General features: G+C 46.7%; 2 protein-coding genes and 1 non-coding gene across 3 annotated transcripts; 1 reads left to right on the top strand and 2 right to left on the bottom strand.

Annotated features, from left to right (window-relative positions):
* Window positions 1-66,731: 66,731 nt before the first annotated feature.
* Window positions 66,732-100,089, bottom strand: Plekhb2 (pleckstrin homology domain containing B2). The gene is made up of 8 exons (XM_032900913.1): window positions 99,965-100,089; window positions 85,434-85,478; window positions 83,983-84,135; window positions 83,330-83,432; window positions 80,030-80,069; window positions 78,651-78,740; window positions 75,245-75,350; window positions 66,732-69,352 (listed from the first exon to the last, which is right to left on the bottom strand). The coding sequence occupies exons 2-8, from the start codon at window positions 85,468-85,470 to the stop codon at window positions 69,216-69,218; spliced, it is 666 nt and encodes a 221-aa protein (XP_032756804.1). The 5' UTR covers window positions 85,471-85,478; window positions 99,965-100,089; the 3' UTR covers window positions 66,732-69,215.
* Window positions 73,652-73,813, bottom strand: LOC116899894. Its single transcript, XR_004387872.1, has one exon. It is a non-coding gene; the product is annotated as a U1 spliceosomal RNA (small nuclear RNA).
* Window positions 100,090-111,213: 11,124 nt separating the features above from the next.
* On the top strand, window positions 111,214-143,870 carry Fam168b (family with sequence similarity 168 member B). The gene is made up of 8 exons (XM_032900912.1): window positions 111,214-111,412; window positions 117,127-117,207; window positions 127,041-127,121; window positions 132,779-132,814; window positions 137,137-137,269; window positions 137,367-137,554; window positions 138,873-139,002; window positions 139,654-143,870. The coding sequence occupies exons 2-7, from the start codon at window positions 117,138-117,140 to the stop codon at window positions 138,983-138,985; spliced, it is 621 nt and encodes a 206-aa protein (XP_032756803.1). The 5' UTR covers window positions 111,214-111,412; window positions 117,127-117,137; the 3' UTR covers window positions 138,986-139,002; window positions 139,654-143,870.
* Window positions 143,871-144,179: the final 309 nt, after the last annotated feature.

The raw sequence follows: 144,179 nt of genomic DNA, 5'->3' as shown, positions 1-144,179 counted from the left end.
GACCTACTTACTACAGTATGCCTCTACCCCTTAAAGGGGCCACAGCCTTCCAAATCAGTGCCACCAGCTGGGGATCAGGTGTTGAAAGCATGAGTCTATAAAGAACATTTTATACTTAGAGCGAAATACCATCGTTTTCCATGCTCTGTGGAATGCCATGCCATAGGAACCCTTGTCTGGCCTCTGCTGTGGGTGATCAGATGTGCAACAAAGGCAGAGCCATTTCAGAGTGATGGGTCCCTAACAGAAATGACTGGGGCAGCTTATCTTCCTGTATATGGTGTGATGTGGAGTGTGTCCCTGATGAACAAGATCTGCCTCGGGAGTATGGAAACTCCTCAAAGATGGTTGATGACTGAAGAATATACTGCAGTCCCTGGAAGGAGCATGTATGGGGGAGGATGGTAATCAGGCTGTGACCTCTGCAGTGTGGCCTTTACCACAGGTGAGAAGACATGCGGTCCCCCACCCCCAGAATGAACTGCCTTATGTAAGGGAGGAATTATAGCAAGAAAAAGACACGGTGGAGGCTATCCTCCACATTAGTCTGTTCTGATGCACACTGCAGGTGCACACAGAGATATATCCCCCAGAGAAACGCACACATAGAGAGATGTGCCGACACATAGACATAACCATATTTAGAAATATGCATACAGAGATATGAACACCAACACAGAGAGACGCACACAGACATACATGAACATGGAGTCATACACAGAGATGTACACACAAATTCGCCCCCACACACACACATGCTCCCACACAGCTGTATAGGTAGAGTACATTCAAGTTACTTAAAGAGCCATTCACACTAAACAGAATATGGTATAAAATTAAAACCAACGCTCTTACTCCATTCTTCCTCTTAAAAATAACACATTAAGAATGAAACTATGGTATTGCATATATTTACAGGGGAAAATGACAGTTTCTCAGACATTATCAAAAATGAATTAACCCAGGTATGGTGGTGAACAACTTTAACTCCAGCACTCAGAAGACAGAGACTGGAGGATCTCTGTGAGTTTGAGGTATTCTGGTGTACATAGTGAGTACCAAGCTAGCTGAGGCTACAAGGTAAAACTCTGTCTCAAAATTAATAATAAAAATAATAAATGATTCTTAATTTAAAACTTAACAAAACATGAGTGGGATTAGACAAAAAGTTACAAAATGCTTTTGGAAGAAATTAGGCTTAAATATTTGAAAAATGTAGCACATTCATGGATTAAAGAGATTAATTTAAAGGATTAATTAATTAAGATGTCAATATTTAATGGATTTTTCTAGACATTAATGTATCCCTATTGAAATTCTAGTAAGATGTTTTTCTCGTCAAAGCACATCATCAGAGTTGAAATGCATTCAGGGAAGGAAGGAAGGAAGAACAGAAAGGAAGCTCCCTTCCAGATGTCTAAGCTTCATACACCACCACAGAACTCAAGACACTGTGGGGCTAGCAGGAGGAAGTGTACTTTAATCAGTAAAGAAAAAGAGGGATAAGGGAGCTGGGAGATAGCTCATTGACTAAAGTGGTTTTCTCAAATATACGAGGGCATGAGTTTGATTCCCAGAAGGCACAGAAAAATTCCAGGAATGGTGGAACCCACTCTTAATCCCACACTAGGGAAACAGAGGCAGGTAGATCCCTACGGCCCACTGACTGTCCTGAGGATGATGCCCAAGCTTGTCTTCTGGCCTCAAATCCAGTAAGAACATGATTGGTTACCCGGTAACAGTCCTGGCAGGTGGGCATTGCAGCCCGGGGCTGGGCAAGTCCATCAGTAGCTCCCCCCACCCACCCAGTAGCCTGCACAGCACCTTCCAGCACTCTGAAAGCCCCTGAGCAGAGGAGACATTTCTGGTCAGCTGGAGATTCACTTCTCCATGTCTTGCGGCTGTGTAGGGTCTTAAGCAATAGGGTCTTTGTGCACTTAAGCTATGCTGGGTAACCAAAGCAACTGTTTGCATTGTATTGGAGACCTTTGCAGCCTCCCTGAATGAAAATCAATCTTTAAAAATAACTGTTTTCTAAAAGCTCCCTTAGCTGGATCCCAGTGTTCCTGATAGATGTGAATCACTGCTGACTGGGTGAAAAAAAGTGCACTGTGGCCTCACATGGGATGGAGGGTTCTGGGGGAGAAGTCTCACGTCTGAGTACCTGGAAGCCTGCTTTCTGGGGTCACGATTCCCCTGACCTTTGTGAATGAATGCATGCCTCCCCTCAGTGGGCAAACCGGCCATGAGACCATGAAGCGTGCACCCAGACGCTGTAAGCTTAAAGTTACTTTCTCTTCCTTTTCCCCTTAGAAAATGTCCCAGGACCTTAGCAAGGCTCTCAGCTTGTATATTTGGTTTCCTGATTTTATTGTATTTCAGTGTGTGTGTGTGTGTGTGTGTGTGTGTGTGTGTGTGTGTGTGTACATGTGTGCAAAGGTCAGAGGATAACCTATGGACGTCAGCATTTTCCTTCCACTATCTGGAAGTGGGTCCCAAAGATTGAACTCAGGTCGTTTGTCTCGCCAGCCTTTAGCTTGTTTTAAAACGTGGCCTCAAGTTTTAACAACTAAGACTGAAGAGGATGACTGTTCTTCCAGCAGCCATCTCCCGAAGTCTGATCCTAGTTGATAGCTTCAGTAGTGACATTATTGAGGTATTAGTGTGTGATCAGGCTCTAGCCAAAAAAAGCTGCCCCAGAATTCATAAAGTTTCTTCCAAGGATAGAAATGTTTTATCCCCTAGAGTTAGCTAATTCCACTATAATTAAACTAAGATAAAACCCTCCACACCTCCAAAAATAGAATCCAAAGAGAACTCTGCCAGCTCCACAATGCTCTACCTGCCTCCTGTGAGGTCAGGGTTCCCCACATACATGCACACTTGTTTGAGAGGCATCCATTAGTCCAAGCACATCAGAGTCATGTCCCTGTGGCTGAGTCCACATCTTCTTGTAAACATGGATTTCAGTTCCTTCTCGACTTTTTTTTCTCATTTATTTATTTAATGTATGCAGGTGCTCTGCCATTGACACACCAGAAGAGGGCATCCCATTACAGATGGTTGTGAGCCACCATGCGGTTGCTGGGAATTGAACTCAGGACCTCTGGAATTGCAGCCAATGCTCTTAACTGCTGAGCCATCTCTCCAGCCTTCCTTCTCTAAAAATAATGATTCTCTGAATCTACTGAGGTCACCTCTGCAGGGACTCATCTTTAGTTTCCCACTGTACGCCTAGACTTAAAAGATGGTGCAATTTCCCCAAAATCACACAGAATCTAACCCAATTAACTCAGGTCTAAAGTGTGTGCTTCCTTGGTCACTCCACTGCCTCATACATGCCTGTCACTGAGTTGGATGTTATGCAAAAGAGAGAAAGGGTTTCTCCTTCAGGATGCAGCCACTTAGATTCATGACAATGGCAGAAGAGCCTTGAGCTACACACTTGTCCATCGGGTCATAAGGTCTAGAGGAGGAGAGGAGAAGGATGTGGGGGGAACAGGTACCACCATACCCTGGGAGAATGTGGTCAGTCGGTAAGGTGGTTGTATACTGTGGTACCAAAATTTGTGATTATTCATTCCATTTTATTTCTGTGTTACATCACTTCCTAGGACCAGGTATGCCTGAAGAACAGGTTGGCAAGTTGTTCGTGGTAGAAAAGCTACCATTTTTATTACATTATTTAGTATATTTTAGGAGCTGAGGAGATGGCTTGGTTTGTAAAATACTTGCTATGAAAGCATGGGGAGCTGAGTTTGATCTCTGGCACTCACATTAAAAGCCAGGCATAGGCACATTGTTGTAATCTCAGCACTGAGGAGGCAAATGGTGGGCTCTTGAAGCTGGCAAGACAGCCAAGCTCAAGGAGCCCCATGCTTCAGTGAGAGAGCCTATTTCAAAATGCGAGGTAACAGCCCCTGAGGAACAAGGTCTAAAGATGACCTCTGGCCGCTACATGACTGCACGTGTGTGTGTGTGTGTGTGTGTGTGTGTGCGCGCACACATGCACACACACACACAAATATGCATACGTGCAAACATGAACACACACAAAATAAATTATTTAGTATATGTCACATACTTAGTGTTTGTTCGAAAAACATATACATTGGAGAAAATTCAAGGTAGAATTCCAAATCCTGCTCTGAACTTAGCTGACCAGCCCTGTGCATGGTCAAGCTAGAATTCATTTGATCTCCTGCTCTTTGTTTTTTATGATAATGTTTTGGCTTTTGAAATTGTAATTACATCATTTCCCCATCCCTTCCCCCAGCTACCATTTAGTCCTCCTTTGCAGCCTACACAGTCCATACAATGTTATATGACCTCGGGGACAACCACTGGTAATTACTGGATAACCATTGGTTTGCTCTTCCCTGGGGAAGGCTGTGATTCTTTCCATTTTCAACATTCCTTAGCTGACCGTAGTCGTTGTCGAGGGTCGAGGCCTATGAGTTTTACCCCTTCCCTGTTAGCGTGTCTACTGTGTCCTTCTTGACCAAGTCCTATTTAGGCAGCCATGTTAGTGAGACTTCACCAGGGTAGCTTCTCTGACATTCTCAGAAGACAGTCTCACAACAATTTCCCTCTTCATTTGGCTCTCACAGTCTCTCCATTCCCTCCTTCTCAACATTCCTGAGCCTTGTGTGCACAAGTTGTGTTAGAGTCATATCTGTCTGGACTGGGCTCCATATAATCTCTTGTTCCTACACTTTGATTCCTTGATACAAGTTTTTCGGTAACGTGACCAGACATTCATACCTTGTGGCCATTTGTTTCCAAACAGGACTTTGTGGTGTCAGTACTCGCAGTGTGTGTTCTATGTCTTGTCCCTGTGTCCCTAACCTCCTTGTGAGACATGTCTTCTCAAAGTAGAGTTAAGCAAGCAGATCCCGGTGACTACAATAAAAACAAAACCATTCCTACACCTTAGTTAGAATCATTACTGCCACAGCTTGAACATGTCGTCCCCCTCCCCCCAAGGCCCAAGTGTTGGAAGCTTAATCCCCAAATGCAAGTGAGAATGTGGTTAGGGGCAGACCTTCAAAAGGTGATTTGGGTAAAATGAGCTCATGAGGTAAACTCCCTTTAATGGCACCTTTGTCTTTGTAAGAAGGGAAGGAGGTGCCCAAGACACATGGCTCTGTCTTGCTGGGTGACCACACAGCACAAGGCCCTCCTCTGCTGGCAAGCTGATGTTCGTCCCCAGCACTTGTACGTCAGCCTCAGAGCTACAAACCCTGTCAACTCCTACTCTTTTCAATTTGTTTTTTCGATTGCATTGTAATTGCATTTCTACCTTTCCTCCCCCCCTCCAAACCCTGCTATATATCCAACCCTGCTCTCCTTCGGATTCATGGCCTTTTTTTCCATCAGTTTTTGTTATTGCATAGGGGTGTGTGTGTGTGTGTGTGTGTGTGTGTGTGTGTGTGTGTGCGCGCGCGCACACACGCACGCGCGCATGTGCATGCATGTGCATGTATGTGTGTGTGTGTGTTCCTAAATATAACCTGTTCAGTCCATATGATATTACCTGCATGTATGCGCTCAGGGACTGACCATCAGACACTGGAAGTCAATGGTGTGCTCTTCCCTGGAAGGCCACCTGTCCTGCTCCCGGCTTTACTCAGTTGCCTGTAGCTCTTTGTGTAGGGTTGAGCTCTCATGGGCTTTCCCCACAGCAATCTGCCATGTTCTTTGGCATTCTCCTTGTTCAGCTCATGTTTGGCAGCCATATTGGTGAGGCCTTACAGACCTAGCTTCTGGGGTTCCTGGGTGACACAATCTCACTGCAAATTCGTGGATCCTTTGGCTCCTGCACTCTTCCTGCATCCTCTTCGGCAATGTTCCCTGGGCCTTCAGTATGTGAGTGTTTTATAGGTATCTCCATTGGGACTGGAGTCCACACCTCTATGTTTTGATTGGTTGTGGTTTAATGTAGCGGTTTCCATCTGTTGAAAAGGAAAGTTTCCTCGATGAGGACCACACTTACATCTGAAGATTTGGAGTTGGTAGCTGCCAATAAGAAAAAGCAGGTGACATTTGTCTTTCTCAGTCGAGAAGACTCAATAAGACCTCTTCTAGTTCCATTCATTATAGCTACACAGTTCTACCATTTATAAATCACCCAGTCGGTGGTACTCAGTTACGGTAACTGAAATGGACAAAGATAAGTCATGTCACAATCAAGTGGGCCATCAAAGTGGGCCATTGAGACATCAAAGGCTTCTCTGGAGGTCAGAGTTGTCCCCTCAAGATGACAGTATATGACAAAAAAAAAAATAGGTATCCTAAAGGTCCATTCTATCATCCTATGTCCTATCAGTATGAACTAGCTTTGAAGCTCACCAGAAAACTCATCTTAACACACATTCACATTTTTTTTTTTTGGTTCTTTTTTTCGGAGCTGGGGACCGAACCCAGGGCCTTGCGCTTCCTAGGCAAGCGCTCTACCACTGAGCTAAATCCCCAACCCCACATTCACATTTTATCATAAGATGTCTTCTTGGTTTTGATCTTTTGCTGATTCTCCCTTTAGCTAATGAATACTTATCAATAAGATAAGTCCTCTGGGGGTTGGGGATTTAGCTCAGTGGTAGAGCGCTTGCCTAGAAGCGCAAGGTCCTGGGTTCGGTCCCCAGCTCTGAAAAAAAAGAAAAAAAAAAGATAAGTCCTCTGAAATATGTCTGTATTCAACTTTAGAAAGATCTTGACTTAACAAACCAAACATGAAAAAGCAGAGTATTTCCATGGCCTAATAAGGTCTTGTTGGCAAGTTCTATGCTAAAATGGCAGTAGGCAAAAGGCATCAACTCCCAGCTCTGAACCTCTACCTGCAAAATGTGGATAGAGCAGTGTGCCTGCTACACTGTTGTAAGAATTAAATGATGTGACACACAAAGACATTTGAGTTAGTGAGTGAGCCTAACACAGGGCACCTATTGCCATTCTAAGCATTGATAATATTATTAACAACACTTGGAGTAGTAGGGCTGCCCTTCCCTTGCCAGTAGAGACACCAGTCTCAATAGAAGTAAATTAGGAGCCGAGTGTACATCTGTGGATACAGAAAACTAATTGGTAAGGAGATTAAAGTTGATGTGCAGAAAAAAAAAAAAGTAGAAGTAAAGAGCCCTGAGCTGAAAGACAGAAAGGAAGCTTCACCAATGCCCTTAAATTGTAAGATTTAACCTACCATATAAAAAAGTGGAGGGGCCAGGGCTTTGTTGAGGTCATTAAGAGAATGCTATACCCTTCTGGTAAGAAGAATGTAATCTAAGTTCAGCCTCCGGCCCTATGTGGAGATAGGACAACTTATCCAAGACATTACACACTATTGTGTCCTCCCTTCAGAGTTAAGTCATCTGTGCCTGTCAATCACCTGGCCAGGAGACCACCCCTCAGGAAATCTAGTTTACCTGAAAACAACTAAGGAGATGGAAGAAAAAAATGATCCACAAAATGGTCCGTGCTGGTCTCTATCCTGGGAAATCCATTTTGCCTGTTAATCACCTTCCTAGAAAGGGTAACACCAGAGTCTTTTGCCCTGGAGCATGATTTGGCTGCATCAGCACATCACTCTGATTCATCCTTGGTCTGGTACCAGTTGTTCGTTCTTGCCTCTGCTGACCGGTCTTCCTGAATGTGAAGGGCAGCCATCTGCTCACGTTCTATCTGGGGTGGATATTGTAGCTGTTTCCTGCTTTGAACCATTCTGACGAAGCTTCTATGAGTGGACTTTTATTTTTATTTGTCTTGAGTAAGTACTTAGGGCTGGAATGGCTCTAGATGAATTGCCGAGAGCCTATGGGGTCCAGGCTGTCCCCATTGGCACTCAAGTGCCAGACTCCAGCGGCAGTTACAATCCTTGCCCAGGAGAGGACCATCTCTCCCCAGGGTCTGTTGCTCCTGTTTCAGTTGGAAACTTTCTTAAGAAGAAACTCACTAATGAAATCAGTTTATCCACTGAAGCAGCAAAGCTACACAGTATGGCTCAGGACAGTTTCCCTGAAGCTGAGCAATTAGAGCCAACACACACAAGGAGCTAAACAAACAAGTATTTCCCTATTGGTGCCAAAATAGGCTATGAACACATTTTAATGTATTTTGATAGCATCAATTAGGAGCTTGTTAGGAGCTCTGAGAAAGGATAAGACCACATCAACCCACCGATTGGTACCCATTCTGGAATAAATAGTCCTCCACAGAAGTGGAGCCCTCTCCCAGCATCAGCTCCAACCCATGGTTTTGAGTCCTAGGACGCCACCTACTGGCAGGTTCATACTATCACAGGCAATCACATAACTATTACAAGGAACAGAACCTTTGGGAGAGGATCTAGTACCAGACTTTTCCCTGTTCCAAGTGTCCTGCACCCAAGGTTAGGGGAGCATCAGGAATCTGTCACCAGCCACCCATAGGACACTTCCAAGAGAGCACAATATTGAAGCTGAGCTTAAGGAAAGAGAGAGAGCAGAGAGCACCCTTCCTGGGTGGAAGTACCTCCCTCCCAGACCGGTGTCCTCACAATGGTCCACAAACTTCCTGAGGAAGCTTGACAAAAGCCAGCTGAGAAGAACACAGGAGGGAGTCCCGAGTGGAGCATGTGGGTCTCAGGAGGAAAAGGCACCCATGTTGGGGAGCAGAGCAATATGAGAGGTGAGAGAATGGAGAGTGGGAGGGGGAGAGACTGAGAGACAGAGAGGAGAGACAGAGACAGAGAGAAAGAGGTGTCTCATGTGGGAATGGCTATTGAAATGTACTTAGCGTAGAGTCAATTAAGTGTGTGTATAAATGAAGGACTAGAGGGGTACGTGAGGCTGTGTTTCATGTCTGGAGAGTACTGTGTGAGTATAAATGTCCATACCTGTGTGCGCATGCACCAGTCAGCTGGCTCCCTGATAGAAACCATGGATAGGCAAACGGGTCTTCTCCAAGTGCCGGTCTTTAGCATCTATTAGTTTCCTTCAGTATTGCCATAAGCAGATAGAAGCAACTATAAGTGGTGTCCTCTAGTGTCACAGCCCCTGTGAAGGCTTGGGGTACCAGGACCTTTGGCAGTGGTTAATGTTACAGCTCTCCGCAGGGTGCAGGGGGAGCCACGGGGTTTGTCTCAGAATAATGACTGTGAAGTTGACAGCTCTCTGTACTCCTCTGGCCACCAGAACCTGCAGATTCTCCTCTCTGGCTTCTCACAGTCTCTCATCAGCCCTCTGCTCTCTGCTCTCTCATCTACTTTGGCTTCTGAACTTCTTCCCACCACACCTCCACCCCCGCAACCCCCCTCGCACCCCCCCCCGCCTCTGCCCACGCCCCCCCCGCTCCTTTAGCTCTTCAGTTGCCATGAACGAACGAAGTCTTGCTGCTGACACCCAACAGGGTGCCTGCCCCTGACCGCTGTGTTAAGGAACCAGCATTGCTCTACACTCTCCTGACAAGGCCCACAGGAAATGGACTCTGCAATCATCCCCTGCTGCAAGTATTGTTGGCCATGGGATGGAATCCAAGCAAAGAGAGAGATCGCGAGATATCTCCAGTCAATGGGCAACCAGCGGCCGGATCTTCGGCTGTCCATCAGCAATTGCAGAAGCTAAAAACCTAGAGCTCAGGAACCAGGCATGAGACAGAAGTCCAGGGCCCAGGATAAGAAACCAGGCACAAGCCAGAGGAAACCTGTCTGCTGCCTCAGCTGCTACCTTCAGCATGAAGCTCAGTCACCACTCCCAAAGAAGGCAAGAAGAACTGCGCAGGGGGAGCCATCGTTGGACCAGATGCTGAAACACCAGGAGAGACAGCACAGGAAAGCACCTCCCAGACTACTCGTAGTCGATCTGAACTCCACGTTTACATGATGCTAATCCTGATTATTGACTCAAGACCATCCAAGGAAGAGGGAGCCTCAGGTGAGGAGTTGCTTCTATCACACTGGTCTGTATCCATCTCTGTGAGGCATTTCTTCATGACTTATTGTTGTAGGAGGGCTTAACGCATTCCTGGGTAGGTAGGTCTAGGCTTTATAAGAAGAGAAACTGAGCAAGCTAATCAGTAACCTTCTCTTGTGGTCTCCTCTTCAGTTCCTGCCTTGAACTCCTGCCCTGGCTTCCCTTGGCCATGAAGTTGAGTTGTAATATAAATTCTTTCCTTCCCACCTTGGCTTTTGTCAGTGTTTTATTACAGCAACAGAGAAGCAAACTAAAGCATAAGCCAATTGGGGTTCTTAGACTAATACCAGCTATTTGTTTGAGCCAATCACAGCCTTACCTTTTAACAGCAATCACAGCCATTAAACCTTGATGTGCTTTGCACTGATGAGCGCCTTGCCTCTTAGTACTGCTCATACTAGTCTATCAGGGGAAATTCTGCCTCTCTGATTTAGGTCAAAATGGTTGCTAGGTCATCTAGAGTTCACCAAGACCTTTCATAGTAAAAACTCTGGTAGGAGCTATTCAAACATCCCTGATCGGGGCTGTCTTCAGGAACCAGAGCAAACGCTTAAGTCTTTGCATCATAGTCTCCGGGCAACAGAGAAGTCCCAGTCAAGATGGCTGAACTAAGGCTGAAGACGTGGCTTAGTGGCTAAAAGCACTTGCTACTCTTGTAGTAAATCCTGGTTTTCTAGCACTCACACTGGGCAGCTCATGACCACCAGTAACTCCAGCTGCAGGAATCCGACGCCCTATTCTCGCCTCTGTGGATATCTTTGAGTATGGAAGCACGCACGCACGCATGCGCAGTGGTTTAGATGAGAAATGTCCCCCACAGGCTCCTGTAGTTGAATACTTGAATCCCGGGTGGTGGCACTGTTTGAGGAGGATATGGATCGTTTAGCAAGTGCAGCCTTGCTAGAAGTCCGAGGAATGGGCTTTAAAGGTTTAAACCTGTCTCGCTTCCTGTTCTCTTTTTATTTCTTGGGTGATCGACCAACTTCCTGTTTCTATCTCTGGGCCATACCTTCCCTACCTTTCTGAACTCTTTCCCTCCGGCACCACAGGCTAAAATAAACTTTTCCCCATTGCCTTACCTTGTATTTTCTCACAGCAACATAAAAGTAACTAATTCACACACAAACGATAAAAATAAATCTTTTTCGTTTTGTTTTCAGATGGCAGTCTGCCGGCTGTTAGACTGTTCATTCTTTGGCTCAAGGCATCCAAAACACAAAAGAAAAGTCTGACATCTGCCAATGAAGGAGTAAAATTGCCCCCATCCCCACGTCTTCACTTATGTACAGGAAAATGAGCATTAGACGTGATCATAATTTTAATAGATTCCATCAATATATAACAATTGCCCATTGTCTTAGGAGAGGCGGCTTCCCCCAGTCTGTCTCATGGGTGTGCATGTGTGTTTCTGACTATGTGCCTGTGGTCTGAGTGTGTGTGAGCGCACTGGGTCTATCTCCAGCTAATAGAGGATTGCTTGGTTCTTTCCCATCCTCAGGATAGCACTGGGACATTTTGTACACAGCTCCCAGAGGTCATTTACACTTATCTCATCCCCTTATAGCAATGTAAGAGTTTTCATTTTCACCTTTCGGAGAAGGAAACAGGCTCGGGGATAGTAAAGAAAGGAGGGACAGAGGAGCTGTTCTCCGTTTACGGCTCTCCAATCTCTGATCTGGGCTCAGTGTTTCAGGTCCAAGATGCTCTTGGATGGGGACCTCAGCCCTTTCTCAAAACTCCATGTGAAAAGATGCCATGACCCCTCAGATTATATTCCCTCATGTGAGCCCAGCGTACACACCCTCTGACTGAAGGAAGTCAGGAGACCATAGGTGCCTCACCCCCAAACTCCCTGTAAGAGACACAGCAGCCTCTCGCTAGATGAAAGCCCTCATACCCCCACCCCCACCCCCCCCACCCCACCCCCCCCACCCCCCCCACCCCCCCACCCCCACCCCCACCCCCCCCCCCCCCCACCCCCCACCCCCCACCCCAGACTGAGAAACCGTGGCCCAAGGGATGATTTTCTTGGCTTCAACCCATGGGCACTGTCTGCCACTTGGGCTGCTTCTGCTTTGGAACACATCTCACCACACTCTGTGCATGTCTGATGCATTTTTGAAGGGCTTCTCGCTGCCCTGTCATGAATATGAAGGAGGCTTTCAGCCTTCATCAACAGTGACAACTCCAGCTGCTGTCACTACTATGTGAAAGACACTCCACAGGAGGGGGACACACAGCATCGGGCCAGCCTGGAGCCTATAGGTACAACAAGACAAGACACAGCAACGCCTAGCCACAGGTTAGGACTGGGAGTGGTGGTAAAAAAAAAAAAAAATTAAAAAATCAATAAATAAAAATAAAAGCAAACAAACAAAATCCCCTTAACCACCGGGAGAAAAGCAGCAAACAGATGCAAATGGCCGCTCTCCAAAAAACAAGCTTCAATTAGTATCTTGCCTCAGGGCAGACCTTTCAGCGCAGTCTGGAGCTCAGAGCTCAGAAGTCCAGCCTCAGACTTCTGGCAGGGCTGGCGGGATGCCCGTCTGCATCATCTTCTGTCAGATTCCGTTCCAGACACGCGGCTGGCTAGATCGCAGGCTCCATTGGGGGAGCGACAAAGCCAAAGGCCTGTCTCTTGTACCACTCGGCCCAGTGGGGACACAGATGGGGTGACTTGTTTGTGCTCTCTGTCAATGGATGAATCTTTTCAACAGATATTCGAGTGCCTGTCGCATATCTGATTCTCCCAACAGACAAACAGGCATCGCTCATGCAATTCACATCGTAGTGAGAAGATCCACAATAGACAAGATGATGAATAGTAGTGAGAGATTAAGGTGGGGGGCGGGGTAGGTATTACATGGTGTGTCTGTCAAAAAGAACAAAATCTCATTTGCAACAGTGTAAACGAGCTTACAAGACTTTTCATATCAAGTGAAATGGGCCAGTGCTGTGTTTTGAATGTGAAATGCTTCCACCCACCCCCACATAGGCTCGCATGTTTAAACCATTGGTCACCAGCAGGTGGTGCTGTTTGGGGAAGTTGCAGAACCTTTAGGAGGTGGAGCCTGCTTAAGGAAGTGAGTCACTGGGGGTGGGCCTTGAGACTTTGTAGCCTGGCTCCACTTCCTTTTGTTCACAGCTTGCTGAGCAGTGATGGCTGTGAATAACAACCTGTTCCAACCACATGCTTCCCCTGCCTGCTACCAAGATGAACTGCATCCCTCTGGACATGTGACCAGAATAAGCCCTTCTTCCCTTGAGTTTCTCACAACAAGGAGAAAGCGTGTGAGACAGCCAGACACAGAATAGCAAACACCGTAGGGAGGCAGGACCAGAATGGAGATAATGTAGAAACTTCAAAATCAACATATGAAAAAAAAAGGAGTGGCAGAGGAAGACTGGAGATGTCCCTCCAACCCACCATAAACTACGTGTGCTAAAGCGGAACTTTCCTAAGAAAAGATGTGATCCCTGTTAGCAGTTGCTCTAGGCTCCCCCCAAGTGGCTTAGCCACTGCCAGTGAAGAAATAACGTTTCATAGTTTCATAGATATGAGAAACAAAGTTGTGAAAACAAGGTTTTGAGAAATACATCTGGGGGTTGGGGATTTAGCTCAGTGGTAGAGCGCTTGCCTAGCAAGCGCAAGGCCCTAGGTTCGGTCCCCAGCTCCAAAAAAAAAAAAAAAACGAAAGAAAGAAAGAAAAAGAAAAAGAAAAAGAGAAATACATCTGACATCAGGTTGCCTAATGATATGACAAAGTTTTAGTAGTCAAGAATGACCAGACTATTCTGACAAAACAAAGATAACTGTTCTCAGAAAGACTTCCCCTACCTCTCCCTGTGGTAAGTCCCGAGAACAACCACAAGATGTCATCCTTACCCTGCCTGACCACCCAGTTCCTCCCCCACACCCCGTCTAAGGGACGTGCAAACTTGGCCCTTTCCAAGGATTTTCCAAGGCCAGGTGCAGGGCTGGACAAGGAAAGTATCTAACTGAGCCAAGAACAGCCCCTTGAGCAGGCCAGCCAATACCTGACCAGATCCTTTGTCCTGTGTACCACCAATGAGAATAGGCCAGCTAACCCTGTTGCTGAAGTCTGCCCTCTGTAAGGAAGAAAAGTTGTGTGCTTTTTGGGTTCGGGGTTGCCTCTCCGTGCGTGGATGAGCAACCCCACGTACGTGGATCACTAAGCCTCTTGCAATTGCGGCGATCTCTCGAGTTGTTTTCTGTGGGTTGCGCTCCTGAGGTAAGGCCGCTTCCGGGTCTTACAACACCAGGTGCTATCCAACCAAAACTGTAAGAAGTATTGCTCGCTCCACCCCCACCCCCTCTCTCATTTCCACATGTTCCAGGCTGGCCTCTTCCTCTCTCTTAATTTCTGTCCTTCTCTGCCCCCTCCACCCCCTTTCTCTGCCTCTACCTCTTTTTCAGGCTCCCTTTCCTTCCCACCAATAAACCGTCTTCATACTAGGTCTATCACATGGCTTGGTTGTTCAGGGGACACCTTGACCAGCCTACTAAGATATTCCCTCCTGCTGCATTACAGACTATGACCCACCGCACTTGTGCCTGAGACCCATCCAACCTCAGACCTGTACCGGTTTTCTAGCCAACATCTGTTCTCAGGTGTGCCCCGCTCTTTCCTAATTTACGGGCTCTATTTCCATCACTGCCCATGTGTCTCTAAGTCCAATTCTCTCTTCCGGGCCGCAAGAACCTGGAAATTTCAGCAGGTGCCCCATGGACACTGACCCATGCCTGCACCATGACGGCATTCATATTGGGGTCATGTAGGAATAGAAAGTAGAGTGACTGTACCAGACACTGAGGTGGGAGTGGGGAGAGATGACTGGTGGGAACAGAGGAACTGTTACTGAGGAGGAATTGCGGAGGGATGCCCTTCTGCACAGCAGGATGTCTGTCCTCAACAAGAATGTCTGTTTCAAAATGGGTCAGAGGTAACATTCAGAATGCTTTGCCACAAATGAGTAACAAATGCAATACTAGATATAACCCCTTGCACCAAACAGCACATTGTAACCTATGCATAGAAATAGTAGTGTGTCCATTAGAGTCTGCCTAAACTGTGTGAGTGCATGCATTTCATATGTATGACTTTTAAGAGTGCATGAAGTATGTCCTTCCAAAGTTGCCTAGGGGCTGGGGTTGGAGATGTCACTCCATGGGTAGGGTGTTTGCCGAGCACACACTGAGCCCAGGGTTTGTGTGTGTGTGTGTGTGTGTGTGTGTGTGTGTGTGTGTGTGTGTGTGTGTGTGGTGACACACACCTGGAATCCCTGCACTCAGAAGGTAAAGGCAGGAGGACCGAAAGTTCAAGGTCATCCTCTCACTACATCTCAGGGTCAAGCCAGACAGAGCTACCCAAAAGCTGCCTTTTTATAGGGAGGGGGATAAATGATGTCACTTGACTCTAGAAGGCCCCACAAACTGAAAAGAGCCTTGAGTTCCATTATTAGCACAAAGTGCATAGGTTTTCATGATACAGTGGACCCCTGAGAGAGGGTGTGTGTGTGTCCTTTCCACACTTATGAAATGAGACGGGCCTCCAGGCTGCTCTATCCAGTTTCCAACCACACGCAGTGGAGAACAATGGCTTTTGAGCAACACTGAACGATAGTGTAACAAGTCCAACGGGAGAGGGGATGTTCAGTGGCCACATGATAGCTCAGCCTCAGGACCCTGTTCACAGCCCCTGAAAGAGAAAGGGTGTCTCAGTCAGAACACATCACCCAGCTGAAACCCCAACATTGATTGGTGGGTCTTGGGGTAAACTATGAGGTGTTCCGGTGGCAGAAGTGACACCAGGCCACACCCTGTAACAAGTTCACACCCAGATGTTCCAGCCAAGAAGCAGATGTGGCCAAACCACCCATACCCTTTCCCTCTGCTTTCCTTCTCTTTGAGTGTTTTCTTTTATATGACAAAATGCCATCAACAAAGAGGTGGAGAGATGGCTCAGCAGTTAAGAGCACTTGTGACTCTTGCAAAGGACATGGGATTTGATTCCCAACACCCATGTAGTTGGTCACAACCATCCAATGACTCTAGTTTCAGGATATCTGATGCCCTCTTCTGACCTCTGTGGGTGCCATGCATATACATGGTGTGCACACATATGTGCAGATCAAACACTTGTACACACATACACATAAAATAAATAAATAATCTACATGATAGCCTTTAAATGCCATCCCCAAGTCTGGTGGCTGCAAGCGACAAGTCACCTCCACAGCCAGGTAGTTATCGGGGACGCAGCAAAAGTGAGTTTGGAGCTGAGAACACAGACCACAGGCCCCATGCACTAGTGCAAAGGAAGTATAAATACATACTGATAATTTCATGTCATCTAAATGTAGTGTGTGGGGCCATGATGGTGCCTGTGGTCTCCTCCACCAAGCTGCATTTCAAAGTGCCTCCAGCCTAAGGGAAGCCATCTCCTTGCGAATGCCATGACTACAGATTGAAGTCCCCTCCATCAGTCAACTGTAGGAAGAGCTGCTCTTCACACAGTCCCGTAGGAAGCGAGAGGGGACCCCAGCACTCTGCTGACCCACAAAGCACTTTGTCCTGCTCTCCCCAGTGGTCCTTGGGGAGTGGTAGCATTTTCTACTCATTTTTATTTAAAAAAAAAAAAAAAGAGTTTCATGGGCCAAGGAGATGACTCAGTCAGGAAAGGGCTTGTCATGAAAGCATGAGACCCAAGTTTGGGCTCCCAGCACCCACATCAAAAGCTGTATGTGATGGTATGTGCCTTTAATCCAAGATGCTGGGATGCAGACACAGGGGGATCCCTGAGGCTCACCCGCTGGCCAGCCTTGCTGAATCAACAATGTCTCAACAGGAAGGTAGAGGATCATAGGGAAAAGACACCGAAAATTAACCTCTGACCTCTACCCGCGTAGGAACACACAGAAACACACGCATAGCACCCGCGTACGAACACACGGAAACATATGCACATGTCCTACACACACTTTATTTTAAGTAGTCTGCAAGGAATATTGAGGTGCTAACTTATGACGTAAAAGCCCATTACATCTGATAAAAGGCAGCCACCAACCTGTGTCTGTCTCCTGACAAGGCTGATCGAGGATGCTCTAAGAAGCTTAACAGGAGGAGGTCTCTACAACCAGGGCACATGCACACTCTGTGACACAAAGGAATGACCACAGAAGTCCACACCCAAGTTTTGTCTCCCCAAGACCTTCCTTATCAATATGTGGTCTTATCCTCTGTCTGGGGGCGGAGGGGGGAAGGGGAGAATATTCAATTGAACACAAGGTAGTATCCAATTTTAATTTTTTGCTTGAGTTTATAACATGTCTTCAGGAATTCCTTAGTCATTTGGACTTCCACTCCTGTGAGTTATCATTTCCTTTTGGAGTCTCCCATTTCCTTTTTGTTTTGAAGAAGCTTGTATTAGCTTTGCTTAGTCCCGTTGGCCTTTTACATGTTGCACAGTGGTTTCCTCCAGAACAAAACATTCCCTCCTCCAAGACACAGGCAGGCTCTTGGAGTTCATGAAACTCATAAGCAGCTGAAAGGTCTCCCAACTACCGACCCCACCCCACCCCACCCCACCCCACCCCACCCCACCCCACCCCACCCCACCCCACCCCACCCCACAGGGTTCTAGTGAAAGACCACCCGGGGTGGGGAAGACCCCGAGTCAATTCTCGAGACAACACAACCCCTCAAGAACTTACGAGAAACTGGTCTTGATGTAATAAACAAGAGGTGTATTTGAGGAACCAGAGCTCTGGGGACGACACGTATCTCACACAGGAGACAGAGGAGTCGACCCCAAGCCCAATTAGGGGAAGGTATTTATAGGAAAAATTACATAGGCAGTTGGCAACAGTCACACAAAGCAATGTCATTGGTTTGTTCACATTGGCACACATGATCTAACTTGGGCTCAGTTCAACTCTAGGCCACCCTGCTTCTGGGGCAAGCTGACCCTAGTTCTCATTTTTCTCAGGACTATTGAGTCAGGCCTTATCGAGGCCAGATGGTTTGTGGTGGCTATAGCCAGGCTACATCCCCAAAACATGTTATGTTATTCTTTGTTGTGAGGTGCTCTTGTCCTCACAGCAGGGTCAGTGGGGGATAGTGTAAAATCTTTATTCTTTCACTATTAACAATGATTTGCAGGTTATGCAGGGAGCTTCCCTGAGCATCAGTCGGGCTTGGGTAGGACCTGGGGGACACCAGCAGCCTTTGTCACCCAAATGAACTCATTGGTTCACCAACCAAGACCGGAATGGAATTACTGCTTCACTCCATTGTTAGCCTTCCTATACAATAGGAAGAAATCAATGGTGCAGGAAAAGCAACCACAGCACACCACCATTAACCCTCACTGAGGAGAGAACCCTCAATATAGAGGGGACCGGGACATCGAACTCTGTGTTTTAGGGTTATGATTCCAACCACAACGTTCAAGTGATTCGATCAGCCTCTGTTGCTCCCTCTGGACTCCAGAGCAGAAACCACATTGGTCTTATACCCCAAGTGTCAATAACTTGTTATACTTTTTCATGAGTAAATATTTGCAGAAATAACATGACCAGACTCTGCACGCTGTCAGAAGTCAATAGACGGAGGCCGATAGTTTTAATGAGTGAGTTTGTTTCCCCAAAGGGAGAGCTCAAGGGAAATCTAATGAAGCTGTCTCCTGCAAAGAGACAAAGCCAAAGACAGAGACGTCAATGCTGATGGAAAAGGAAGATGCCCCGGCTTTCTTGTGTAGGGCAGTAGGCTGATTCCTGGTCGAGATATATCAAATCCCGGGGGACCTTAAGGGACAGCAGGAGCATTCCCAGTCTCCCAGGAGATCAGTCTCCTCTCTCGTAGCTGCAGTCCCCACAGCCCCCTGTAGAGAGGTTTGAGGCAGACCAGTCACATAGGGCAATGCCCCAAGCCCCTCCTCCACAGGTGTAGATGTGACCACAGGTCATGTAGGCTCAAGACTGATCAGTCATAGAAGCAGGACCACACCCCCAAATATGTAGATGAGGTCTTCCCAAGCTCTCAGGCCAAAGTACCTACTGTCAGACCCTGACGCATCCCGAAATTGTGTTTAAGAATCCTATCCAGAAGGATTAAAGGTGTGCAGGAATTACTCCATCGTCTGAGAGCTTCTGTCATAAGAGCTCTAACACCACCACTTGGGGAAGAGATCTGCTCTCCTGAAATCGAAGCCCAAAGCTCCCCTGAATCCCTGGACCACTAGTCAGTCTCCTGCTGGCTCAGCCCAGCCTGAGCAACTGAAGCCGCAGCAGTGGAAAGGGGCAGCACCAATGGGGGGGGGGGAGCAGTCCCCCCTCCCTAACTGAGTTCTCTTCCCTTCTCCTAAACCTGAGCACCTAGCTAGCTGGGCCAGAGATTTCCAAGGGGAGCCCCCAGCGCGAAGCCCCACATTCTTGCTTGTACAGCTTTAGTTTTATGTCACATGGGAAGCCTTTGGGAGAGGTGTACCCAGGGCTCGGACTCTGGAATGGCATTGGTTTCGAGTATTACAGCTATGGGTAGGTGATACGAAAACCACAGATGAGGCACCCTGCCCATGAGATTCCCCCACGTTCAACACAATGAGGGTCTCTTGCTGAAATCCACATAGAAGCTGTGGTCAGCAAAACAAAGAGCACACGAGGAGCTATGTGGAAGCCCACAACTTGCAAGTCAAGTAGAAAACAAAGAATGAATAATAGGACAGGTATGATAGGAAAAAATGGCGGTGACCAGGAACCTCCATTGGGATTAAAACTTTAAGCAGAGGTCAGGGAAAGGAGACGGGGTAAAGGGGGAAACAGGTCAACCGAAACTAGGGAAACATGAAGAAGCTTTATGAAAGCACATTCATTCGTAAAGTAATTTTAAAAATATTCTTCAACAAAACCAGGGTTTGAACAGAGGCGCCCTGCATGGGTAGACAATGCCTCCCTCAGACGTTATGTATTATTAAATGAAAACTCAATGCCAGGCATGGGTTACTCTCTACAAGGTATAGGTCAAGAAGACCCAGGAGTTCCCAAAATGACGCCAACTGTGGTCATTACCCCGGATTGCCCACATACATGATAAGATGCCATTGCTTAATACACCAAACACTTTAGCAAGAAAACAAAGAGAAATCCATCTCAAACTGACCAGGAAACTTTCTTCTTGATGGTTAGCTGGGCGATGCCGGACAGGCCACTAAGAGACAAAAGACATCAATGTCCTTCCCCTGCACTAGACCTTGTACACCATAATACTGACCTTATAGGACAGGTGTGTCCACTGGTACAATAAAGGCAGGACTGTTAGGGAGAGAACCAACTGCTTTCTGATTTGAAGATCTGCTTCATGGGAAGAAATTCATGTCTGCTGCTGTAAACCTGGTCAAAGTTCGTGGCCAGGAAAGTCACAGGCCCGGCTGGAAGACCTACTGTTGTTTTGCTATGTAGCCATCTTGTCAGATTGCCTTCTAAATGTTTAGGCCCATAGACCTGGACTACCTTCAGCTTGGTGAGAGAAGCACCTTACTGAGGCAAGTGGTGTGTGTTCCATGACTCTAAGAGACTGTGAGAGTTCAGCCTCTCCCCCAACACCAACACCAAATGGCTTAGAGGGGGTAGGTAGAAGGAACGGGAGACAGAAGACAGGAATGAGTTAGAAGCTGTCTTCTGAACATGACGTAAAGGCTGTACGCACAAACTCACAGCTGCTGTGGTTACTCTCACAAGACCAACCCAGCGAAAATTCCAGCCTGGGTCGGGGGAGGGACTTCTGAAGTCCTACCTCTAACCGAGGAGCTATTGACAGTTGATGGCTTCTGGGGAAGGAAGAGTCATTTTGATTTGGAGGCAGAGAGCCACTGGTAGGTTGCCCACACTCCAGTGGTTCCATTGTTTAGGAAGGGCATGGAATGTATAGGGATGAAATGAAGCAATAATTCAAGTCTTGGTTGGTAAACCAATGAGTTCATTTGGGTGACAAAGGCTGCTGGTGTCCCCCCAAGTCCTACCCAAGTCGGACTGGTGCTCAGGGAAGGTCACTGCATAACCTGCAGGTGATTGTGTAGTGTATATGCATATACATAATATTGATTAGACACAAAAGGTTATTGGGAAAACTAAGGATATAATGTTAGGAGGGAAATGTGTTGGGGGAAAGAAAAAGAAAGTTGAAGAGTAAAGAATGGAATGGATATTATAAAGATACATTGCATATATGTATAAAATTTCCAAAGAACAAATTAAAAGTATTAGTTAAGAAAAGGAGAGTCGGGGTTGGGGATTTAGCTCAGTGGTAGAGCGCTTGCCTAAGAAGCGCAAGGCCCTGTTCGATCCCCAGCCTCAAAAAAAAAAAGAACCAAAAAAAAAAAAAAAAAAAAAAAAAAAAAAAGGAGAGTCTCTGACTATTGCTTCTGATTCAAGCATATTATTCCGTGTGTGTGTGTGTGTGTGTGTGTGTGTGTTATATTTGACAATCTCTGGGTTCCTTGTAGTCATTTATGAGATCTTAGATATGACACTTAGACTGTCTAGATGTCTAAACTACTTTAGAAGGAAGAAGAACTTGCACTTTTAACAGTTTCAGGAGGCAGGTATCTAAATTCTTGTCACTTCCCTAGTGCTGTGAAGAGACCATGGCCAAGTCAGCCCTTAGAAAAGAAAGCATTTTATTGGGAACTTGTTTATCGTTTTAAGTCATTCAAATTTTAGTCCATTATCATCATGGTAGGGAGCATGGTGGCAGGCAGACAGACACGGTGCTGGAGGAATAACTGAGAGCTACATTCTGATCCACAGGCCGCAAGCAGAGAGAGATACTAGGCCAAGTGTGGGCTTTTGAACCCTCAAAGCCCACCTCCTCTATCAAGGCCACACCTCCTAATCCTTCTAATCCTTCTCAAAGAGCTCACCAACTGGTGACTAAGAATGTAAATATATGAGCATGTGGGGGATGCTCTCATTCAAACCACCACACACTCCACCCTGTGTTTTACCCTGCTACATGGAAATTGCCCGTTGTCGGGAAAAACCTGATGTAGGAGTCATCAAAAGACACTGTAAAAGAATGGACTCCCAACATGAGGAGGCTTCACCACTGAAGCTTATGAAAATAGAGGGAAAAAAACCCAGATTCTAAGAACACAACCATTTAAAAGTTTCTTAAACTGGTTCAAAATGCACACAGCAAGTGAAAAACACTTATGCGATAAAACCTAAATGTTTTTGGGGTTGGGGATTTAGCTCAGTGGTAGAGCGTTTGCCTAGCAAGCGCAAGGCCCTGGGTTCGGTCCCCAGCTCCGAAAAAAAAGAATAGAAAAAAAAAAAAAAAACCTAAATGTTTTGACCAGAAAGACACATGAAGAAATCCCTCTTGTCTACGGTTCTGCTTGCACTTGCTGGCTAGTTTGGTTGCCCATAGTCAATAGCAGCCAAAAAATGAGATAAAATATTCAAGAAACAGATGTGGTGGCACCCCCCTAACTGCCAGGGGCTGCCCTGGCCTTTGAAGTTGACTGGTACTGGGCAGGACACAGCATCAGACAAAGGCTAAAACCTGGTGATCCCTGGCCTTGTGTTTTAATCAGTGCTGGTTTTCTTTCTCTTTCTATTTTGTACTTTACTGTTTTGTGCTGGTTTCTTACTCTGTACCTCTCTCACTATTTCATGCTAATAATTGCTGGCTTCTTTTCTTTCTTGCTCAAGGACCTCTACTCGGCCAGGTGAAAGGATTAGAACTCATTAACTCTTTGTCAACCAGATCATAAAGAAGGGAAAATAATTAAAATCTTTTACACAGACAATATGCATAGACATGCACACACTCATACACATGCATGTGCACACACATACACACACACACACACACACACACACACACACACACACACACACACACACACTGGTCAGGACCAACCACCTATCTCATCAACTCCACAAGTGTTCACTAGAACTTACATCCACACACCTATACTTACACACAGCCATACTTACACACGCACCTATGCTTACACACACACCTATACTTACACACACACCCATACTTATACACACGCCTATACTTACATATGCGTATATCCATTCGGTGGACAGAGCCAAAGCTCCCACGAACAAATTCCAACGAACAAGAGTCAATGCAGGAAAAAGCTCACTCATTCTGGATGAAAAAGAAGCTCCAACCTTCATTGCTCAGAAAAGAAAAGACTTCTACCTTTTTATTGCTGCTAGGAAGAAAAAGCCCTGTGTTTCACAGTCGTTCTTAGTTCTTACACTTTCTCAGCATAAATGGTCTCATGGTTTCCCAAGCAACCTTACATTCCAAAAGTTCATAGCAAGTTTAAGACACTAATTCAAGTCATGAACTGATAAGGAGTCACAGCAGAAATGTTTACATGTGTTTCCACTAAGACTATTACCTAACTAAACATTTATTATCTGTTACAACTCTACAAGTTCTCTGAGAAGTGAGGGAGGGGGAGGGGGAGAAAAGGGGAAGGGGGAGAGGGAGGAAGAGAGGGAGAGAGAGAGAGAGAGGTGCCTATTTGTATGTGCATACATATAGAAACCAGGTGATAACTGTATAACTGTGGGTGTCATTCCTCCACCATTTTTGTAACAGATTCTTTAACCTGGAACTCATCAAGTAGGCTAGGCTGACTAAACAGCCAGCCCCAGTAATCCACCTGCCTCCATCTCCCCAGGACTAGAATTATAAATATGCATCATGCACAGGATTAAAAAAATTTCCATGGGGTTGGGGATTTAGTAGAGCGCTTGCCTAGCAAGCGCAAGGCCCTGGGTTTGGTCCCCAGCTCCGGAAAAAAAGAAAAAAGAAGAAAAAAAATTTCCATAACCTCTGTGTGTGTGTGTGTGTGTGTGTGTGTGTGTGTGTGTGTGTGTGTGTGTGTGTGTGTGTGTGTTCTGGGAATTGAACTCAGATCCTCATGCTTGACAAACCCAGCCATCTTCTGAGGCCTCCAGTGAATGGTTTCCAAAGGATAAGGAAACCTTGTCTTCTTCATAGGATGACAATGTTTACCCTTTAACGTACTGCCCAGTTCGTTTGGCTGAACCTGTGTTTATAAAGTTTGCTTCTTTCCTTTCAAGTGATGTTGGTGAGCAGTTTCTCTAGAGAGTCTTTTCCTAGCCAGGTGTTGGGGAAGCTCCTGCCACACTGAGGAAACTGGAGAGCACTCCTCTGCTGCTCTGCATAGCTCTAAACTCATATACTCTTCCCCAAAGCCTTTACTAACCTTTGACCCACTAAGGAATTCATCTGACCTGGAGTTTGCTCCATGCCATCAATTCAGTGTGTGAGATTACTCAGTTTTTCTGCCTCATCTTCGGTGATATTTTAGGAATTTTTGTGTTTAAGTGACCGAGGGCTGGGGACAGAGGTCAGCTGGCAGAGTGCTTGCCTAGCATGCTTGAGGCCCTGAGATTAATTTCCAGCAACGGTGATATGTGCCTGTCATCCTAGCACCTGGGAGGTGGAGGCAGGAGGATGGGGAGTTCAGAGTCACTCGTGGCCACTTAGTAAGTTCAAGGCATGCTCAGGTTACATGAGACCCTGAATCAACAGAACATTAGCTGGTGAATGCATTGAGGTGAAGTTGTGCAAAGGCCCCTATAGCTGCAATCTGGCAATGACACTCAATTATTATTTTTTTTATTCAGGACGGTTTATACTATCTTTGTCAAAAGCAGAAGCTTTAGAAACATTAAGCGTCACCCAAGAGTCATACGATAAGTGTGGATGCACCATTCCCTATCTCCCAGAGCAGAAACTGTCAGCTGACAGTAGTGTGACAGACACCTCCGTGATGGGCAAGGAATGCTTTCTCAGCTTGATGTCATCTCCTACCGAGTCAGATATGAGCTTCAGGACTCCCTGGTAACTCAACAGCAGGAAAAAAATGGTCGCATGAAATAGACTTAAGCATCTCTAAGTTTACTCCTTCGGAGCCTCAGTAATTAACCCCTGTGTGATGCCAGGCCCTCATGGAGCTCTGGGAATCCAAGTGCAGGCTTGCCCGTTGCAGGGGCTGCAGGGCTTGTGGGAGGAGACTATCAAGGGAAGAGGAGCTGTCAGAGCTCACTTTACCACTGTGCCCTTTGCAATACCCCAAAGCCATCATAAGTCCTCATGTCTCTAGCTCTGCTGGGCACTGCACACTGCACATAAAAGGAATATCCAGACAGCTGGATATCCATCCCAGAGGATCAGAACTTTTTATTTCAAGCACAATAATGAGATTGTAGCCTCTCTCTCTCTCTCTCTCTCTCTCTCTCTCTCTCTCTCTCTCTCTCTCTCTCTCTCTCTTTTTCTCCCCCATCTTCAATATTTTAACAAGAAGCATAAATAAGCAATGGAAGCCATGCATACTTACAAACAGAGGTAAAGAAATATGAGGTAAGCCCTGCCTGGGTGCACATCATAGCCACAATAGGCCATTAGCCCACAGGGGTCAGAGAGGTGCCTTCATTTCTCCTACATCTGTGAACGTGGGCTAGCCTCAATCACTGGAAGTTACCGGGAGCCCCTTCCCTGTCTTCTCTGCTCTCTGTCTGAAGGGTGACAGGAAAGTCTCTGCTGAATCGCCAAAATTCACAGAGGAGCAGATCTAAATACAGGGACATGAGGTGGCTCAGAAAGCTTTCATCTTCACAAAATGTCACACACTTGGGCCCTACCTGTCACCATCAGCAAAACCAGCCACTTACTCAGTCTTGCTGAGGTCCCCACCAGAGACCCTTGTCACCATGCTAGAAGACAGAATCCAGTAAATGGCACAGCATGCTGTCTAGAAAGACAGCCTCAGAGCTATTGAGAAAAATGTCATCTATATACCCAGAAGTATAGAGAGCTGGGTATAAGAGAATGGGAGTCCTGTTTAGCACACTCTGTTTCCAAGAGTCTGAAAGCTAAAAGAAAGCACCAGGATTCACAGTTGTGAGCCTCTAGGGAAGCCAGCAAAGCCTCCCGGAGAAAGCAGCTGCTAGCTGTGCTGGACACTGGTCCTGCACCTCACTTACTCACAAACTTCATTGATGGCTACAGCAGCCAGCCCATTGGCCTTGTCCTGGCCTTCCCAGACCCAGGCACACGGTGGTTGTTAGAATGGAAAGTGCTTAAGCTGCGTCACCACTTTCTTTTTCTTGTTTCAAAAGTTATAATTTTCCCTGACAAAGCTTCGCACTGAGCAAGTCAGTGCTAAACTTATTACAAGAAAATTGCCCCTGGTAATGATCTGGACTTTAAAAATCCATTTTCCATTTCTGAAATGAGAGCTCAATTTCTCCCACGTTTTATTTGTTTCATGACCCAGATTGGAAACAGTATCAATTTTCTGCCAGCGTATTAAAACATAATTTTATTAACTAGTAATTGCAGTGAGACTTAGAAATCAGCAGCAAAATGCTTCTGGAGAATTGAAAAATATACATTTCCTACTTACTTAATGAAAATTACAACTCTGTCGTTGCTGTAGTCTCTCGTGTCCATACATCCTAATACACAGTTGCATCTTGGGAATTTTCTCAACCTCTTTCCATAATTTCAACATTGAGAAGCCCAAGGTCATACGTAACTTGAAGATTACACATTGGCCTCATAAAGTCGTACCAACTGGGCTGAGGATGTGTGTACTTGCCTATCATGTACAAGGTCCAGGGATTAACCTCCAGTACTACAAAATAATTAGTTAATCTTGTATTGAATTATTTAAATGTTGGCTTTGTATCTGGGGAGATAGCACAGCATGAGGAGCTGAGTTTGGAATACAAGCACTCAGGTAAAAAGCCAGACTGATGGCATATGTATGTGATCTCAGCCCTGGGCACTGGCCAGCCTAAACGTATGTGGATAGGGTTCAGTGAGAGACCCTGTCCCCAATAAAAGATGAAGATTGACATCAGTAACTAAACTCTTGGGCTACTTTATTGGCTTCTTATATCTACCACCTTGCCCCACACCAATCCCTTCCAAACCCCCAACAATAGGTAGGCAAGAAAGGTTAGAGGAAGAAAGGAGCATCAACCTCGATAGACTACTTCCTGCTGATTAGCCTAGGGGCAAGGATACCCCCCAACAAATGGTAAGACTGCAAACAGCAAATGCAACAGAAGGAACCAGCAGCAGCAGCACCACCGCCAGGGGCATCAGCAGGGGGACCAGCAATTGCCACCCCCTCTTGGGGCCCTGACATTTATGTAGTCTCTCAAGAGTCCCTAAATTTCCAAATGTAAGCTATCTTCAGCTGGCAGAATCGCTCCCCTGCCAGAGCCTGAGACAAATCACAGTCAGCTGCCGTGGGCCGTCTGAAGCAGCCCCACATCCCCCACACAGCTGGGATTAAAACAGAAACATTCACATAATTTTAAAGAAACTAAAACTGTCACTACGGGCATCAACCTCTGTGCTCCACACACATGTACACATACATGAACATCGACCCACATATGCACCACACACAGAAACCCAATAAACACTGCCTAGCAGGGCTTACGAACAAAATATAGATGTCTGCTGGAGAACGGTCAGATCATCTCAGCTCAGAAACCATGGGAAGAACAAAGTACCTAGATACGCTAGATCCAAGCACCCACCTCACAAATGCTTGCAGAATCTCAATCTCCCTGGCCTTGTCTATGGTCAGAAGACTGAGATCTGACCGGTAAAGTTTTCGTTTTGCGTGTTAGAGTGAAGGGCCCAGCTCCAGGGGATGTACACACATGAGTGCAGGCACCTACGGAGGCCAGAAGAGCATGTCAGAGCTACACGAGACTGTGAGCTTCCTGAGATGGGTTCTAGGAACCAAACTCCAGTCCTCGCAAGAGCAGCAGATGCTCTCTCCAGCCACCGATGCAGACTTTTGGCTACACGAGTGACCTGTTGGAAGAATTATTGATAAATTGATTGATAAGATTGATTGAAAGCATGTGAGTCGTAGAGACATGGAAGTAACGCAGACAGCAGACATGCCATATAACCACGTTCAGATAGATCAACAGCGGATGGACCGAGTGATAGTAGAGTCAGCAAAGTGCTTTCCTCTCAGGCATAGAGCCTGAGTTTGATTTTCCAGAGCACATGTAAAAACATAAAAATAAAACAACAACAAAAACAAACAAAGCACAACAACAACCAGGTATAATGGTGCATGCTTGTAATCCCAGCACCAGAGAGGTAGAGACATGGGAGTTTGCTGGTTAGATAGTCTTTAGAAATACTCAGGCCAGCTCAGGCCAGCTGGGGATTTAGCTCAGCGGAAGAGCGCTTGCCTCTTCCTGGGTTCCGTCCCCAGCTCAAAAAAAAAGAAAAAAAAAAAGAAAAAAAAGAAAAAAAAAAAAAGAAAGAAATACTCAGGCCAAAGAGAGAAAGAGGAAGAGAGAGAGGTGGAGGGGGAGGGGACTTGCATAGGAGGAGGGGAGGGGAAGGGAGAGAGAGAGGGAGAGGAGGAGGGGGAGGGGATTGCATAGGAGGGGGAGGGAGGGAGAGAGAAGGGGAGGGAGAGAGAGAGGGCGCATACAAGCAAGCAAGAGAAAGAAAGAAAGGAAGAAAGAAAGAAAGAAAGAAAGAAGGAGAGAGAGAGAGAGAGAGAGAGAGAGAGAGAGAGAGGAAGAAAAAGCAGGGAGGGAAGAGCAGGGGAGGGGAGGGAGAAAGAGAAAGAGAGAAAGAGCAAGGAATGACAACCAAGGCTGTCTTCTGATTTCTATATTCATATTCAAGCATTCATGAACACATTTACCTCCCACAGGCACTTACACACACACACACATGAACATACGCATATGCAAAATACTTATGTCTGTAATGGTTAACATTTTGTTATTAACTTGGTAGGCTATCATCACCTAGATTGGTGAAGCATGCTTCTGGATGTGTCTATGACAACATTTTCAGAGGATTAAGATCTACTCTGGATGTGGGCAGTAGAAACCCATGAATGTCATCATGGACAGGATAAAGGGGAAAAGTATATTATCTTTGTGTGTAAGAGTGCACATGTCAGGGGTTGGGGATTTAGCTCAGTGGTTAGAGTGCTTGCCTAGGAAGCACAAGGCCCTGGGTTCGGTCCCCAGCTCGAAAAAAAAAAAAAAAAAGAACCAAAAAAAAAAAAAAAAAAAAAGAGTGCACATGTCGGTGTGTATGTTGGGATACATATGTGGTGGTGTTCATGTCAAGGTACACCAGGGGGGTGTTTACATTGGGATGCACATGTAGGGGTGCACATATGGGGGTGCTCATGTCAGGGTACACATGTGGGGATACACATGTGGGAATACGCATGGGAGTATACAGTCAGGGTACATATGTGGGAGTGCACGTCAGAGTGCACATTTGAGGTGTACATATGGCACATATGGGGTACACATATGGGGAGTACATGTGGAGGTACACATGTGGGGTACATATGTCAGGGTGCACATGTGGTGTGCACATGTTGGGGTACACATGTTGGGGTACACACATGGGAGTGCACATGTGGGAGCATATATTAGGATACACATGTGGGAGTGCACATGAGGGGGTACATGTATGCATACATGCAAATGCATATAAACACCAGAAGTCAACCTTGGGCATTATTCCTCAGATGCTGTCCACTTTGTTTCCCATTAAGACAAGATCTTCGCTGGCCTGAGCACCTGCAGTCACCTTAGGCTGGCTGGACAGCAAGCCCCAAGGATCTACCTGTGTCCATCCCCGTGGCACTGGGATCACATGTCACCATGCCTAGATCCATCTTCACATGGATTCTGGGGGTGGAGCTAGGGTCTTCCTGTTAGTGAAGCAAGCATTTTAATGAATGATCCATCCCTCCCAGCCTAAGAATATATATTTTCTTGAAGAAGGACATTTGCACATCTGTGGTTTCAAATGCTTCTGATATCTACCACATTATTAGCAACTTCTGTCATTAAGCTGGCCTACCAAGGTGAACAGAAAATATATAGGCTGAAAAACTTAAACTTCTATTGTATTTCATGCAAAAAAAGGTCCTTAAACTTTGGGTTTATTTATTGTTTGGGTGGAATTATAAACGTGTTTTTTTAGGATTTATTTACCGCTTAAATAAAGTGAGTGTTCAAACATGATTTTGACATGGAGAACCGCCACCTCGTTAGAACTTAAACAAATATCAAAAATAGACACGCAAGGGGTGGTTATTTGTATACGCTTGGCCTGGGGAGGGGCACTATTAGAAGGTGTGCCCTTGCTGGAGTAGGTGCGTCACTGTGGGGATGGTAGTGAGACCTTCCTCTTAACCACGTGCAAGTCAGTCTTCCACTAGCAGCCTTCAGATGAAGATGTAGAATTCTCAGCTCCTCCTGAATCATGCCAGCCTGGATGCTGCCATGCTCCCGCCTTGATGCTAATGGACTGAACCTGTAAGCCGGCCCCAATTAAACGTTATCCTTGTAAGAGTTGCCTTGGTCACGGTGTCTGTTCACAGCAGTAAGACCCTAACTAAGACATAAGGGAACTAATTTAATTCTAAAGATTTAAGATACCGACTGCATTGTGTGCTCCCAGGGATATTCCAGCTGAATGAAACCACTCATGAGGAAGCCCAACTTGTGTACCTAGGAACTGTGAGATGTGCAAAGGTTTCCTTCTGAAGAAGCTCTTGTGAATCACAGAAGGATCCAAAGTCTGATTTTCATCAAAAACCCTGACGGAAGACTTAGTGCTGCAGAGAGGTTAGAAAATACTCCAGCCATGAAGTTCTGCAGGAAAATACTCCAGCCATGAAGTTCTGTAGGAAAATACTCCAGCCATGAAGTTCTATAGGAAAATACTCCAGCCATGAAGTTCTATAGGAAAATACTCAGGCCATGAAGTTCTGTAGGAAAATACTCCAGCCATGAAGTTCTATAGGAAAATACTCCAGCCATGAAGTTCTATAGGAAAATACTCAGGCCATGAAGTTCTGTAGGAAAATACTCCAGCCATGAAGTTCTATAGGAAAATACTCCAGCCATGAAGTTCTGTAGGTGTCGACGCGTTAAACTCACAGCTGCACCATGGGACTACGTACTCTCTAGATACACTCTTCGCCACTCACTCCATACAGCTCAGTTCATAAAACTTGGGAACTTGAGCCTTGCTCTGCCTTGCATTAACTTTTCTAGGGAAGACAAAACTACTGCTTCATGTCCTCAGGTGGTCACCAACAACAGACCGAAGTCTTATTTCACCAAAGATCGCCTTTGTGAGAGCAATGGATTTGTTGGGCTTTCCTATAGATCGTGGCTGGGTTATTTATAGATGTGTTGGTGACGCCAGATAGTCCTGTCACTGCAAAGTCCTACCCCGTTCCGGATGGTGGCCTCATGGAAGCTACACCACAGAATCTTGGTTTTAATAAACCTTCCACTGCTTGTATAGTCTAGCATGTCTCAAGACATTTGCAGGTTGGGGAGGAAGGGAGAATTGATGACCAGAACCTCACATTGCAGTCTCCTGGGTTCCCTTTACTTCAATAACCAGAGTGTACATAACCGCATCAACCTACCATACGCCTGGCTTTCATTATCTCCATCTGTCCTAGTCAACCTGGCTTCCGGTTGGTAGCAAGATGGCACCCTGTTAGGACCAGAAGAAAAATGTACCACACACACACACACCACACCAAGAAAGGTAATCTATTTCATTCAGCAGATCGAGAGAACATAGATGCCCTCTCTGGATATGAGCACCAGCAAAACTCCAGCCTACAACAGCAAAGGCACCGTGCCTATGAGAAAGCCATGTACTCCCCTACACTTGACCCATCGCCATTCAGAGCAATGCTATGGTGGGTTCTGGCAAGCTTTTATCAAACCCCTTGCCTTCATTGTTAGGCACATGATGAAGGATGCATATCCTGGAAACCTTTGCGGTTGTGTGCTATGTGGCTGAACTCTGACACTAGACAGCTAATGAAGGCCAGGGGGCTACACTTCTAGACACCCACTTCGATTTTCGAATGAAACACACACACACACACACACACACACACACACACACACACACACACTTGTGCAGTTGCTTAATTTTGATATACCTTAACTAGCTCAATGGCTGGGCCACCGCTGAACCTCCACGTGGCTCACACGCTCCCCTCCGATATCCCAGAGCTAATACTTGCTAAGTCTATAGTTCATCCCTGCTCCCCTAGACCTGGAGGACTTTACAGTCCTCGTACAGGTCAGCAGGACCTTAAGTCTGATCTCTTTGCTTCCTGTCATGGAGAATCCCCCCTTCCCCTGTCCTGTCTTTCCTCTCAGAAATCCTCAAAGTCCTGTCTCTAACCCCCTGCCCAGCCACTGGCCGATGGCTCTTTATTGATTAGTCTAAAAACCAAAGGTGTATGAATTCCCATGTAAGCACAAATCAAACCCCCAACAATTATTAATGAGGAAGATTCCTTCCTGCTGGCTACCTTTCATAGTATTGGGAAATGCTATGCAGGCTGAGGAGAGGCAGAAGTATCCTCAACCGTCTTCCTCAGCTGTGAACCCTGTGAGCTACAATAATGAGGCCATAGGTAAACAGTGGCGCACGTATTCGAGGGTGACCAATGACTTTCTTATTGGCTTTGGGGCCCGTTACACAGGAGGAAACACATACCTGGTACTGCAAATCTGGCTAAGAACCTGTCACTGGGGAGCTCACGGGCCCTAACCTACTTCTATCATTCTGCTATCTATAAATAGTGTTAAACTGCCCTCCGAGTGTTGTACCTGGGTCCCCATAGATTAGTGCAGCTCTCAGATGACATCAGAGAAGTTTCTAAGCACCAGAGAGTGGCTAACACAGAAACTCACAACTGATGAGCTGTGGTTGATGTAACAAGTTGCCTCCAATTCCTGCTGCCTCAATTTGCCCAGCAGAGTGGATGCTACCCTTACACTTGAACTAAACCCTTTCTCTTTTAAGTTGCTTTTTTTTGTTTAAGAAAGAAAGGAAGGGTTGGTCCATGTGTACCCTTCGGATGGTGGTTTAGTCCCAGGAAGCTCTGGTTAGTTGGCATTGTTGTTCCTATGGGGCTACAACCCCTTTCAACTCTTTCAATCCTTTCTCCAACTCCTCCAAAGGGGACTCTGTTCTCAGTTCAATGGTTGGCTGCAAATGTCCGCCTCTGTATTTGTCACGCTCTGGCAGAGCCTCTCAGGAGACAGCTACATCGGGCTCCTGTCAGCCTGCACTTCTTGGCATCAGCTATATTGTCTGGGTTTGGTGGCTGTATGTATATGGGCTGGATCCCCAGACCTATGGCTCCAGCTGCATATGTAGCAGAGGATGGCCTTGTTGGGCACCAATGGGAGGAGAAGCCCTTGGTCCTGCCAAGGCTGGACCTCCACCCCACCAGTGTGGGGAAATGTCAGGGCAGGGAAGTGGGAAGGGGTAGGTGGGTGGGTGCGTGGAGGAACACCCTCATAGAAGCGGGAGGGGGATGGGATAGGGGGTTTATGGACGGCAAGCCAGGAAAGGGGATAACATTTGAAATGTATCCAATAAAGAAGAAAGAAAGAAAGAAAGGGAGGGAGGGGGAGAAGGCAGACAGAGAGGAGGGGAGAAAAAGGAAAGAAAGAAAGAAAAAGGAAAGGAAGGAAGGAAGGAAGGAAGGAAGGAAGGAAGGAAGGAAGAAAGAAAGAGAGAAAGAAAGAAAGAAAGGTGGGGGAAGACAGCAATCACATTCTTTCTACTTAATTCCCTATGTATCCAACAGTGTCTTGTATGATTCTTTGGAGGGAAAGAAGAATGGCATTATCTTATGCTAATTTGCCGGCTGTATCACTTCATCTCATGAATACCAAATTCCCAGCGACAGGCATGATTTTCAAAACCTACTGGGTTCGTATCTCTGCTGAAAGCTGGTAAAATATTTATAGTCTTGAAAGTTATAGAACCATAATCCCAAAGTCAAAACTGGAAGAAAGATTTGAAATTTGAGGACCCAATTAACTTTCAATTCATTAGAATTTAATCGGGAAAGAAAATGGAACACGCTTGTGACAGGGGAACATTTGGTTCCAACACAGATGCACTCACACACCTCTCCATCAGACGTTCACGCTGTTACAGTATCCTCAGCGTGATGGACCACAGGCTGCTGCCCATTCATCTGTCAACACGCTGGCGTCGGCATCTCTAGCGCTGTATCTAAGACTCATCTCGCCTCACTTAAAACTGCCTGTGCTAACCAGGTATGAGCGATGGCCTTACTCCCAGCAGTTAGGAGTCGGGGGAAACAGATCTCTGTGAGTTCAAGGCCAGTCTGGTCTTCCTAGCAAGCTCCAGGCCAGCCAGGGCTACACAATGAGACTGTCAAAAAAGGGGGGGGGGAGGTTGCTTGCTATTGTGTTTTTCTACCGTATCTTTTATCTACCGTATGTTTTAAGCTAGAAACAGAGAGACGAGAGAAAGACAGAGAGATGGAGGCTTCGAGGATATTGTTGGGAGTTATGTCACACTAGGGATAAGAATCATCTTAGGCTGGGTTTATTCTTGGTGGAGAGACAGCAGCTAAAAATCTCCCACTAACGAGAAACTTCCTTGTTGCTTTTCTTGGTTTTATGCTGTTAAGCTTCATTTCCTGAGGTGAGGTAAAGCAAATAAAGATAGAAATCAACACATCCCCTGGGATAATTGAGCTTGTGATCCCAGCACTTGGGAAGCCAAGGCAGGCTAGGTTTCTGGGAGTTCAAGGCCAGCCTGAGCAGGGCTTTGGCTACTGAATCATTTCGATACAGGGCCTCTCATCACACTGACTGTGTGGCGCACACCTTTAATCCCAGCACTTGGAGGCAGAGGCAGGCACAACGCTGTGAGTTTGAAGCCTGCCTGGTCTACATAATGAGACCCAGAATAGCCAGAGCTATACAGCGAGACCCCGTCTAAAACAAAAAGACCTCTCATTTTCCCCTCAAAGATCAAGAAACCATAGCGAATGCCTGATGAGATAAACGATGGCCCCCTCCAAACTTCATTTGTGTTTAATACAGGGTATCATGGAGCCCGGGCAGGTCTGCTGCTCACCACGTAGCCCGGGCAGGTCTGCTGCTCACCACGAAGCCTAGGACGGCTTTGAACGTCCATCTTCCTGTCTCCATCTCCCCGGTGGTGAGATTACGGGTGTGTGTACGGTACCAGGATCACGTGGTACTGGAGACTAAACCTAGTGCTCTGCCCAATTTCGTTCATGCTGGAAAAGCAATCCCCAGACCTTCTTCTCTTTACTTCTGAGAAACCCTGTTTTCTCTCAAGAGGTTTGGGTTTCCCCACCCCCAGCGGAGTCCCTTCCCCCACGTGACCCTCAAGCTCTATGCATTCACTTCCCTCACAGATCAATGCCAGCTCAGAAGTTCATCTATCCGGAAGGGAATCCCAACCCAGACTGTGCTCATTCGTTTCTGTGAACCTGACACAAGCTTGAATCTAGGGAGAGGTAATCTCAACTGGAGTACTTCAAACTTCACAAACAAATCCTGAAGGTTCCGATTGGACTCACGACCTCCATGTGCCCACACGGGAGCCCCCCCACCCCCCCACTTCCCCACCCCCCCACTTCCCCACCCCCACTCCCCCATCCCCCACTCCCCCACCCTCCCACCCCGGCAAACCTGACCATCTCCTCTACAGCTGCTCTGCTCACAAGCTAAGGCATTTTCCTGAATGCTCCCTCCCTCCCCTTTTGCCTTCTTGCACCAAATGCTTCCTGAGTAGTTCCTCACCTGTCCCTGTTGAAGACTAAGTGTAAAGAAAATCACAAGCGCATCCTTGTGTACTGACTGGGCGCACAATTATAAACAATTCGTCCTTTCTTGTCACACTTCTGCGTCCACGGGGTCGTCTTTCTTTAAGTATCATCATTCTGCTTTCCCGGGTCTCTAGACACAGGCTCTATTTATTTGAACAGGTAGAAGAATGGCCAGCTTCACATGTGAGCGTGCTTTTCCTCTTCTCAGAAACTACCACAAGGAAACGATGCATTTCCTGAGTCACAGTCTAAGGACCTATCCACAAATTATCAGGACTTTTTACCTGATCAAGGACAAATTCACCATCTGCCAAAGCTCACTCCATATACCCTAGCCTCAACGCCAAAATTCTGAGGACAAAAAGAAATGACAACCAAAAGGTATATAGCCATTCATAAATCACTAGACAATTGGTTCATTTAGAAAAAAATTTTGAGCTCAAATAGACACAGCTATTCCATGGTAGATGGTTGGCACTCACTACATAGTAAATGGCCTACTACAGGTCCGTCTTAGTTAGGATTTTACTGCTATGAACAGACATCATGACCAAGGCAACTCTTATAAGGACAACACTTAATTGGGACTGCCTTAGAGGTCCAGAGGTTCAGTCCATTATCATCAAGGTGGGAGCATGGCAGCATCCAGACCGGCATGGTGCTGGAGGAACTGAGAGTTCAACATCTTCATCCAAAGGCAAACAGGAGAATGGCTTCCATATGGTAAGGAGGAGGATCTCATTGTCCACCCCCACAGTGACAAACTTCCTCCAACAAGGTCACACCTCCAAATATTGCCACTCCCTGGGCCAAGCATATACAAACAAGGTCACCCCATTTGTGTAAATTGTTCACCATCAGACTGGCTATGAATTCTCTTTGTCATTTCTTTTTTTTTTTAAAGATTTATTTATTCATTTATTATATATAAGTACACTGTAGCTGTCTTCAGATACACCAGAAGAGGGCATCGGATCTCTTTACAGATGGTTGTGAGCCACCATGTGGTTGCTGGGAATTGAACTCATGACCTCTGGAAGAGCAGTCGGTGCTCTTAACCGCTGAGCCATCTCTCCAGCCCCTCTTTGTCATTTCTTACCTTCTCAATGACACAGGAAGTACCCAGCATCCTTGTAATTCCATCTCTGCCCTCTGTCCCCTAGCCCCGTCCTTACAGTTCAGTCATTCATTTTCCTAAACTACCAAACTATGAAGTAAGTCACTCTTCTCTAATAAATACAGCTTCTATTGGTTTAATTCACTGAAACACCATACTATCTTTGTTTTGACAGTGGATTGATGGTATATAGGAAATACTTAAGAAAACAATGGGGCAAGGAGATGGTTCGGTTACTGTGTGGTCTGAACAAGAATGGTCTCCACAGGTTCATGTATTTAAATGCTTGGTCAGTTTAGGAAGGATTAAGAGGTGTGGCCTTGTTGGAGGAAGTGTATGTGTCACTGGGGGTGGGTTTCGAGGTTTCAAAAGCCTACAACATTCCCAGTTAGTTTCTCTCTCTCTCTCTCTCTCTCTCTCTCTCTCTCTCTCTCTCTCTCTCTCCCCACTCTATGTTTCTCTGTCTCCCTCCATCCCTTCCCTGCTTTCTTCTCTCACTCCCCTTCTTCCTCCCCATCTTCTTCCTATTCCCTTCCCACCTCCATCTCTATCCTTTCCCCCTCTCCCTGTTGTTCTCCCTCTCCCTGTTGTTCTCCCTCTCCCTCTCCCACTCTCTCACCTCCACCTCCACCTCCCCTCCCTGTTCTTCTCCTCTCTCCTCTCCCTTCCTCTCCCCCCTCCATGCCTACCTGCCTGCCGCCATGACCCCTGTCATTTGGTCACAGACTCTAATCCTCTATAACTGTGAGCCCCAAATTAGGTGTTTTCTTTTATAAGGTGTCTTCATCTCAGTGTTTCGCCATGACGCTAGAAAAGTAACTCAAACTGTTAGTAAGTATTTGCCTTGAAAGCCCGTGGTGTGAGTTTGATACCCAGAATCCACGTGAAAAAGCCAGACCTAATAACACAGCTTGTAATCCCAGTGCTGGGGAGGCACGTAGGGCAGCTAGGATTTGCTGGCCAGCTTAGCCTAATTACTGAGATTTAGGCCTGACAGACCCTGTCTTAAGGAAAAGGGTGCTTCTGAAGAATCGCACCGCAGCTTGTCCCCTGGCCTCTACCTGCATGGGTACACACGCAGGAGCACACACAAAGAAGATGGTGGATGTGAACTGCTTGTGAGTCCCTCATGCTTGAGAAACCTTTGGGTTAGCTGTAGAAAGATGTTGCTGTGTGCTGAGAGGGCTGTGGCTTTAGACTTGTGCACTTGGCTTACTCATTGGCCACTAAGGATGTCCCGTGTGCTAAAGATCTCAGCCAGGGGGACATTTAGTCACACCCATCACCACCACAAGGACTCAGCTCCAGGCTGTGGTGTATTGGAGTCCAGGACACAAGAGGTATTCCTTATTTTTATAACTTAAAATACACACACACACACACACACACACACACACACACACACACCTATATGAGTGCATCCATACAAATGCACACATTTTAAAATCAGGCATCTAACATTCAGCAATATCAACTGTGGCCACAAGCCTTACAGCACATAAAAATACTTGCAGACATGTGACACAGGATGTTATGCACACATCCTGTGCATATTTTGTGTTATAACACATAAAAATATGATAACACACCGAAATAACATGATCACATCTAATCACCGAGGGAAACAGGGTACCGTGGAACTTTCATTCATAGGCCTTCAGCAAGAGTCTCAATAAAAGGATGTGCGTGCAGCTGGGGCGGGTTCTGTGTTCCCTCCCTGAGAGAGCATCTTACCCATAGCTGTCAGGCTAAGGGAGACACAGCAGACAGGTGGGAAGTGAGGGCTGGGACAGGGAAATGGGTGTGGCTGAGGGCACTCCTGCGGGCTGGGGAATTTTGTTATCCTTCAGACTGAATATAACTTTTAAAAAAATAATAACTCAGGGAGCAGCAACGAAAGAAGTCCCCGGTGTGCTCAGTGTGGCGTCCAGGTGGATGAAGACAGACTTACCATCTTAGAAAGGCTGAGAATTTGGTATTTACTTTGGTCTGGAAGTCAGCCAGAGGAGTTGCTGGTGGAGGCTTGTAGTTCTCCCTAGAGATCCATGCAGGCAGTTTCTGGGCCAGATACCCATATGAAAGGTAAAGCTTACTCCAGTGTTAGGCTGCCTGGGGTCAAAAGAAGTGAAAAACAGATGGAAATGGGGAGATTGGTGGCCTGGAGAGAAGGTGTAATGGTTAAGAGGACTCACTGCTTCTGAGGAAGACCTGGGTTCAATTCCCAGCACCCAGATAGTAGCTCACACCATCTGTAACTCCAGTTCCAGAGAATCCAGAGCCCTCTTCCAAACTTCCACAGGCAGCAGGCAGGTACATGGAACACATACACATATGTGTGCAGACAAAACAGTCATACACATAACATTAAAAAGGGAAATATAAAAAAACAAAGGAAGGCAGGTAAATGCAGCTCTCACCCTTCATCTAAGAATGGAAAAATATTCAACAGATAGAGACTATTTCAAGAATCCACAACTGGGGAGTTGGGGATTTAGTTCAGTGGTAGAGCGCTTGCCTAGCAAGCGCAAGGCCCTGGGTTCAGTCCCCAGCTCTGAAGAAAAAGGAAAAAAAAAAAAAAAAAAAAAAAAGAGGGAAAAGAATCCACAACTGGTCAAAATATAAAGAATTAGTGACTGTGGTCACTAGTTTCACCTATTTTCAAAAATTTCACCTATGTATCTTGTGTGTGCAAGTCTTTATAAGTACCTACTTACATACTAAGATATTCGTTTACATTCCTAAAACCTACTGAAATAGGATCTTTGGTTCTATTAAATGTTTTTTTTTTAATCTTAAAATCCTATTTGTTTACACAAAGCACAGTTCATTTGGAGTCATACAACAGTTTTTTGTTTTTTTTTTTGGATCTTTTTTTCGGAGCTGGGGACCGAACCCAGGGCCTTGCGCTTCCTAGGCAAGCGCTCTACCACTGAGCTAAATCCCCAACCCCCATACAACAGTTTTATTAGGGTTTAAAAGATAACATTGGCCAAAGGTTTTAACTAAGAACAGCTTATTTTAAAAATTGTTAATTTCTTTCGTTTGATAGTCACAGGTAACCAAGAAAATGATAAAATGTAAGATTTCTTTATATCAGTTGGGATGCTTCTGGGTGATGTAATGGGTAGATCGTTATTGGACAAATAGAGACTTCCCTTACAGAATTTTTCTTAAGATATAAATATTAAATGTAAGATTTCATTAAAGCCATTATGTAAAATTATAGATAAGATGTTCATCACATATCCACGTGCCGTTTCCTTTGAATGGTAAGGATAACAGCAGACAAAACACCAGCAAAAATTACCTTTCGTGATCTAGGCAACCTCTCCCTGTACACAACAGAGACGGCTCTGTTACTAAGGTGGTTTGAATAAGACTGGTCCCATAGACTCCTAGGTTTCAATACTTGGACCCAGTTGATGGAACTGTTTGGGAAGCATTAGAAGAAGGCGGAGCCTTGTCGGAGGAGGCGTGTCCCTGGGGGTGTGCTTTGAACCTTCAAGAGACTCTAGCCATTCCCAGCACTTCATCCAGCCTTCTGCCTGCAGGAGATGTTCCTGTCAGCTGTTCCTGTCACCGTCCCTTTGCTCCGCCATCATGGACTCTAAAGCTTGGAAACTATAAACCCACTGAGATGTTTTCCTTCATAAGTTGCCCTGTTAATGGTGTTTCATCACAGCAATAGACGATGACTACGACAGGTATTAAGTCCCATGACAGTAATAACTAGTGTCTTACCTTCCTAAGATAAATTTTGACTTACATTGAGAAGTAAGAATGAGGGCTGGAGAGAAGGCTCGGCTGGTAAAGGTTAGACTCTCAACTGAGCAGATGAAAAAGAACATTTCCTGCCTGCCTGTCCTCCTTGTTAAACACAAGCTTTCCAAAGTTCTTACCTTGTTCAATTTAAACTAAAGGAAACAACATCCTTTAGAAACCAAGCTGCTGGTGCCTGCTCAGCCTGTTCATTAGTGATCGACGTAGGCTCTGTGTCTCTAAGATCAAAGGTCTTTTACCTGATATCAAAGTCGTCTCTTTAAAAATACATGTTTTGAATTTAAAAATTGCTAATGTTATTAAAATGTAATCTGACTGTCTTAGTTAGGGTTTTACTTCTGTGAACAGACGCCATGACCAAGGCAACTCTTACAAGGACAACATTTAATTGGGACTGGCTTACAGGTTCAGAGGTTCAGTCCAGTATCATCAAGGTGGGAACATGGCAACATCTAGACAGGCATGGTGCAGGAGGAGCTGAGAGTTCTACAATCTTCATCTGAAGGCTGCTAAGAGAAGACTGACTTCCAGACAGCTAGGATGAGGGTCTTAAAGCCCACACCCACAGTGACACACCTACTCCAACAAGGTCACACCCACTCCAACAAGGCCACACCCACTCCAACAAGGCCACTCCCACTCCAACAGAGCCACACCTTCTAATAGTGCCACTCCCTGGGCTCAGCATATACAAACCATTACACTGACCAGCAGTCTAACCCAAAACGACAGGTGATACAAAACTCTAGTGTGTTTTTTTTTTAATTTTTCTTTATGACTATGTGTGTCTATTGCTTACACATGCTTGTGTTTCTACATTGTACATATTGGCAAAATAAGCACATGGTCTTATTCTTTAAGACTGTCGAGTCAAACTGAATCTCATCTAAGTCAAAATATAACAAATTTGGTTATAAATTAGTTGTGGTGGAGTTCTTGGCCGTATGTGGAACTCTACTATCCCTGGCCAAGGCTCAGGAACATCGCAGGAGCAGGACCAGCATGCAGGGATGAAGGAATAGGCAGGGCCGTGTGATGCTGACCTCCAGCCCGGAAACCATGTTATACTGTTACATGTGGCATGGCTGTTGTACTCTTGGACTCACAACATACATGATTGCCTGCACAGGATTGGGACTGTTATAGAAAGGTAAGGCTATCACAGTCACAGGACCTCACTCTTCCCTGAGGACTTATTTGCTGAGAAAAGAAAGCAGATGGATAGAGGGATGGGTGTTTTCTTCAGTAGTGTAGCCACTGGGAAGATGGTCCTGTAAGAAACTCTAATGAATCTGAGTGAGCAAGAATCCTGTTTCAAAGGATTAGGGGGTGTGGTTTTGCTAGAGGAAGTGTGTCACTTAGGGTAGGCTCTGAGGTTTCAAAGGACCAAACTAAGCCCCAGTTGTCTTTCTCTTCCCGTTGCCTGCAGATCCAGATGTAGAACTGTCAGCTACTGTTCTCTGCCATGATAAAAATGGACTAAACCTCTGAGCCTGTAAGTGAGCCCTAACCGAATACTTTCTTTTGTAAGAGTTGCTGTGGTCACAGTGGCTCTTCCCAACCGCAGAGCGCTGGCTGAGACAGGGAGATGTGGTAGAAATCCACTGTGTACATGTGTGGAAATGCCATAATAAAATCATTGTTATGTATATTAATATAGACTAATGAAACTGTTTTAAAAAAAAGGAGCCCATCTCTGGACAACCTAGCTACGGGCTGGGTTGAAATCACCCTGAGTGATGTGCACATGTCCCAGAAACATAACCGTATTAGACTGGAACACAGATTTTAATCTGTGGCCAAATATGTTTTGATAAAGTCAGGGTTAAACAGAATTCAGTATGATTCTCTCCCACAAGAGATCTCGAATTCTTCACTCATGGGGACAGGAATGTGAGTGTTTTCCCTCCAGTCATGAGACTCCTGGAAAGAGCATTCCAAGAGAGGGTTTTCCACAGAGGGTGCACGAAGCTTGGATGTCCCAGAACATTTAAGTCCCAGTGTCCAAGGAGCACCCAAGACACCGGAACAGTCAAGAACGATGAAGGCAGAGGCTGCTATGCAGATAGAACCCCTGGGGGCTCATGGAGAGATTCATAAACTGGGCAGCAGCAAACTCAATCCCATTCCCTCAATTTGGGTCAGAAGGAAGAGGAAAATGGCCTCACTCTGGCTTCCATGCACCTGATTTATCTTAAGCTAACGTTGACGAGTCAGGTATACCTGTGGGGCCTAGGCCTTATGGGAAGCTCTGCTCAGTCCCCTTGCGGGTGTAATTCAAATCTTTTGACATCATGACACAACATTGCCATCTGCTAAGCTCACACTTGAGCACCTTGCCATCAAGTTACCAGAGGAAAACAAAAGGGAAAAAAAAAAAAGTCAGGCAGTGGTGGTGCATGCCTTTAATTCCAGCACTTGGGAGGCAGAGGCAGTCAGATCACTCTAAGTTCAAGGTCAACCTGGTCTACAGAATGTGTTCCAGAACAGCCAGGGCTACACAGAGAAACTCTGTGTAGAAGAAAGAAGAAGAAGAAGAAGAAGAAGAAGAAGAAGAAGAAGAAGAAGAAGAAGAAGAGGAGGAGGAGGAGGAGGAGGGAGGAGGAGGAGGAGGAGGAGGAGGAGGAGGAGGAGGAGGAGGAGGAGGAGGAGGAGGAGGAGGAGGAGGAGGAGGAGGAGGAGGAGGAGGAGGAGGAGGAGGAGGAGGAGGAGGAGGAAAAAAAAAAAGATATAGGAAAAACTCATAATGCTTTAAGTAGGTTTACTATGTTGTATTGGGTCACTTTCCAGGGTGCAAGGACTCGTGAGCATTTAGGCTGGACAAGCCTGCAAGGGTTTTGTTAATCTGTTAGGGAACTGAGCAGCTAAGTCAGCGTTCTCTGGAGGCGCAGTTATATTCCAGGTGGCAGCAGTCTAGAGACTGAGTTCACGCAGCAGCTGGGTGGCCCCTCCCTTCTGTCTACCGGAAGCTCTGTCCTTCCCACCTTGCTACTGAGCTCCTGCCACCAGGAGGTGTTTTAGAGCAGCTCAGGCTCATTTACAACCGGTGGGATCCTTTCTTCCCCCAGTGCTGTCCCTGCAGCAGCTGAGGGCCTGTGTATCATGGGGTGGCCTGTGCAGCCCTGTCTCTGGCTCCCAAACAACCCACAGTCCATGTCAGGGATGGGCGTCAATCCCTTTAGGGATCAAGGGAAACTGGAAAGCGGGTGTTCACAATGGCTCGAAAACAGCACTAGGTTGCAGACAATCTGTCCTATTTAAAAACTAGAAGAAGGAGCCTAGAGAGATGGCTCAGTGGTTAAGGGCACCTGTTGTTCAAGCTAGGGGACCTGGGTTCAATTCCCAGTGCCACACAGGGGTTTACAGGCATCCAGAGCTCCAGTTCCAAGGGATCCTAGTGCTTGCTTCTGATGTCAGGAGGCATGGAGAATACATGAGGTGCACCTACATATCTATATACGTGCAGGCAAAATACTTGTGGCTGTAAAAAAAAAAAATTAAAAATCTAAAATAAAAAATAAAAGTTGTTAGATTTAAAAGAAAAAGTAAGAAGTAGAAAACCTTAGTGTCCACAGTAAGAATTTCACTAGAACACGGAGCCTCCCCAGGAGCAATAGCATCCCTATGGACATTTCATCTCTGACAGCAGAGGGAAAGATCTTTATCCAGTGCTGGGGAGATGTCTGTGTTGGTAAACTACTTTCCTTGCAATCACTCGAATTCCACCCTGGAATCCGTGAAAAATAAGAGAAAAACCAGCCAGGAACCATGGCGCGTGCTTGTAATCCCAGCGTTTAGGAGGGAGAAACAAGAGGACCCCTGGCTGGCCAGCCTGCCTAGCCTACTTGGCAAGTCCTAAGCTGGTGAGAATGCAGGCAGGGTAGCCCGGCATGCTCTGGAGGCAGAGGCAGCTGGATCTCTGAGTTCAAGGTCAGCCTGGTCCACAGAGTAAGTTCTAGGACAGCTGAGGCTACACCTGTCTTGGAAGAAAAAAAATGGGGGAGGGGAGCATGGGAGAAAACAACAGGAGATTGTCCTCTGGCCTTTACACACTCCACACATGGATGCATACCTGCACACATGTGTGCACACATACACACAAACATGCACAGAAACACACAAAAGCTAAGCCTTAGCCTGAAAAAGCATCAGATTCTGAACGGGAGCCTTGAGTTCATAAAAAGGATACTGTTGTTTATTTTTTTTAAGGTCTATTTGGGGAGTATGCAGAGTTTATATAGTTATAATTCACAGACACCTGTGTGTATCGTTTTAACTGATAGACAAGGGCTATATTTCCCAACGGCCTTGTTTAATGGTCCTAATTACTTTTTGTCTCCTTTACTGAGGAGACAATTTAATTTTCTCTTGGCAGTGAGACATTATCTGAAAATTAGTTCAAATAAGTTCAATGAAACCAGACTCATATTTTAACCTCTTATTAATCATATTCCGAAAGAATCAAAATTGTCTGCCTGAAGCATTTCTAAATTCCTTTCAGTACAGGTTTCTGAAGCTTGATTGAAATTACCTGACAGAGGGATTCTCGAAGAAGTAGCCTGCTATTTACTGTTTTGGTGCCTAGGGAGGCTGCAAGCGTCCCACGATTAAACTACTCGAAAAGTCCTAACTACTCAGCACAGACACTTAAGAGAAATTGAATTAGGCCCTGGCTGGTCATCAATTTTAAAAAGTGCTAACAGCTAAAAAAGTAAAACCACATTTGCCCATGTTTCTACCTTCCGAAGATCTAACTTCATGTTTTTTCTGCCTCTTAAAGATACCGGGGCTATAGGAGGGAACTAGAAAGATGGCTCAGCAGGTCAAAGTGCTTGCTGCAAGTGTGGGGACCTGAGTTCGAATCCCAAGCACCCACATGAGAACAGTATCTGTAAGCCCAGTGCTGTGGGCAGCAGAGACAGGAGGATTGCTGGGACTTTTTGGATACCAGACTAATTTCAGGTTCACGAGAAACTGCCTTAGGGGAAGTAAGGTGGAGAATGATAGGAGGGGTCAATGTTTCCTCTGACCTCAACATGTGCACTGGGGCGCACACACACACCCTATATATACATACATAACATGCACACACACACACACACACACACACATACACACAAAGAGGAGGAGGAAGAAGAGGAAGAGGAGAAAAAGGAAGAGGAGGATGAGGAGGAAGATGAGGGAGAAGATGAAGGGGAAGAATAAAAGGAGGGGGAGAAGGAGGAGGAGGAGGGGGAGGGGGAGGAGGAGGAGGAGGAGACCTACAATGAATTCAACTGGGCTCCATCACTGTTGATGCCATGGGTTGGTAAACATTCTCATGAGATATGAATTGGGAGCACTCCAATGAGAGGGTGTCTTAGTTACGGTTTTACTGCTGTGAACAGACATCATGACCAAGGCAACTCTTAAAAAAAAGACAACATTTAATTGGGGCTGGCTTACAGGTTCAAAGATTCAGTCCATTATCATCAAGGCAGGAGCATGGAAGCATCCAGGCAGGCATGGTGCAGGAGAAGCTGAGAGTTCAACGTCTTTATCTGAAGGCTGCTAGTGGAAGACGGACTTTCAGGCAGCTAGGATGAGGATCTTAAAGCTCACAACCGCATGACACACCCACTCCAACAAGGCCACACCCACTCCAAGGCCACACCTCCAAATAGTGCCCCTCCCTAGGCCAAGCATATATAAACTATCACAGAGGGTCTATCTCCAAAAGAGAAAGCATCACAACCAGCCACTGAGCGGCTTGCCAAGCCAAGTGCCCTTCCAAGGATAGGCTTCAAAGGTGGAACACAGACCAGCGTTTCCCCACCTCTGTCTGTGATGACTACCTTCTTCCCAGTTTGGAGATGAGCCACAAATACCACTAGCAACACAGGGGACACACCTAAGGCACCCTTACAGAACCATGCAGGGACAAGGCTCTGCTTCCTGACATCCAGGACAGCAGGAGAGCCACAGGGAAGTGATAATCTCCCCACTACCTGTCAGAAGTGACTGTAAAAGTTCTGTCTCCAAGACAAGGGGTGTGGTTGACACGCAATGCAGTCAACTCAGTCCGCTGCCTTGGGAAAGATCCAAGGGAGCCTCAGTTCCAATCCAATCAATTAGGACTCACCTCTCAGTTCTGGAGGCAACACCCAACTCTACCCCAATCCTCGGCGGTTAAAGACCTGGCTTTCTCCTCCACACGCATACCCAAGTCCACCAGCAACCATAGGAAGAAACATGTAATCCAGGGACACACCACTGGGGGGGGGGCTCAGAACAGGGAACGGAGGCCTTAGTCACACTGAAAGATGCCAGAGGGTGGTCCACAAAAGAGGAACCAATCCAACTCCCCAGGGGCTGGCTCTTCGGCTGGGTCACTGCCCTAGTGATCCCCTTCACAATGCCCTGACACCGATTCTAGAAACAGACAATCCAAGAGGCAGTCTCTGGAGCTTCCACTCCACTACCTGAGGTGGGGCTGAACTGGCCCTCCACATGTTTACCAGGTGCATTCCTGAGGGCAAGCACGGCGCCCCAGCTGACATAGGGCTTTGCCTACCCCAATGCTTAGGAGATGGATTCGTTTCCAAAAGCATTTTCCTCTCACTTCCTTTTTCCATCTGTCCCTTGCCTCCTGGAGAAGGCCGCCTCACTTATGCCTTGGAGAGAAATGAGACCAGAGCCTGCCCAAGAAAAGGGGTTTCCCAGAGCACTCAGGGTTTCCACCTGGATGACAGCTTAAATCCCGGATGTGGGGACAAAGGAAGGATGAGGGGCACGAGGGAGGAAAGAAAGCTACTGGGGTGGGTGGGGAAGGAAATGGGGGCATGGAGAAGAGAGCGACTGCTCTCACCGACAGAGGAAGAGCAATCCCTGCTCCTGTCAGAGGTGGCAGGAGGGCTGACAAGACACCGGCCTCGGATGTCCCAGCTCAGCTGCTCAGCTATCACAGTGTTCCACGTCAGTCGTCATGACATCTGGCCAAGCAAAGGTTGGAGCAGATGAAAGGAAAGGATTGCGGGTGTCGAGAGAACCAGCCAATGAAAGACGCTCGTGGACGTGTAGCAGTGAATCAGGATGCTCAAAATGTCGACCAGCCTTGCTCCCTCAGTTACCGACTCCACGTTCACCTCCACTAACGTTCCACACCTCTACACACACCCCACACCTCCGTACACATGCTGCATCCAAGCAACTGGGACACACACTGCCTTCGTTGTTCATTAAAAACGCTCTTGTTCGAGGAAACAAAAGCATCTGGGTAAACTGGACCCCAGAGGCTCGTTCTCATTTGCTCATCTGCTTTGGGGCCACCTGATGTTGGGAAGACACCAACATTTGCTTCCCCTTGCTAAAACAAGGGCACACCAGGACCTGCCAGGGCTCTTGGCAGCTGTGCTCAGCTTCCTGTGAGCTCTCGGGCTGCAGGCTGGGAGTTAGCTACAGTCCCTGCCAAGCACGCAGCCACGGGAGCAGTGCATTTGGGTGGGTCAATCTCAGGCTAGCTGAAGCTCAGACGTTCCTGACTGGGCTCACTAAGGTGGAAGTGGAAACGGATGATGATTAATGAGGGATGGAAAGATTTTTTTTTTCACATGATCCAGATAAACTTCCCCACTGAACATTGGGTTGTTTTAAATAGGGAGACAGGAATGTGGAAGGAGAAGGGAATGAGGGGGGAGGGGAACATGGTAGACTATGATTGAAATACGTCATACACATGTATGAAAATACTTCTAGTCCCTGGCCTTTTCCCACAGTTCCATCCACATAAATGCATGTGTGTAAAACTGAGAAGCTAAGGTCCCCGTGGGAAGAACATTCGGTGTGCTCTCTTTCTGCACCTGGGCTACTTCAATTAATACAGAATTTTGCAGCTCTATCTAGTCTTTCTAAATAAAACTGCAATGAGGACTTGTACAAGGCTGTGGGGCTTGGCAGAATCTCCTGCAATGATCCCTTCGTAACCTTGGTCTGGCTCCCTTTTGTCAAGAGGCACCCGTGACTTCTCTGCCTTCTTTTGTTCTTCAGACATAGTCTTGCTGTGTTAACCCAAGCCAGTCTTAAATTTCCGGGCTCAAGGGATCCTTCTCCCGCCAGCCTCCCTTCCAATGCTAGGAAAACAGGCCTGTGCCATCATTCCTGGCCAGTGATTCTTTTCTAATGTGACAGCTCTCGCAGGAGGAAGTAGGCACCAAGTGACCCATCATGCCTTTCTGCTTTTCCCAGGGGCTGCCTAAGCCACTGAGCAGGTCCTGTTTCTTACTCTTCTGAACCCATGCCCCTCAGAGCAGCTCTAACCTGCCCTGAGAGTTACTCATGACTGTAGCATCCCACCCACCCCCCACACCAGCCTCAGTCCTGAGGCCTTAGTGAGTTCCCCAGACGTTTTGAGACGTGGACACACACGGTCTGATGCCACGTGAGAGAGAGTGGTCTGCAGCTAGGTCCCTGGGTCTCTTGGCTCCTTCATAACCAGGACAGCGTCTTTCTGAAAGTTGCACAGTACCACTGCAGGGGTTCTTGCCCAGGGGAACCCCGACCATCTGGAATCTCCGAGCACCCCTAGACGACCGCTCCTTAGTACCCAAGGACATGGCAAGGAAACGTTCCATAAGATGGTAGATTTTTTTTTTTTTTCTTTTTGGTAACACAGACACTGAAGGTGAACTTTGAAGAGAAGAGAACTAGCAACACCTAAGTGTCTTTGCTCTGGTGCCTTTAAAAATGGCCCTTCAGAAGGGGCAGGGGTGGGAAGTGTAGGATTATAGCTCAGTGAAGTGGTTAAAACGGGAGCATGAGAAGGGGGTGTTGCTGTTGCTGCTGTTGTTGACAGACAGGATTTCTCTGTGTAGCCTTGGCCATCCTAGATTTAACTCACTTTATAGACCAGACTGGCCTCAAACTCAGAGATCTGCCTGCCTCTGCCTCTCACGTGCTGGGTTTTAAAAATGCGTGTGCTATCCCCACCCAACACACAAGAACTTTTGTTCTCCAGAACCCACATTAAAAAATATATAGTGGTGCACGCTTCTTGTAGGATGATGTCATTATGCAGCAAGGCGGGTCCAGGATAAGGCGAAGCCTGTCATTGGATGAGAAGGAAGGGTAGGTGGGGAAAATGTCTAGGAAGGAGAGAGGAGGAGGAAGAGGAGGAGAAAAAGTCAAGATGGAGACAACAGAGAGGATGATCCAGATCCAGGTGGACTGGGTTGATTTTGTCTTGTCCAGGTGGGCGGTTTAGATCTTTATTAATTGGCAGAGAATTTATTGTGTGGATGTATTGTGGACTTGAATTTAACATGTAAATCTAATTGCTAAATTACAAGTTTCTGGAACTCTGATTTACTGGGCTAAAGAGGACAGTGTAAGAAATGGCTGAGAGGCAGTTGGAGCGTGCGGATCTGGTTCTGCCGCCTGCACAGAGTGGGAAGCACAAGGGCCCATAGAATGAGGTGTGTGTGTGTGTGTGTGTGGGTGTGTGTGTGTGTGTGTGTGTGTGCTAGGTGTGGTAACTACCACCTAGGGGACCATACAGGGCAGCTAAAAGGGAGACAGCAGGAGTGGGCGGCTTGAGGCCTGAGAGGTAGAGTAGCAGTCCAAGTGAGAGGATCCAGCTCATAGGAACTGATAGAAAATGTTCCTTTTTCAATCTTACTGCAACACTTACAATCCCAGCACCAGGGAGGCAGAGACAGACATAACCTGATACTTGTTAGCTAGCCAAGTATTCCAGATAGTGAGAGAATGTGTCTAAAAAAAAGCCTCTGGCTTCCTGAAGAACAGCAACCTAGGGTTGACCTCTGGCATCCATGTACACATGCACACACAGGTAAACATGTGCATACATCCACACATGGGTGTACACGTGTACACAACCACACATGGGCACACATAAGTATGCATGCACACACAAGTATATACATATACACACATGCATACATACATACACACACGCATGCATACATACACACACATATGCACACACAAGTATATACATATACACACATGCATACATACATACATACACACACATGCATACATACATACATACACACACATGCATACATACACACACATATGCACACACAGATACATGCCTATACAAATTATATTCCATAAAAGCAGTGGTAATATAAATGAAACTGAGACCTCATGAGAGGGTGGAGGGTTCGGGGGAGGCTTGTCCATGTGTTCACAGAAAGCACCTGTCTGAAGCCAGTTTCTGCTCTATGGAAAGACGTCTTATGGCATCCTAGAGTTGTTGTGGTAGAGGATATGAGGTGGAGACAGTGCTGGGAGTCTCAAGAAGAGCTGAAGGGAGGTAGAGGAAGGGAGATGGATATGATCAAAGCCTATTGTATACATGCCCAGATTTTCAAAGAATAAATGTATCATTTATCTCGTCCTGGAGATGCTCCCACCTCCCCACCCCCATCACTTGCAGATTTCCATTCATTTTCATGGCCATCTCTCCTGTTTCTCCCCACACCTGACCCTGAATCCTCTATTCCTCTTCTCATACCCCCTCCGCCCAGTTCCCTCCCTCCATCTGCCTCTTGTGACTATTTTATGCCCCCTTCTCAGTGAGATTCAAGCATCTTCGCTTGTGCCTTCCTTCTTATTTAATCTTTGGGTCTGTGGAGTGCAGTATGGAGCCTGTATTTTATGGCCAACATCCACTTACAAGTGACTCCATACCAGGCCTGTCCTTTTGGGACACTCAGGATGATATTCTCAAATTCCATCCATTTGCCTGCAAAATTCATGATGTCTTGGTTTTTAATAGCAGGCCTCCCTGCTCACCTGTAGCAGACATGCAGCTAGACCTTCATGTGGGTCCTGAACAACTGGAGCACAGGCTATCCCAAAAGCTGTTGCCTGTAAGTGGGATATGTTCTTCTAGCTGGGCTGCCTTGTCTGGTCAGTGGGAGAAGAAGCAGCTAGCCTCACAGAGACTTGAAGTTCCAGGTTGGAGGAATAGTCAGAGGGGCCCCACTGTCTCAGAGAAGAAGGGGAAGGGGAGGGTGAAAATTGTGGGAGGGGTTGACCAGGAGGGGTGACCGGGAGAGGGCAGTGAGTGGAATGTAAAGTGAGTAAGTGTCTTAGTTAGGGTTTTACTGCTGTGAACAGACACCATGACCAAGGCAACTCTTATAAAGGACAACATTTAACTGGGGCTGGCTTATAGGTTCAGAGGTTCAGTCCATTATCATCAAGGCAGGAACATGGCAGCATCCAGGCAGGCAGGCATGGTGCAGGAGGAGCTAAGAGTTCTACATCTTCGTCTGAAAGCTACTAGCAGAATACTGGCTTCCAGGCATCTAGGAGGAGGGTCTTAAAACCCACACCCACAGTGACACACCTCCTCCAAAAGGCCACACCTACTCCATCAAGGCCACACCTCCAAATAGTGCCACTCCCTGGGCCAAGCATATACAAACTATCATGATAGCAAAAGAATTAAATTGAATATATATTTATTTATATTTATATATTAAATATAATATATTAAAAAGAATATAGTGTTGAGTTGATACCTTGACAGACGTTAGACTCACCTGACAGAACATCTAAGAATGTCTGTGGAGGGCTTGTTGTTATTTCATTCATTGGTGTGGTAAGACTTGCCCACTGTGGGTGTCACCATCCCCATGCTGAGACCCTGGACTGTGTAAATGAAAGAGGAAGCAAGCAGCAGCATGCATTCATCTTTCTGTTTCCTGATTGGAGGTGTGGTGTGATCAGCCGCTTCGAGGGCCTGCCTTGGCCATTCTCGTCATGACTGACATGCACTGTGAACTGAAATAAACCCTGGGATAAAGGGATTTCATCACACAACAGAAAGGGAAGTAAGACAAATGCCATCTTATCAAAAGTTATTTATTGTGAGGCCTGGGCATGCTAAGTTCTACTACAAAGCTGTAGCTCTCTAGCCCCCGCGAATCATTTTATTTTAGACGTCTGAATGTCAACAGTTTCCAAGTTCAGGAGTCAGTAATTACAGAGAGTCCAGCAGTGGGAAAATAGGTTACATCAGCTGACACAAAGGACATCCCAGAACCACAGTTCTCCTAGGAGCCTCACCTTCTGAGAGGCTGAGGTCCAACAGACCCTCCCCTAGAGGCCTGATCCTGCTACTGAGACTCTCACTGAGGCAAATGAAAGTGGGAGGGGACACCTCAAAGGCCTTAAAATATAGCATAAGTGAACCATGGCGAGATCCAGAATAATACAGTGTGCCTGGGCTTCTCTTCCATTTCATAGAATAAGGCTGGACCATCACTGGAACATTACCTTTGACACACATGGGATGTCTCTTCAGATCACATCATGAGAAGCAATACAGAACAATATACTACCATGTAATAAACAGAACAGGGCTGGGGACATAGCTCAGTCAGTAAAGGGCTTGCCTGGCTTGTATTCTCAGGACTGGTGGATCCCTGAAGCTCACCAGTCAGTTGTCAAACTGGCGAGCTCCAGGCTAGTGAGTCTCTCTCCCGCGCTCTCACTCTTGCTTTGTTCTCTCTCTCTCTCTCTCTCTCTCTCTCTCTCTCTCTCTCTCTCTCTCTCTCTCCTCTCCTCTCTTTCTCATGCTCGCTCTCTCTCTCTCTCATGAACACACACACACAAATGGAGTGAGTCTGAAGGACTATCCACATACTCATGCAGGCATACATGCATGCACAATGCCCCCAACACACACTGTGGTTTGTAGTATGCTTGTCTCAGGGAGTGGCACTATTAAGAAGTATGACCTTGCTGGAGTGGGTGTGTCACTGTAGGTGTGGGCTATAAAACCCTCATCCTAGCTGCCTGGAAGTCAGTGTTCCACTAGCATCCTTCACATAAAGACATAGAACTCTCAGCTCCTCCTGCACCATGCCTGCCTGGATGCTGTTATCTCGCCTTGATGATAATGGATTGAACCTCTGTACCCATAAGCCAGTCCCATTTAAATGCTGTCCTTTATAGGAGTTGCCTTGGTCATGGTGTCTGTTCACGCAGTAAAACCCTAAGACAGACAGACAGACACACACACCTGCATACACATGAACCTCTGTGTATGTGTGTATCTCTCTCTCTCTCTCTCTCTCTCTCTCTCTCTCTCTCTCTCTCTCTCTCTCTCTCTCTCTCACACTCACACACACACACACACACACACACACACACACACACCTGCATACACATGAACTTCTGTGTACGTGTGTATCTCTCTCTCTCTCTCTCTCTCTCACACACACACACACACACACACACACACACACACACACACACACCACAAATACTGTGGATAGCATCTGAAAGACTAACCCCACATTCATGTAGACACATATATAGGAGCACCCCCACACCCACCTGCATACATGTGAACCTTTCTCTGTGTCTCACTGTCTCTGTCTCTCTGTCTCTCTTTCTCCCCCCCTCTCACTCACACACACACACACACACACACACACACACGACAATGCAACATAATATCATATTAGCACATGTTGCCTATCTTAGTCCCTTTTCTTGTTGCTGTGATAAAAAATACTAGCAGAACCACCTCAGAGGCCCATCTCTCTGATGATTCTATATTGTTAGGCTGACAACATCATCACAGTGATTCAATACACAATATTTTCATTTTAGGATAGTGTATTCAGGAGAATACATATCCACAGTACTCCAATATTTGAATTCCCAAATTCATTGTGACATGTGGTCACATGTCTTAGTAAGCCACTGAGTGGCAGCATTGAGCTATAGTTCCCAACCAGCCCAGCTCTCACCAAAGGAAAACAACCCACACATGACTGTCCTGTATAGGGAATGCCTACTAGGTCCGTGATTTTGATGAGTTTCCACTTCTGGTGGGATCACCAATAGGATTAGAGCCAGTAAATAGGATGTAACCCCACCGTAAATAAGAGTACTCTTTACAGCTCAGTACAATGCAATATAGTAGAGGGCTCACTGAAATACTTTCCTTGCAAGCAAGAGACTTTAAGTTTAATCACAAAACCCCACAGTTATTAGCCAGCCATGGGTTGGAGAGATGGCTCAATGGTTAAGAGCACTGACTACTCTTCCAGAGGTCCTGAGTTCAGTTCCCAGTGCCCATGTTGAATGTCTCACAACTGCCCATAACTCTAGTTTCAGGAAATCCAGTGCCTCTGGTTTCTACAGACACCTGCAACTCGTATGTGCTGGTCATATGCACGCACATAGGCATGCATGCACTCCCATGCATGTATATACACAAAATACATATACATACACCTACAAGAAAACCACAATATACTTTAGAATCATACAGAGCGACATGGCACAGCAAAACACAGTGACACAGGCTATGAGGATATGCAATTTAGTCCCACACCATGCTATAGGACATAACACCACACAGCACCACATGGCAGCGCACAGCTTGCCAGTATGCGGGTGGCAGGATATGAATTCAAATTCTGTCCTTGAGGAAGCCCCCTTAACATCTTCGGTCTTTGGTTCATTCACGTGGAAGCTGGGAACAGCAGGAGGGATCACTTCCAGCGTTTATGGCCATGAGAAGCAGGCATGCAAAACTTCAGCCCCACCTTGTGTCAGCTTACTGCAAGCACAGCTCTATACTTTTGGGCCAGGAGCCTGGGCATGCACAGGATGACACTGGCTCTGTACCTGAACTCCCAGACGCCTCTCACACTAGGTCACCGGGCCAGTGCTCACTCTCTTCCCTCATCAGCAGTCCAGATACTATCCCTGACTCCTCTCTGCACTGATGTAGCTTGGAGTTGCCTAGCCACCAGCGCAGAACCTGGACCTTTTCCTGCTGTGTTAGCCAAGTCTTTCTAAGGAAGCTGAACCAACGAAAGAAACATACAGTATAAAGGGGACTTACTAGATTGGCTTACATGATGGCTCCTGGGTAGTGCAGCAATGTGCATGCTGCAGAGGATGAGAACTCTGGGCTGCCTAGTCCACAAGGCTGGGGCACCGTCCCAACCTAGGGATGAAGGCCTTGAGGATTTCTAGAGAGCTGCTGGTCCCCAAGATGGCGTCAGAATGCGGGGTAAATTGAGTTCGAGCATTGACAAGCACCGGCAGCTGCGCGATGCAGCATAGATGCAGGGGTCGGCAAGGCAGGCAAACATATTGCTGGCTCCCTGGGGCCTCTGTATCTGGACTGCTGCTGAGGGAAAGTACTGTCCACAGGCATTTATCTCCACTGCACTTGGCCTTTGAACCCAGGCTGAGCCTTTGCCTTCTGCTCTTCCTGCAGATTTTCAGTCCTCCACTCCCCTTGCCCCAGATGAACGTGGGTCAAAAATGGGTCCACAGTGTCCCTCTATCCCTAGCCACCCTTTCTTCCTTATCAGTGGATTCCTTTTCCAAGGGAGCTTTTATAAGCAGGTAGCCCAGCATAGGGACCCGGTGCTCTGCAGAGGATGCCCTCTTCCCATTTATGCGCCAGTGATGCTGCTAGCTTATAGCTGCAGAGCTGGAGGGTGCTCTCTAGGACACCATGCGTAGCACAGAAAGTCTTCCCCCTCCCCTTGGTTAATCCTCCCATCCAACGGCCTCACAGACTCACCCACAGCAATGCCTCTCAGTTGGTTCCAGATCCAGTCATGATGACAACCAGTATCAGCCATCGTGCCAGTCATGCCCGAGAGCTGTGCAGCCTGAGTCTCTCCTCAGCCAGCCCCGGAAGCTTTCCTGTCCTATCGCTTGCTGTGAACTCGCTCCTCAAACTCAGCGCCGAGCCTCGAGCCAGTCTGCACCAAGCTCCGGTTTTCGCCCTGTAGTGTTAGGCTGGAACCGTTTGCTGTAGCTAGAAGGGCTTTACAGAGGGAGGCCTCCTCCACCCTTCAACAGTGTTTATGAGGTTGTCACGAAGTAGCACACACAAATCTTCACAAGGTAAAAGGCTTCACCGTGAGCCGTGGAGGCAGGCAGCTTGAGCTACGAAGAGAAATCCTTCCGGCACAGAGATCAAACCGAAACAACTTTTCCACGTTTATGCGTCTCAAAAGTCAGCCGGTAGAAGATTCTGTATGACAGTGTCAGCTCCAGGAATGACTCCACTCCTCATCAGGCTTTGAGCACTGCACTCCAGGCTTTTATCCTAGGGCAGGGACGGCTGAGTAATACAGATGGCTCACAGGGCATAGTGTCTGTCCCATGCCCAGGACCCATGCAGCCACTCACCCAGAATGGTATGCCACTGGAGCACAGTGTTCCCACCACACCTGGCCTTTGAACCAGGGAGCTGAGTCTCTGTCCTCTGATCCCATGGCTGGATTACCAGCCCTTTGCTTCCCATTCCCCAAATGAGCTCAGGTCAAAAGATGACTTGCAGTCTTTGGTGGCATCTACAGTGTCCCTTTATCCTTGAGCAGCGCCCTTCTCCAGCAGATTCCTTTTTCAAGGGAAAACGTAAAAGAAAGTGTATATAAACAGGTAATGGGAGCGTCTATAAGCAGGTAGCCCAGCATGGGATCCCAGGTGATCTGCAGAGGATGCCCTCTTCCCACCTTGTTCCCAAGTTGCTGTCAACAGATAGCTGTAGAGCTAGAGTGTGCTGTCTAAGGCACCACACAGATCACAACACGACAAGAACCATCCCAGAATGTAGGAATGTTCCTCATGGGATATACTTATGGAGTTGCCCCATGTGAACCACAAATGAATGGCTTCTATTCATTCCTCAAACTCTGGAAGACGTCCGGACTGCCCTTTCACCCATCTACATTTGTGGGCAGAGCCAACCTCTGCCAAATAGAAAGCTGTGGGCCCAGCTCACAGGTTCACCTAAGCCTGGTGGGCCCCTGAATCTTTCTGGCTCTGCTGGACAGACTAGATCCCCCAACTGGCTCGAAGAGCTATTTTCTGAGCAAAGATGACGAGTGCAGAATGCAGCCACCAAGCTCCGCTCAGCATTCCTCTCTTTCCTGCTTATTATGAAAGCCTCACCTATGGCCAGCAGGGACAGGCAGCCAAGGGAAGGTGGAGACAGTGCTGTCACAGAGACTTCTCAGCCCCGGGGATTACTGGTGACCCAGGCACCTCCCACCAATAGGTTCTTCGCCCAGCCCATTAAGATCCCATGCTTGGCTTGGTCTTAGCCATGACAGGAAAGCATTTACAGAGGAGGAGGGGGACAGAAACAGCAGGGAGACCAGTGCTGGAGTGTCATCTGCTCTGTCCCCGGGGTCCATTTCCAGACCCCCTCCAAGAAAACGGAAGCAGAGAGGGGCCAGCCTGGAGAGGCACAAGAGGTAGGTTCTCCAGCACCAAGCCATTCCTCAAGGCCCCCACCTCCATCTTTGCATGTGTTTGTCTGCCACAACTGAGACGGGGAGGGGCATGGGTCGGATGAAGACTCTGGTGGTGGGAAAACCTAGGTCATAAGAAAGGTAGGGAAAAGGAAGGGGGAGGCAGGAGGGGAAAGGAAGGAGAGAAAGATAGGGGGAGGAGGAATGGGAATGGGATGGAAAGGCAGAAGCAGGAGTCTGTGTACACACCGGGCCAGGGGGTGAGAGTCATGCTATAAAGATATCTTCTGAGGGCTGTACACAGGCACCCATAGATGGCCTCCCTCCTTCACAGTGGGTCCCACAACCATTTTTTTTTAACATCTTTCCTTTCGTCTCCACCTCAAAGAGACAGTTCTGGGCTTGTGCTTTGTGTGTGCTTAACGCCCTCCACACCTCTGCCTGCACGGTGCACCCTGGGCTCACTTTGACAATGTGTGTTGTCTGCATGCTGTGTACTCTACTGGGTTCAAAGCCCCTATCTATAAACAAGGCCGTGGGTAGCGGATGGGTGGCAGCATAAAGTGTAAAAAAGCTCCCACCAGTTCCGGCTTCCTCAGACACAAGCACCTGTACCGTAAAGATCGTTCTGGCTATATTGACTGGGCTCTGACCCTGAAGAGATTTGAAAGGTTGCCCCCCCAACCCCAATAAATTTTAACCGACTCAGGTAAGAAAGACCATGCAAGATCCCCTACAGATGGCAGGCCAGCTCCCCAGGAGGCAGTGGTGTCCCATTGCAAGTGTGTGAACACACAGTTCTCCAGAAACAGTCGCTGATCTCCCACCATAGGTGCAGTGACCCCATACGAGTCCCAGACAGGAGGTCCCCAGACAGGATGTGGCTCTAATTTGTAGTCCCTGGCTATGACGCAGCTCATTCCTCAACAGCCATGAAGCAGCAGAACTTGGCAGCTTCGGCACATGGTTCTGGCTTTAGAATCAAGGATAGAAGAAAGGGGTTATGGAATCTGCCTCCTTGACTACCTGTACTTGCTGGGTTTTTGTGTCAACTTGATACAAGCTGGAGTTATCATACAGAGAGGAGCCTCCCTTAAGGAAATGCCTCCATGAGACCCAGCTGTAAGGCGTTTTCTCAGTGATCAAGCTGGGAGGGCCTAGACCATTGTGGGTGGTGCCATCCCTGGGCTGGTGGTCTTGGGTTCTATAAGAGAGCAAGCTGAGCAAGCCAGGGGAAGCAAGCCAGTAAGTAACATCCCTCCATGGCCTCTGCATCAGCTCCTGCTTCCTGACCAGCCTGAGTTCCAGTCCTGACTTCCTTTGATGAGGAACAGCAATGTGGAAGTGTAAGCTGAATAAACCCTTTCCTCTCCAGTTTGTTTCTTGGACATGTTGTTTTGTGCAGGAATACCAACCCTGACACTATGGAAAGCCACCAGGGTCAGGTGTGTGGCCAGGGTGTCCTTGCATGGAGACCCAGAGAGGCCATTGCATGAAGCTGTGATGGTGAAACCTGAGTTGCTTTGGAGACCCCAAGATGTTAGAGATGCCAGATCCAGAGGATACCTGCTGAGGAGAGCTGCCAACAGCGAGTGGAAGCAGCCCAAGAGAGAGAGAAGTACGTTGCAGTCAACAAAGCTGAAAGGAGTTAGAGATCTGAAGAGCATTTTGTCTTAAGACATGGAGATGCAGAGTTTGGAGTTTGCCCAGCTGGTTTTGGTCTTGCTTTGGTCCAGTCTTTTCTCGTGATGCTCCCCTATGTTTTTTGAACAGCCATGTATGTCCTTCACCATTATATGTTATAAGCATGTGATCTGTTGGGTTTTTTTTTAATTTTATAGGGGATTATAGTCAAGACATTGCATGAATCTCAGAAAAGACTTTAAACTTCGGACTTTTAAGTGTCGTTGAGAGTGTGGTAGACTATGAGGATTTATGAGCTAAACGTATTTTACATTATGTTATAACTACAAAATTATGGTGGCCAGGGAATGAAATGTGATTGTTTAAATAGGTATGGCCCCCATAGACTCATGTGTTTGAACGCTTGTTCCATTGGGAGTGGCATTATTAGGAGGTGTGGCCTTGATAGAGTAGGCGTGGCCTCAGAGGAAGTGTATCACTGAGGGCATGGCCTTTGAGGTCTCCTATGCTCAAGCTACAGTCAGTGACACAGGTTCCTTCTGTTGCTTACGTATCAAAATGTAGAACTCGCAGCTCCTCCTCCTGCACCGTGCCTGCCTGGATGCTGCCATGTTCCTGCCTTCATGATAATGGAAGCTGTAAGCCAGTCCCAGTTAAAGGTTGTCCTTTATAAATGTTGCCATAGTCATAGTGTCTCTTCACAGCAATGAAAACCCTAATCATGACAGACCCGGTAACTCATAAAATGAAGTCTGACATATTTCCACAAGATATATTTATTCTATCCACTGCAGAAAGTGAGTTGATGGCTCACCAGGTAGTTGATTTCTGCTAAGCTTGAGGACTTGAGTGAAACTCAGGATTCACACAGCAGAAGGAAAGAACTAACTCTCACAAGTTGTCCTCTGACCATCACACATGAACCATGGCGTGAACATGTGTGCACAGGTGTATACACATGCACACACGCACATACACACACACACACACACACAAGAATACATGAACTAAGTAAGATGGTGTCCCTGAGATACCCTTGTTATGGCTTGGGTGTGGTCTAAGTGTACCCTAAAAGTCCAGTTTGGGCAGCTTGGCCCCCAGGGTGGTGCTACTTTGAAATGTTGGAACACAGCACTGAGGCCTATCATGAGGAAATTAGGTCTGACAAAGGATTCTATGTCTCATTTTTCTAGCCTAATCTTTGAGCACTATGTTAAATAAGGATGGAAAGATTGCAGCACCCTTATCTCCTTCCTGATTTTAAGGAAATGCTTTTTGTTTTCCCCCACATAGCACAACGCTTGAGTCAACCTCAAGTCCTCCACTTGAGTTGCTTCTGTCAGATGGTTTATCACAACAGAGAGAAAACTAACGCAGAGCCCAAAAGCTGATGTTGGTGGGGGTCCGTGCATGACGGAGTACATTACAGACCATGGTTAAGTCAATGGAGAAGTCATGATCCTGGGCTCTGTTCTATCTTCCAGCACAGAAGCCATTTCCCTAGTTGGGTATCTGCATGGCTACATAGGTTGTTTACAGAGCAAGGATTCCCAGCAAGAGCCCTGGGATTAGGGGTATTAAGGTCTACACCCAGCACAGGGACATGGATTGGAGTAAGAGGTTCACACACTGTTGCTGACCAAGCTCCAACTCAGGCCTAGCTTACAGCAGCCTCTTAGGGAACAACGGGAGGGAACAAGGGTGTCAGTAGGTTAGAGGGTAGATAGAAGGTTACATGGATAGATGAATGGATAAGTCGATGAACAGATATCCTAAGACTAGTCACAACTTCTATTTAATTCAGTGCAAAGGATTGATGTTCCAGCCTTCCATCATGGCTACGGTAGATCGTTGGTCCTTTTATACTCCTGAGTGCCTTAGGTAACAATGCCTGCAGACCCCATCAGGCCAGCAGGCAGAGAAGCTACTTTAGTCTGTAGGTTATAGGGATGCGGGTAGGTTGGAGAGTCAGGTGGGCCATGTAGGCTGCCTGCACACTGCTATTGCACACATGTTGAAGAGATGTGCCTAGAGAGGCCAACCTGGCCCCCGCATGGCCACACCTAGCCAGAGCCCTGAGACACAGCTATCTGAGCCCTTTCTGGGCCCATAGGAGACCTTCCAGGGCAAAGGGCCTGTCATGATAGCTGCCCATCCCAGGGAACTGCACCAGTAACAAGATCGGTAATTTAGGAGGAATAAAGGAATGCTTAGATGCAGTCGGTCAGCAGCAGGCGGCAGGAGATCTAGGGCAGGGGGCACAGATAAGCCCGTGAGGGGATTCATGCTCTTTAACAGGCAGAGACCCTGAAGGATGTGCATCTGCAGAGCACATATTCTCCGCTGGGCACAGGCTCACACTGGACTTGTCCTCTTGGCTGTAAACTTCTTTGAGTGGTCACCTTGGATTAAGAAATACATTAACCTTCACCTCTCCCCGCTGTCCCCCTCCACCAGATGCTGTGGTCATCTACTTCATAAAAGGTGCTCTGGGACTGGGGAAGGATACCAATGGGAACAGAGACAGCCTGGTTCTTTCTCTAAACCTCTTCTTTATCTCTGCGCTCCACTGAACAAGACATTGCCTCCTTGGGCTGTTGAGCACATTCCCTCACAGCCTCTATCGTCCTACATGGGCAACAAAACCAGCCAGGTGTAGGCCATTCTCAAAGCTGACACAGGTCAACCTCAGACTGGCAGTGAAAATGACCATCAGACAGAGGTAGCCACCTGCCCCAATGTAGGAGGAAGCTCATGTCCATCACAGGGAGCGGCTACAGTACAAATGTACGAATGAACTTCACTCGTTTGACGTACGGTCTGCCTCAACACCAGGGTGACAGAAAGCAGGGAGAGGAGACTCGACTCTTAGGGCTTAGCAAGCCCTCCTTTGGCTGAGCACCTCATCCATCAGATACCTAAAATGTCAGCGTCAGCGACAGACAGGCTGGCTTTTGAGGAAGGAGAGGGAGGGGTGCACAGTTCAGGTAAGGAGCAAGAGTACAGGGAGGTGCTCAACCTTCACACCTCTCCTTGTGTGCTAAGCCTCCAACTCAGCCCTAGGCCACCCAGCAGGGCTAGGTGGGGCTGGGTGACAAAAAGAGACTTTTCCTGAGCCCACCCTGACACCCAGTGGCAGCTCCCAGAAGCGGCAGCTGCCTGGAAGAACAGTAAATACAGAAAATTCTATGCTATGCTATGGGAGAGAGAAGCCTTCCCTCAACCAGTCTCTCCAACTCAACTTGCAATGGAACTGTTCTGAGGGATGGTTTGGATTCAGATCCGATGGGCTCTCAGGGATTTCAGGGCTATGGGGCTGGCATCCCTGAGAACTGCAGGCTCGTAGAGCAATGGAGAGGCTAGAGGGGGAAAGTCTGTGTGTCTGCTGGATGCCTGTGAGGCAGGATTATTACACATAGAGGAGGAAACTGAGGTGAGAGGCCCATGCTGCGTGCCCAGGTCTAGAAAAAGCAATGGAGAACTGAATTCGATTCCCCAGAAAATACACTTGCCCCACTGTGGGCCTTCCTGCAGATTTCACGGTAGGTTTCACAGGTTAACAGAGGCAGCTTCTTAAGAAGCACTGAGCCACCCCCATATCTCCCCTCAGGTGTCCAGGGCTCAAGCATCCCCTGCCCTAGGAACACATCAGGTGCCCACATGGTGTGCATGGCTGCTTAAGAACACCCTGCCCATGGCCCACTGATGACGACTATGATCTCTGAGCTGTGCCGGTCCTCGCTGAGCTGCCAGTTTCACTGAGTGGAAGTCCTTGTCTCAGTGGGAAGGAGAATAGGGTGGAGAGTGGGGGATTAGAGGCATCAAATTAGCATATGAAAGAAACCAATTGCAGGAGATAACCCTCCCCACTCCCTCTGTGCTTGTACCACCACTGCTGCCCTTGCTGGCTACCACCAACATCACCATTCCAGGCTTTGTGTAACAAAAAGATCCATGCAAGGGGAAAAATGCATGATGTGTGATAGAGAACTTGCTTTGCGTGCACAGAACCCTAAGCTTAATCTCCTACTGATGGAAACGAAGAAACAAACAAAGACAGAGCTTTGGAGCCTGAATCTGCCTTCTGCTCTGATCAATTCCAACCTTGGAAATGTTTCTCTCTTCTCAGCACTAATTCCCTTTCTGTTATTAATTGTGTATCTGTCCGCATCATTGTTCAGAGACACTTTAGCAGGTCCCCTTTGAATTTGGATCTACACCAGTAACAGTAACACCCAAAGCTGTGCAAAGCCAGTGCTAGACACCCACTTCCTTCCCACTGGCTGAATGGCTATCCCTAGGAGAGTAGGGAGGCCATGATTGGCAGGCCAGGGTCTATTGTGTCCATCCAATGTTAGTCCTTTGTGGAGCTGGAAGAAGGGGGGAAAGGCAGCCCAGGAGAGAACATTCATCCTCTACCTCAGCGTAGGAGGGGCAGGGAACCCTACCTGGGTTGAGCAGAGGGAGACACGAGTCTGAAGCACTAGGCAGGGCCTGGATTGGGAGCAGAAAGCACAGAAGTGCCTGGGGGTGGGAGGGCATGAAAATGTACTCCACCCCAAGCCCAGACTCTCAGGACTCTCTGTTCTTGTATCTTTTGGGTATGGGTGTGTGTTGGTGTTAGTACATGTGGAAGACAACCTCAAGTGTGATTCTCAGGGGCTGTACTGGCTGGTTTTGTGTGCCAACTTGACACAAGCTGGAGTTATCACAGAGAAGGAGCCTCAGTTGTGGAAATGCCTTCATGAGCCCTAGCTGTAAGGCATTTTCTCAACTAATGGTCAAGGTGGGAGGACCCAGCCCATTGTGGGTGGTGCCTTCCCTGGGCTGGTGGTCTTGGGTTCTATAAGAAAGCAAGCTGAGCAAGCCAGGGGAAGCAAGCCAGTGAGTAACATCCCTCCATGGCCTCTGCATCAGCTCCTGCTCCTGACCTGCTTGAGTTCCAGTCCTGACTTTCTTTGGTGATGAACAGCAATATGGAAGTGTAAGCTGAATAAACCCTTTCCTCCCCAACCTGCTTCTTGGTCATGATGTTTGTGCAGGCCTTTCATAGTTTCTTTTAAGACATGGTCTCTCATTGGCTTGAAAGTCACAGAATAGCCTAGGGAGGTTGGCCAGCAGGCCTCAGGGATCCTTCTGTCTCTGCTTTCTAGCACTGGGGTCACAAGAGTGTGCCACTACACATTCTTTTTACATGGGTTCTAGCAGTCCAAATTGGGTCCTCATGCATGCAAGATAAGCTCTTTATTAACAAAGCTATGGCCACGGTCCTAAACTGACCAAGTGACATTTCTGGGGTAGAACTAGTTGACATGTGATTTACACCACTAGTTTTACTGACCAGCAAATACTATCAAAATGAAGGTAAATACAAATATGACTTCCATTAAAAGCTGGGAACAGTGAAGAGCATTGTCTTTAAAAAAAAAAAAAAATGTGTGCTTGTGTGCGTTCAAATGCTTGTGTTTGTGTGTGGGGGGGGTACATATGTACTCATATATGTGTTTATGCTTGAGTGCACAAGCCAGAGGACAAGCCAACCTCCAATGTTGTCTTCAGGAAGATTGTCCATCTCCTTTGAGTCAGGACCTCAACTCATCTGAAACTCACCAATTACTGTCTTCCCAATCTCCAGTTGCCAAGGACCAGCCTCAGCTTGGAAAGGGGTTCTGAGGAAGAGGTATTTAGAAGTAGCAAAAAGAACACCTTGAAGTCAAACCATGGGTACAAGCTGATAGCCTGTGTCCTACTCAGAACAGCTTTCTGAAGACCACCAGACACAGCTCAGCTCTCAGACTTTTATTTACATACCAGCTCAGTCATTTACTCCAGGTTCCCTTTTGATTATCCCATGAATCAACATTCCATGACTCCCAGACCCTTGATTCTTATACATTTTTTTTTTAACATTGCAAATGAATTCAAAGTTTTGCCTGCCTTTGTAAGTACAGACAATAAGCTAGCTGGGTGGGATCCTCTCCTGAGATCACTACCCCCACCACACCTGATCCCAAACTAGCTCTGTCCCAGGCTGACTTTGAACTCAGGAATCTGCCTGCCTTTGTAAACACAAACAATAAACATAGCTGGTGGGATCTTGCCCTGTGATGACCACTCCCCAAATCTCTATCTCCTTCCTTGATAACTTTCTGACAAGCTGACTCATAGTATAACTGTCTTTGTTCTTTTAGGTCCCGTGAAGCTCTTTACAATTCATACTGTATCCTTATATATTGCATAGCTAAGAAATTATATATTTTTGAACACATGTTTTCAGAGTTCTTTCTCACAGCCTTAAGGATTATCCTGAAGGTCTCAGTGTTCCCTGTTTTTTGCTAAGGGCATAGACACACCCTTGCCTCCCAGACTTGTGCTGTCTCTGATTATCATGGAGTCATTAACCTTGGCAGAGAAGACATTCCCCGATAATCTTGACAGGGAGAAGTTTTTTATACAAACAAGCCTCATACTCAGTGAATAGTCAGCTTTTGAGCCTCAGCCTCAGCAGCTGTAACTTGAACCAAACTTCACTTGCAGCTATTATAAGAATTAGTGAGTTGGGAGCTGAAGAGATGGTTCATTGGTTAAGAACATGTACTGCTCTTGTGGAAGACTTGAGCTCAACTCCTACATGGCATTAGGCAGCTCACAACTGGCTGTAACTCTAGTTCCAGGGAATCTAATCCTGCTGTCCTCAGCAGACACCTATATTCTTGTACCCACACCCTGTACAGACCTGCACAAATACACATATTGAAAATAATACCCCAGGCTTGGTGGCAAACATCTGTAATTCCAGTACTCAGGCAGGTGGATCTCCGTGAGTTCAAGGCCAGCCTGATCTACATAGCAAGTTCCAGGCAGCTATCAGTCAGGGCTACATGACCCTATCTGAAATATAAACCGAAATAAAAGTAAGCCTTAAAAGAATTGTTTCTTCTTCTAAAGTGACAGCACATCTCTAACACCTAAAATCCTGAATAAGTGGAATTTTTACTGCTGACAACAGAGCTCACAAATTGGATAGAAGACTGGCACTCTGGGGGCTAACTTCTCCAAGCTCCAAGTTTTATGATTGCAGATGTCTGTAGCCACACCTACCTCTCATCTCTGACCTCAGATCCTCGTGATTTTATGGCAGGCTCTTGACTATCTCTCCAGTCACCTCAGAATAAATTAAACGTACAACAGAAATCACAATGAGACACAGTTTAAGGTTAATGATCATTTAATGTTTTAACAAGTCCACTTATAAACATACCATATGCACAATCAGGGAGAAAATGGGCTCTGTAGACACAACAGTACAGCGAAGCAATCACAAAGAAGACTGCCTGCATTCTCTGCCTTTCACCTACATAGACTAGAAGGCGAAATGAGAGGTTACATAGGATCAACGACACATGTAGAAAATAAATCTGAACCATTCTGTCTCAAACGCAAGAACTTGCTACACTCCAGAAGGCTACTGTGGGCACTAGCGACCTAAGACGAGCCCTCTTGGCAAGGGATGATCTGAGGAAGCCTCGGGCTTTCCTTACATATGAAACGTTCTTGACTCAAAGAACTAAAAGAACAATGAAGTCAGCCACACACCCTGTCAGCAGCCAGCCTCTTCCAGCCCAGCATCATTATTTGTAAGTCTCCACGGAGGAGAAGAGTTCCTCAACACCAGACAAGTAGTTCCCTCCAACTCATGAATTTCATGACTCACTGAGGTACAAAACGACGCTGCAAAGGCCATCGAAAGGACGTCGTCTATGGGGAGCGGGGCTGAGGAAATGAGATGCCTGAGAAAATATTCCCTACTGGGTATGCCACAAAGTAACTGGTGACAGGAAATGGTCAGGCTCAGCAATGGCTGCCTGGTACAGCTGGCCCTACTGGGGTCAGGGCTAGGCAGGGCACACCTATGGGACAGCAGGAGATAATTCTGTTTCAAAAGTACTCCAGGGACATGACTCTATGGTTTAAGGAATCCCAGTAACTAATTAAAATCCCTGCGCAACACTAAACAGTGGTTTTAGTGTTTTGTACGTAACGCATGGAGCTTTACAAATGGGGACGTTGTGAGCAAATGGCAGTCTTACAGCACAGGCTGTTAAAATCCGCATCCTGCTTATTAAAGCGACGCTGTACGGGCTGTGTCAACAGGTCTCCAAGGAGTAGCGAGAAAGCACTGTGGGCACCACCTCATCTACTGGGCAACTGTCTCACACGGAGATCGGCTGAGGGCTTGAACTGACCAAGAGACCTGCCCATCAGTATGGCAAGACAGCACACATGCTCAGGGCTGGGCACAGTCAGAATGTATGTTTCCTTTGGGAAAGCATTCTGGAGAAACAGGACTATGCAACGTAGAGGCAGGGCCTTCACTGTGCTGCCCCACTTTTGGGACAGGGTACTGTTTGAAACTAAAACCATGGCAGGCACATGGCTGGAACTGGGAGCTTTAAAACATGAAAGAACAGAAATTTTAAGTACGTGGAACATGTATTCTCTAATGTTGGAAATATAAATTTTTGTCAGAAATCCAGATTGTGAGTTTCCCAGAGTGTCACACGTTTGGGGACTAGAAGTGTTTTAAGTTCTTCTGCTGTGAGCCGGTCAGGACTGAGAACAAGGCTGGATCCCCACTAACATGAGGGATTAGAACGAATCCCTGAGATGCTCTCTACCCAATCCCCATTTCTCACTCAAAACCTGAGTCTCTCTGGACACCCACGGGGCCTCCCGACCACTGCCTGCCGAGGAAGAGCCTCACCAGGAGTTAAAGAGCATCCCGTGAAGCTTGGGCCCCAGAAGGCCTGAGGCAGGAACATTCTAAGTAAGGCTCTCCCCAATTCCCCTCACTATACTTTCTTTACAAGTAGAAAAATAGGCTCTATAGGCTCTCTGCAGACTGGGCTGGCAATCAATACGCCTAAAGCAGACACTGAAAACATCACCGGGCAGCTCCCAGTGTACCTCCCACCACTGGCTGACACTCACTTCTTTATTCAGCAGGGCTTAAAGGGAGAGGCTCGAATTCTGAGGCTCAAATCAATTCCTAACTCCAGACCGTTTCCAGTCATCCCCGGGAAAAGTAAACAGAAGAATAACAAGAATGTAAAACTGGGCAGATTCCTGGAGCATAATTAAAGGGAGGGGGTGGCCCTCTGCATCCTGAGCAGATCCTGCCAGTATCTGGGAACTCCAAGGGGTAGGTTATGGGGTCCTCACATCACAGTCCTGCAGGAGCCACCAGCCCACAGCTCCTAGGGTAACATGCAGCCAGGGTCTGGAGTGAGATTCCACAGTTAAAGAAGCTGCGACTCTCCCCCCACACTCACACACATCCTCTTCCGTTGCCATTATTGTTGTTGGCATAGCAAGGAAAGCCACCCCTCAATTCAACACTGAGCCTAACTGAACGGAAAATGCCCTTTTAGATGGTGTGTTTACAAAGCCATCCAAGAGTCCCTAAGAAAGACTTGATGCAACTGGTACCTGGAAGGACTCAGGCTCTCGCTCACAGCATACCTCGGGCTTTCTTTGTGGTACCATCCAGGTCAATCACAGTTATTAGATTACCATCTTCAAAAGAACTATTTAAATTATTATGAAAGACACTTGTCACAAACAGAAATGCCCTGCAAATCAAATTATCGCACACAGGACTAACCGAAGCTATGCACAGAAAATGCTGAAGGCTCTAGAAGACCCAGAACAGAGAGCCCAGGGCCATGCCCGTGGCTGCCCCGGCAAGCATGCCCAGGGCCAGGTCACTGTCACTGTCTCGGTACCGTTCACGGATGATGACTTGGTTGGCAGGCTGTTGTCCATAAACTCCTACAAAAGAAGAGAAAGGAGATCTTTTAAGATGTAATTTGGAAGTCCAACGTTCACTGAAAAGATGATGTCCTTAACATAGACGCTGTATCTAATCTCCATATCACCAGCTTGTTCACTAGTTGGCTTTCAAGGTCCTTCAGAAAAGTGTTAACAGGTGGCTTCAGTGAGTTCAACCCAATCCTTTCCGAGGCTGCCATACATATGCTAAGGTAGACATTTGCAATTTATCAAAGACAATATGTGGGGGGCTGGAGTTCTTGTTGCTCTTGCAGAGAAGCTGGCATGCACACGTTCCCTCTCAAGCATCAGTAACTATAGCTTCAGGGCTCCAATGCCCTCTTCTGATCTCTCCAAGTCCCAAGGGTGCCCTTGGTACACACACACACAGCCAAGCACTCATGCTTGTTAAATAATTTTTAAAAGATGTGCATAAGGCCTGGCATGGTGGTGCACACCTTTAATCCCAGCGAGTGGGAGGCAGTGAGGGGGGCCAGCCTGGTCTACACGGTGAGTTTCAGGCCAGCCAGGGATACCCAGCGAGAGTCTGTCTAAAAGACAAGAGGACGGTACAAGCTTGCAGAGAGGAAGTTGATCATCCTTCAGAAGAACTTTATTAGAGGAGTGTGGTGGTTTGGATGAGAACGCCCCCATGGGTTCACATGTTTAAATACTCCGTCCCCGAGTGGTTGAACTGTATGGGAAGAATTAGAAGCTGTGATCTTATTGAAGGAGATGTGTCACCAGGGGTGGGATTTAAGATTGCAAAAGCCCACACCATTCCCAGTTAGCGCTCTTCCTCTCCCCCTCTCCTTCCCTACCTCTCTCTCTGTCTCTCTTTGCCTCCTACTTGCACATAAGGCTGGAAGTTCTCAGCTACTGTTCCAGGACCAGGCCTGCCTGCACCCTTCCATGACAGTCAGGGACTCACTCTCTGTGACTGTAAGCCTCAATAAACTTTCTTCTGTAAGTTGCTTTGGTCACGGTGTTTCATCGCAGCAATAGAAAAATAACAAATATGACCTCGTGACCACCGAGGAGAGCACCTTCAGTGCCTTTCAGCTTCTTACTCACAGGTTTCCAGGGGGTGGAGGAATCCATACAGGGTGACCCAGCCTACCCGAAGAGACACCGATAAGGAAGAAAATGGATACCTGCCTTGGAATTCGGAGGGAGGCAGACCCACGCCTGCCAAGGAGAGGAAAGCACTTGACTGTTTAGAAGAGCTGCCCGGAGGCCTGCCTGACTCCATCTTAAGATCAAAGGCCATCTTGTGACAAGGCCAAAACAAGTTCATTCCTGTTTTCTATAAAACTTGGATTTGAGCAGGTCTTGACCCATTTTCTGGAATTTGACATGTTCCACACACTATACCCTCACCCCCACCCTGATAAGGTATTCTGGTAAATAATTTTGAAATATGCAGTCAAGTTCCCACATAAGCAAAATTCCTCTGGAAACCTCCCAACCCTTGAAAACCTCCTAGTGTTGCAGGTGTGTGTTTGTTTGAGCTATATAAACCCATAGTCTTTTATGTTTGACGCTATTTTATCAAACCTTGCTTTAGAGAGATAGATAGCCTTGTCTGACAAAAAAATAAAGCTTACGTAATATGACCAAAGCATCTGGGTGTTGATCTCTACTCCAGCTCCACAGGATTAACACTGCACGGTTACATCACAGGCCGTTTATCTTACTCTGGAGAGGGCTGCAGGGTCGGGCCTGGTTTCTGGAGCAGAGAGTGAGGGAGACAGCGAGGGGACCTGGAACCTTACAAATGCCATCTGAGAACTCACAGAGAGGTCGCAGGGCAAAGTTTAGAGCACAGAGAAAGCTACGGAAGCCTGCCTCGGATTTCCATGGCAGCCCTCCACGCCACCCTTGCTGGGATGACAGACAAACGGGAAGAATGTGGGAGCATCAGGGAAAGTCTGCTTGGAGATGAATCAGCAGCAAGCATGGTGGCTCACACCTGCCGTCTTAGCACGTGGGGGCTATGACAGCCACACTGATGTTTCACCATCTGAAGTTTGCTTCCTGTGAAGTACAAAGTGGGTAGACGTATACCTACATCCCTTTCTGTGTCACCACACTGCGCTTCCTCAGTTGTGACAAGTATCTGAGGATGTCACCAGAAGGAAAAAAAATATCATGAGAAAAATCACTCTTGATCCTTAAAGTGGGTGTCCTGAATTTTCTTTTTGGTTGGTTGGGGCTTTTTGTGTTTTGTTTTGTTTTGTTTTGTTTGTTGTTTGAGACAGTCTAACTGTGCATCCCAAGTGGTCTGGAACTCACTATGTACACTGGACTGCCCTGAAACTCACGGATCCGCTTGCCTCTGCCTCTGAGGTGCTGGAGTAAAGGTGAGCAGTGCTACATCCCGCTTAACCATACATTGAGTTAGTACACAAAATAACGAGGTTCACTACGTACTCCACTCATGCGGTGTTTGGTAGCATCTCTTCCCCTCCCACCTGGCTACACAACCCCTTCTTGGGAGCCAACTAGCACACACTAGTGAAGGTCTAAGGTCGAAACAGGTCTCTCTTGAGCATTTACTTTGGGAGTGTGGAGGTCACTGCCCTGACTTTGTTACAGACTCTCTTTTTTTTTTTTCCGGAGCTGAGGATCGAACCCAGGGCCTTGCTCTTGCTAGCCAAGCGCTCTACCACTGAGCTAAACCCCCAACCCCCGTTACAGACTCTTAAGACTACAGTCATACCCAAACTAAAATATTAGAAACAGATGTCTCACTCACAGTGTGAGCTGGGTACATCTTCCTCTCCACACCCCCAGCTTAAAAGCACACACAGCCACTTCTTCAGCAGATACACACTAAAGGAGAAACCCACTGAGGATATCTGGAAGCTTCAATTGTTCCAACGTCAAAGGTCTAGCCAAAGAGTGCAAAGAATGCATTGTGCATGCCCTTGGCGCTGAGGTGCTGAGAGACACAACTTCACGTCCTTAATCTACAACCAAGAATGGCACATCCCTAGGGTTTTTGCAGAATGAATTATGTGAGTTCCAAGAAATCCAGAAGAGCATCTGGGGAAAATCTTCTTGTCCAAATTGCAAGAATGTGTCACATGTAGGTACAAATGTGCCTGCCTGTGCTGCAACCTGCAGAACTCTGAGCTACACTTCCTCCCACGGTGCTTCAGCCAGCCAGCCTGTGCCTCCTCCACTTCCTCTGCCCCCCCTGCCTCCTCACCCTTTCCCTGCCCTGCTTTTGCCTCTGCCTCTGCCTCTGCTTCCTCTTCTGTCTCCTCCTCCACCTGCCCTAACGGCTGCACTGTTTGAATAACACGGTCCCATGAAAGCACTTCAGGCTGGACCATTAGCAAGAGACTCACACATGTAATAGCGAGAGATCTACTGGAGAGTAATTAAGGAAGCCCAGGAGATTAATGAGAGGAGGAAGCAGATTAAACCGTCAGTCACCGGTCCCTGACTCTGACTTGTAATGAGTCACCATGAAGCCCAATGGCAGCGTTATCAACAAGGTAGAAATGTCTTCATTGTGCCCTGCAGAAAGAAGCTAGAGCTCTTGTGTAACTTAGAGTGTTATTCAGAGAGGATGGATCTGACAGAGGCCTCAGTGCTTCACGGTGCACACTGGCTGAGTCCAGGTTCCGGTATTGAGGTTGATGGGTTCACAACTGCCTGGGACTCCAGCTCTTGGGGATTCTCGGGTCCCCTCGGCCATGTGTGCTCTACCCACACATGTTCAAATAAATGGGCTAGGGGAGAACTCTTCTCACAAGAAACCATGGAAATGATAAGTGGGTTTCTTGCAGGCTTAAGAAGTTTCAGCTGGCACACTATAGACACCTATCTGAAGCTCTGTCACCTTAAAACCTTAATATATATATTATATAATATATATTTGTGCGTATTGGGCATGCTCCATTGAACTGTCTCACCAAACCCATCTCGGCCTTTTTACAAGCACCTTTGATGTCAATTCTGCCTGGTGTCCTGTGGTGATCCATGTGACATACGGAGAAGGTCACCAAGTCGGTCTTAATGTAGCCAAGTCCCGTCTTAGTTACTTTCCTGTTGCCATGATAAAACACCACTGCCAGCTCGACTTAGAGAAGGGAGGGTTCATTCATTTGAGTTTATGGATCCAGAGGAATTCGAGTCCGTCCCTTCACAGCAGGAAAACGTGACAAGAACTGAGAATATCAGAGAGTTCACATCTCAAACTGAGAGCAAGAAACACAGAGGGAATAGGAATGGTTTGAGGCTTTTCCTCTTCCTCCTCTCCCTTCCCTCCTCCTCCTGTCCCTCCTCCAGGTTAGAGTACAAATGCAGTCCCTCACCACAGATTATACAGTGGAGTTTTCCACATTTGGGGGAATCATAGGGGTCGTCACACCCGGAGTACAATGGACAAGCCTCACCCTGGGAAAACCAGGTATCATGATCATGGTATTGCCCCTGCCAGGTACGTATGTATGAGGCTTTTAAAACCTCAAGCCTCACCCCAGTGGTGGATTTTCTCTAGCAAGGCCACAATTCCTAATCCTCCCTAAACAGTGCCACCAACTGGGAACCAACTGCCTGAGGATAAAGGGACATCTCATTTGAACCACATGTCACTCCCTGGTTCCCACTGCCTCATAGACATCTTATAATGTATCCCTCATTATGTCCAACTTCAAAAGTCCCCAAAGTCTTTCAGTCTCAACGCTGTTTAAAATGACAAAGTCTAAAGTCTCTGAAGAGACTCCAGGCAATCTCCTAACCATAAACCCTTATAAAATAAAAATAAAAATAAAAAACAAACCAGTTACACACTACCAATCTATAGTAACACAGGATATATATTACCATTCCAAAAGGTAGAAAATGGGGCACAGTGAGGAGACAGTGGACCAAACCAAGGCCCAAACACAGGAGGGTGAACATCAAACCCTATAGTTTATACCTGATGTTCAAGTGTTAGGGTTCTGCCCCTGTGGCATTGCTGCCTGTGATCTCTGTCTCTGTCTCTCTTTGTCTCTTTGTCTCTCTCTCTCTCTTTCCCTCCCTCTCTGATTCCATTCTCTCTATGTAGCTCTGGGAGGCCATTGTGTGGAGCTATGGAGGGAATGCCCAAGTTTGTGGGAGACGCCCAAGGCATCTGCTAAGGAGAGCTACTTCATTTCATAGGCTTCTAATGTTAAAGACTGAATGGCAAGGGGCTGGAGAGACGGCTCAGCAGTTAACACCGCTTGCTGCTTCCAGAGAACCCTGGTTCAGTTCCCAGCACCTACAAGACACAGCCATGTGGAACGCCAGTCCCAGGCATTGAACGCCCTCTTCTGGTCCCAACAGGCACTTGCACTTATGTGCACATACCTATCGACACGTACACACAATGAAAAATAAATTTTTAAAAAACTGTTGAAATTGAATGACATACAGAAAATGTAAGCAACTAAGGTGTATTTGATTATATTTTAAATAAAGATTATTAAAACCTTAAATAATCAAAAGCTGGGCTGGAGAGATGATTCAGTGGAGCTCGGAGAGTTTCTGCCAATCTGACAACCCGAGTTCAATCTCTGGGACTCACACTGTGTTAGGAGACAACTGACTCCCTTGAATTGTCCTCTGGCCTTCCTTCATGAGCTGTGACACACATGCGCCCACACACATATGTGTACCCAGGCACACAAAGTCAATAAAAATGCAATAGTATTTAAATAACAATTGTTCTAGCACTGTAAAGGTATGTAAAACCCCAAAAGACTGAAGAGAACTAGGCAAAAATCAGAGTGGCAAAGTGATTTGGAGTCTCCAGTGAGAAAGTGCAGCTCATTTAACCTCAAACTGAAAAGTAAGGCTCCTCCCTGCCCCCACCATATGCGGAGGCCAAGAGCAGCGGCCAGCGTGAGTTACCTGCATACGGGTACTGGTATGGCACTGCATATGCCTGCCCGTTGGCGGCATAGACAACTTGAGTTCCTGCTGGGTACGCGCCACTGTATGGACCATAGCCGTAGACCTGGAAGGAGAGAAGGTCCCATAAGAAATACAATTTTGAGGGAGGGGCTGGTGGGATGGCTCAGTGGGTAAAGGCACTTGCCACCTAGCCTGATGACATGCTTTGTGTCCCTGACACTCACAAAGTAGAAGGGGTGGGTGGAGTCCTAAAAATTGTCCTCTGTCAGCAATTATGAAATGAACACACTTAACTGAGCAGGGGTGTGTGGGGATGGAGAGGGGTGACACGCATGGGAGGTACTGGGAGGAGGAAAGGGGAGATGAGAAATGATGTGATGATACATACATATTTATATACATACATACATACATGTATACATACATACATGCACTCATACATACACACACGTATATACACATATACATACATGCATGTGTACATGTATACACATATATATCCATATATACATGTACACACACATACATGCATACATGCATAGGTGTCCCCCGACCTCCACAGGTGTGCTGTGACATATCCTAGATTGGATAATGGGGACTCAGAAATCACAATGAGTACAGACAGAAAAGGGGTAGAGGGGCCGGGAAAAGTTTGCCTCCTCTGCCTGAAGAGCCAATAACTGCTCCACTCTGCAAACACTAAGACCTGGCTGCAAGAACACCCTATTCCACCCCCCAAAGCTCGGAGGTGGAAGCCCTAACCACCGTGCTCTACAACAGCCTCAACTACAACTACAACGGCTACAGCAAGCCTCCCCTGCTCCCTTAGAGCGCAGACAGAAAAGGAGGCAGGCGAGGCAGGCGGTTTCATCCCTGCCAGATAACAAGGCACCCACTCTACCATGCAACAGACCACGGAGTGAGCCAGCATCCATGACTGCCAAGCAGAAGCAATTGCCCTTCTCATCCCCGAGAAACCACTGAAGGCCCGGTGGGGAGTGGGTCCGCTGGCCACGCTGCGTACATCCATCAGTATGTATGTAGTAACAGTATGTATGCAGTAACCGGGAGTCCTCTCTCCCCAGCAAGGTGCTCTGAGAAGACTCAGAGAAAACCTAAACTCCTGAGCCTTAGGTCCCAGCCCTGGCTGTGGCCTGAGAATCTGGAATTCGACCTGGCAAGATCCGAGTCTCGCTGTGTTTAACATATCAAGGTTCTGACCAAAATCACTTTTAGCTCAAGCAGCCGAGATCACAAACAAAAGGACACAGAATAACGCCCACATTGAGACCTCATAGATGCAGGGGTATAGCTCAGTGGGCGGAGCTTGCTGGGCATGAGAGAAAGGCTGGGTTCCAACCCAGCACCTAAGGCTGAAAGATGCTAGAATTATCTAGAAAGGACTTGTGTGTTGAGCGCCAGTGTATGTATGAGTGGTCTTTGCAGTGTATGGGTGTGGGTGCAAATGTACATGTATAGAAGGCATACACGCCCGTGCATGCATTCAGAGGCCACAAGCGGACACCAGGGGCATGCGCATGCGCACACGTACACTGTTGCGCTCCCCCCACCCCCACCCCCACCCACCTTATTTCCTTGAGACAGTATCTCTTACAGAAAAGACTTCTTTTTCCTTAGTCTACTAGTTGGTCTAGGACTCTCTATGTAGGTAAGGCTGACCACAAACTCACAAAGATCCACGGGCTTCCTCCTTCTGAGTACTAAGTTTAAAGGTGTGCACCACCACATTCAGCTTGGGAAAGGTTTTTTTTTTTTTTTCTTGAGACGGGTTTCTCTAAGGATTCTAAGCCCTGGCAATCTTAGAACTTGATCTGTAAACCAGGCTGACCTCAAACTCATGGAGATCTGCCTGATTCTGCCTCCCAACTGCTGGGATTAAAGATGTGCAGTGTAACACCTGGCCCTTTGGAAAGGATTTTAAAGTAACTATTATAAAAAATCTTTCAGTTAGCAATTATGAAATGAACAGATCTAAATGAAAACAAATTAGTAACTCCCCAAAATTTTAAAAATTATAAGAAAAAAATCAGTATAATGCATATACAAAGAATATAAATTCTGGAAATAGCCAGGGTGTGGTGCTGCACACTTGTAATCCCAGAGTTTGAGAAATTGAACATTTACAGCACCCACATGGAGGCTCGCAGCTGCCCTTAACTCCAGTGTAGGGGATCTGATGCCCTCTTCTGGACTCGGTGGGTACTGCATGTGTGTGGTGCTCACAGTACTTGCAGGCAAAACATTCCTACACACAAAATTATTTATATCTTTTAAAAATAGACAGTTATATACAACCACTTGAAGATAATAGAATACTTATAGATCTAATAAATGTGATCTATTATTATGCTGAAAACTGTAAAATGCTGACAAAACCAACAACAACCACCACCACCACCTAAAGAAAGCCAAGAATAAAAGCAGAGACAAACAGAATAGCCCACGAAGCTCAGGACAGCGAACGAGACTTCTCTCCAAACGTGATGCAGTGGCTTATGGCAGCTTTGGTCAAAAACCTTGCGAGGTTTTGCAGTTAACACAGATAAACGGATTTGGGGCTGGCCAGATGGCTCAGTGGATAAAGGTGCTTACCACCAAGCCTGACGACCCACGAGTTTAATCTGCAGGACTCACAGAGAGAGCCAACTCTCAAGTTATCCTCTGACCTCTACCTGTGCAATGTACATGTATGCACTACATGCGCGCACGCACACACACACATGTGCACACGCGCACGTGCACAGGCACACTGATATAAACATATATTAATGTTAATATATGTTAAGATATATATGTAAATATGTGTATATATCTTAATTAATAAATTTATAAACAGTGGGTGAAATAGCTCAGTGGTAAAGAACTTGCCTAGCATATGTGAAGCCTTGAGTTCAATCTCTCAACAACAAATCACACACAAATACACACACACACACACACACACACACACACACTAGGTTTTTTTGTTTATTTTGAGACAGACTTTCAAGAGTGAGCTGGCCTCCTGAGTAGCCAAGAAGGATCTTGATCTCCTAATTGCCCTGCCCCTACTTCCCAAGCACCGAGAGTTCACTTGTGTGTCCCCACCCCCAGTTTATGCCGTGCTGGGGACCACAACCTCCAGCTTGCTAGGCTAGGCAAATGCTCCATCAACTGGGCCACATCACCAGCTCCAAGAGTTGCTTTACTCCATCTGAGCAAAGAGGAATACTCTGTGATAAAGGGGGAAGAATTAGTGTGTTTCTTATTTCCCTGAGACTGACTTAAGATTAAGATCAAAACTGCAACCAAAAACAGAAGGAAAGAGACGAGCAGAAATGGAAAAGCAGCAGAGAGTCCCCACCTCCCCCCATTTGTATGCTCTCTGCTCAGTCCTCCCTACCTCAGGGGTCGGTGTAGCATAGGCTGCGTAGGGAGGTGGCGATGCGGCCACTGCAGTCTCTTCGGACAGGATTGCGGAGCCAACATAAGCCTGTGTGAGACAAGAGAGCTAAGATCACAAAGGGCCGCTCCTGCTGGTCCAGGGGCAACCTCCAGCCGACTAAAGCACCCTCTGAGTTTAGCAGCCAATCCTGGCTCAGCCCCAAGCCAGAGAGGAGCACTCCAGGCGCAGGAGGGTACGTGGAGGCCCTGCTGCCAATGCCTCATAGAGCAAACGTTACTACCCTTATCAGTCCATCTGGTCACAAACAGATATGTACCAGGAACATGATCTTCTGAAATTCAAAATACCCCAGTGAAAAGGGGAAGAAAAAAAACTCAAAAAAATCCACACGCATAATTGCACTGGGTTTTTGCTAACTGCATGGATCGTTGATACTAATTTCCATGGCTGTTCGTGAAAGAAAGGAGTATAGACTGAGCTCTGAGGAAAAGTATCTCTGGCCAACAAAGGCCGTGGACCCTGAGTTTTTGACTTCCCACCGGTACAAATTCTTCTCTAAGCCTTATCTGCTTTTCTATTTTTTTCTATAAATATATTGGAAAAAATAGAACTCCACCTAAGAATGAAAATGCTGACCACAAAGGTCTCGGGCACCAAGGGGCGCTGCCAGGGATACAACAAGATTTATGGTTTCTCTATCTCCTGTGGTCAAAATTAGTATTAGGGACACCAAAAGGGACAAGAAAGGTCTTAGGTTTTTGAGGCTCATATCTGTTTGTTTGTTCGTTTGTGGATTTTGTTTGTTTTATTTCTTTGGTTGGAACTGCCACTCCTGGCCAAGGAGGGTGTTCTCTTAGTCACTCTCTCATTACTCATAACCTGATGGAAGCTCAGCAAGAGCTTTGTTCTGGTTTATAATTCTAGAAGGACACAGTCCATCACAGTGGGGAAGGCGTGGCAGCAACCAGGGAGGCAAGGTAGAAGGAACTAGATGGAGCTGGTCACATTGCATTCAGGATTAAGACTGAATAGATGTCAAATCAAGACGAAACCTCAGTGACCCCTGGTGAAGCACTGTCTTCCAGTGAGGTTCCGCCTAAAGGTTCTGTAACTTGCAAACTACTCCACCAGCTGTGAACCAGGAGCTCAAGCAAGGGAGCCTCCGGGGCTGTTTCCTATCAGACCACAACAGGGGCCTCTTACTAAAACTGGCGTGATCACTGTCAGCAAGAGGCACCCTGCACTGCTCTGCTCAGGAATCTGTGTGGACAGGAGAGCCACCCCCCTTCCATTTCCCCCTCCTGCCTCCTGCTCTCCAGTTTGCTACACAGACCCAGGATGTACAAACAGGGCTGGAACAACCATGAGCAACTTACTGTGTTTGTTCTGGAATCCTGCAGTGTAAACTTCCATGCCCTGGAGAAAGTGAAAAACAGGGTACTCTGAGGTAATCCAACATTCCAATGATTCTTAAATTCAGACAAGCCTCAGCATTCCCTGAAAGGCTTCTGTATAAAGAGAGACAGCTAGCCCCTAATCCCAGCACTTGGGAGGCTTAAACAGGACTATCAACCTGTGTGGTGGATTAAGACCCTGTCTCATACCACCCCACCCACACCAAATAAACAAAATAAAATGAAACTTCAGGCCTTACCCTAAGACCACCAAATCATCTCTTGCTCAGGACACTGACTTAGAAAACATGTATATTTAGAGAACTGTCTTACAGTAGATACGATCTAAAACATAATACATACAGTTTGGTATTTTTATCTTTAATAAATGTAAATAAAATGTAGTCAGGCAGTGGAAGTACATGCCTTTAATCCAGGACTCAGAAGGCAGAGGCAGGCAAATCTCTAAGTTTGAGGTTAGCCTGGTCTATAGAGCAAGATGCAGGACAGTCAGGGCTACACAGAGAAACCCTGTCATGGAAAAGAAAAAATGCAATGATCTGTAAGTTGTCCCAACAGCAGCCAACACTGGCTTGAAATCTACTATGTAGTCCAGGCTAACCCCAAATACAAGATCCTCCCACCCCAGCCCACCCAGCGTGGGGATTCAGGGACACGCCAATACACTCAACCCCTGCTTCCCTCTTAATGGCTTTACCATGTTCCCATGATACGAAGAGATTTTGATTGCCAAGCTGTCTTAGAATTATTACTGCTTTGATACAACACCAAGAGCAAAAGCACCTTGGGAAACACTTCCATATTCAGTATGCAAAGCAGGAAGGGTAGAAACTCAAGCAGGGCAGGAACCAATGCAGAGACCATGGAGGAGTGCTGTTTCCTGGCTTGCTCTCCATGGCTTGCTCAGCCTGCTTTCTTACAGATTCCAGGGCCACCAGCCCAGGGATGGCATCACCCACAATGAGTTGGGACCTCCAACATAAATCACTGATTAAGAAAGTACCCTACAGGCTTGCATGCAGCCCAGTCTTAGGGAGACACTTTCTCCATTGAGGCTCTCACCTCTCTAGTATCAAGCTTGTGTCAAGTTGGCAACATTTTAACCATTGAAAAGACTGGTCCATGCTGTTCTGTGCCCCTTTTGTCTTTGAACTCGTGACCCTCCCACCTCTAAGCTCAAATGCTGGAATGAGAGGTGCTCCCCAATATGGCCTGTTTTCCCTGTACACTTCTTTATGATGGTTCCCAATAAACCGCTCAGCCAAAGGATTCATCCATCTCGTTAGACAGACAGACAGACAGACAGACAGACTGACATTCCCTTTCTCTTCACTTGATGGTTGCAGAAGGCAATCCAGGTTCATTTCCCATCTTTTCCTCAGAGGTCTCTGTTACTATGGATTGAACTCTGTGCCTTCAAGAGACACACTGAAGTTAGGGTCTTCCTCACAGCTAAGTGTGGCTCACCAAGAAATAGGGTCTTTGCACGTGAAATCAAATGAAAATGGGGTCAAACTGTAAGGTCCTCAGTCCGGCATGCCTGGTATGGAAAGATGAGAAGAGGCAAGCAAAGGTCCCACAGACCCAGGGAGTGGCCCGCTGAGGAGCTGATCTTACTTCTGACTACCAGGGCCCAGAGGCTCCAGCTCTGGCTTTAGTTACCCAGTCTGTGGTACCAGAGCAGACTTAGACACTGGGTCTCCGATATATTCGGTGTTGTCTTCTTTTTTTAAGATTTATTTATTGTATGTATGTGAGTACACTGTATTTATCTTCAGACACACCAGAAGAGGGCATCAGATCCCATTGCAGATGGTTGTGAGCCACCATGTTGTTGCTGGGAATTGAACTCAGGACCTCTGGGAGAGCAGTCAGTGCTCTTAACCGCTGAGCCATCTCCCCAGCTGGAGGACAAGCATTTGAATCTAGATACTTATCAGTTAGATTGCCACCATTTGTAGCTCCAGTTCCAGGGGATTTTGACACTGGCTCCTGACCTCTGAAGGGACCTGCATATGTGCATTAGTGAGTGCACATACACACATACACACACACACACCACTTTAATCTTAATAAAAATTAAAAAATAAATCCTAAAAAAGCTTTTCAAGTTGGGGATTTGGCTCAGTGGTAGAGCGCTTGCCTAGCAAGCGCAAGGCCCTGGGTTCGGTCCCCAGCTCCGGAAAAAAAAAAAACAAAACTAAAAAAAGCTTTTCAAACATTGTGGCACATGCCTTTAATACCAACAATAGGGATACAGAGATAATGAATCTCTGCTGAGTTTGAAGTCTCCATAGTGAGTTCCAGGCCAACCAGCGCTACACACTGATCTCTCTCTCTCTCTCTCTCTCTCTCTCTCTCTCTCTCTCTCTCTCTCTCTCTCTCTCTCTCTCTCTGTTTTAGAGGCTTAGTCTATTATCATCTTGACCAGAACATGGTGGCATGCAGGCAGGCACTGGAAAGCAGCTAAGACCGCCATCTCGGTCCATAGGCAGAGACTCTGTGCTTGGCATGTGCTTTTGAGACCTCAAAGCTCACCCCCAGTGACACATTCTTCCAACAAAGCCACACCTCCTAATCCTTTTCAAATAATGCCACACACCCTAGGGACTAAACATTCAAATATATGAGCTTATGGGGCCCGTTCTTATTCAAACCACCACACTGCTTGAACAGAAGGGACAGAAATCAGAATCTAGGGGACTCGCAAGATGGCTCAGTGGGTAAAAGCATTGGCTAAGAAAACATGAGGACCTGAGTTTGAATCCCCAGAACTCATGTAAAAGGAAATTCAGATGTGTAGCACTAGGCTATATAATCCCGTGCTCTTATGGAGACATGAAGAGTAAAGACAGGAGAATCCCTGGGCCGGCATGGGAAAATATGATGAAAAGTCAGTAAGACCCTGTCTCAAACACAAGGTGCAAGGCGAGGACCAATGCAAATACTGCCTTCTGACCTCCACCCTTGCCACGGCACATGTGTTCCTTTACACGTGCCCACAGACATGTACACACACACACACACACACACACACACACACACACACACACACACATATACACACACACGCACACACACACACACACACACACACACACACACACACACACACACACGTCCAAGAAAAGCCCCTGCTGCATTTCTCCCGGAGCCACAGCCTGGAGGGAGACTCCTCCGACTCGCTTACCCTGTTAACAAAAGGAAATTAGAGCAGGGAAACAGCCTGTCAATTAAACACATATTGAGGTCGGCACTCACAGGCAATCGTCTGTGCTCTCTGCACAGAGACTGATGGTCTTCCCATCTCGGCAGACGATCTGCAGCAGACAGTCTCTGGGCTTCCCATCTGGAGGCTGGATGTCTGGGAGAAACGAGCAGAATGGAGAACTAGTCCTTAGCTTGGCTTTCTGTCTGTTTTTGTTTTGTTTTGCTTCCTTATGCATTCTTAGACCTAACAGCCCAGAGAAGTGAGTGTACGTCACTGCATGGGAGACAGCCTGGGGCCTAACTCAGAGGCAAAAGGGGTCGGCCGCTGGCTGCAAAGGAAGATCCATTTGCTCCCTGTAAAATGAGTGCAGGATAGGACGGTGAGCCCTGGCATCCACTGTGCTGCATCCTGCTTCCAAGAAGCTGACAAGACACATCGCAGCGTCTAAATCAGAAAGTCAGCATGACCTTAGAGGGGGTCTCACCTTTCTTGGGGTGGCTAGCAGTCTGGTTCCTTCTCCCTGGATGAAGTGATGCAGGTTGGGCCTAACTCCAGTGTACGTGGGGTGGGATCTATCTATCATGATGTTTAGGATGTGAATGCCCAAGCCCCACTGTGGCTGCCCTGCCTGGACAGAGTCCAGTTTGACAGTGGAAACAGATGCATTAAGGAAGGTAGGGTGTCGGTCCTGGGCACAGCTTACCCCGACACTCATGCCCCATGCGGATATTGATGCAGTCTACGGGCATGTGGACCTTATCCTCTATGCTCTGCCGAGTCTGGTCATCGTAGTAGATCAGGTGACCGTCTGACCACAGGTCAAACCAATTCTTCTTCCAGCGTTTCAGAATAGTGCCTGGGGGCAAACAGAGAAAGTTGGTTTTGAGTTAGAACGACAAAGGCTGTGTGTGTGTGTGTGTGTGTGTGTGTGTGTGTGTGTGTGTGTGTGTGTGTGTGTCCAGTGCGCAGTAGGCACAGAAGAAACCATCCACCATCCACCCGCACAGAATCAATGGAAGCAATCCACCCGAGCTGGCCGTGGAAATGGACGTGGCCTGGCCACTCCCACTTTAACAGTATGGTCACTGGAAGGCTGCCAACGAAGACTGTACCCCTTCAAGGGAGCATTGAGGAAGAAGGGAAGGAACCCATGTTAAAACCAAAGGGTGGAGAAGAGGTCTGCCGTCTGGAAACAATATAGCCACAGTACTCATGAGCTCTCCAGCTGTGGACACCTGCACGAGGCCCACATAAGATTGGGCCTTGCAGGCTGGAGAGACGGCTCAGTCGGTTAAGAGCACTGACTGCTCTTCCAGAGGTCCTGAGTTCAATTCCCAGCAACTACATGGTGGCTCACAACCATCTGTAATGGAATCTGATGCCCTCTTCTGGTGTGTCTGAAGACAGCAACAGTGTACTTATATATAATATAAATCTTAAAAAAAAATGGGCCTCACAACATTCCATCAGAATGGGGAAAATATACATAAAACAATACTGACAATGATAACTTAAAAACAATCTCACCTTCCAGACCCTGACAGTGCCTAAGGAGAAAACCAGAAGAGTCCTGGCAAAGGACTTGTCCTTGGGTCTGAGCAAGGCGCCCTATCATCCCTATCCACAGGAGGTTGGAGGCATAAAACTCAAGAGAAGGTAGCCCTCGGGTCTAGGGCCACCCTCTGAGATGGCAGGTAAGGCCAGGATTATTCTGGGCTAAGACTACCCACAGACCTAGGGAGCGAGCGATCCAGGTGGGGGAGAAGTAGTCAGCTCTCCCTGCTTACCAGCTCGGTATTCATTCAAGTGGCAGTCTAGGACACGACAGCTGGTTTACAGTAGCCATGTCTAGGAGACTGGACCTCAAGCCCAAGAACTGAGTTTCCTCCGGAGACAAAGATTTGCTAAGCTCCTGCACCCAACCAAGGCAGGTCTCCGTACTGATCCTTCTCAGGTCCCAGACAGGGCAGGTCATTTCCCACACAGCCACATCAAGCCAACCATTACTGATAAAGCACAGGAGAAGGGGACCCTCCTTGCTTCCTGGTTTCTATCAGTTCCGTGTTTTCACGAGGACCGCCACAGAGCTCTAACGATTCCCAGAGGAGCTGCACGGTGAGGGCACTAACTAGACTGTCGAGTGTTTCTACTCACTCTGTCGAAGTAACCATCCACTCTTCACGAACGCCATCTCTTCAGCTACAGGAGAAAAAACACACAGGTTCAGGAAAAGAACGGTTCGTCTGGCTCGTTTCACCCCCCACGCCCATCCCACCCCGTGTGAGCTGAGGAGCAAGCAAAGACTCTTGACCTCACACTACTTGACATTCATCGAATGCCACCTCCGTGGGTCTATACCACCCACCCTTCCTCCAACCTCCTGAGTCCCAGCAGGCGGGGGGCAGCTCCAGAAATACTGACACTCAGCTCTGTTAAGGACTTGAGGCTTCTCACAACACACCCAAGTGTCCTAGAGACCTGGCGTCCAGCCGCCTCAGCCTAACTCTTATATGCTCCACAGACTAACATGTCTGGTCATTCCTCACTGGTATCACTCCACAGACTAACATGTCTGGTCATATATTACTGGCATCAGATGGGTAGCTAGTTCAAGGCAGAAAACCTTGGGTCTTCAAGGAAAACACTGACAGACTTAACTCCATAAAAACAGACTAGAGAGATGGTCCGGCACTTCCTGTTCTCCCAGAGGACCCCGTTGTTGTTCCCAGCACCTATAGGGCAGTTTACAACCACCTGGAACTCCAGTTTTGGGAATCTGACCCCCTCTTCTCTCCTCCACAGCCACTGCATGCACATGGTACACTTAAAATATACAGACAAAACACCCATACAGAAAAAATGAAAATAAAAACTAAAGACCGCCTTGGGCCAGTGAGATTGCTGAACAGGTAAAGGCATCTACTGGTAAGGTAAGGACCACGTGAGTTTAATTCCTAGGACCCACATGTCAGAGGAAAACTGACTCCCACAAGTAATCTCTGACCTCCACATGTGCTCTGTAGCACAAATCTGTCCCTCCACAGGAATAATAAACAGAACTCTAAAAATAAAGGACTTCCGTGTGGGGCTGGGGTGTCAGAAGACTAATGACTAATTACAAACAGCAATGATTGTCACACACATACACACTCACACACATGCACTCACACATACACACTCACACACACATGCACTCACACATACACACTCACACACACAAACACACACACACATGCACATACACATGCACTCACACACACTCACACTCACACACACATGCACATACACATGTACTCACACACACACTCACATACACACACACATGCACTCACATACACACACACACAAGCACACACACACTCACACACACACTCACACACACATACACTCACGCTCACACACACACTCACACACACACATACACACACGCACACACACACACACACACACACACTCTCACACACACATACACAAACACAAACACAGCCATAAAACAAACGTGAATAAACTCATAAGATACTCAGTTTAGGTCAAGAAGATGGCTCTGTAGGTAAAGGGGCCTGCAGCGAAGCCTGAAGTCAAGAGTATAATCTCTGAGACACAGGGTAGAAAGAGAAAACTGACTCCCTCATGCATGCATGTTAGGGCGTGGATGCGCACATACACAATCAATCGCCAATCAATCAATCATCTATAAACTAAAATTTAAAGTAGATATAAAAACTGAAGAAGATAACTGGTCTCTTTTCAACTCAGAGGACAAAATTCAAATGTGGCATTAACAGTTGTACCCCTCAGCCTGGCAACCCCACTGTCTAGCCAGGAGGAAGAAGTGTTGCGGTGTAGAAGGCCTGGCAGGATAAAGATTCAGAAAAGACACACCAAGTCCCTCCCTTAGGCTGTCAGACTGTGAAACAAGACATCATGGGGAATTGAGATTTCCCTGGGGATCTCATTGCAGAAGGCAAAGGCTGAAGCCTGGTGTAGTCAGAGGGGGACTATTCTGGAAAGAGGATCTCCACGATCTGACAGCTTGTCAGACCGCCCTGCAGGGAGACTGGGTCAGTGCTGGGTGAGATCACTCCTTGACCAGGACTGGACAGTTATTCATATGTCTAGACCGCTCCTTAAACTTAAACTTCATGTCGGGACCCAGAAGACAGACGGGTGGGAGTCGGGGCTGTTACTGGATCTCTTCATCTTTCTCAACGAAGGCACACGATCACAAACCGAATCCAGAAAAACCATCCTCCATCTTTTTTCCCCAGAGAGTGTGAACAGAGACATACCCACGGCTGCTGGTTGCCATCTTGAGATGGGGGAGGGGGCAGCCCCACAACAGCTGTGCTTACCAACTGGGCTAATCCCGAAACCCATCTGTGATGTGGTTAATCCCAACAGTCGATCAGCTTGACCATCAGCTTGACGGGACCTAGAATCACCTGGCTGAAGACCTCTGGGAGTATCTGAGAGAATTTGCAGATTAGATTAACTAAAGAGGGACGGCCCACCCTACATGCGGGCAGAGCGGTCCACAGGCTGGGGTGGCAGAATGAGTAGGAAAGTAAGTGGAGCACCATCACGATGGGCTGTATCCCCCAAACTGGAAGCCAAAATCAGCCCTTCCTCCCTTAAGCTGCTTCTCAGCAGGTACTTGGTCCACAGCAGCAAGAAAAGCTAACACATCACTCTAATCTAGGGCTTTCTCCTAAGCAAACCCAGAGGTTTGTATTTTAAACTAGTTGAATGAGGTTCCAGACACTAAGAGTTTGAAACATTCTCCCAGTAGAGCTCCCAACAGTTAGTTACTAAGCACAACCAGTAACTAGTCTCCAGTTTCATCCTAGTCACAAACGAGGGATGGTGGACCTGTCCAGGGAACTCGGTAAGGTGGAGCAGGTCTGAGTCCCCGGAAACTCAGGAAACTCGGGCACATACCTGAGAGGTAGACAGCTCTCTGCTCCTGCCAGATTCCCAGCCTGGAACATGTGCCACACTCCCCACAAAGGAAACACGACACAGGTCACATCGGCCCAGTACACAGTTCTCCATGCTAGTGGGGTACCTGAAGGGTTTAGCCAATGACTTCCCTTCTCGGCATTCCTCCCTGCAAAAGGTATTTAATCTCTGGTCCACCTTGAGAAGTGGGTACGCATCCATTTTCCACCATGAACAACCACCATAAACAGTTTGGAACCAAGGACTGCTCATCCACCACCACGGGGAGCATGGAGAAGGCCTTCGCCTACAGAGACAAAGCTTAAGTCTCCCGTAGAAGGTCTCTGTGCTTCCAGACAACTGCAGCTACCTTCGCCAATGAGCGAAGCCAGAGCTCCCAGCCCCTGACCTGGTCTCTTGAGGACCCATGGACCCCCGACACTTCATTCCCCACTTCTCTGTGCCATTTTTCTAGCAGTGACCAGATGCCTGGGAATCAGGGAATACCAGCTTCATCCCCCACACACAGCTCCCACCCCCTAGAACAGTGTCTCTGAGCTTCCTTGAAGTCCAGCACCTGGTGGCAGTGTGTTTCTCCTCCCCAATAGCCAGCAGAACTGGACCCACAACTAGAGACAAGATTATGTGTGTCATCTACCTTCTAGGTATGTGTGTCTTCACACCAAAGGACCACTCACTGAGCAGACTCCAGATTCAAGACGGAGTTAGGCAGAAGCTTACGCATCTAAAGACACGGGACCATGTCTGATACATGCAATGTGTCCAAGGTGTTACAGAAAAAGGAAGCTTGGATCCCTGGCCAGGGAGAGGGCCCAGCAGGATTTGCCATCTCGGCCTGAGGACCAGAGTTTGGATTCCTGACAACCATATCAATACCATTTGGGCACGGTGGTTCACGGTAATCCGAGTGAGGGAGGCGGAACTAGGATCTCTAGAGTAAGCTGACTAGCTAGTCAGACTGGTGGGCTCTGATTCAGGTAAGAGAGCCAGCCGCAATGTAGAAGACAAAGAGACATCAAGAAGATACCCTATGTCACACACACCTGCAGAAATGTATGCCAACACCATACACACACACACACACACACACACACACACACACACACAATTGAAAAATCAATGGAGGGGTTGAGGGGGGAAGACTTCGCTTTAGACTCAAGCAGCTTCTGATCTGGGAACATCCTGTCAACTTCAGTTGAATGCAGAAAATTCCCGCTTACCCCTCAGTGCCCAGATGTGTCTTTAATGCCAGTGTCCCCTAAAAGGACCAGGTGCTTCTTGTGAGTGAGCTGGCTATAACTAAGAGGCCTTACTGTTAAAATACAAAGCTGGAGCCAGCCAGATGACCTAGTGGTTAAAGACACTGACCGCCAAGCCTGAGGATCTGAGTTCAAGGCCAGGGACCTATATGATGGAAGGGAAGAACCAGCTCTCACCAATTGTCCTCTGACCTCTGTACATGCACGTGCACACATGCATACACATACACACACTGTGGCACACAGGTGTACACACACACTGGCACACACAGGTATGTATACACACACAGGTATATACACACACATACTGTGGCACACACAGGTGTGTATACAAACACATGCTGTGGCACACAGGTGTACACACACACACACACACACACACACACACACACACACACACTCACTAGACTAGGGCTGGAGAGATGGCTCAGCAGTTAAGAGCCTGTGCTACTCTTGCAGAGGACCTCTGCTTGATTCCCAGTACAGAGTGGGTAGTGACACAGGACTATATCCCAGGGAAGGCAGAAGCAGGACTGAAAGTCGAACCCGTGAGGGCTGGATGGTGCTCGACTAGAAAATGCATCTTAGTTTGCTTTCTGCTGCTGTGATAAAACACTGACCAAAAGCGACTTGGTGAGGAGGCGCCTTATTTGGCTTACACATCCGGGTCGCAGTCCAGTGAAGGAAGCCAAGGCGAGGAGGCAAGAACTGAAGCAGAAGTCACATGCGAATGCTTCTTGTACTTGTACTGCCTGCTTTCTTACATAACCCAGGAGCCCACACAGTGAGCCGGGCCCCCCATAACAACCATAAGCAAGACAATGACTTGTCTAGGGGCCTCTCTGATGAGAGCAATGTGTTGACAGGGACGCATGTTGAATTTACTACTTACAATGTTAGGTTTGCATGTTAAGACAAAAGGCGGCTCACCACCACAAGGACCAGACTTCTGTCAGACTTCTGATGGAGGGCACAGGTGGGAGTTCTGGAACTGGAAAAGCTAGGAGCAGGCTTGAAGGCAACTTGAACTTGAGTTGCTAAGGAAACAGCCCTGGGGATCTGACCCTTGCATTCACAAGCTAAGGGCTCGTCAGGCAGGCTCTTACTCACACAGTGTCTACAGCAAGGTCAGAAGAAGCCCTGTCAATGGGAGCACCCCATGACACCCTACAGCTCTCCCCGGGTCAGGGAGGACAGTTGGCCACAGGGCATCTTCCGGAGACAGTGAAACTGGGGTGTGAGGCCATGTGACTCGGTGGAGAAGGAAGTAAACTGTGTGTCTGTCTCCTGGGCAGCGCCCCTGGTAACACCACACAGTCACCGTTTCCAGGTTCCTATCAGCAGCACCCTGCCCTGGTCTCTGGCAGCATGTGGTACAGACCAGGCCCTCCGCCCCAGAGAAAACAACTTAATGTACACACAGGGCGGCCCTTAGTAAACAGTTACACACTGCCTGGCTCCCCAACCACATCCTGAACGCCACTGCTGACCACAAAGCTTTGAGATCAAACAAGGGTCTCTGGAGAAATGGAATTTCCCCGGAGTCTCATGCTGGTTCTGCCACAGGGGAGACGAGTCACCCGGAAGAGAATCCACTCAGGTCTGGCTTGTCAGACCACCCTGCGGGACGGTCTGGGGCTCAACCAATGATGAGCCAACGACGCAGGCCTTGACCAGACCGGTTGAGCTATGCGCACTTCCTAACCTCGGGACAGGAGAAATGGCTCAGCAGTTGAGAGCAGAGTGCAGGTTCGTCCCTCAGCACACACCTGGGTGCTCACAACGCATCCAATCACAGGACACCCGACACCCTATTTCGCCTTCTGAAGGCACTGTATGCATGTAGTGTACAGACTCACACAAAACACCCCATGTGTAAAGTAAAGATAAGTAAATATAAAAATAAATAAATCTAAACCTCACACCAGGCCCTAAAAGGTAGACATGAGGGGAGGGGCATGGTCTGCCTAACTGGTCTATGGAGGACATGTGCTGTCACAGCCCAGGCTCCTGCCAAATAGACATCAGCATCATTGCCGACAAAGAAATAACACACGTTGAATCCCCAAAACAGAAAACAGAATGTTCCAAACATCCAGAGCTCTGGGAGGGATATAGGGTTGGGATATAGCTCAGTGGCCGAGCATTTGCCTAGAACATGTGAGGCCTGCGGTTCATCCCCCAGAAGGAGAGGGAAGCAGGAAGAGAAAGGGAAGAGGGAGGGGGGGAGGGAGGGAGAAAGGAGGGAGGGAGGGAAGGGGGGAGGGGGAGGGAGGGAGGGAGGGAGGAGGAAGGGGAAGGGAAGGGGAAGAAGAGGAGGTAGAGGTAGTGGTGTTATCTTTTTCTCAGAAAGAAACAGGAGAGTCTGGAGACATGCTTAAAGCACTTGTAGCCAAGCTCGGTGACCTGAATTCAACCCCCATTCCCAGGATCTAAAACTGGTGGAGGGCGAGAACCACTCCGTCCAGCTGCGATCTGGTTTCTGTGTACACACGTGTATGCCTGTGCACATTCGATACATAAAAACATTTAAATGATTGAATTTTAACAATTTCTTTTGGTTTTTTCAAGACAGGGTTTCTTCCTTTTTATTTCTGTATACATGTGCCTGTATGCCACATGTGTGCAGATGTTTGAGAAGCCCAGAAAAGTGCTGCAGGTCCCCTGGAACTGAAGTTACAGGTGGCAGTGAGCTGCCCAGTGTGGATGCTGGGAACCAAACTCAGGTCTTCTGAAAGAACAGCTCTGTGCTCTGCCCCTAATTAAATAAAAATTTAAAAAACAATTATTTTTGGAGGAAGGTTGAGACGGGGTTGTGTGTGTGTGTGTGTGTGTCTGTGTGTGTGTGTGTGTGTCTGTGCGTGCGTGCGTGCGTGCGTGTGTGTGTGTAGCCAGGGTTGTCCTGTAAGTTGCTCTATAGACCAGAATCAGGCTGGCCTCAAACTCAGAAATTCACCTCCTTCTGCCTCCTGAGTGCTGGGGTTAAAGGCATGTTGTGCCACACTGCCTCACTTAAATAGAAATTTTAGGAGGAAAAAAAAAAGATTCAGCTGGAAACAAAGGTTACATAACGGGGTTGGGGATTTAGCTCAGTGGTAGAGGGCTTGCCTAGCAAGCACAAGGCTCTGGGTTTGGTCCCCAGCTCCGGAAAAAAAAAAAAAGAAAAGAAAAGAAAAGAAAAGAAAAGAAAAGAAAAGAAAAGAAAAAGGTTACATAACTTTCCACATCAATAAGTAATAAATAAATAAATATCCTGCTTATATGGTTGTGGAAAACCCACTGAGAAAGAACAAAGAAGGAGCGGTGAGATAAATGGTCCTCGGAATAACATGCTTCTAGATTCCTTAGAACTTTTAAAAGATCCTTGGGGCTGAAGGGAGGCATGGCAGTTGGGAGTACACACAGTCTTGCAGAGTTCACTTCCTAGCGTCCATGGTGGCCTGCTCACAACCGCTTCAGTTCCAGGGGATCCTATACCCTCTTCCGGATCCATGGGCGATGCACACATGTGCATGCGTGTTGTTGGTTGTTGTTGTTGCTGTTAAGCTACTCCGACTAGTTGGGCCTGGTGGCGTGTGCCTCAATCCCAGGGTCCTACCACTCACAGACAGGTGGATCTCTAAGTTCCAGGATTACTTCATCTACATAGTGAATTCTGGGCCAGCCAGGGCTATGCAGGGGGACACTTTCACAAAAATAAATAAACCTTGATGAACAGAGGAAAAAGTGGAAACTGAGGAGTCACACCAAGGAGCAGCAAGACATCTTCATCAACGATGCCAGAAGCTGGGGCTGGAGAGGTGGCTCAGAGGTTAAGAATACTGGCTGCTCTTCCAGAGGACGCAGGTTTGAATCCCACCACCCACATGGCAGCTGTGTGTCTGTAACTGATTCCCAAAGGATCTGATACCTTCTCTGAGCTCTGCACAGACATCCTAAGCACCCATACACATAAAAATAAAGAATAAAAAATTGGATTTTTTTTTAAATACAGTGCTAGGAATTATGGGGCAATGAAGCTTCACTGTGATGAGGGAAATAGATTCTGAGCCCAAATGTCATAGCCACTATTATCCAAGAAGTAGAAGACATAGACATGTGTGTCTTCCAAGGACCTTGCGTCCCTAATCTAACAAAGATGAAGGGGCTCTAACCAGCTCCAGTGTGATGGGCATGGCCCTTCTCCCCATTGCCTCTGCCTTGCTAAAAACTGTTAGATTATATTCCTTTTTTCTTTTCAGAGCTGGGGACCGAACCCAGGGCCTTGCGCTTGCTAGGCAAGCGCTCTACCACTGAGCTAAATCCCCAAACCCTAGATTATATTCCTAAGGCTAGCCCCAAAGTCTGTTCCCTTATTGGTTCACTTCCTCCTCCTGAGGCTGAACTGACTTCCACGGTCCAGCTATTAAAGCACTGAAGTCCAGCAATCAAAAGCCTTCGTGGTCTCACCTAAGTAACACACCCTATGAAAATTAAACACCTCATCCTAACATGGGGTTTCCCCCTTTACCCTTATAACCGCCATTTCCCCATGTCCCCTCTATCCAGTCCTACGTCCCATTTCCTGACAAATGTCCCTGCCCTCTCTTTGTTTCCTTCAGGTTCCCCCTTCTTCTCTATCTCCTGTATTTGTCTTGTTTCCTACCCTCTGTCCCTCTGGGACAGATAAATCTCCTTTGTGCTGAGAACTTGGCCTTGGGGATCCCGATCGGATCCCAATCTCTGCAGGAGATTTTAGATTTTAGATTGAAATGAGAACCCAGTGTGGCAAACAGATCTTTCCAACCTGGAGCCAAGAGCAAGAAGACTCTTGTCAGATCTGAGAGGATACAGACAACACAGAGGAGAGCGCTCTAGGTTGACAAGGGAGCAGCTACCTGAGGGTTCTAGGCCACAGGGAGCAGACTGAAGACTGTTCTCCCAGGGAGCACAAGGTTCACAAAAGATCACTGGGGAGTGTGACTCGAATTCAGAGCTCTTTCCACATCCTGGGGTCAGTCCCCAAAGCAGAAGAATACAATCTCAGTAACAAAACCACACATCTACATCAACAGAAATGTTATTATAGATATTTTATATGTGTAAATACTGTATCAAATACTATATTAAAAAGGTGAAAATGGGTTGGGGATTTAGCTCAGTGGTAGAGCGCTTGCCTAGGAAGCATAAAGGCCCTGGGTTGGGTCCCCAGCTCAAAAAAAAAAATTAAAAAAAAAAAAAAAAAAAAAGGTGAAAATGGTTGACCTTAGTGACAGAAGAGTGAGTTGGTGCAAGAAACTGGTGTTTTTACTCAAAGGCCTAAAGTCATGCTAGCTTTTCAACATACGAACACGAATTATTTCAATAAACATGAACATAGAATGGTGAACTGCAGTTCCCAAAATGAAAACAACACCCACAGAATTAAGTGAAAGATTCCACGAGGCTGGTGTACCTATTAAAACTCCCTTAGAGTTGGAATGTTACAGACCCAGAGACAAATTATCTTGAGCTATCTTTAGATTCCATTCACTGCCCACTTGTCCATCTGGCCTAACATTCTCTCAAAAAATGTCAACCTTTGCATTGTTTTGACTTAGCAGACAGCTAATCCCTGCTTTTCCCCACGCACTGGTGAGCTGCCTAACAGACGTTGCACCCATGTGCCCTGACCTAAGACTCTGTGTTCTGTTTATTCAACTGGAACTTGTAATCCAGGGAAAAGTGAATCCATGTTCAGGGGCCACGGTGGCCACTCATATTTGTCTAAGAACAAACCACATATGCTTTGAGGCGAGAGCTAGGTTTCCCACTGGAGCATCCAGACTACCTTCAAATGCACTCTTAGCTTAAACCTAGGCTTACATAGATTTCTACCACTGTGACCAAGACAACTTAGGGAGGAAAGGGTTACTTCTCTCCCAGTTCCACATCATAGTCCATCACCAAAGGAAGGAGGGTGTTTCTTCCCGGATTCTGACCATACCACATGTTGCTCAGCCTCAGTTTCTCTCTGTGACCCCTTGAACCCCTGGGCTCCTCCTGCAACTGAAGTTGCACCTGTACTAAAGGCCTCTCCTGACTTCTCACAGTCAAAACAGGAACTCTCCAGGCAGGAACCAGAGTAGAGACAACTGGGTGGGAGAAGGGGGAGGAGTCGGGAAGGGGAGGGGGAAGGGAAGGAGATACATGCTGCTTCCCATCTTGGTCCTCATGGCTGGCTTAGCCTGCTTTCTTACAAAACCCAGGACCACCTGCCCAGGGGTAACATGGCCCACATCAATCATTAATCAAGACAATGACCTTCAGATGAAAATCTGACCAAGGCATTTTCTCAATTGAGGTTTCTCTTCTAACTTGTGTGAAGTTTAAAAAAAACAACAACACCCCCCCCAAAACCCACTGTTACAACTGGCCCCTTGCCAACCTGACACACAAACACTATTAAACAACAAACGTCCCTTTTTCATTTGTCCTCAAAGGTCTCATGTTAAGACTTCTCAACTTTAAAAAGTCTGAGCGTTGCTGGAAAAAAAAAAAGTCAACACTTAAAGAGTCCTTTTATTCAGTCTGGAACCCCGGCCCATTGCGGGGTGCCACCCACATTTAGAGTCGTTTTCCCACCTCAATTAACCCAATCCAGAAAGCCCCTCACAGGCAAGCTCAGAGGTGTGTGTTCTAGGCCGTCCTAGATCTTCTCAAGTTGACAGTCAGTGTTAATGATCACAGAACCTGTTTAACATTGTCTCTCCCAGCACTTTAACCTGCTGTAGAAATGGCTACCTCGGGTTGACTAGTTCTGCCAAGTTCCCTTTCCAAGCATACTTGTATATTATTTTGGCCAATTTTCCAAAATCTTGTCAAGTTGATGGTATATTTTCATTTTATAGATAAAAACATAAAAAACCAAGCTTAGAAGTTCAAGTAAGTTACCCAAGGGGACCAACTGAGCCAGGATTTGAACACCGGTCTTTTGAGTCCAAAGTCTACACTTAGACACATTAGCCTTAGCCTTTATGAAATTTTAAAATATATAACCATAACCATGCTTCCTGACTTTCAGTCGCTATAATGCAGTCACTAAAATCCACCCCCTTTCCGATTTGAAAACAAAGAGAATTATCAGAAAATAAAGATGGATTTCGTCTAGGTTGGCCTTTTTGTTTTGTTTCGTCAACCAGATACAAGCTTAGATTTACACAGGAAGAGGAGCCTCCATTGAGGAAAAAGCCTCCATCCACTTGCCCGTAGGCCAGGCTGTAGGGCATTTTCCTGATTAATAACTGATGTGGAGGGCCCAGACCACTGTGGATGTGGCTGACCCTGAGCCTGGGCTATCCAAGAAATATCAATGTAATTATGTTGTCCCCCTCTCAGCTGCACTGTATAGTTTTGGGTTAGTTGCTGACACTAATCAAATAATTCCTTAATTTGTCTGGCATCCACTATTGCAGGAGAAAAGGCTGGACAAGAAAGAAGTCACTTGTGAATGTAAGCTAAAAGCAGGGTGAAGCTTTCAGGCGTCAGGGAGGACCCACCCCTCACCCACCCCTTCACCCTATCTCTAGTGGGCGCTACAGGAGCAGATCGCTGTGTAGCTCCTCCAACAGGAAACAGGACAGGACAAATCTGCCAAAGACATGAGCTGGTTTTTATGGACAACAACAACAACCCAGAACAGCTCAGATTTCACAAAGAGATCAAGACAGTTCATAAAACCGTCTCTCGTACACAAACAAAACACTCAAAAGTGTTTCTTCAGCTCTGATCCAGTTCTCTTGCCTCCCAGCTCCGTGAGCCCTGCAGGCCTCAGGGAAACTTTGCTGGTTTCTTTTTGTTTTCACCATCTCAACAGCATAACTGCTTACTGCTGCAAACATCTTTCTCCTTACATGTATGAAGCTGCACTGAGCATTAACTACACACCACAGCAGCAGGACGCCACCACCGTACAGTATAGGACCAACGGATAGATAGGACTCATTACTGACCACAGGGAATGAAAAAGGCCAGGAAAGGCAGGTACCAGCACCCTATCTACTCCATATTTAGAGGACACAGGGCCGCATTGGTAGTCTGTGTCACAGAAAGGAATCTGCACACACACCCTATTCAAGGTTTGCAGTTCTGAGTTAACCCCTGGTCCAGGCGGCACAGGGAGGCAAGCAGGACTCAGCATCCTTAAGAGTGTCCAAACCAAGTTAAACAGAGAGCCTGCAATGCAGCCATGTGGATGGTAAGGAGAGGTGACAGACACCGTAGACCTCAGGGACTAAGCGTCTGGCATGGTAGGCTGCCTGTTTCCCCTTCCTTGTGACACCTCTGGCTGCAGCTGACTTACAAAAGGGTGTTCAAAGGTGTGAATGCACCTCCCTCTCAGATCACTGGCTCTCTGCATAACTACAACTTAAAGGTTCAGGTTCCAGCTAGAGAGATAGGAGCTAGAAAGGGACTGGGACAGGCAGACAAGACAGACATAATGAGAGAAACTGATTTCATAAATTCAGTCTTTATTACCCGGAAATTTACTTACAAAAAAAATGTGCTCACACTCTTAATTTACCTAACACCTACTGTGTGTCCGACAGGAAAACACCATAACCCAGTCTTGGTTCATGCCCTGAGGAAGATCGGTGGAAAATCACTCGCACAGAGAATAAACACCATGGACACCAGATAAACTCAGGCAAGAACCTGCCGGGCTAGAGTCTCAAGCCACCTGTCCTAATTATATCCTGCTGACCACCCAAAGTCAAAACTTCTGGGCCCACAAAACAGTCTAAGCATCCTAAGGAAGGGGCCAGAGGCAACGGTTAATCCTAGCTACACGGCTCCCTCCTGAAGGCAAGCCCACAGCACAGGCTGGTGGACACACAGCCATGTTTGGTCAATACTCCTTCAGTAACACTCACTGCCCTAAGTAAGTAGGCAATAAATCCCAGCTGCCACCCTGCCACTTCCTGTAAAGAGGGACAAGTCACTTCCTGCATGGATCCTTCAACCTATTCTAGTCAGATGAAACACACATGGGGGTGGGGGTGGGGGGGAATTAGTCAGTGTGGCTCTGAATGAGCCACGTAGTCTGTCTAGAACCCGTGACTTTCTAAAACACTGGCAATTACTCCACTCCTTCATGAAGTCTCTTCGCAGGTCACTCTGCCCCTGAGAGTTGGACACAACAAATTATGCTTACCCAGCATGGAAAACCCTGGCCTCCATCTAACTATTGTTATTGCATAACAATAAAAATGTAGCAAAAGGGAGTCAGGGTTTGTACAATCAAACACCCGAAACAAAAGGCACTATAATACAGACCATGAAAGTGCAGAGGAACAGAAAGGCCCACCAGAGCAGGGCAACCCCAGGAAGAAGGAAGCCGGGGGTCTTAGCAAGGCAGTAGCAGTCCCCTGTGAAGTCACAGGAGCTATCAGACTGGTCCCATCATCCGAAGAGCCCCCACCACCTCACCCGAGGTAGGTGGAGAAGAGGAGGGAGAGTCAGGACTAAGCGGCTCTACGGAAGATACCATTAGGATAGGGGACACTGGGAAAGGGATGCGTAGCGCTGGGGAGGATACATCAAGAAGTGGGTCTTAGGGAACCCGGAAAGGACCTTGAGGAAACGGCAGGGGTACAAGACAGGACTGGTCACTGGGTCAGGAGAAGATAAGATTATGGTGGGGAACACTGGGGAATACCTGCAAGGTCCCAGGCAAAAGGGGAGGGGCGCTGGGCTAGACCGGACCCTAAGGAAGACTATGAAGCGCTAGGCAGATAGATCAGGAAATGGGGAAGAGACAGAGACTAGCAGGGGGAAATACAACCAGAATGTGGGACACAAGCGACAGGGGAGGAGTCAGGAGCTGGAGGGGAATACAATCAGGATGGGGACGCGGGGGAACGCAGTAGCTGGGGGCAGGGGAGGGATACAACCAGGATGGGGGACATTGGGAAGGGGGAGGATACGGGAAGAGGAAGAGAACACAGTCAGGATAGGACACTGGGGAAGAAGAAGAGCCAGGAGCTGGGGGTCGGGGTAGGATACAATTAAGAATTAGGACACCGGGGGAGTGGGGAGGAAGCAGAGAGAGTGGCTGGGGTAATACAATGAGGATGGATACTGGGAGAGAGGCAGGAGCTGGGAGAGGGGGGAAGGTACGGTCAGAACAGCAGACATTAGGGACGAGGGAGGGGTGTGGGTCAGAATGGAGGCACTCTAGAAAAGGAAGGCAAGAGCTGGGGAGGAACGTTAGGTAAGCGGGAAGGAATAGGGGCTGGGGGGAGGCCCCGAGTAGGGGGTGACAAGGGGCTGAGGAATTAGGGGCGGCCAGTAAGGCTGGCGTTCCTCAGAGCCAGGCTTGGAGAGGGGGCGTTGGCGAAGCGGGTTACCTCGGAGGGGCGTGAGCAGGGCCGAACCGGGTACTCGGACCGAGGAGGTCCCGGGAAGGGGTCGCACGCGGGCGCAGGGGGACACCGCGGGCACAGTCACCTGCGAATGTTCTGGCCGCCAGACAGGGATCAGGCTGAGAGCGCAAGGTCGCCGGCTTCTCCTGCTTCTCCGCTGGACGCGCGAGTCCAGGTCCTGCGTCACCACCTCGCGCCCAGGCGCATGCGCGCGAGGCAGGTGCCGCCCGGGCCCAGAGCCCGAGCCAAGGAGTTGCACTTAACCTGGGCTGTTATCTGCTCAAAGGTGGTTCTAAGTATCTTGATCTTGGCGTCTAAACACAGGGCTTCCTAGAGAAGTGCACGACAGCCGGACTAGGACAATACAAGATGAGCCTGGGGACATCTCTGAACCAGAAATGAAGACCTTCATGCTTAAAAACAGGAAGATGGAGATGTCAAAACTGAATCGGCAAGCAAGGAACAAAACTGGAACTATTAGCAATAGCTCACGTAGAAATGTTATAGCTTAGAACAAATAGAGGAGGAAGGAGCCCGGGCTGTTAGTACAGGACTATAATAATCCCAGAACTGAGGAGGCTGAATCAGGAGAATAAGTTTGAGGCCAGCCTGGGCTACATAGGCTCAAAAACACAAAACAGATAGCGAGGTGGTACACAACCGTAATCTCAGCACTTGAGAGATGTGGTAAGAAGATATGAAGTAGGGCATCTTTGGCTACACAGTGAGCTCAAGACCACTCTAGAATTTCACAAGCTCCTGTTTCAAATTTAAAAAACAAAAAACAAAAAAAAAAACAAAAAACTTTTAATTATAGTGCCTTGTGTGTCTCATTTTTTTCCTAAGTTCTTAGTGTCTCAAACAATGAATTGGACAAGGCACAGAATAGAAGTCGTCCAAGTGTACATTTATTTGGAAAGGAAAGTAATGGAATACACTCCCCAGAATGGGAATGGCGTAAGATTCAAGACCCCCGTGACCTTTTGGAGCGATCGTTTTATGAGTTCAAATAGAGGGAGGAGCAGATCCCCTAGGGAGAAATTAGGTAGACCCTCCACCCTGATCTACAGGCTGTTAAGTAGCTTTGGATCATCTTGGATTGGTGGGTTGTGCATCCTATAGCTTTATGCATGTGCCCCTCTCATGTTTGTACCTGAAACAGTAAACAGATTTCCGCTAATATTTCACTTCAAGGGAAAACATACATGTATATCCAGTGGTGGTTTAAGATGGACTGGTGTGTCTGCCACATCTGCCCTTCTACCAGAAAATGCCTAACATCAAATTACCTACAGGAGAGATGGGTGTTGCCCCACGGGAAGGAGACTGAAGGGAGGTGTCTGCAGGTCATTGGGTAGCCCTATACTCACCTACATCAATGGAATTATAGCTGTTGTACTAATTTTTTTTTTTTGTCAACTGGACACAAACTAGGATCATCTGGGAAGAGGGAACCTGAAACGAGGGAAAAATATCTCCATCAGATAAATCTGTGGGGAATTTTCTCTATTCGTGATTGACCTTGGGCAGGGTCTATCTCACTAAGGGCAACGAAATCCTTTGGCAGAAGGTCATAGCTTGTTTAAGAAAGCAGACCAGTAAGCAGGGTCCCTCCACGTCTCTGCTTCAGTTTCTGCCCTGTTTGAGTTCCTGCCTCGCCTTCCCTGGATGACAGACTGTGATCAAGATATATAAGCTAAATAAGTCCTTCCTTCCCCAAGTTGCTTTGAATCATGACAATTTCACAGCAATAGAAAATGCAGATTTGGGGCTGGAGAGAAGGCTCAGTGGTTAAGAGCACCAACTGCTCTTCCAGAGGTCCTGGGTTCAAATACCAGCAACCACATGGTGGCTCACAACCATCTGTAATGGGATCTGATGCCCTCTTCTGGTGTGTCTGAAGACAGCTACAGTGTACTTATATATAATAAATAAATCTTAAAAAATAATGTTAAAGTAATTTTTAAAAAAAGAAAATGCAGGTTTTTTCTTCCTCCTTTGTTAGGAGTGATGCCCTTGAAACCCTCCATTATTGATGTTATTATTATGGTTAGAGTTAAGTATGACTGGGTTCATGGAAAATCCCCAACCATCTGCAGAAGACTAATACAAATCTGGTGATAAGATGAATAATTATATGATAAAGTTCTGACCTTGCTGAGAAATACATCTGACGTCAAGATGCCCAATGTGATGACCTGTAACCCTTCTGAAAAACCAACATCCTGTTGACATCAGATGACCACACAAATACTGTGTCCTTAGCCTACGTAAATGTTTCCCACTTGCCCCCTCTCTCTGTTACCCCTGTTATGGTATAAATTCAGCCTTGGGAAAAAATTGTCGCCTTGATCAGACTCTTGTCTTGGCATCCTTCTTCGAGTCTCTTGTCCCTCATTCTCTTCCAGGTACCCTCAGCACCCTCCTTGACACTCCTTTTCTGTACTTAATGAATTTTCCTTTCATTTCAAATTACTTGTGTGTCTGTCCATCTGTCTGTCTGTGTGGGAGAATATATGTATAGTGCAAGTTCCCACTGAGACCAGAGATGCCATTAAGAGCAGCCAGTATGGGTTGGGGATTTGGCTCAGTGGAAGAGCGCTTGCCTAGTAAGCGCAAGGCCCTGGGTTCGGTCCCCAGCTCCGAAAAAAAAAAAAAAAGAAAAAAAAAGAAAAGAAAAGAAAAAAAAAAGAGCAGCCAGTACTCTTAACTGCTAGCTATCTCTCCAGCTACTAAAATTTTCTTTAATGAATATATAGAGGTGATACATACATACATACCTTAAATAATAGGAAAACGTTGTTATATTTGAATACAGTTTGAGTTAAATATGGTTTCCAGGAACTAGTATCTGCTAGTAAGTTTTCTGGCTTAGTGAAATTGGCTTTGTGTCCTAACTCCCTGTCAGGAAGGAAGGAGATAAAAACATGTTCTCAGAAGACCCACTGTGTGAGCACCTGTCTTCAGAAGACCCACTGTGTGAGCACCTATCCTAAGGAGGCCCACTGTGTGTGAGTTGCCACATGACCTCAGAAGGCCTCACACTATGTATGAGTGAGCACTCACTCTAGCCCACATGTGTCTGTGCTGAAAGTTTAGCTTCTGGTCTAAGCCCAACAGGGGGCACTGAGGGGCCACTCCAGAATGGCATACCTACTCACCTGCCTTGGTGGCCTTCGATTCAGTCGAATTACTTTGTGACTAGTCCCACTTTTTATTTTAAGATTAATTTATTTTATTCATATGAATACACTGTAGCTGTCTTCAGACACACCAGAAGAGGGCACCAGACCCCATTACAGATGGTTGTGAGCCACCACCTGGTGGCTGGGAATTGAACTCAGGATCGCTTCAAGAGCAGTCAGTGCTCTTAATCTCTGAGCCATTTCTCCACACACACACACACACACACACACACACACCTTCTTTCTTATTTACCTCAATCATTAGTTTGGAAAAGAAGTGAAGTGGGTCTTGGTGGTGAGCACCTGTGGTTTCAGTACCTAGAAGGTAGAGGTGAGAAGATCTGGAGTCTGGGGCCAGCCTGGGCTACAGGAAGGGGCAAGAGATAGACGCCTGCACTCAACTCAACATGCTGAACCAAACTAGAATTTTACTTTCTCAAATACTTTGCCACCTGGGCCTATGAGATGGCTCAATGGATAAAATACTTGGTGAGTATACCTGAGGGCTTGAGTTGAATCTCCTGAGCCATCGTTGAGGACAAAGAAGAGAAAGAACTCCACAGAGTTGTCCTCTGGCCTCAACATGCACACCATGGTGTGCCCCTTCACCACGTGGTCGTCATCATCGTCATCGTCATCATCATCATCATCACCATACACCTTTACCTCCAGCTAAATGGTTGATAGAAAAACATCGTATTTTCCTATTAGGCCTTTCTAAACCAAATGAACTGACTAAGGAAACATTGAAACTCTAAAAGAAAGTGAGCAATGAATTCATAAGTAAGCCCTCAGCAGAAGAGAAAGGGCGTATGCAGCCAACATCCTACAAATAAATTATAGTTATGATCTAAAAATATGTTACATTAAAATGAGTGGAATATAGATTTTTCAGTTATAAAAGCCATCAAAGATAATTAGTGAGAATTCAGCCTGAAGGACGTCAGATAAATGGATGGCTAGAAATGGCTGCTTGTACATCAACAAGTTGGTCTGACTCTCCTGGAGAAAATTTTGATAGTATTGAGAGCACTTTAAATTAGTTCATCTCAACCAGGCATTGTGACCCACACTCGTATTCCTGCTTTAGAAGGTGGAGGCAGGAAAATCAGGAGTTCAAGGCCAGTCACACCTAAATAATGAGGTTGAAGTCAGCCGGGCTCCATGAGACCCACACAAAGAAACAAACCCACAACTTCATCTCTTTAATCCACCTATCTGGGCTGAAGTAGATGGCTCAGAGATTGAGTGGGTGCTGCTCTTCCAGGGGAGCTGAGTTCAGTTCTCCATGCCCAGTTTATAACTTCCTTATTCTCCAGCTACAGATTTGACATCTTCTTCTAGACTCTGAGGGTGTCTGAACCTCCCCAAACCCCTACATACACACAGGCCCGAATAATTAAAACCAGAAAAACGAGTGATTTGATTTTGAGATAACTATCTCCAGTACATGAAGACCCCATTCGAAAATTGTTTGCAAGGATGTATGTTGTGTATGGAATAAGTGCAAATCAAAACAGCCATAGATATAATGCTAACTTACCTAGTTAGCAAAATCATTAAGGTCCTTAGCAAGCATGGCACATACATGAAGCGATCAGAGCTCAGAGCTTATCAAGGGTACTTTGAAGAGCGTTTGCACTTCATTATAAGGATTGTGGGACAAGGAGGGAGCATACCTACTACAACACACATTTAGATGTCCGAGGGCAAGGTTCAGAGGTCAGTTCTCATCTTACACTCTAGGAGGATTTGACTCAAGTTGTTAGGCTTGTTCAGTGAATCCTTTTAACAGCTGAGCCATCATATCGGTCCTAGACTGTGGTTTTCAATAATGGCTGTACTTGGGAAATGGCTTCCAGGATTCCTGGAAGTTTATGGTCAAGCGCTTACATTTCCATGAGCTCATTTGCCTGTCTTCCTAGTGACAGGCACATTGGTGCTTTGTTTCAGGCTATAATCAATTGCTATGGACGTGTCTGTCCAAGCCTCTGCAGGATTGCAGGATTCCATTCTCCGCAGTACAATCCGTAGGGCTGCACACACAGTTTTATAGGAGACAGCCAGACCCTTCCTCTGAAGGGATTATGATACTTTTTGTGCTTCCAGGAAAAAAAATGAAAATTTTGTTTTGCTATAAAACCTTCATGAATATTATCTTTCTCCCGATTCCCCCAACCCACCTGGGTCCCACTCTATCCCAGCCTCACCACGGGCAGTTGGTGCTATTTGTTTTTGAATGCTTTTTAAGTTACACAATTTTTTTTAATTATATGTATTTCTCCTTTTTCACACAACGTCCTTCAGCACCATCCCACCTCCCCATGTTGATACGTGAAAAGGCTCCTTGTTTCTCTTTTCTTTCTTTTTTGTCTTAGTTCGAATTTTTACCATATAGATGAACCGGGGTACATCGAACCATCCCCCTCGTGATGGGCACTAGGGTTGTTTGTGCTGGCAGGATGAGATTGACAGAAGGTGGCAGAACTGGGGAGTTTATAAGATTCCCAGTAGAGGGGCTATGCAGGCAGATGGAATACTGTCCCCCTGGAGACATTTTATAGGGCTGCTTCAAGGAGGAGGTGGGGCTCAGTGCAGGCAGTCAGGTAGTGTCTCTATGTCATGGCGCTCTGGCTGTTAGGTCTGATAAGGTAGAACACCTGTGCGGGGAGTCGATCTCAGCGTGGTGGTAGAAATGCCCCTCAGGCTCAGGTATCTGAAGACTTGATTCCTTGGTGCTGCTGCTGCTGAGGTGGTTATGAAACAAATAGGAGATTCAGCTTGGCTGGAGGAACTCTAACACTGGGGGCTGGCTCTGAGTGGAGCCTGACCCCACTTTCAGCTCATCCCCCTCTTTGGTGTTTCCAGTTGGAGATGTGATCTCTCAGCTTCCTGCTCTGGCCACCAGTGCCCAGGTTACAGACTCGAGCCTTCTGGAACTGTAAGCCCAAGTTAAGTTCTTCCCCAAGCTGCTTAAGGCGGTGTCTTATCGCAGGAACAAGAAGTCTTTCCTACTGCTGTGAGAAAACACCGCGCCAAAGTCAGGCGTGCTGGCGCATGCCTTTAATACTTGGGAAGCAGACACAGGCAGATTTCTTTTTTTTTTTTTTTTTTTTCCGGAGCTGGGGATCGAACCCAGGGCCTTGCGCTTCCCTAGGCAAGCGCCTACCACTGAGCTAAATCCCCAACCCCACAGGCAGATTTCTGTCAGTATGAGGCCGGCCTGGTGTACAGAGGGAGTCCCAGGCCATCAACAAAACGAACAAATAAACACCTAAACAATTCTAACTAAAGCAATTTCGGGGAGAATGGGTTAACGTGGCTCCCAGTTCCAGATGATAGCTCACTATAGCAGGGCTATCACAGCACAAGAACTTGAAAGAACTGGTCACATCCTACCCACAGTTAGAAATCAAAGGTGGGAGCTGGAGAGACGGCTCAGTGGTGAAGAGCACGGACTGCTCTTCCAGAGGTTCTGAGTTCAATTCCCAGCAACCACATGGTGGCTCACAACCATCTGTAATGGGACCTGATGCCCTCTTCTGGTGTCTGAAACAGCTATAGTGTACTCATATACATAAAATAAATAAATCTTAAAAAAAAAAATCAAAGACGGAAGAATGTATGCTGATGTCAAGTTCCCTTTATTCATTTTGTGCAGCCCAGGGGTCCTGACACAAGGCATAGTCCCATCCACAATTAAGATGGGTTTACCTATCGATTAACACACTCCAGGTAATCTCCTACAGAGGCATACCAAGGGGTCTATTTCCTTGGTGACTCTAGAGTCTGTCAGGTTGACAATTCACACCAACCATGTCAGGCTCGAACCTAGATGACTAGAGGTGCACCTCATCACTTGGTGAAGGAATAAATTTAACAGCGTGAGTTATTTTTTTTCCCCTTAGGATTGGCTTGATAAAGACTTTATGTGTTATAAGGGGTCAAACAAGGCTGTCGCCTAAAGTGTAGATTCTTGTGATGCCCTAAGACAGATTAAACGTGTTAAGGAGAGCTCTTTCGCACCATACTTGGAGTGAACAGCAGCCTTGCTTAGATCACATCCTGTCCTGGGGTGATAACAGCTCCATCCTTAGGCTAGAAGAGTTCAGCTCAGCCGTCTGTCCCAGATCCCAGAATAGCATCCGGGGCTGCTGTATTGTAGTGTTATAAAGAAAGCTCTCTGAAACGAGTATGTACTTGTTTCGTAATATAAATGTGTGATGGCTATTCTTGGCTGTCAACTTGACTGCATCTGAAATTAACTAAAATCCAAAAATGGAGGGCATTTTTTGCTTAATTTGAAGTCGGAAGATCAATTGGCCTTTACTATGGATCACAAGGCGGGAAGACACACCTACAATCTGGACTACACCTTCTTCTCGAAGCCTATAAAATGACACGGAAGAAGGGAGCTTTTGTTCGTTGCCTGCTTGCTCTTGCCTGGCTATCAAGTCCATTAGAGCCTACTTCTTCAGGATTCCAGTCCATGCTGAAGACCAGCTGAGAAATCCAGCCTCGAAGACTGGACACTACTAAATTCTCGGACCTTCAGTTCATAGGCAGCCATTGTTGAATTGGTTGGACCTCAGCCTATAAGTCATTCTTATAAATCCCCTCTTTATATATAGATTGGTTCTATAAATTCTGTTACTCTATTGAGAATCCTGGTTAGTAGAAAGTTATCTATGTGGATAAGCCTTCAAAAATGGAGTTGTTGAGCTAAAAGCGTTGTCTTTGTGTGCATCAATCCTGATAGACATCACAGTCCCCCCAATTGAACCATTGATACACTTCCTGAGGCTTCACCAATAGTGAATATTTACTGCTGTTTAAAATATACTTCCCAGTCACTGGTAAAAATGCTGCCTTAATGTCTGTTTGCTTTGAGGTTTTGTCTTGTTGCGTTTCTTATTGAAACAGAATCTTGCTGGCCAAAGACTTAGAACTCACCATGTGGGCCAGATGGCTTCAAGTTTGAGGCACTCCTTGTATTTCTGCCTCTGAAGTCCTGTGTGTAGGATGATGTCATTATGCAGGTGAAAGCAGGTACAAGATAGAAGGAGGCCTGTCATTGGACAAGGGAGGATGGGTGGGAGAAAAGTTTTAGAGGAGGAGAACACTGGAGCCAAGAGAACATGGAGGTGAATGTTAAGCTTCCTTTCTGCACATTTACAGGTTGTTATCAATATTCTTAAGGGACGAATGTGTACAGAGCTTTATATGTTTAGGTGGGTGATCCAATATCTTATCTATTGGATCAGAGGTTATTGTGTTGTGTGTTCTTTCATGTGGCGATTTAATTGAATTCAAGAGTGTGGTGGCTGGAGACACTGGGCCGCTATGGAACTGGGATATGTGTATGTTAGACATGGTGGCAACTTGCCTTGGGAACTAGATGGGTAGAGATTGTTGCCAGGCTCAGAGAGTAGCCATCGACGGTGTGATATGGGATAGGGCAAAGCGGGTGAGATGCTTTACTGACTGAGATGAAGACATCCAACAGATGTCATGGGGCACTAGGGTGATGGCACCTAGTGTGGGGTAAAAGAATCATTTTATTTAATTTTACAGCAACACCTGTGTTTTAAAGTTTTAACCTGAATTTTCTTTTGGAGAGATAAGGTTGACTTTTTTTATGTATATATTATTGAGACCTATTTGTATGTTCTTGGCTATAATCTCTACTCATGTCTCTGCTGATTACTCCCAATTAGAACTGATTCTTATTGGCCTCTGGAAGGTCTCAGAATACTAAAGAGATTAACCATTTGTGGTGTTTCATTCTTTTTTTTGTTTTGTTTTGTTTTGTTTTTTCTTTTCTTTTTTTCGGAGCTGGGGACCCAACCCAGGGCCTTGTGCTTGCTAGGCAAGCGCTCTACCACTGAGCCAAATCCCCAACCCTCATTCTTTTTTAAAAAAGGAATATATATATATATATATATATATATATATTTACTGTAGCTGTCTTCAGACACACCAGGAGAAGGCATCGGATCTGCTTATAGATGGTTGTGAACTCAGGAACTCTGAAAGAGCAGTCAGTGCTCTTAACTACTCGGCCATCTCTCCAGCCCCAAGTGTTTCATTCTTAACCAAGTGCCTTTTAATTTTGCTTAAGGTGATTTCTCCAAAACATTTGTAAAAAACTTAATGGAGTCTGTTCTCTTTCACCAGTGGGCTCTGGGGATCCCGGGGCTTCAGTATAAAGCGTTTTTACCTGCTAATCCCACCTCCCCAACCCTCCAGCCAATGTTTCTCATAGGCATTGTTTATGGCTTTTGAGAAATTCTTTACTCCATGGTTTTTAAAAAGATTTATTTATTTATTACATATAAGTACACTGTAGCTGTCCTCAGACACACCAGAAGAGGGCATCGGATCCCATTACAGATGGTTCTGAGCCACTATGTGGTTGCTGGGAATTGAACTCAGGACCTCTGGAAGAGTAGTCAGTGCTCTTAACTGCTGAGCCATCATCTCTCCAGCCCTTTATTCCATATTTAAAAAGAAATTTCCCCATGTTCTCTTCTCTTTTTATGTTTCCACTGTTAAAAAATGTATGCCTTTTTAAAAAATTGGAATCTATCCTGGTACATGAGTTATAGATACAATTTATACTGTTTACGCTGGTTAAATTTTAGCTCCCCCCATACTATTTATTTAACGATCAGTGGTCCATATCCTTTTCTTTTTTTTTTTTTTTTTCCCCCGGAGCTGGGGACTGAACCTAGGGCCTTGCGCTTGCTAGGCAAGCGCTCTACCGCTGAGCTAAATCCCCAACCCCCAGTGGTCCATATCCTTAATCCTAGCACTCAAGGGGCAGAGGTAGGCAAATCTCTGAGTCTGTCTAGCCTACACAGGTTAGCAGCCAAGACATCAACATTTAGAATTCTTTTTTGAAACTTCAAGATCCAAATAATAACACCTAGTGATATGAAATACTTTCTCAAATATCAACTCCCAATGGCTGTAATATACTTCTGGACTTTCTATTATATCCCATTAAAATATAATATGGAATTATAATATAATATGGTTCATTATCTGTGCACTAGTGAGCTTATCGGCTGCAGCCTTTAAATATGGTTTCATATCTGGTAGGAAGTTTAATAGCCCGGTCTTCACTATTCTCTAATCCCAAACATTTCCTGGTACGTGTATTTTGCATTGATTTTTTTGGCTCTGTGAAGCCAGTGTGGTTTGGAGCTTACCCTAAGTGCTTAGTATTTCCTAGCTCTCTGACAGATGCAAGCTTATCAGAGTAAAAATCTTGTACTGGCCTTGGAGCTGAGAGATCAAAAGGGAAAAGGGAGTACAGAGGCACCTCAGTGGTTTTTTTCTTCCCTAGACAGTTTTTCTGTCTCGCTCTGGCTTTCTGGATATTCGATCCTTAGATAAGGTTGGCCTCTAACTCAGAGATCCCCCGCCTCTGCCTCCCATTTGCTGCTTGCTCTTATAGAGCATCTGGGTTCTATTCACATGATGGCTCATAAACATCTGTAACTCCCTCTTCTGATCTCTGTAGGCGTTAAGCAGTGCACATACATACATACATATATGCTGGCGAAACACTCACTCACACACAAGATGAATACATCTTTAAAAGGGGTCATGGGGAGTCCAGAGATGGCTCAGAGCAGTTTCCAGCATCACCCCAAATAGGAAAGCTCGAACAACGCCCCCTCCACCCGTGACTCCAGCTAGAGAGGATCACACGCCAGCACTCTTGTGAGCAACACCTCCTCCCACAGCTACACACTTACACGCACATTAAAAATAAAATCTTAGAACTGTGCACGGTGGCTGTCGCTTTAAGGCCAGTACTCTAGAGGCAGATCTGTAAATTAAAGCCCATCTTGATCCAAAACGAAACAACAACAAAACAGGAGAAAAGCTTAAAAGAAAAACCGGAGAAAGGAATTATTGAGTAAACATAATGCGAACCGGCGTACATCTCCTTCCGAAGTCACTACGTTCCATGACTCCGTTTCCAACCGGGTTTTAACAGGAGCTTGCGCTGAGGATCGCAGCCGAGGTAAGCGTCCCAGCATCCGGGTACCTCGGGCACGCCTCTCGGGGGCGGGGGCGGGGGCGGGGGCGCGCGCGCGCAGCTGCATCACGTGCCCGGCGCGCCCCCGTCTGGCGCGCGGCGGGCGGAAGTGAGGTCGTGGGCTGCGGTGTCTGCGCAGCGTCGGCGGTAGCGGGGGCCGCGGCGAGGCGGGCGGGAGGCAGCGCGGGCCTAGCGGTCAGCCGCAACCGAGCGTCGTCTGGGCACTGCCCGTCGCCGAGCCACACGCCGTGCCGGCTCGGGCCGGCGCGCGCCGGTCCCGGAGGCGCAGGCTACCGTGAGTACGGGAAGCATGGGGGCGGCGGCTCCAGGCGGCGCGGGCCGGAAGTGCGGCGCTTTGTGCAGCGCCTGGTCGGGCCGCGCGGGGAGCAGGGGCGCCGCTTTGTCCGCGGCGGGCCGGGGGGCGGGGCGGGAAGGTCGCGGGCCGCCTGGGACGCTGGCCGTCGCTGACCGGGCGATCCTTCTCCTGCAGGAAAACGTAGGCTTCGGAGGTTACCTTAGCAAGGGAAGGACGTTCCGGGGCATGGCCCAGGTTCATTAGGAAAAAAAGAGAAGGACGTCCTGCTAGCGCGTCCGCGGCTGGGCGTTCTCTCTCGTGGTTTTCTTGCATTGTCTGAGCCGATTGTTTTAATCACTCACGTACACAACTTGGAGTGTTTTGCGTGCACGGAGGTTTGCTAATGAAAAGGTTCACACGTGCGCATGCATACCTTCAAATTTAAAAAGGAGAAGAAAAGAAAGAGAAAAAGGGTTGGGTAGTTCCTACGCCTTAAACTCTCCACTTCGCCTTGTGTAAGACGAAATTACTCGCTGTAGTATGACAAGATTTTTAAATTAGAGTAGTTCTGGTGCAAGCAATTAGAAAAACGGCCTTTAAAACTTCGGTAGGTCAAGGGGTAATGAGTGATTTTGGCTTTGACAGCCGAGATTTGAGAAATCTAGGCCACCTTTCCTAATGCTGAAGCTACTGTGGTGGAAACCGTTGAAGGGTTTGCTTCCTTTAGTCTTTGAATAAAGCAGGCTCATTTTTGGTAATGTCTGTAGTTTACTCGTGAAGCATTTTTGGAATGTTTTGACATGCAAGAAAACCCTTAAGGGTGTTAAAATTAATTGTGACCAGAACCAGATGGAAGTTAGGGTCTAGTAGGCTGTGCTGCAGGGTTTTGAGTTGCGTGCCTTTGCATTCACCTAGGAGGTGATTGAGAAGCAATCGATAGAATTGCCCTCCTCCTGACCTCCTTCCCCTAAGGGTGGAAGTGACCGTCTGTATAAGGCCAGTGTCTGGAACCCAGGAGGGGGGAGGAAACAGTTGTTACTTCCTTTTTACCAAATTTGTTTGGGCTAGCTCTGCATCTGCCTTTCAGAACATTTTAATATTGCAGTTCAGAAGGGGGAAAAAAGTGCATTTTAAAAATAATTTTCGAAGGCCCTGGGGTTTAAGGAAGTTGTCTTCCTAACTTCTCTTATAGAGGGTTTCTGGACCGGTTGAGAGCAGTTTCAAAGCATGAATGTATCAGTGTATGTGATACCCGCTTCCGTCTGTGTTCAGTAGTTGGTTTGAGATCTGACTGTTCTCTACAGAAACACCGGAAGTTGTCCTGGAGGGTGGCAAACAGCCGTGAGTGCTGAGTTGGGTGGAGTGGAGAGTTTTCTTGTAAGATGCACTCTCCTTGCTATCAAGCATATCTAAAACTCCAATACTGATATTTTTCTAATCAATCTGTAACTTACTTATTTAACCATCTATCTCTGGGTAGAGACACTTAAAGCACCCTGAAATTAGTGGTGTTGCTGATACGAAACCCTACACCATACGACCTTTAAAGTGTTGCACTTACCGCTTCAGCTTTATGTTTTAAAACTCCTACTGTGGGCTGGAGCAATGGTTCAGCAATGGAGAGTGCTTCCTGGTCATGAGGAGGACTCCAGTCCTTTTCCCAGCACCTGTTTCAGGCAGCTCACAACTGCCTCTGACCCCCGGGTCCAAAGGATCTGACACATTCTTTAGCCCCCAGGAGCACCCACACACACATGGCATTGACTCAGGACACAAACTTAAATACAAGTAATAAAAATCTATCATGAGAACCTTAATTGGGAGGGTCTATTTTGTAATGATGTCTTATTCCCTCCTGGATCTGAGGACTGAACCTGGGGCCTTAAATACTCCACCACTGAATTAAATCCCTAATCTTATTAAACATAAATTCTTAAAAAAAAAAAAAAAAAAAAAAGAACCCTCTCATTTTGACCATGTGCTTTCGGTGGTTGCTGGCTATTACTGTGGAGGAGTTCTCGTAGTCTTTTTACAGGTACAGTTGGTGTGGTTTGTTCTGATGCAGGCGTCAAACCACGCATAGCATAGTTGAGTGAGTTCACATGAGAATCCTAGGAACTCTGTCCCTGCATTCAGTGCAGGTACTTTGTCCACACCAGCTCAGAATAAGGATTGGCGGTTGCTGTGTGACCGGTGGCACTAGAAAACAGGTGGCTTGCTGGGCCAGGTGGTGCTTTTCTTTTTCGATATACAAGCATAAAAGGACAGACACTCTTTGCAGCCATGTTCCCATATAATGAAGTAAAATTTACTAGCATTTTGCTGTATTTGCCCCTTTTAAGGAAATGCTTTAAATTATAGTTATTCATATTGTTACATTCTTTTGTATTCTAAAAATTTACATATTGGCATATTGTCTTAGGGTTTTAGTGCTGTGAACAGACACCATGACCAAGGCAACTCTTATAAAGGACAACATTTAATTGGGGCTGGCTTACAGGTTCAGAGGTTCAGTCCATTATCGTCAAGGTGGGAGCATGGCAGCATCCAGGCAGGCATGATACAGGCGGAGCTGAGGGTTCTACATCTTCATCTGAAGGCTGCTAGTGGAAGACTGACTTCCCGGCAGGTAGGGTAGAGTCTTAAGTCCATGCCCACAGTGACACACCTACTCCAACAAGGCCACACCTCCTAATAGTGCCACTCCCTAAGCCAAGCACATACAAACCATCACACATAAACACAGTACTATTACCATAAATAACAAACTCTGCCTGCGTGACTTTTGTGCTATATTATTAAAATGTTTTTTTTACTGATATAAATCATAATCCAAACAAAGTCCACCTATTGTCTTCAGAGTAAATCTGGTTTTACCTCTAACATCTCCCTCACCTGTGTTCATGCCCCTCCTTTTGGGTTTGTGTGACTTCCTTCCTAGTCTCCTTCCATTTGTTCCTCAGACTCCTTGAGTTTTCTGTTAACTGGACAGCAGGCGCTAGCTCCATTTGACTCTTGGAGCAGTGTGTCTTGGCAGGTACATAGTAAGGGACTCGTGCCATGTGAGGGTACAGATAATGGCAGGACTTAGTTTGATGCAGTGACAGGTTTATGTTTCACATTTGCTGTGCACACACATCAGGTGTGCTTTGATAATTCCGAGTTAGACTTTAAATGGCTTAAGTTAAATTTTGTTATTGGACTATCAGACTTTGAAGGGACTCTCAGTGTTGAATAAATAATTCAAGGAGGGCTTTTGTATTTGGACACAGAACCGATGGTGTCGCGGGTTTCCTTTCAGCACACTGTTTTACCAGATTGAAAGGGGAGCTGTACTGCTTTCCTTTTTCAGCCTTACACTGTTTTTGCCTGTCTCTCTTGGTGCTGATGTGGAACCTAGGGCTTCAGACATTCTAGACAGGTAGTTGCACTGCATCTTAGTTGTATAGTCCCAGGCAGCTGGTTTTAATTCCTTAAGACTTATTAGTTACATTAGGGGCCGTTCATCATTAGCCTCTGGAGTCGTTTAATTTCCCTGAAGGCAGCTTGCCCTTCTGGCAGTGCTGCACTGCTCTCATTGTGCTCCTCTCTTTGCAGGCGCTCCCTCAGCTTGCTCCCTGCTCTCAAAGCACCCACTTGTCTTTTGGCCTTTACCATGCTTTGTCTCAAACCAGCATTAATCATGATTTTTCTTACTCTTTACAGTAGCTATCAACATGCTAAGTGAACACAGAACCCACTTAGGTTTCCATTGCTGTGAACAGGCACCATGACTAAGGCAGTTCTTATGAAGGAAAACATTTAATCGGGGCTGACTTATGTATAGATTCAGAGGTTCAATCTATTATCATCATGTCGGGGAGCGGCAACATGCAGACAGATGTGGTGCTAGAGAAGAAGCTGAGGGTTCTTCATCTTGATCCACAGGCAGCAGAAGAGACTGTGTCACACTGGCAGACCTTGAACATATATGACCTCAAAGTGTGCCCCTGTGACATACTTCCTCTAACAAGGCTACAGCACTTACCATGCCACTCCCTATGTCAAGCATTCAAACACATAAATCAATGGGGGCCATTCCTATTCCAACTACTACACTCATCTACCCTATTTGGGTAGCGAAGTGAAGATGTGCGTTTTCATTTTTGCAAAAAGTACTGGATTGACCTTTGTCTAGTCTGTAACCTTAGAGGGGAACTTGACCTGCTCTTGTTTCCTCCGTAGTCTTTACATGGCACTGTGCTTGTGTGGGGCTTAACTAGCAAAGGAAATCAACTGGCTGCTCAGAGGAGAGAACTACTTTGGAAAGAATTTACTTCTTGGGGGATGACGGTTGAAACAGAAGCACCATGCACTTGAGAGGATTGGCAGTTGACAGTTCCTGTGTTCTTGAAGTGTGACAAAACACCTTTGCTTCTGGTGTGCCTTTGACCCTTGTTTTCTCCGTCCACAGCCCTGTACTGTTCAGTATCTGGGAACTCACAGTGGTTGTGAAATTGTGATCTACTTCTCTCTACCTCCCAAATATAGGTGTAGGCCACTAGGCCCAGATACAGATCCACACACATACATACACATATATTTATATATAAAATATATATCATATACTATATTACATAGTAATGTGTATATATTTTATAAAGATATAAGATATATTATATAAAAATATACATCATATATTTTGCTTATATATCACATGCACATATAATTGTATATATAAGGTACATAATACATATATGTATACTTACATATGTATACATATGTGTGTGTATCAATATTTTTTGAGACAGTTTCTCTGTAGCCCTGGCTGCCCTGGAACTGGTCACTCTGTAGCCCAGACTGGCCTTGAACTCTGAGATCTGCCTTCCTCTGCTTCCTGTGTGCTGGGATTAAGGGCATGCATAACCACTGCCCAACTTTCATATTTACTTTTTTTTAAGGAGCAATTTTTGGTGCTGGAGAGATGTCTTGGTGATTATTAGCACTTGTTGACCTTGAGGACCGAGTTTGGGTCCCAGTGCCTACAACAAGTCCCTCACTACCCCTGTAACTCCAGCTTCAGGGGGTTCAACACCCTCTCTGGCTTCCATGGTGCAGTATTTATTATTCCATAATAATTTTCACATTATTATGACTTTTGTGTGTCTATTGAGACAGGTTCTTAGACAAGTCTAGACTAATGTTGAACTCATGGCAGTCCTTCTGCCTCAGACTCATGAAGACTGGGATTACAGACATGAGCTAGTGTGCTAGTCTCCTCTTTTCTTTCCTAGTGGGTGGTTGAATCCCCAGTGCCTTGCATATTCTAGAGAAGGACTTTCACTAAGAAAGACTCAGATTCTTTAAATACTTTTAAAACAATTGCATGAATTCATGTTCTGAATATGTTTTCATTTAGTTCTCTGATACGAGGGCATTGAGACGAATTGTAGAATTTTCAGCATTTTAAGTACGAATGTGACAGATATTGTTTCCCTTAGTCCTGATAGATTGAAGTGAGTTAGGAAGAAAAGACTGCTGGGTCCTGATTTGGCTGGATGCTGTGGTTATTGGGACATTCCATGTTTATTTTCCATTCTGTTGGTTGGGAGCAGCAGAAAATACATTGTTTTAGAGTAGACTAGAATAACATTTGCTGCCTGCCCTTTTGAGACTAATGGAGAAAATTCTGGAAGCAAGAACTTGGCTAAATCACCTTTCTTTCCCCCTTTTAGTACTTGAAATCATGAATCCTGTTTATAGCCCTGGGTCTTCTGGGGTTCCCTATGCAAATGCCAAAGGAATTGGATATCCAGGTAAGCAAGTTGAATTTTCTTTTCATTATTGAACATTGAGTACTTTTTGTGTCCATGTAGACGCTCTGGCTAGTTTTGTGTAAGCCAGATGCAAGCTAGAGCCTTTGGGGGGTGGGGGCCCTCAGTTGCAAAGATGCTCACACCAGATTGCCTGGTGAATGGTGAATTCTTGATGAATGGTTACTGTGGAGTGTCACTCCTGGTCCGGGGCTACATAAGCAAGCAAGCTGACCAGCCCTGGAAAGGCAGCAGAGCAGGAAGCCCGCTCTACCATGGCCTTTGCATTGGTTCCTGCCTCTCTGTGCCTGCTCTGACCCTTCAGGCTAGACTGAAAGCTCTAGGGTGAGAGGAAGCCTTCTCTCCTCCAAGTTGTTCTTGGTCACGACAGTGGGCGGACTGACTTAGGAAGGCAGGAAGGAGATGCAGGGAGAGAAAAGTCAAGAGGTGTCTCTTGCCCAAAGCTGACATCTCCAGTATGGGGCCAAGACTGTTTCCCCTGCCCCTCAGTCTACCCCCCTTTGAGTAGGAGCCTCACTGCAGTGCAGTATTGGGAAGACCAGTGTGCTTTCACAGTTCCTGTTCACACCTTCCTCGGGGTTGGGCCTGCTGCTTGAAGGTTGCTGCTTGAAGGTGACTTCTGTCTCCCTTGACCAGGAGGAAACCCCACTGAATAACTTAGGAGGGTACCACACCCTCCCCTGCTGTTGTACGTAATAGGTGCAATTCACAGTGAGTGGGGGCAGTCAGCTCAGCTGAGTGAGGCTGGCCATAAAGCAAAAAATTGTGGAAGTGGGACTTTGGTCAAAAATTGCAGATGGTTATCCGAATTCATAACTAAAAAGTAGTTACTTGTACCGTTATGGTTTCATTGTGGGTCTTTCCCCTTGTGTATGTTACCTGAGTGTGCTACTGCTTACTGTATCTTTACCCCTTTTTTAAATAAAAATTATTTTTATTTTATTTTTATTTTTATTTTTATTTACTTATTTTTATTTTATGTACATCGGTGACACTTGACTGTGTGTATGTCTGTGTGAGGGTGTCAGATCACCTGGAACGTGAGCTACCATGTGGTTGCTGGGAATTGAACTTGGGTCCTCTGGAAGAGCAGCCAGTACTGTTAACTGCTGAGCCATCTCTCCAGCCCCCACCTCCAACCCCTTTTACTTTTTGAAACAAGGATTTGCTAGTTTATTTACTACCCTTGAATTCACTATATAACCAAGGCAGTACTTGACTTACAATCTTTGTGCCTCAGCCTCTGAAGTAGCTGATACACAGGCTTTTACTATGGGTTTGAAATACTTTGGGAAAAACCTTATTGGTAAAAATCTCCTTTTTAAAACATGGAATAAAACTGAACTTGGAAGAGAGGATAGAAGCATTTGGCCAGATTTGAAAGCTATGTAAACCCAGCTTGGCCGGGGGCTATGGATACTGTATCTGTCCTGGAGCATTTGCCACTCGCTGTCCCTAGAATTTTAGCAGCCCTAAGGGGGATTGGATTGCAGGGGGCTTAGACTCTTAAGCAGGTGTTAGAGCGCTCACCTCTTTCCTCAAGCAACCTGCCTCTTGAGATTGGTCCTCCCACCAAAGTGGGGGATAAGAGTCTGTTTGGTGTTCCCAAAGGAAGCCTCTGAAAAGGGCAGTCTTTCTTTCCCAAGTCGTGTAGGCATTCAGGGGCATTGGCTCCAGTTTGTGTTCCTTTGCTTCCTAGTGTGGGCATCCAGCAGTTCAAGCCTCACACGCTCATCTGACTGCACTGTCTATCCCTGCATAGTGCCTGACATACCCTGCAGAATTGCTGTGAAGTGCTTGTCTTCATCACAGGCTGTTTGGCCTTCCTGAAAAAGCAATTCCTGTTCATACACAGAGTTACTATAGAACACGGGTGCTCTGAGGACAAGGTCACCAGGCAGAATAGCACTGCAGTACAGCCAGCAGGTAGAGTGAGGCCTTGTCACGAGAACGTTTAGAATGTGTACGTAACAAAGATCTAGATTTGTGAGTAGATAACAAGATGCACAAGGGTTAAGGGAGAGAAACAATTAAACGTAAAAGAAAGAGGGCTTGGAGCAGCTAGTCCAGTGAAAGCTAGAGGCGTTATAAGACAGAACATGCTGAGAGTGAACCTACATGTAGTGTAAGTTAGAGGCCGGAGGAAATGACTGAGCAGTTAGGGCCTTACGGGAGCTGAAGAGATGGCCTAGTACTTAGAGCATGGCCTGGTCGTGGCAGAGGACCTGACTTTGGGTTCCAGCACCCTTATCTGACAACATACTCCTAACTGTTCTGTTTTTGCTCCTAACTGTTCTCTGGTACCTAAGCAGTATCCTGCTTAGGGTGAAACAATTGCCTATTGTTTCAGCTCCAGGAGATCTCATGTCCCTTTCTGACTCCCTTGAGTACCCACATGTACATAGCTAGCCACCTGCACATACTGTAATGCATACATAAACAAATACAACTTTTTAAAGATAAGGTAAGAGAGGAGAGAGACAGGTTAGAACTCTGAGAGTAACAGGTCGGAAGTAACTTAGAGAACTTAGAAGAGGGATGGCTTCCTAGAATTGATGAGAAGCACTTTGGCAGTAAGAGCCTGTTTGGAGTGTTAGTACTGGTTTAATGGAGGAGCATCTGAATGCATCTGAGCCAGGGCAACATCCAGAGCCCTGTGGTATCAGTTTACCTGTCAGTCCTCATTAACAGACCCTAGTCTCTTCTGGCCCTTTGCCTGTCATACTGACCAGTCTTTGCTGAAAAGAACTTTGGCATAAACCATTATTTTAGTTAGGCTTTTTTTCCCTCTGTGGAACATCACCTGAGAGAAAGCTTCTGTAATTCTGAAGCAGCTTTGAGTGTCATCTTCACAGTGTTTCATACCTTCACTTACCTTGTATGATTGGCAGGGTGGGTATTTGACAGTCTCCCTAATGGAAGTCCTAGTAGCTAAGTGCTCGGAGATGTGCATTGTATGCCTATGGAATCTTGGGCCAGCATTGACTTTATAGCGCAGAGGCTCATGAGTTGTGGATGGAATTCTTTCCTCAAATGCTGTCTTGTGTAAATAATTATTGGTATTACTGGTATTTGTTGTTTTCTCATGTATTTATTTTTAACTGTTTTTAATGTGTTTGAGTGTTTTGCCTGCATGTATGTGCACCATGTGCGTGTCTGCTACCTCTAGAAGTCGGAAGTGGAAGGTGATGCCAGGTTCCCGTTAACTACGATTAGGGGAAGCTGTGGGGCACCACGTGGGTGTGGGGAATTGAACTTGGGCTGCCTGCAAGAATACTCTTAACCACCAAGCCATACCTTCAGCCTGTTCCCTTATTCATAACACCTGGTGCTCATATCCATTTATTCCTCGTCTGTCGTCTTTTTGAAGGACTTACTGTACTCATTGTGTGTTACTGCATGTGCTGTGGTGAGCGTGGGTGCTGTTTGGCGGACTCACTCTCAGACTGTAAGGGGAACCTGTATTGTCCTGGTTTCTGCTGGGTAGTTAGGCAGTGACTGTGCCTCTGTAACTGCTCTGCCCCTGTCCTCTTTGTCTTTAAGATTCTGTGGTGGTGTGTTTTACCGTGCTGTGACTAGATGGAGGGGTTTTATCTGGCTTAGCATTGAGAGGGCTTCGTGGATTTAGATGTCCCCCAACAACAGCAGTAGCTTTATAGATACTTTCTGTCCCTTCCCTCGTCTGTAATTCCATCCACAGTGTGTGAGAGCACCATGTTTGTGGTTTTCTCTTAGCTCAGACTGGATGGTTTCCTATTATCTACTGCATTTCACTAATCTTGCTAATGGTGTCAAACCCTCTTCCTCCATGTACTGTTTGGTTGGCTTGTTGATGACCATAGTCCCTGGATGGTGGTTCTGCTTCTCTTGTCATTGTCTTTTTCTTGTTTTCTGTCATGCGGTCCTATCTCTTAGTTGTGACAGACATTGTATTAGAGATTGAGTTGTCCAGTTGCTGTGTTCCTTTGCCTTCCAGTTAGCAGTGTGGCTGTTCTTCCTGCTCTCAGAAGCTGAATGTGTGCCTTTCAGCCTTGGTAAGGCTTATGCTTCCTTTGGCCTCATCCTGAAGAGTGAAGCAGCTACAGGCCGCTATGCTCTGAGAAGCCTGTGCCTCTGCAGGAAGCTGTCATACACATCAGTGGGTTTTAGTTTTCTTAGACCTTTGTGTGGACTTCAACTGGTTTCCAAGTTCTTCAGGGGTCTGGTTTATGTCACAGCAGTGTTACAAGACCACCAAAATTTACATTTGCTTCTCTTGCCCATGCTGAGCATTGACAAGTTGTGTATTATAATATGTCTTTATACAGAACATGCACAGTGGAAGGAGGAAGGAACACATGCACTACTTAGGATGGCCATGTCCACAGAAGGTCAGGGTTTGAGAGAGCAGCTGTGTTGCTCAGTCATGGAGGTCTCAGCCAGCATCAGGTACCAGGAGCAAAACTGCTGATTGAAGGAGGCCTTCTCCTCCACTGAGTTTCAGAGAAAAGGTGCTGATGCAGTTGCCAAATAATGTATCTAGAATTGCTCCCAAACTAGTTTATGGGGCTTGCGTGTGCTTTCTGTTGGTTTTATATAAATATAATAACCTGTCTTGTGGAATTTTCTTATTCAGTCCAATTCCTTCTCTGTGTTGGGGTTACTTGAAGGGTTTGCTATTCCCCAAACATTGAAGGTAAATTGGCCTGCTGCTTTTAATAACCGTGTTGGTGGCAGTGACCAGAAGGTAGAGTCCAAGAAAGTAAACACATGGCTTTTAGGGCACCGTCCAGCTGACTTGGGTAGAGATTGTCACTGTACTCTTGGGAGGAGGGTTTCCTCTCACATCCTCCCTAACAGCTCCATGCTGCCCGTCTTGAGTTTTAAGAAATGTGATCAGTGGAGTTAGTGGTTCATGTGGGTTGGATTTTTTGTTTTCCCTTATTGCTTATTGGAGTTTTGCTCTTTTGTATTCGTCTGTGCAGGGCCCTGTGGATTTGACTGCCACCACTGGAAGTGGGGACACACACACACACACACACACACACACACACACACACACACACACACACACACACTCTCTCTCTCTCTCTCTCTCTCTCTCTCTCTCTCTCTCCTGTTTTGTCTCTTGGCATAGTTCATGGTCTTCTTTGAAGTCACTGTCCTAAGGCAATCAGTATCATAAAATGGCTGGTGCTCAGAATCACTTCCTACCTGTCCATCCTCTCTGCTAAGGGGGTGGAGCTGAAGGTGAGGACACACAGTTGGTAATCACTAGAGGGCCTTCTCGGGACAAGAGTGAGGAGCACAAGGAAGCAGTGCTGCTGAGCCTTTGCATGGAAGTCTGCATGGATGGTGGAGAGAGGATGCTTCTGCTGTGATTTCAGTCAGCTGAGGAAGTGTACAGGGACCTTCAGCGCTTTCAGAGCTGCGGCCCTGGGGGTTCGTGCTGCCCAGGAGATGGGCTGAGTTCAGTTTAGGTCGTGGTGATGGGTAGCATGAGTTTATATGCTGAAGGACATGGAGCAGGACGGGTGTAGCAAGAGCAAGGCTCCTCCAGAGATGGGGAAGTAGGGCGCTGATGCCCACACAGCTGTGTCATGATTCGGTCCATTTGACTCAGTGACTGGTTGTTAACTCTTAGAGGGTTGGGGTGGTCTCTGGTAGCAAGCACTGTTATAGATGGCTTCCTGAGGACTATGAGGGAGACATGAGGAAATTTAATTTAATTTAATTTTTTATTTTCTGTGTGTGTGTGTGTGTGTGTGTGTGTGTGTGTGTGTGTGTGTGTGTGTGTGTGTGTGGTGTGTGTTATGGCCTATGGAATATGATCTAGTTAGTGACATTTTTGGTTTTTAAAAATATATAAAAATTTTTTTGCTCCTGCTTTGGTACCTAAGCAGTATCCTGCTTGACCTAGCTTGCTTTGGGCCTCTGGGTTGATCCATAGGACATTGGTAAAAACCACTGCCCTTGACGGCCAAATGAGTATCATTGATAAAACATTCCAGTACTACCCACTCACTCTCTTACTGATTGAAGAAGGCAAGTGGGAAAGAAAGATTCCGGAAGAGAGGCTGACCAATTATACTGAGGTAAAGGAGGATCCAGTTGAAGACAGGGGAAGGAGTGTGGAGGCTCCGAATTCATACAGAAGAGAACTGAGCTCTTGTCGGGGTTCCTGTGCACTGTTGGAAGAGTGACTTCATTGCAGCAAAACCTTAGGCTTGTTTGGGAAGACTTTGGGGAGGTCAGATTGTGAAGCAGGAGTGTTGTCAAGGCCTTTAACAGCTTGTCACCACCCTGTGTATTACTGGGGCTGGTTTAGATGATCTGACTGGCTAAGCAGGAGCCCCTCCTCCCACACCACTCCTGTGTGCTCCTCCCCAAGTGGTGTACTCAGGTGACTTTGCTTGATAGAGGAACAGTTTTCAGCTAAGACAGTGGTTCTCAACCTGTGGGTCTCTACCCCTTTGGGATTCATAATAAATTGAATTCTTTTCCTCCTTATTGGGATTTTGCTTATATATATATATGGGAGCCTATGGCCAAATGACCCTTTCTTTTCATGGGGTTTGTCTAAGACCATCAAAAACCAAATAATTTACATTAAAGTTCATGACAGTAGCACAGTTACAGTTATAAAGTAGAAATGAAAATAATTTTATGCTTGGGGGTTACCACAACATGAGGAACTAACTATAAAAGGGTCACAGCATTAGGAAGGTTGAGCATCACTGCTCTGTGGCTTTATGAATGGCTGCTTTGCCCTGCCAGATCTGCCACATGAAGGGCCCCAGCCCCAGGATGAAGGTGCCTGTCCCTAAGCACAGCAACTTGCTTTTAATCCCCAGGACCCATGTCAGGGAAGGAGAGAACTGACTTCAGTATGGTCACAGCCCATTGGAGTTCATACACATACACAAAACAGCAAATGTATATGAAAATTTTAAAAACAGCAGCAGCAACATTGAAAATCTCTCTAAAAGTCACTTCCAAATATATTCTCAAGAGAAAGAGCGTATAGATCTTAGTAATAGCTCAGGAATATCGGAGTGGGGAGATACGCCATATGGAGGTTAGGAAGTGTCCCAGCCACTGAATTGAGCTGTCAGTGTAAGGCATATAAAACTATAAAGGCTGTGTGGTAGGTGTCTTTCCTTCAGGAACCCGGAACATTGTGGGAGGTAGTGAGGAGCACCACCACGGCTGGGATCGTTTGAGTAGATTAATTGGGTACTGCTGTACCCTCTCTCCTCTTCACGGTTTTGACTCAGAGTGTGGGACAAGTGGGCCCTGCCACTAGACAGAAGAACTGGTAAGGTTGAGCAGGCTCAGACCCTGGGGAGTCTCAGAATTGAATGGCAGGAGTAGAGCCAGATGCTTGTCAAGCTGTACCTGTTCTGGAACATGTAACCATGACACCACACTGAGAGGACTGTGGCAGTCAGTCACAGAGCATAAAAACCTGGCGTTCTCCATGCTTATGAGGTATCTAGATAGGCCTCAAGTGTTCAGTTAGCTTCCTTCCTGGGCACTCCTTTCCACAAAATGGTCACTCTGAACCAAGCCAGGTTCTGCCCCTGACCAGGGCTTAGCATTCCCTTCCTGCTTAACAGAAGATGCTCTGAGGGGAAGTGCAGACCACGGACCCCCCTGCCTCCAAGACCTGCCCTTTTCCACCCTAGAAAACATGGACGGAGGACTCCCCTTGCCAACTGTGTTCTTCCTCCCCTGAGCAGCTTGCTGGTACCCTGTTGGTGAGGCCAGCACACAGCCTGACAGTAGAGCACTTGCCCAGCATATGAGGCCTTGAGTTCTGTTCCATCACGCACACTGGACTCACAAGGACTGTGTCTGGTCCTTAGCCCTGGTGCTGTGCTCTCTACCCCCACATTGTTATTCTGGGAGATTCCTGAGTGGGTTATGGTACATTCCATTGGCCTTTAATCCCAGCACTTGGAGGTACAGGCAAGGATCACAGTGTCAGTTGTTCTCAGTTAGTTACATGGTGAGACTGAGGACAGCCTAGACTGTATGAGCCCCTGTCTTGGAAAACAACACAACAACCACCATTTGAGTACCCTTGGCTTCCCTTTGAGTACCACCTTTGGGTAACCTCAGCATAGTCTTGGTAGGAAAGAGAAGCAGAGCTCCTGACAAGCAACAAGTGGTAGTGGTCAGGGCTTTGGGATGCTGGGTTCTGTGTCCTGGGGGTGGGAGGGCTTCCGGTTGACCTGCTGTTAGGTCAGACAGAAGAGGGGTGGGGGTGGCAAGGAATCCTGGACTCTAAGGAGTGCTGGGTGGGTATCCAAGGGCCCCTTTCCTGATGGACACTACAAGTGGCAGGATTCTGTTAAATACCTTACTGATATCTGTGTGTCTGTGGCTGTGGGTGAGTCCGACTGAAGACTCATGTATAATTAAAAGTAACCATGGGTGCTGGAGACATGGCTGAGAGTTTAAGCGTACTTGCTGCTCTTACAGGGGACCTGGCCTCTGTTTTTAATGCTCAAGTAGTAGTTTATAACTGTCTGTAATGTCTGCTACAACCAGGAGTTCTGGCACCATCCTCTCGTCTCCAAGAGCCCCTCTACTCACTCACGTGCTGCACATACAGATAAGCAGGCAGGCCTGTAACTGCAGCACTCTGTAGGCAGTGGCAGGAGGAGCCCGCCACCCTTTCAGAAAAAGAAAGCTGATGATCTTACTTGGATGTGGATTCTGATTGTATTTTCTCATTCTGGGTTTCTTTGAGGTTAATTATATCCTTTTAGTAAGAAGACGTCTTGAGTTTAATGATCCTGACAACCTGGGCTTCTGCCTGGCCAACTTGAACTGAGGAAACTGGAATTAGAAATTCAGAATGTGGGGTTGGGGATTTAGCTCAGTGGTAGAGCACTTGCCTAGGAAGCGCAAGGCCCTGGGTTCGGTCCCCAGCTCCGAAAAAAAGAAACAAAAAACAAAAACAAAAAACAAACAAACAAACAAAAAAAGAAATTCAGGATGTGAAGATGCCTGAAATGAACTTGGAAGTTTGAAACAGTCTAAGAACAAGAACAAAAATCACTAGCTTTTAAATAAAACGATCTGGTTCTGTCTTTGTAACTATCCCCATCCCCCAGCAGCAAAAAGTAGGCCCTAGGGTGGGTCCAAGGTCATTTTGAATTCTGGTTCTTTCCAGCTTGTGCAGTGGAGCGTGGTGAGGATAAGGACCTAGTGTAGGATGCTGGACACTCTATTGATTCAGAGACGACAGGATTCTGGGTGGGACTGCCAGGGGTGTTAGGTTTCCAGACTTGGATTCTTGGATTCTTTTCCCTTTCTCCCCTTTTCCCTTTTCCTCTCCCCTCTTTTTCTTCTGCTTAAAATTATGGCTTAGCTCTTCTTTTTACCAGACCTATTCTTGCTGTGTAGCCCTCACTGGCCTGGAACTCAGTTATCTACCTGCCTTTGCCTCTCACACTCTCACATGCTAGAATTACAGACTCGCACCACTATCCCCGGTATTACTTATTGGCTGTTAACATAGTTATTTTGGCCCTGGGATGATCCTAGGGCCTCACACATGCTAAGGTGCTCTGTGCCCTGACTTATGCTCAATGTAGCTGTTCTGGACAGTGAACTCCTGATTCCGTTTCTGCCTCATCTTGCCCCCCCTAGTTGTGGAGTGTGAGCATTTATAGATCTAACAGTCTAGGTCATGTTTGTGACTCAACACAATTCTAAGAAAATATGACTAGAACTGATTTTGTTTGAGGTGTGTGGGATTCAAACATGGTGGTCATGTGGCTTTATTTTCATCAATAATGCTGCTGTGCTGTGTTCCCCTGCAGCTGGTTTCCCTGTGGGCTATGCAGCAGCTCCTGCCTATTCTCCTAACATGTACCCTGGAGCGAACCCTACCTTCCAAACAGGTAAGTGTGCATGCCAGATGTCTGTGTCTGGGAGGAGGTGTGGAACTGGGATTTGTGGTTGGGTGGCTTTCTACGTTCATAAATGAACTTGTTGATGAGTGTGATCAAACTTTAGGTCAAAGTGCATGTGACCTCTGCTTTATTGAGTTTCTCAGATCTGCCCACCAGCCTCTGGGCTGTACAGGTACTTTTCTTAGATAGGCTGTCCTACTACGGACTGAAGACCATTTTGTCACTGAGTTCTGCCCAGGGTGCTCTGGTTATATTTTTTTTAAAGCAAACTTTGCTTTACATATACAGTACATGCAAACATTTTCAGACTTGAGAAATTGCTTGTTAAAATTGAAAATAAGTTTGTTTGGTTCTGAATTACATAAAGATTATTTAGTGAGATTTCATCTTCTCTTGGGATTGTCTTACTCGGACAAGAAAGACATTGTGATTCCTTTGAGGGTGCCGGCTCATGTTGTCCCATGTGACATGGCTGATGAGGCTGCTGGGCCAGTACCTTATCCACACAGTTCTCGACCTGAAGCTGCTTGGGTAGAAGAGGAAGCATTAGTGCCCTTGCTGTGAACTCCTTCCTTGAGTCTGCTCTCTCACCCTTCTCTCTCTGCCTTCCTTAGCTTAGAGCCAGAGAAGAGCCTGGCTTGGTCTTTCTGCTTCAGAGCTGTCTGTCCTAGGTTCATGTTCCTGCTCACTACAGTCCTGTGAGTGTACACAGAGGGCTGTGTGTGCAGATGTGTAACAGTTTCTTGTCTCTGGGAGAGTCTCTGCTTAGATCCCCTCGCTCTTTCCCTGAGTGGCCTCTTTCTCTCTGCCTCCTTTTCACTCCTTGCTCTCCTGCGCCTGTCCCTGAGACGGTTGGGACACATCTTCAGCAGTTTCCCACAGTGCTACAGTTAACAGTCCTGTCACCCTGTTCCTATTTTAAGGTACTTTACATTCTGTAGCTTCTTTTTAACCAGTGCTCTTATATCTGTAACTAACACACTGCACATATCTATAATGTGCATTTGACCATTTCTGCTGGGAAGTGTACATCTATCACAGTTGGCAGTGAGCATATCTGTTTGGGCAAACTTGGTTCTGTCCATTTCAACTTTACTGGGCTCCAAATAATCATAGATGTGTTTTCTCTTGCTATAGATGAGTTGTGGTTTCCAATTTTTATGTAAATGAAATCATGTAGAAGGTACGGGTCATTACTGAGTTGCGGGCTTTCACTTGGACTCTCCTGTGGTGATGCCTGTTCCTTCTTCCTCCCTTCCATTGTTAGCTTGTGCCCTCTGTATGGGAAATCTCACTTGCTTATCTGCTGGTCAGCTAATGGCATTTGTGCTGCTTGAGTCTGGGAGTTTGTATTTAAAATGAAGTTTTCTGGGTGTTAACATAAATCTATGGATATCTGCTTTCATTCTGTTGAGAAAATATAAAGGGGTGAAGAAGCTGATTTTAGGGCAGATAAGAATCTATTAAGACAGGTCTTCCAGACTGCTCTCTCCATCCCCTCAGGTGTGTATTTATTAGTTCTAGTCCTCTGTGTCCTTGGCACTCTGGTATGAAGTCTTTTCTATCCTACCTGTATTAGTGCGTATCTAACGATTTCCCATTGGAGTTTTGATTTGAACTGCCTTGGCAGTAACGGTGATCATCTTTTCTTTTTTTTTTTTTTTTTTTTTAAAGATTTATTTATTTATTTTATGTACAGCATTCTGCCTGCATATGTGACTGAAGGCCAGAAGAGGGCACCAGATCTTATTACAGATGGCTGTGAGCCACCATGTGGTTGCTGGAAATTGAACTCATGACCTCTGGAAGAGCAGTCAGTGCTCTTAACCACTGAGCCATCTCTCCAGCCCGATCATCTTTTCATATGTTAATTTATCATTTGACAGTCTGGTAAAGGGTTCTGCCTCTGGGCATGGTGGCACAGCCCGGTCCTGCCTGGTGCCCTGGAGGCTGATACAGGAGAATCATATGTTCAAGGTCTGCCTGGGCTACAGGGTGAGTCCAAGGCTGAGGAATGGGAATGGAGAGATGGCTCAGTAGTTGAGAGCAGTTGCTACCATTCAGATTTAGGCCCTAGCACTGATGTGAGGCAGGTGCTCACAGCAACCTGTGACTTCACACACGGGTGCAGACACGTAACAATGGAAACGAAAGTAAGTAATGGATAGAAACAGCAGAACAAACGATAGGCTCAGGGATACAGTTGCCAGCTGGGCGAGGCCCTGGGTTCAGTCTCCACAGCACCTTCCCAAAGGACTCTGTCACTCACTAGCTCTGTTTTTAAGGCTCTTAGTAATTTTATTTTTACAGACTTTTTTTGAAGACCTATTTTTATTTTCTCTGTGTGAACATTTGTCTACATGTATGTCTATGTGTATGTACATATCAAGTCCCTGCAAAGGCCAGAAGGGAGTGTTGGTTCCCCTGACTCCTAACTGGGCTCCTAACTGCTGAGCTGTCTCTCCAACCCACGTTTTGTTTTGTGTTTTCAAAGACTAAAGTCTTTGAAATGAGAGAGAGAGAGAGAGAGAGAGAGAGAGAGAGAGAGAGAGTGTGTGTGTGTGTGTGTGTGTGTGTGTGTGTGTGTGTGTGTGTGTGTGTGTGTGTTCCTTGTATTTTATTTACCATGTGCAGGTACCCCAGAAGCCAGGGAGAACATCAGATTCCCCAGAGCTGGAGTTGCAGACAGTTAGGAGCTGCCCGATCGGGTGCTGGGAACTGAATCAGGTCTTGCACACTTTAATCACTGAGTTGTCTTCAGCGTGTGTCTCATTGTACTCAAGGGTATCCTGAACTCCTGGCCCTTAGCCTCCTGAGTATCTGGAGCTGAGATGTATTTATTACTCTTGCTTAGAGCTGAGTTTTAAAGAATTTATTTATCAAGTTCATGATTACAGAGGTTCCCCCCCCCTTCACTATCACCCCACTTTTCTTTTGATAACCTTTCACAGAGCAGAAGTTTTCAAAATTTGATGAGATTATCATTCTCTTCTCTTGTGGATTGCATCTTTGGTATCCTGAAAAATCTGCCTAAAATTCTCGCTTTTCCTTCTTTTAGTTTTAGCTTGTACATTTGGTGTTAATTGTGTGTAGCTCTGGGTGAAATTGAAATGATTGGTGCTTCCTGCTCACACACTGTGCACGTTCTGTACTCACACCAGCCTTTTTCCTAGAGTACAAGCTGAGAGGAGAAGGACTGAAAACTTCCAACTCATTTTTGTCATTTTCTTAAAAGAGCCTCAGATTTGTTGAGGTCAATGCAGGAGTTCTTGCCTAAAGCTGGGGTGTCTGAACCAAATGCAGCCCCCTTCTCTCAGGTCTCCTGTGTCCACTCTCCAAGTCTGCTCTCAGCTGGACCCTGAGTGAAAGCTGAGGTAAGCGGTAACTGGAACAACGACCCAGGGTGCCACCCGGAAACCTCTGCTGGGTCCTTGGCTGGCAATCTCACGGCTTCCTAGTGCCCAGTTATCTGTGTGGTGTCGTCAAGAGACTTGGAATAAAGATGTTTCTCTAAAATTGGTTAAGGCAGGAGTAACTTGGAAGGCCTTGGTGTCCCGCTGTGCTGTTGGTACCTGATGTAAATCAGACCTGTGCACTCTTTTATGGGCCCTTGAAAAGTTGCCTCCCTATTTACAGGGCCCAGTAAGGAGGGAAGTTCTTCATATGATCTAGCATAGAGGCAGTGGGTTGGCAGGATTCCTGGGCACTTTGCAATACTGTGATCCTTTTTATTTTTTTTTTTAAAGATTTATTTTTACTTTGTATGTGTATGATGTTTGCCTACATGTTTGCCTATGTACCATTGTGAATTTGGTGCCACAGAGGCCAGAATAAGGCACCAGATCGCCTGGAACTGGAGTTCCAGGTGGCTGTGAGCTGCCGTGTAGATGCTGGGGCTGAACAGGAACAGTCAGTGCTCTTAACCCGTGAGCCATCTCTCCAGACCCCTTTTCTTAATGCAGTTGTAAATGTGTCACGGGAGTCTGACAACCTTGGTTTTTGGTGGCTTTGGTGCTCTATCCTGTTCCAAAATCTGGATGGAGATATGTTTATTTTGAACAAATGTGGGCTGCAGATAGATGAGTTCAGAATGGGCTTTTCATGCTTGTAGTCTCCTTGGGAACTGAGCTAGTGAAGGCATAACTCTGTTGGTAACTGGTGACATTCTGGGAACTGTGCTCTCATCCTTGGGACTTTGTCATATTGTGGGAGGACCATGATTGTCTGTTCACGTTTGGGCAGGCCTGGCCCTTAGTGTACTCCAGTCCTCCTGACCCTGTCCCACTGAATGGCTAAGCTGCATTGATGATCTGAAAGCCTCAGAGAAAAGTAACTGATTAGTGAGCACTGTAGCCCTGGTGGACTGGAGCTCACTGTGTAGACTAGGCTAGACCCAAACTCACAGAAATCTTCTTCCCTCTGCCTCTCCAGTGCTGGAATTAAAGGCTGTGCCACCGTGCTCTGCTAAAGCATGATTTTAAAAGATGAACTTGTTGCTCAGAAATCCACTAGGGCAGTAATTACTTAGGCAAACATAAATGCAGATGCTCCTTAATCTTAGAGCAGGTAACAGGTCCGTTAAGCTGCCTATCACAGTGCTTCTCTAGCCTTGATACTTGTTTATGAGAGATATTTAACAGTAATTGAAAATGCAACATAGTCTTTTTTCTTTTTAAATCCAGAATGATGTCTCTGAAATGAGATTCCAGGTTTGCTTAAACAGAAAGTTTATTGTATGACCAACTACTTGAAAGGAAATAGCACTAGAGTATTGATTGACTGTGAGAGTGCAGGAGTCATTCTCTCTTAAAGGTATATATTGCAGAGAACCTACAATACCTATACTTGTAGAAAGCCTTTTACAATTAAAGCAGAGGGTTGAAGTCTTTCTGGGCTACATGATGCTGTCTTGAGAAGCAAGGAAATCAGTCGTTTGCTACCTCCATGTTAGAATGCCCGCCTGTCCTGACCCCATAGACTCCTGTTGCCGACTGCTGTCATTTTGTTGTGGTGGGAGGCATGTTGTTGCTTTGTTCTTGTTGACCTCAGATTCAGTGACAAGGATTCTGTTGCTCTTTTGACCTTTTGTCCTTTCTAGAACTTCTCAGGAGGCTTAATTCAACTCTTGAGATCTCTGGGTGTGTGTTTCTGGCCCATGGGCTATTCTAGCACTGTGCTTTCTTGGTGCTTGTTCAGGAGCCCTGCTTCTGCCCTAGCCTGGTCCTGTGCTGGAGCCCTCTTCTGCAGGACCTGGAGCTTTTGCCTTCTGTTCAGTTCTTGCCGCCTTTCTGTTTCCACTTTGCCTTTGTAGAGTTTTTCCTTCAGTAGCTTCCAAGGAGATTATGAAGGAGTCATGTTGTAGAGAATTTTCCCCTGTTAAAAACATTTTCTGCATCTGTATCCGACCTCCCAATAGTTCTGTGATGTCGACATGTGGGCTAGCAGCCATTGTCCCTAGTGAAGGCATCACACTGAGAAATGGCCAATACTGTTGAATACTTGGAATGAAGATCTACTTAATGCTATATACTGAATCTGTTTATGAAACCAAATGTATATCTCCTTTAAATCTTTAACAGCTTACTTAACCTTAAAAAATACTTTGTTTTTTAAAAAATGATTCTTTTGTTTGTTTTTGTTTGCAGTGCTGGAGATTGAACCCAGGGTCTTGCACATGTTAGGCAAGTGCTCTGTTCGAGCTGTGTTCTTGGCCCTTCGTGTTTTGTTTGTTTGCTTGCTTGCTTGCTTGCTTGCCTTAAGATTTAAACACTGACATGTGTGAGTGCTTGTCTGCATATATGTGTGTGCCCAGTGCCCGAGGAGGCCAGAAGAATGTGTCAACTGGAATTGCAGATGGTGAGCCGCCATGTGCATGCTGGGACTGAACTCAGGTCCTCCGGAAGAGCAGCCAGTGCTCTTCTTCACTGCTGAGCCGATTCTAGCCTGTACTGTGATTGGATTGAGATCTTACAGTGTAGTCTAGGCCTGTCTGAATTCTCCATCCTCTTGCCTCAGCCTCCTGAGTGCTAAGAGTCTATCTAGGTGTAGTGTTAAACCCTTAGAGCGTTTTAGTAGAAACAGTTTTAGGTGCATCCCCTAACTTGTCAGTGTGTCCGCCGTACTGCCATCAGTATTCCTGTGGTGATCTGAAGCAACTCTCATGCACCACATTGACGACTTATAGGCACCTCTGAAAGTGTATGTAACACTGTCGCCGTGCTAAAGCCTTCGTTATTAGTGCTCCCGTTTCTACATGTGTCATCTGCACCAGTGGGGCTTCCTTTGTGGTTTTGTTGCTGGCCAGTGATGTGGGCCAAGTGAGAACTGACTAGTGCCACAGATTTTGAATGTGGCTCCACTGGATACCCAGGGTTTGTCCTCAGAGTGTGGCACACTTGAACATTTTGTTGTTTGGTTTGGTTTGTATTTTGTTTTTTTTTGAGACAGAGTTTCTCTGTGTAGCCCTGGCTGTCCTGGAACTCACTCTGTAGCCTAGGTTGGCCTCAGACTCAGAGCTCCACCTGCCTCTGCCTCCCGAGTGCTGGGATTAAAGGCGTGGCCACCACTGCTCCACCACTTGTACAATTTGATTGTCGATATTTCCTTTATGTGACTTTAGTGATCCCTCAGAGAAGTTTGCTCTCCCTTTTGTATTTTTGGTTTTAAGCTATGCCCCCATGCTGGCCTTGGCTCTGTGGTCCCCTTCCTCAGTCTCACAGTCAGTGATTGCAGACACATAACATACTTCATGCCTGGTTCTGGCAAGATGACTCAATTGAAATTCCTGGAAACAGTGGGGCAGAAACTAGATTTAAATAATTGAGTAGGACTCAGATTTAACAAGGCCACCTGTTCAGTAAGTGTACTGACTGCCGTGTTTGTGGTTGTGGTAGGTGAAGGACTGGTTTAGAAGGGTGGCACGGTCGTTTAATTTCTCTGCTCCAGTTCCCATAGTTCCTTTTGGGACAGTCTTGCTTCCTTCCTGAGCTGGCTTCTCTCCTGCATCTGTGCTGCTGTGAGCGCTCTGCTTGCCTGTGTTCCTACTAAAGTCAAGCGTCTCAGTCCACAGAGGGTGGGATTTTCCTGGTCACCTGCAGTAGGAGCTGGCTCGGGGCAGGGGAGAGTCCTTCCTTGGGAGGCGTTTGGGCTGCCCTGGATGGGTGGATCTTTGCATGTCCTCTCCCTGACTTAAAGGGCTTGCAGATTCGCTGTGTTATAATTGGCGTATAATAAAGTTACTTAAAAATGTGACTTTCAGAGTGCACAAACCATATCTATCACATTCCTTTTTATCCTTTGTAAAGACCAGGAAAGGAGCAGTGGGGAAAGAGATGCTGTTAGCTATTTACCCCAGAACAGATGTCCAAGGTGGGCAGCTTCCTTCTCGGAGACCGGGTTTATTACCTCACAGTTCTGGAAATTTCCATCTGTGGTAACCTAGTCCCATTATTTAGTGTGTGGCCAGGCAGAACATGACAAAACAAAAACCCTCACCTTATAGATCCATCCCACAGTACCCATACCCCAGCGCATACCCTGGGGTCTAAAGTATTCACCACTCGACTTCATTCTCTTGCACTACTCACTGCAGACCAGGCTTTCAGAGGAATCCTTCAGAGCCAAGCTATGATATCTCCTTATGCACTCTTGTCTTTTAACTTGCTTTATGAATCCTAATGGAAATCTGCATATTTGACTTTCTTGGCAAAGCACCAGAATTGAAAGTTGATATATTAAAAATGGTGGATATTGTAGAAGTCATTAATTCTCTCTACTAAAAATATAATTAAAACTTTAAACTCTCTAAAACTGTTTATACTTGGGGCTGGAAAGATGGCTCAGTGGTTAAGAGCACTGACTGCTCTTTCAAAGGTCCTGAGTTCAAATCCCAGCAACCACATGGTGGCTCACAGCCATCTGTAATGGAATCTGATGCTCTCTTCTAGGGTGTGTCTGAAGACAGCTACAGTGTACTCATAAATAATAAATAAATTTAAAAAATTGTTTATACTCTGTTCATCCTTTAAAATTGAGACACAGTTTATGTACACTCGTGTATTTAGTGTGTATTTTGATGGATTTTCACAGTTAGACTTCAGCACCAACCATGGAGCCATCACCCAAAACAAATCTTAGGACATTTTCACTATGTCTGTAGGGTTTTCCTTTCCTCCCTTTGCTGATTTTTTCTACACATTTAAGACTTTGGGATTTCAAAATACATATGCCACATACCTGTTACTTTTGAGGTGGGCAGGCCAATTGTTGGATGTGAAAATGAGACCATTTGTTATGTGCTGTTCTGTATTTGGCTTGCTTTGGAAATCCAATAGATTTGTGATTTTAATTTTTTCTTTTTTTTTTTGGAGCTGGGGGCTGAACCCAGGGCCTTGCGCTTGCTGGGCAAGTGCTCTACCACTGAGCTAAATCCCCAACCCCTTTAATTTTTTCTTAATGATTTCTAAGTAGTGTTTATATGGCTTATCAGTCTCCTGTTGATGAGGACTTACGTGTAGGCTGGAGAACATGCTCTCCAGATTCTATTCGGTCTCCTGTTGATGAGGACTTACGTGTAGGCTAGAGAACATGCTCTCCAGATTCTATTGTGGTCCCTAGTGGGGTTGTTGCTTGCATCTCTGAAACCTGTCTGTCAGAGCTTGTGATTCTGACACACCTATGGACAGCTGAGTGCTCTATGCCACAGCAACCACAACATGAAGGCCATCATGGCCTCTGCAGAAAGCACTCTAGAGAGTAGGATTGAGGAGACCTGCAAGCTGTCCTCAGTTTCAGTGCAGTGCTGTGCTGTTTGGATAGTATATACCACCATCACAGTCTGGTTACACATTTCTGAGTGACTTTCCTGCCTCTGGACACTGCCTAGTTTTCAGTCATTGAATTCTTTCAAGGGTTTCCTCTCAGTTGTTTGCAGCATGTATTTGTCTGGCTTTCACTCCATACAGTTATCTTGGAGCTCATCTTGTGTATCAACAAGATAGTGCTCCCCAGGATGCACCAGAGCCTGGTAACTGGCAGTTGCAGTGATCTGAACTCTCCTTGCCCCAGGGAAGACCTTTGTCTCTGCCACTCCTTCAGGACCCAGTTAGTCTTTTTGCCCTTGTGGAGTTGTTCCTCAGCTTCAGGTACCTATCCTCATTCCTGTGACCTGTTAGTACAGCTTCTGGAAGTAGCCTGACGTGGCTATAGGGTACCATCTTCTCTTCCCTTCTTCATCTTGTAGCTTTATATATTCCTTTCCCTTTTGTTTTAAGAAATTATTTGTGTGTGTGTGTGTGTGCGTGCGTGCGTGCGTGCGTGCGTGCGCGCGCGCGCATGTTAAGTACAGTCCCTGGAAGGCAGAAGAGTTGGTTGGATCCTCTGGAGCTGGAGTTGTGAATGACCCTATTAGGTGGAACTGAACTCGGGTCTTCTAGGCGAACAATATGTGCTCTTAACTGCTGAGCTGTTTCTTAGCATCTTCTCATGTCTTCTGTTTTAATCTGCTGTAGTGTTTAGTGTTTCCTTTTATTTTGGTGATGGTGCGAGTCAGCCTACCCCCTTGGCTCATGTCTTTACACTAAAGTGCTTTGTCAAGCTTTGACATTTTGTTGGTTCTTTAATTTTGCTGTAATAAGCAATGTATTGCTTGCTTGCAGTGAAGTTTCGTCTGTATATGCTTATTTCCCTAAGATTAGACCTTAAGTGTAGGGTGAAAAGGTGTATGTGCCATTAATGCCAAGTCAAGCTTACGGAGACCGTAGCAGTTTCTGTCCATCAAGGCAGGGCAGGTTCTTGGGTGCGGATGTGCTCTGCAGCACTTAGCACTGCACATGCATGCACACCTGCACACAGAGCATAGAGATCAGGGAGGAGAGGGGCTGCAGTGTGGCCACAGGGCTCCACTGTGTTCCTGATTGGCGGTGGCCCTGATTCCTCCCTGCAGCAGAGTTGGCCTTGTCTGGCATTGGCTAGATGAACTCAGGCCTTGGCTTCTTTATTCCAGGTTACACTCCTGGCACACCTTACAAAGTGTCCTGTTCCCCAACCAGTGGGGCTGTGCCGCCATACTCCTCCTCCCCCAATCCTTACCAGACGGCTGTGTACCCAGTGAGAAGTGCCTACCCCCAGCAGAGCCCGTGACGCCCAGGTATGCTTGGGCATGCCCTACCCCTGGGGGAGGGCTGGGTCCATCATCTCCTACAGCCCTGGGACCCTTTGGCAGTTGTCTCTGTTTTCCCCACAGCAAGGCACGTACTACACACAACCTCTGTATGCAGCACCTCCTCACGTCATTCACCACACCACGGTGGTGCAGCCCAATGGCATGCCAGCGACCGTCTACCCTGCTCCCATCCCTCCTCCTAGAGGCAGCGGGGTCACCATGGGCATGGTTGCTGGGACCACAATGGCCATGTCAGCAGGTGAGTCCTAGTTATTGTGTATTCAGTGACACCCTGAGACCTGCTGGAGTAGGGAGAGTCCACGGAGCTTCTGACCTTCGAATCTCATGGCTCAGTTGTGTGGAAGGACTGCTGAGCCGCCCTTCTCTTCCCCTTCTTTCAGGAGCAGGAACAAGTCCCTGTGGAGCTCAACTGGAATACCTTGTCTTGATAGAGAGCAAGGTGACCTGTGGCAGTGGGAGTGAGGAGGGTTCAGGTAGCCCTCATTAGACTAAGCAGTTCTAGATCGGCCAGCTGTCTCTGTTGGTGAGGTGCAGTAATAAGAATGTTACTCTCGGAAACCTGGCTCTGTGTTGATAGCTGCTTGTAAAACTCCTCTGCCATTTATTGGTAGAATCGGGAACGTGAATTGGGATACACCTCCATGGAAGCTTGGGTTTGATGGCAGGTCTAAGGATGGGGCCACCTCTTGACCTTTCAACAGGTGCCTGTAAGCTGTTTCATACAAGGTCACTGAGATTTAAGCGGGGGAATAGTGAAGCCATCCTTATACAGCTTTTTTCTGGACATCCACATAAGGAAATTATGTCAGCTCTAGCACTATGGGGTTTCTGCTTTGATTTTTCTGAACTAGCATAGACTGCTGCTGCTTGCCTGGGGACAGCTCCCACAGGAGGAATGTGAGCAGCAAGGATTTGCCTCCACCTTGAGATGTAGAGATGTGGCTTAACCTCACAGCCGTTGCCAAGTTTACATGTGAATGCAATAGAACTCCCTCGTGCATGTGTTCATGGTCTTTTCTCTTCCCTTCTCTCCTCTTCCTCCAGTGTACAACTCAGTGTGTTGTGAAGCAGGTCTCTGGAACATTGACCCTGCAAATCTAAAACTCCTGTACCCATTAAACAAATAGGCTATTCTCCTTCCACTGTTCCATGTTCTGTGTCTGAATTTGACAGTGTTGAGAACTTGACGTGAGTGGGACACACTGTCCTTCCTCACTGGCTTTTCCCCACTTAGCACACTACTCTCCACATTCACCTCTGCTGTTCATGTGACAGAATCTCCTTCCTGTTGAAAGGGAGTAGACTGGATTTTTCATTTTGTAGTCAAGTGATCAGCCAAAATGAGTGTGCATGGGCTGAAGAGGAGTTACAAGCATACTGTGACCACCGACTGCTGTGTTAAGAATGCCTTTCAACACTTTGAAGAATCCCCATGGAGTTTTGATCCTTCTGGTTCAAGACCATCCTCCTCTCCCCCCTCCGTGGCTATCAGAGGCCACATGGTGGAGCTCTCTAGTGGTCACTTGTGCTTCCTTATGAAATGTTCTTTCTTCCAGGTACCCTGCTGACTGCTCATTCTCCAACTCCTGTAGCCCCTCACCCAGTCACTGTCCCCACATATCGAGCCCCAGGAACACCCACCTACAGCTATGTGCCCCCGCAGTGGTGATCGCCCTGCAAATTAATGTGAGTATTAGTGAAGGATGCGGCTGGATGGGGCCCTGCTGAGGCGCACCTCTCTGAGGAAACTGCAACACTGATCAGATAGAAGCACTGGTCTAGTTTGCTTGTCTGTCAGTGCAGTAAAACTGAGCAAGAGCACCTTGGAGAGGACTTGGCTTGGCTTACAATTAGAGTCGATTACAATCCCATCATAATGGGAATCTGAACAGAACTGACTCACAGGCTGTGAGGATGGGTGCTGTCTCCAGCCTGGCCTCCTTGCTCACCTACCTTCCTTACAGCCTAGGCCCACCTGCCCAGGAACAGCACCCTAGGCCTTACGTCATTAATTAGCAATCAAGAAAATGCCCACAGGCTAGGCTGATGGAGTGCAAGTATTCCCTCTCCTAAGCACTGAGAGAGGTGGTGGCGCTGCTCTGTACACTGCAACAATGCGTAGCTCTGTGTTGTTATTCTTATTGGGACGTTCCAGTAAGGAAGGGGGAAGGAGGGAGAGCATTGTGTGTGAACTGTTCATCGTGATGCTGCTGTAGTAGGCTTGTGTCACTTCTGTTTGCTGCAGGTGTCGGGCTCCAGGTATAATGGGGTGTGTCTGTAAGGTGGGTGAGAACCAGGTGCCAAGAGTCTGTCTGACTGTTTGTCATTCTTTCCCAGATGTGAGGATGGAGCTGTGCAGTCACTTCATTGAGTCCCACAGCTGGTGCTGCAGGCCTTGTGCCTCCAACCAGGACTTTCTTCTTAATGCTCTCGACACTTAGCTAAACATGACTGCGTCCCAGCCCAGCAGGTCCCAGCTCGCTAGTCTCCAACTAACTCTGTGGGTTGGTTTTAAAGCAAATCCTGTTTTGTGGACTGCCTGGCAAATTTTTTAGCTAACTGTAATGATAAAAAAGGGAGTATTATTCTATTCTGAATCATATCTAGTTGAATGCATGTTTATAAAAACAAACAAAAAAGCTTGCTCAATCTACCTGCAGTGACTGATGCAAAACCCAAAGGACGGGACCGTGTTCTACAGCCTGTGTCACTCACGCACCTCTGTCATGTATGCTGAGTCTCAGTTACACTCGTGCAAGGGATGTCCTCACTGAAGCGTCGGGAGTGCTGGAGGGGACTCTTAGGGTGCTGGGTTTGCCAGTTATGGACATAGACTTAGAGTTTTCAGCAGCCTGGTTTTTTGGCACTGACTGATCCTGGAGGGAGCCGCAGGGACTGGGAGAGAGTGTGAGCCTGCAGCAGCCCCAGACAGCAGCAGCAGCAGGGATAGTAGGGTCCCTGCTTCACTTCAGCTGGAGTGTGCTCTGGGAAGCAGGGGTCTCCCTGAAGCTTATCAGGAAGTCTAGGAGCGTGGCGAGCAGTCCAGCTGGGGTGAAGCGTGGTCTGTGTGTCAGTAGAGCAGTGTCTGCCATCTGAGTTCCCACTGTATGTCTTACAGGATAATGTCTTTTGTATCTGTTGGGACTGTTGGAAAAGTCCATTGTAGAAGTAAACTGTCTTCTTAGGAGGGAAGAAGTCAAAGAGAAGAAGCAGCCGCACTGGAACGGTGGTGTCTTTTGCTTTATTTCGCTTAGGGAACCATTCCTAATGTCCCCTGAGAATAATGAGTCAGCTGAAAATACAGGCGCTGCTGTACTCTCCCATAAAGACTAAAGCTGGGTGCTGTGGAGCGCGTTGTACATGGAAGACTGGTTACAAGGGAATAAGTGTATTTTTAAGTTAGTTCCTCATGTTTCTTGTAGAGAAGCAGGGCTGTGATTATGTCTAAAAATGTAGAAATAATGTAGCTTGTCTTGGGGTCATTCACCTGAGGATGACCTGTCCTCTGTGATTAGTAGGTGAGACCTGGAAAGCCTGCATAAGTGGCTTTGCCACTCTTCTGTAGCTGAAGGCACTCAGTACCAAGCACATGTGGAAAGTGGAAAGTGGAGAGGCCGGGCAGTTCTGGAATGCACTTGCCTGAAAGGCTCTGTGGTGGGAAAGATTTTGAGTGTGTACATAAGAAATCAGGAGGGTTCTTTTCACCTGAAAATATGCCCGACTTGAATCTAGGAGAGTGTTTCTGTTCAGTATGGGTCAAAGGGGCAGGACACGAGGACTTTTCTGGGATCTGTCAAGTGGGGGTGTGCTTTTTATCTTTTTGTTTAACCCCATTGAATTGCTGGGGCTTTGGAAGGGGTGCTTGTCTCTGGCAGCTAAGTCAGGGCTTCCATGTTGGTGTGGAGGTCTCCTCAGTAGCAGTCAGCTTAGCTAGTGGGTGGGTCACCTGAATATTGAACCTTCGGTGACCTTACTTTTATAGTAATGCTCTCCATAATTTTTTTTAGCATTTTATTTTATGAGAAGTTTATGAAGATTTCTGCATGAATCAGTGTGAACAGAAGGTTTCTCATTCCCAGTGTCCATGAACATAGAATGTTTATGGATGAGTATGTTTAATTGCTTCGTGAGCACTTAAGAGAGAGTGCGTGTGTGTGAGTGTCTGGTGTGGTGTGTGTGTGTGTGTGTGTGTGTGTGTGTACGAGCGCATGCGAATGCATCGGGGGAGGGTAGCCCAAGAAAGCACACACTGCACAGAGATAGAAACCTTTGCTGTGGCACATAGCTTGCATCCGTGCTTCTGTGTGGGATCCCACCCCTGTGGTGGATGGTGTGCAGTGTTGGGAGTGTTCCAGTCTCCCAGACTCCATAGACAGAAGGTGGTGTCCAGTGAATAATCACGATCATTGGGACAAAAGTACCTGTGATTTTTGCATGTGTTTGAAAAAGTCCACTCACCCACTCCCAACTGAGCATAGCTGTCCCCTGCCTGGAAACTCCGCAGGGAGCTCCCAAGTCTTTGGACCTACCTGCAGCTGCACACAGTGTGTGCTTCCACAGGCCCTGGGTTCTCAGGAGAAAGAAGAGCGGGGTTTCTGCCCTCCTGCTGATCACATCAGCCTCACACACTTGCTCTGGGACTGTGTAAATGGAATGACCATCAACACCTCTGATTTATAAAACCCGTCTGTGTGTAGATCTTTTCTGTCATGAAGCCGTCAGGTCATTGCTGTGGAGTCTGCTGGGGAAAGATCTTAGTGAAAACCTGAGCACATGGATGGCAGTAAACTGTCACAGGTGGTGACTTTAAAAACATTCAGTTCTAGTAAACTTAAGGAACAGAATTGGTTCAGTACAGACACCCCAAAACATTGAGAACATTCCAAGAAAGTGCTTTTTCTGTGTGTGACATTCCTGACTAGAGGTCATCAGCTGAGTCGACAGGCAGGCAGATTCTGATACTCTGAGCACTGACCTCACTGCTAAGGATGGATGGATGGATGGATGGATGGATGGATGGATGGATGGATGGATGGATGGATGGATGGATGGATGGATGGAGGAGTATATAAAGTTTATTTTCTGTTCCTTCCCCTAGGCTGGGGAGCTTTGTTCCTCTGCTGCTGCTGTTTGCAGTTTAAGGTTGTGGAGTACTGAACCTGTGAGCTCCTTGTCTCAGGAGAAGTAAGCCCACCGTCAGGATTAGGCCAGTGAGGCTGCCGGCATGGAAGTGGCCTCTGGAGCTGTTGTCTCTTGTGGTCTTCCTTGGGAGACCTGTTGAGTGGCTGTTGGCCTGCCAGTTGCCATTCTGGGGGTAGTGGCTTCTGAGTGTTTTGCAGAGGCAGTGTTTTCAGCAGGCGGGGAGGTCCCCAGTTCTGGATTGGTTGTCGAGTGTCCTGCCTTCCCTCAGCCGTACATCTGGTGTCTTACTGTATCTGGATTTGTTCTGATGTGGCAGAGGGCTAAAGGAGCAGACTGGATGGTTTATGTACAGTAAGAGGAAAATCGTTCTCGGGGAAACTGGAACTCACTGGCTTCTGACTTGGGCCTTTAAGTATGCCTGGGGTTGGGAGAGGTTGGCCAAGCACCAGCCTCAAACATTGGGGCTGCTTCAGACTTCCTCAGTTCCCCTTCAGAATATATTGGAGTATAGTATTACTGTGGGGCCACCTCCCAGCAGCTGACATCTGTACTTGTGTACCTGGCACTGCCGAGTGGCACAGGACCTCCCAGGGTGTGGTGGCAATTGTGGCAGCTACTGCCCTTTCTCCTGGTGCTTTCTGAGGGTTGTGGAGGGCAGGAGTGCAGCAGAGCTTACTCTCATGTCCAGCCACCCCAGGTCTTTATCTCTGGAGTTGCTTGCTCCTGCCCAGTTTTCTGTGTTTGATGGACTGATTGATGATGTTGTCTCAGTAGGAACAGTAACATTAATTCCCCAGGTCTTAAAGGATTCTTCTCTCGTCCCTACCCCTCCCTGTTCACTGACGACCAGAAAGCCTGTGGAGTAAGTCTGACTAGCACTGGGGCATGGGAGGCAGCAGCTTTTCTGTTCAGGGACTGCAGTGGCTGTACATGAGATGTGAGGGCCCGGTGGGTACACAGGCAGTTCCCAGGGAAGGGCAGTGGGTGGGTCTGGTGCAGACTAGGCAGTCAGACTGGGGGACTGGCTTCCAGGGGGGTTATTGTGGCAGCTGGAGGCCCCAAGGAGCCTGATAGGCTGTGAACAGAAAGGGTTCTTTTTTTAAACTTTTGTTTTTAAATACTTTTTTACACTGTTGTTGGTACTTTTTTTTATGCTTAAGTCAGCATTGTCTTCCAGTGTTAAAGGCATCCCTTGCCTCTTCATGGACCTTACGTGTCAATTCAAAGGAACGGGCAGACTGTCCATCCCGAGCCAGTTCAGTTAGATGTAAATTCATACTGTTTTAATTTTTTATGCAATCTGATGAGTAGATGAGCTCAGATTTAAAATCCTTAAAAGCACGTTTATTGTAACCAGAATTGTTATGTAATTAATACTGCAGTTTTCAATAAAGATTGACTTGTGTTGCATATTCTGATCTTTTCATGGAGTTTTGTCAGAGGTGACAGTCTGACTGGCACTTGCTGCCACTTCTCCTAGTGAACAAATCCCTAGGGGATTGGGACAAGGCTGTGTGTCCTGCCCCTGGCCAGTTCTGGTGGAGGGAGGGTCCTCCTAAGTGCTGTAGGAGGTACAGACTTCTGCAGCTTCACATAAGCCTCCTGTGTCCCACCTCAGAGTAGCAAAGAGGATGCTGAGGCCCAAAACTACCGAAATAGCTACTGGGGGCGGGGGGGGGGTCTGTGTCCACCCCACTGTACCTGGCTCCCTGGCCTGCTTT

This window comes from Rattus rattus, chromosome 4 (assembly GCF_011064425.1).
Source record: "Rattus rattus isolate New Zealand chromosome 4, Rrattus_CSIRO_v1, whole genome shotgun sequence".
Classification (NCBI taxonomy): Eukaryota; Metazoa; Chordata; class Mammalia; order Rodentia; family Muridae; genus Rattus; species Rattus rattus.
The sequence above is the reverse complement of the archived record's forward strand: the minus strand, read 5'-3'. Positions and strand labels throughout refer to the sequence as shown.

What these genes read in the sequence shown, in the direction of transcription:
- Plekhb2 (XM_032900913.1), bottom strand. Translation starts at nt 85,470, where the DNA reads ATGGCGTTCGTGAAGAGTGGATGGTTACTTCGACAGA. An exon ending in GAGAGCACAGACGATTGCCT is followed by an intron (nt 80,070 to 83,329) that starts GTGAGTGCCGAC and finishes CACTTTCTCCAG; the next exon opens with GGCATGGAAGTTTACACTGC. An exon ending in ATACCAGTACCCGTATGCAG is followed by an intron (nt 69,353 to 75,244) that starts GTAACTCACGCT and finishes CTTCTTTTGTAG; the next exon opens with GAGTTTATGGACAACAGCCT.
- Fam168b (XM_032900912.1), top strand. Translation starts at nt 117,138, where the DNA reads ATGAATCCTGTTTATAGCCCTGGGTCTTCTGGGGTTCCCTATGCAAAT. An exon ending in CAGGGTCTTGCACATGTTAG is followed by an intron (nt 132,815 to 137,136) that starts GCAAGTGCTCTG and finishes TCTTTATTCCAG; the next exon opens with GTTACACTCCTGGCACACCT. An exon ending in CACAATGGCCATGTCAGCAG is followed by an intron (nt 137,555 to 138,872) that starts GTGAGTCCTAGT and finishes TCTTTCTTCCAG; the next exon opens with GTACCCTGCTGACTGCTCAT.